The sequence below is a fragment of the Sander vitreus genome, chromosome 11 (genome assembly GCF_031162955.1).
Source record: "Sander vitreus isolate 19-12246 chromosome 11, sanVit1, whole genome shotgun sequence".
Classification (NCBI taxonomy): Eukaryota; Metazoa; Chordata; class Actinopteri; order Perciformes; family Percidae; genus Sander; species Sander vitreus.
Genome location: NC_135865.1, coordinates 25802677 through 25946855, shown reverse-complemented (window position 1 = coordinate 25946855; position 144179 = coordinate 25802677). Strand labels below are relative to the sequence as shown.

At 39.7% G+C, this 144179-nt stretch overlaps 1 protein-coding gene across 1 annotated transcript; it reads right to left on the bottom strand.

Moving 5' to 3' along the window:
• Positions 1 to 25678: 25678 nt before the first annotated feature.
• LOC144525577 (contactin-associated protein-like 5) lies at positions 25679 to 132892 on the bottom strand. Its single transcript, XM_078262537.1, has 24 exons — positions 132742 to 132892; positions 110886 to 110996; positions 109099 to 109292; positions 98179 to 98326; positions 93662 to 93865; positions 92788 to 92972; positions 89353 to 89496; positions 83168 to 83435; positions 72770 to 72913; positions 72492 to 72651; positions 67738 to 67844; positions 64817 to 64936; positions 60664 to 60864; positions 55213 to 55369; positions 53898 to 54025; positions 51509 to 51679; positions 50391 to 50609; positions 44875 to 45114; positions 42727 to 42954; positions 36846 to 36979; positions 35965 to 36052; positions 33806 to 34006; positions 30159 to 30233; positions 25679 to 28695 (listed from the first exon to the last, which is right to left on the bottom strand). The coding sequence occupies exons 1-24, from the start codon at positions 132812 to 132814 to the stop codon at positions 28502 to 28504; spliced, it is 3894 nt and encodes a 1297-aa protein (XP_078118663.1). The 5' UTR covers positions 132815 to 132892; the 3' UTR covers positions 25679 to 28501.
• Between the last annotated feature and the right edge of the window lie 11287 nt (positions 132893 to 144179).

Genomic DNA, 144179 nt, shown 5'->3' with positions numbered 1-144179 from the left:
CCCCCCCATGTCACATCAGTCTGACCCTGCCCACTACCTGAAAGACCTGATTAATATAACAATTTTCAAGAATGTTTTATTGCCTATCAGCACTTTTTCTGTCAGTGGCAAAGGCCGAAAAAAAATAAAACATTTGGCCAGGCAAAAATAATATGAAAATAAATGATAGAACTGGGTATTTGCTTTTGTTTTTTTACAGTCTACTTTTTCCATGATCGTTCTGCTATCCCAAATCTACAAAAACAAAATAAACATATTTCTTTTATTTGTCAATGTTTCTAGCAGATCATGATCCGAGGCTTGACGTAACAGGCTTTAACGTACACTTGGCAGGCGTAACTTAACTGTGATAAGCTCGGAGTAAAAATTACGGCTAAGATGTACAGAACAAAACAAACCACACCACACCATCAAGCAGTTTACAGTCTCACATGTCCTCATACAAGCAGATGAATTTGCCTGCTCTAAATGCAAAGCCAATCTATATAGTGACAAACACAAAAATAGCATTTTATCGTACCAAGGGTGGCTTGTTATGGGAGAGATGCTTCTAGCTTACAGCAAACTGCACGTGGCCTGGCTTGGGGTTGAATATGGAGATGACTTTCAAATCATCTTTTAAATTGACGACCATCATATGTGTAATTCATGGCACAATTCAAACAGGATCGAATCATTATTTGTCTCTTGCCATTTACTACTGTACAAATACTTTCCGAAATAATTTCCTATGGTGGCCCACCAGAAGGGGAGGGACTTTTGCGCTCTATTCCAAATCGTTAAAAAAATACAAACAGAAAAAAATATATCCTTATTTGATTAGAAAAACACTTGTGGTGTAGTCATCGATCCCTTATTCTTTAGCCAATCACAGCATCTCGGTTTTGTAAAATCTATTATTATTTAGTCTTGAGCTTTATTCTAAAGGACAGGCCAGAGCTCGCCTCTTTTGAGAGAGATTATTAGTTCCTGTTTGCTGGAGGACGCTCCTGTTCTAATTAGGAATTGATCTCCAGCACAGATAAGGTTAAGCTGGGCTCAGTGGCAGAGCATACTGGAGAAATGTGGGGAAATCTATCTCTAATAACTTGACTGAATTATGATGCCCTGCTTGTTTTTTGCTGGAATGGCCACAGGATAGTTGATAAGTTTGGAATGAAAGGGTGCTTCTCAGGACATCAAAACCCCTGTGCACATGTGGAGACACAAAAATGAAATAACTACATTTTGAGAATAGTTTTCCTTGTGTGTGTGCTGTGGAATTGTGTGCAATCGGTCGAATCCAATCGGGACTTTTTTTCTAGCATCTTGCATGGCAGACATGGATGACCCTGATGCTGCAGCAGTCGAAGAACCAAATCAAGCTGTTCTTGATGATCCAATTTTCCCCAGCATGCATGGCCACCTGGGGATAAGAAAAACAGAAGGCAATAAAGCTACTGCCGCAATCATCATTTCGTATGATGCTGCCTAAACAGTCCAATGCCTAATCATCCAAAAGGCTTAAGTGATCTACCTCTCTCTCAGTATCTTCTTTAAGATCTCAGAATTGTCTTTCATTTAAACATTTGGCCAAATCAAACCCTTTTCCTCTGAATCCTGTGGGATGTAGAGCGACATGACAAGCTCACCAGGAGGCTGTGCTGATTGAATTATAAAATACGGGTAAAACTCTGCCAGCAGTAGGTAATTGAAAATTATACATCTATTATGTATTAAAGATCATTCTGTTTTATTATATCTATTATCACACCATAAATGAGTCTTCAACATAAAGAAATAGGTATCTGCTATTTGTAATAATAGAGCTAAAGATATTCAAAGAGCAATCATGGGCTTTGAAAAGAAGAAACAGTGATTAACTCCAGCGTCTTCATTATCCTGTCATACAAATGACCGCCTCCTTATTATCACAGTGAGCCTCCAGCCCGACACTCTCTCCTGACACTAACCCATGCTGATCATATCTGTGACGTACTCTATTTAAACCTGTGACCTCGGGTCAAATCTGAACCGTTTTTGAATTTTCTATATCAGAAATACGGGTTTCTTTCGACCAAATTGCCCCAGAATACCCAAACGTTCTTTGCGAGTAAAATGAATGGTCAGTTCACTACTTTCATTGAATTTTGAGTGTTTTATTTAATTTTATAGCACTTGAATCATTTAATTGTTTCAAAACAGTGACATCCTGCCTAAACGTCAGCATCTATCAGTCTGTGATTATCCACTCAACATCCTCTGATCTTAACTATTAATCAAAATAATTCATAATAATAATAATAATAATAATAATAATAATAATAATAATAATAACCTTAACGATGGCTCAATGTCATCAAGTGTCCCAGTAAGCTACAGAGGGGCAAAAAAGTATTTAGTCAGCCACCAATTGTGCAAGTTCTCCCACCTAAAAAGATGAGAGAGGCCTGTAATTTTCATCATAGGTACACTTCAACTATGAGAGACAAAATGAGAAAAAAAAATCCAGAAAATCACATTATATCACAAAATAAGTATTTGGTCACCTACAAACAAGCAAGATTTCTGGCTCTCACAGACCTGTAACTTCTTCTTTAAGAGGCTCCTCTGTCCTCCACTCGTTACCTGTATTAATGGCACCTGCTTGAGCTTGTTATCAGTATAAAAGACACCTGTCCACAACCTCAAACAGTCACACTCCAAACTCCACTATGGCCAAGACCAAAGAGCTGTCAAAGGACACCAGAAACAAAATTGTAGACCTGCACCAGGCTGGGAAGACTGAATCTGCAATAGGTAAGCAGCTTGGTGTGAATAAATCAACTGTGGAAGAAATTATAAGAAAATGGAAGACATACAAGACCACTAATAATCTCCCTCGATCCGGGGCTCCACGCAAGATCTCACCCCGTGGGGTCAAAATGATCACAAGAACAGTGAGCAAAAATCCCAGAACCACACGGGGGGACCTAGTGAATGACCTGCAGAGAGCTGGGACCAAAGTAACAAAGGCTACCATCAGTAACACACTACGCTGCCAGGGACTCAAATCCTGCAGTGCCAGACGTGTCCCGCTGCTTAAGCCAGTACATGTCCAGGCCCGTTTGGAGTTTGCTAGAGAGCATTTGGATGATCCAGAAGAGGATTGGGAGAATGTCATATGGTCAGATGAAACCAAAATAGAACTTTTTGGTAAAAACTCAACTCGTCGTGTTTTGGAGGGGAAAGAATGCTGAGTTGCATCCAAAGAACACCATACCTACTGTGAAGCATGGGGGTGGAAACATCATGCTTTGGGGCTGTTTTTCTGCAAAGGGACCAGGACGACTGATCCGTGTAAAGGAAAGAATGAATGGGGCCATGTATCGTGAGATTTTGAGTGAAAACCTCCTTCCATCAGCAAGGGCATTGAAGATGAAACGTGGCTGGGTCTTTCAGCATGACAATGATCCCAAACACACCGCCCGGGCAACGAAGGAGTGGCTTCGTAAAAAAGAAGCATTTCAAGGTCCTGGAGTGGCCTAGCCAGTCTCCAGATCTCAACCCCATAGAAAATCGTTGGAGGGAGTTGAAAGTCCGTGTTGCCCAGCGACAGCCCCAAAACATCACTGCTCTAGAGGAGATCTGCATGGAGGAATGGGCCAAAATACCAGCAACAGTGTGTGAAAACCTCGTGAAGACTTACAGAAAATGTTTGACCTCTGTCATTGCCAACAAAGGGTATATAACAAAGTATTGAGATGAACTTTTGTTATTGACCAAATACTTATTTTCCACCATAATTTGCAAATAAATTCATTAAAAATCCTACAATGTGATTTTCTGGATTTTTTTTTTCTAATTTTGTCTCTCATAGTTGAAGTGTACCTATAATGAAAATTACAGGCCTCTCTCATCTTTTTAAGTGGGAGAACTTGCACAATTGGTGGCTGACTAAATACTTTTTTGCCCCACTGTATTTCAGTGAGTCAGCACGGACAATACCAGGGCCTCTCCTAAGTGGAATGCAGCCATCATTAATGGTTTGGAATACACCTGTGCTTTTCCTACTATGACATATCAACATGTCTGCCGTGAAAAATGTCTATGGGGTCACCCCAGTGAGAGTTTTGATCCAGGGCTGAGGACGCCTACTCCCGGAGAAAGGTCCCCCTCCCTGGACAGAGAGCTGGTTCAGCCTCTGTAAACAGAGTTTGATGAAAGTTCTGGCTTTTGACAGAAAAGACGTTATTCTCTTTCCAACAGTTCAGACCCCGGAGTGCCCGGAGCTTTTGTCAGAAGGTTCCTGGAGAGATCCAAATACTTTGTGTTGAATGGGAAGTTGCTTAGAGCTATGGAGAAATTTCTGTCTGAGCAGTTGTTATATTTCAGGTCTGGGAGACACTTACATCCCTTTTAACAAGCACAAAGTGCCCTAGGAACTGAAGAGGCGAGAAATGATAGCGAAGAAAAAAATAAATAAATGTGCTTGTTACAAAGTTTTCCAAACGGTGATACTCTGTTAGAGCGGCAAAGATGAACGAATGAATCGATTAGTTGTCAACTACTAATTTCATTGCCAACCATTTTGATAATCGATCATTCGGTTTGATTCCTTTTTGGAATGAAAAAAAGTAAAAAATTCTCTGATTCCAGTCTTAAATGTGAATATTTTCTAGTTTCCTCTCTCCTCTGAGACAGTAAACCGAACATCTTTGAGTTGTTGACAAAACAAGACATTTGAGGACATTGTCTTTGGAAAGCACTAATCTACATTTTTCACCATTTTCTGACATTTTATAGACCAAACAACTAATCCATTAATTGGGACAATAATCGCCAGATTAATCACCAAATTAATCGACAATGAAAACAATTGTTAGTTGCAGCACTACTGTCAGTTAACATAACTTTATTTAAAAAAAAAGCTACATGTAATTAAAGAGCTAAACTGCTGTACATCCCATGCAAACTGAGTGATTGCATCAACAACATTCAAGAAAAGTTGAGTGAGTTAAGTACGAACAAAGCAAAAGAAGTACACTTCACAGGTCACTCAGAGTGTAACGGAGAAAGAAATCAACTCTGGACAGTCAGCAGACAGTGGAGGCCAGGGGCCTGCCAGGATCTGAAAAGAGGTTGTCTACTTGCACTCGCAATGCCAGTTCTCAGAGCACTAGGGCTACTCAGACAAAGGCACTGTCAATAATTGACAGCACAGCCGCCTGGTGCAGTCACATTCAACTAATGGAGGATGAAAAACATGAAGTCTGGAGAAGGGGAAGTTGGCCCACTATCCTGTCTGGTATAATGCGACACAGAGGTCTTATCAGGCAGAGGGAAAAGGTCACATTTAAGAAGTGGGACAGATCTGGAAGCAGAAACAACCTATTGGTGGAGTGAAACCCACAGACTGAAGAGAAGAAGAAAAAAATGTGTACCAACGATGGCACAAGTTTGTCAGGGGATATTTTTATGGCTCGCTGCCTTTGTCAGCTACTGAAGCCAGACCTAATGCAGAGGAGAGGGCATGGGTGAGAGAGGCAACCAGCAGACTGTAATAGGGTCTTTAACCCCAGTGATTCTCACTGGGTTTAACTATATATACAGCTCATGGTGGTGTGCCACTTAAAACCATAAAAATGTTTCTAGACAGAAGCCCAACGCAAAAGGCAAGAATAACCCTGCATGGAGGTTATTTGATTGCTATCATTGTTATTATCTAGTTTGATAGTCATAATGGAAAAACAACATAAACAAACTACTTTGAAGTAGTTTTTTTTCTGGGCTAAATGACATGGTATCAGATTGGTGCATAGACTCACATACTCGCCGATACCGATACCAGCATTTTTGGCAGTATCAGAGGCAATTCCGATACTGGTAACAGTCTCGGAACAACTCTAATTAAAACCATAATGCAAATCTAATTGTTATGTTCATTATTTTACACACTCTGTACATGTAAGTTGTTTTACTTTGAACAAATAATACCATACTGTCATTATTCATGTATTATTATACTTATACATCAACATTTAAACATATACTGAATAAACTGTTCTCAGTCTAATCCCCCCTGCCTTAGCCCAAGAAATTCAGTAGTTCAACATAAACGTAGTATCAGAATTTGAGAGAGTTAAAAAGAAAAAAATCCAGTCATTAATCAGTCCAAGAAAATGAATAGGGAATAGGCTTCCAGATTTTGGAGGCAAACGATGGCTACAGGAGCTTTGCCATATGTTTAGGATTTGGGAACTTGACATCCCTGCGGAGTACTTCACTAAAAGCCGACTTTAAACTTTCATCTAAAACTCACAGCTTCCGGGATTAAAACTAATTTAACGCTATGTACAGCAGACTTATATCAAAAGTGTCGCACCAGAAAGCAAATTCCGCTCCATAGAAATGCCTTGGGAAAGCCTTTCAATGACCCAGTGATGAAGCTGAGGGAAGATTATTGGTGCTGGGGTTCATTTCTCAGCTGCAGTGAGCTGTGGCTGCTGCTCAGTATCATGGGAGCCCCTGAGCCCAGAACAGAAAGCCAGAGCAGTAAGTGAAAGGAAGGTTATGCTACTGTAATCAACGAGACTAATTACCATGCATTACTTCTTACTAAAATCATTTCGTCATGCTTTTTTTCAGGGTGTTGGTTTATAGGTTTATATGTAAAAGGCTACAAAAAGGAAGCTGGTGTGATGATAAGTCATTAGGCTTTAGTCTGGAGGCAGCAGATGGCAGTGTTGCTATCCAGATACATGCAGTGTGAAGACTAGGAGATGGTATATAGCTCTGGGCACATGTACCTCTGAGTAACACCACTGATGGGGAAATTCGCTTCCAGATACTGAGATATTGTGTGACACCTTCTCTCCTCACTTGAGCTGTTGTTTGCAAGATATGTGAGAGGGGCTGCTGGCTTTATTCTAGGCCACTGTTGCCACTTTATTTGCACTTCACTTTTTACTTTGTGTTTATTGTCTTGTATGTGTCTGATTTGTTTTGTATATCTTGCTTATTTTTGTATATTTTTACCTGGTATTTTGTTTATTTAGCTTTTATAATTTCTTGTACTTGAAATTGTGCACTGCCTGGGTTTGACGCCACAACATTTCACTGTATGGACTTGTATGTAGGCTATATGTGACAAAGAAAATCTCTTGAAATTAAATACTGTATTTCCCCCACCGCATACTCTCATTGTAACATTTTCTTAGTGGTATCTTAAGAATTCATAGAAACAGAATGAGCGGGAACAGAAAATGGAAACTGTGTCATGATAACAAGACAACCAAAGAATTTTAAGGAGTCATAGTAAAAGGGAAAAAAATGAAGTGATTTATCGACAGCTTTCAAACTTATCAAAAGCTTCTCAAAATGTAAGAGTGGACCGAACAAGGTGGTGGTGCCAAACAAAATACAAATCAATATCACACAACTAGGCCTTACTAATCCCTTGCTCTGAAAACAAAAAAAACACCAACAAAAGATCTCACTTGCTTATCGAAAAATAATTCACCAAAACGATTACAGAGGTGGCAGCAACCAATAATTCTCGTGTTTCTAGGATCATGTCGTTAGCACCTGAAGAGAAAACAGGGAATAGCCTGACAAGCCAGACCCACATCAAGATGTTGGGGCTGAGAACTCACCATTGGCAGGGCTCAATCTGAGGGGCGGGATAAACGGTTGTCTTTCAAATCCCCTCTGCACGCAATATGATACAAGGCGCTACAACCAGCCAGAGCAAAGCTAGTTGATAGATTAAACTTTTTCCGTATCCGGTCGGCAAAACTCCGAACACATCTTCCTTTTTTAAGAACGACTTCAGTGCCGTTCTTTGTTCTTTTCTCAAAGAAAAGCTTAACTCCAAGTCTTCCAGAGTCGCGGCCAAAGCCGATTCGAAAGGCTGCTGTTCACCAGCAGCAGCAGCCATCTTCTTTGTTTTCAAGTAGCAGGGAATTCACATGGAACTATCACAACTCTGCCGTCATTATGTTAAGCCCGCCCACCGACTCTTTACACGATGTGATTGGCCTGCCTAGAATTTGGTTTTTCCAGCTTGCAAGCCAACGGTGAGTTGCTAGACTGACCCTGGCTGCAAATGACATTGTGTGTCTAGATTTCTAGGTTAAACAGGGAAGGGAGAGAGAGAAAGAAAAGCAGGATGGAAGAAAAACACACACACAAGCACTTTGCCCGCGCCTGGGCACGTAACAATAGCTAGGCTATATGATATGTCCATCAGTCTAAATTATTTCAACTTTGGTTCTGAGAAATCAACTTTTTTGTGGAAGGCTCTAAATAGGCTACTACAATACCAATGAACTTTAGCAGCTGTTGCTATAGAGAAAACAGGAGGTGCAGGAATTTCATGATGCTTTGTTGTTTTAATTGGTAACAAAATACTGCACCATAGTTGCTGACTTCAGCCAATTGACGCAGTATCTAATAGTGAATTGATTTAATTGCTGAATGTTGTTGAATCTGGTTTAGCTTTAACTTCAGCCTGCTGTTAGCATCGAGCACAACTGAATCTTAAGCGTGGTGTGATTGTTTTTTTGTTTTTTTTACTGAAAGGAATAGTTTACTTCTCTGCTTAAAGTGGCTATATGTAACTTTCAGTTTGTGATGATTTTAGCGGCCGCTTTGGACAAAAGTGGCAGTGTTTCTACCACACCTGCTGTCGTGAAGATCTGTTCTTTGTGGTACTTTATTGCCCACTGTATTATTGAGTTAGCATTACGGGGAGGTCATACAGTTGCGATGAATGTTTTGCTCGGACAAAAAATCATTCATTTACAATAAGAGAATAGGTTACAGATGCATCTTTGTATTTCAAGTGTTGCGTATGGTAACTTAGCTTACTTTGGATGCCTCGTGAGCTAACCCGGGTAACGTTATCACCGTCACTGTGTCAGGGGCCAAAGCATTAAGAGTTTGTAGTAGCAACCGACGTAATAATAACTTATAATATAGTGCATTTTATAAAACCCATGGACAATTTACACAGGTACAGGGGGACAAGGGAAAAGAAAATAGTAAGCCAACACAAACACAGACTGAAAGGAATTAAACGTCCGTGCTAAATGGGGGACGTAATTTATATAGGCTGCTGACAACCACATTGCTCATTGTAAAGTTATTTCTTGAATGAAATTGACATTTACATAACTGAGGGCCAAGTCAGGATGGGTTTTGAATAATTTACAATCCTGTAATTGTCTCCATTTTTTAAAAGCCAGACCAAAGTTGGCTCCCCCGTCTGTTCTTTCCTTTTTAGCTTTTAGTTGTTCTTCGTTTAATTTCCTTCTTTCCTGTGATGGTCCTGCCCCAGTATCAGCCATTACTACAACAGATAACCTGGATACGCTAACACAGGCTTTTCCGATGTTACGCTGAAATCTGTGACCTATCAGAATGTGTTACTGTAGCGCCGTCTACCTGCTGCAAATCATTCTGTGACTTTGCGGGAAAAAATCGGACACGGGCAGAGGCCTTACTAAAAACTATATAAAAATAGATTTCAAATAGCTCACACACATATTGAATATACTATATATATCATTACAATAAACTTTGTTATAGCCCCTTTCATAACATGAAATGTAGCTCAAAGCAAGTGCTTTACTAAAAAACAAATCAATAACAGGTATTAAAAACAGAAAACACAAAAAGCGATACAAATATAGATACAGGAGTGAATAGTTGTAAAATATAACAAGACTTTGAATTTGCTGAGCACCTGGATGCTGTATGTGCAGCATACGGTGCATGATGGTTCCGAAAGAACATGTCACCCAATGTAACAATATGACTTATTGATAGTTTTTATAGGATTTTGGACAATAATGGGATCAGGCTTTAGATACACTACAATACTTGTAGCTGCCTTTACATTACATCCAGTACATCTTTTGTACCGATTCTTTTTTTCGTTTTTTCATCCAAGCCTTGGGAGTGCCCTGACCGTAAGACCCCCCCCCCCCAGAAAATGAATGGAACTTTCAGTCTTTTGCTGCCGAAAATAACACCTGCTTTACATCTCTATTTGGGCTCTACATTTGATGTAGTGAAGTTGCCTGCTCCTGGCTCCCCACTTCACCATGTCACAGAATGCAAATGCTGCCAACATGTAGTGTGTGAATATAACAACATTGGTTTGGATTGCTAACTGTAAAATAACTAACAAAAAAAACTGTTTGCAGGATGATGTGATGTGACATGGTGGTAGAGTTCTCTGTCACATCCCCTGACAGGTCAAATAACAGGCTTATTGATAATCTGTCACCTCCGGTACTTTATGTGTTGCTGTGGTTCAAGTGTGATATTTGAGTGAAAGCGCCTCCGACACTCGTGGATGTTTCCACCAGCATTACACTGTACACTTCATGGATGCTGTGCACCATCGATCTGAACTGTAATTTGCATCCCGTCTGATTCCCAAAAGTGTTAGCAATATTTTTCTCCGGAATATATGTGCCTGAAGAGCTGTGTGGGCAAAGTATTGATATATCTAAAAAACAAGGCCAGGCAACATCAATAACATCTCGAATAGCAGCCATATCCAGATATGGATTGATTGGGGAAGTTGAGCCAAAGACTCGCAACCCACAGCTTTTAGTGTTTCTGCGGTTTGATTTGAATAAAAACCAGAGTTGCTGCATTCTGGCTTTTATTATTGTCGTGTTAAAACCTGCAAAGTTATAAGTAGTCTGTTTTCCCCAAATCAATGTTTTCTCCTGTGAGTATCTGCTGCCAGGTCCAGAGTAAAAACATTTAAATCAAGACCATAAATGAATAGAAGTGTGGACATTCCGTGGACATGTGGTGCCAGGAAAGGTAATGGAGTGTCAAAATAGCTCTGCAGGATGCACAAAAGCTATCATAGGAAGAAAAATGGGCTAAATGTAGCTAGTCCTTTGTGCAAACCACCACCCTGTTTGCCATTTTCAAACTGTAATTGAGTGTCCTCCCGGGCTGCCTGCCTGTCCCTGAGCTGCTTCAGTCAGTGCATCGTGACACTTAACTCGACAATATGTCATCTGGTGTTTTCAAAGAATGTTGGGCTCTTGTGAAGACTTCCTCTTCTGTGATTTTTCAGAAGTGTTAACCGTTAAAGAAGAGAAGATTCCGTTGCATTAATTTCACAGCACATATCTGATAAATGGTCCTCCGTATACACGTAGTGCATGTCTTGAAATATTCTGCTCATTAATGTGCTTGCAGGATACATTTGCAATTGGTTCTTGATAAGTCTGTAGAGGAAGACAATGTGAATAGAAATTTCCTTTGTTATCTTGTGACTGGTAAAAATGGTGGTATAGCAAATGTAATTTCAAAATCATTTCCTTATCTCTGTCTTGCTTTCCCTTACAAAAGCATTGCTTCTCATACTCTTGGAGCAAGAAGATCATGAGATGAATGACAACTATCCCTTTGTTTTGTCTTACAATTGTGGCTGTGTGTATTTTTTCCCCATTCTCAATTCTTTCTCTAGGAGCACTTCAGCAAGGATATTCTCAAGGAGTTGGAAGTGATGGACATGAGCAGGTGCCCTTTGCATCAGCCCAAAGAACAAAGCACTGAAAAGGAGCAGTGAGTGTCCTGATTGACAAGCTTCAGCCGAGCCCTCTGTGGGGTTGTTAATCTTCCCCTGCGAGTGCAGGAATTATCTTGCTGGACCTACTGCCCTTTCACTAAGAATAAGAAGTCAAGTTTGGGAATTAGACAGTACAAGGACGTGCTTCATCATGTTTAAGCTGCACAAGGGAAAAAGTTTAGGTGAAATCTAATTTGTCTACATCACTGGTTCTCAAACTGTGGTACAAGTACCACTGGTGGTACGCAAGCTCCCTCTAGTGGTCCGCGGATGGAATCTCTGATACATTTTAAAAAAAAAAATCAGAAATGAATTAATTTTAAACATAATACTGTAGAAATACTACAGATAAGTGTTTGTTTAAGTGTAATATTTTAGTTTTTAGATCAGCTTGCTTCATAGTTCACGTTCATGGACGGAGTGCACATACATCCATAATTAGTTAGTGAGATGTGATGGCAAGATAGTGAGCAGAGGTAAAATGAATGGTTCAAAAACATTACAATCGTGGCTCCAAACTTGATCTATTAGGAAGAGAAGTTTGGATGATGAGGAAATGTGGACGAGCACAAGTGCTTTGCCAGACCTTCATCCGCAGCGCTGCGGATGAAGGTCTGGCTAGTCCACACAGCATTTCGGGATGGGAGAGACACGCGTGCTCTGGTTTATTGACATTTCTTTAAACCAATCACAATCGTCATGGGCGGTGTTTTGGTGGAACTTGTACGTTCAAAAGTTGTTTTAGTCGTGCAACAGAAAACTCAGATTGGACAGATAGTCTAGCTAGCTGTCTGGATTTATCCTGCAGAAATCTCAGAAAAGGTTAACCATAGTCGTCATAAATCCACCAGAGTTTAAACACAAACAAAACGGAAGGTAACGGACATCCGGCTGAAAAGAGTGAAATCTGGCAGAATTTCCGACTACTGGAACTACTTATGCAGCGGCGGTGAAGTCTCCACAGCACCTGCTAGCAGCAAATGATGACAAACAGTAAGGAGATATGACCCGAGTTAACTCAAATTTGGCTTCAATTGGAGCGGGACGGAGGAAGTACTGCGTGGCTGTGGCTGTCGACAATAAATATTGTTTTCAGGAATAAACCTGCCTCCTGCGCGAGCTGTCCATAGTGTAAGGTAGGACTATGCTGTGAAGTGGTACGTGTTGTAAAAAGTTTTTTTGCAACGTGTGGTGCTGCTCGGTGAATGAGACAGCAATTACTCTTGGAGAGAGCAGAGGAGCTACGGTTTCTCCTGTTGGTAAGCAAAACGATTTCATCTCGTAAGTGACTTGTTGTTCTTGCACATAAACATGTTACTTTTGTTCCTCACACTGATAATGAAATCAAGTTTTGTAAATTTCTGGTCTCGATGTGTTTAGAAACTTAATCATATCTAAGCAAACTCATCGAAGCAGAAGCGAATATCCAAATGTCAGCATCCTCGCTAGGTCTACACAATGTTGTGATGTAAACCACGTAACTTCATCCGTCTTTGCTGTTGCATTGCGATAACAAATACATTTGAGTGAAGTAATCGACATGCTATCTGCCCGTGTTAAGTGGGGAGGGATGGTTAGGCAACGAAATATAATGCATGCCCCTACGTTTTTTTTCTTCTAATAGTTATCATGAAACGAGGAAGGGACATAGTGTACTTTTTTTGCACCCAGTAAACAAAAAAGTGAGAAAAACAGCAGTGAGAGAAACAAATCAAGGTGTTGAGGAGCAGGAAAACGGAGAGCCAGAGGAGTCGGTGGAGGTTGGAGAGAGGGCATGTGATGAAAGTGAGGACTCTGACACAGAGAGGGAAATTCCAGGGGGTGAGGAGGATGAAGAAGAGGGTGAGGAGGAAGAAAGCATACAGGGACAGAGAGAGGAACAGCCAGAGGGACAGCAAGTGGATCCATGTGGATCTAGTAATGCAACATCAGGTTTGTGATGAAGAAGGTTCTTACTATTTGCAAAGCAGTGCAATTACAATTTTATTGTAGGCCTACTGTGTGTCCTTAAAATGATGCTTTCTGCTGTAAATTATGTTTTGTGTCAATATGGCTCTAATGTTTATTTTTTTTAATTTTTTTTAAGTAAATGCTTGGCCTACATTTTGAAATACATGCAGATATACATGCATAAGTAAATAAATGTTGTAGTTGTGCTCAAGTTTACTGTACATATTTCTATAGATATCAGCAAGTCCAAGAATGATGTACCAGTACAGCCCAACTTGAATATATTCCCAACCATTTTGATGGGGGACAGAAGACGGAGCTTCAGGCCAAACTGCTATATTCTTCATCCATGGCTTGAGTATTCTGTCATGGACGTTACATATTGCCATGCATGTAGACGTTTTTCATTTTTCATTTTTTATTGCCCTACCTCTCTTGCACCTGCACTAACGCTTGTACAAAATAAATGTTTATATGATTTTAAAGTAAAATAAAGTTTATAATCTTTAAATATCGTTTGTTGCTATTTTTTAATGTGCCCCTCTGGTTAAACACTGGCGCCTCCTTGGCCCCCCTAGTAAAATTTGTCTAGGACCGCCAGTGGTTGTTCGCTTTGGTTAGATGAGAAGATGGATACTCTCATCTTCAAGTCCCATTTCATTTGTGTCACTTGGTCTTGTCTCTACTTGCCGTTATGTCATGATCATAAGAAACCAGTCTTGTTTTATTTTGAGTTAACAATATAATTATTTCATGATCACGAAAAACGTCTGACAGCTTGTCGTGTTGATCACAGAATGAATATTTTCTTATCTCAAACCAGCAAACTTGCTGTGAAAACAAAGTGGTTTTCTTGTGAGTATATTGTGGTAGAAGTAAACAGCTGTACCTACACATCTCCAGCATGGAGCTGGGACTGAGCTTCCTGCTATGCATTAAAATGAAATTTTTGCAATTATTACATGGATTTAATCAACCAACCAAACTGATTCTGATCTCACAAGATTATTTTTCCGTTTCCGTGCTGTGGGAGGTCTATGGAGGACAGCGTTCTTGTTCTCGTTGGATAATTGATTGTTGATTGAATACAATCTTCCAATAAATCAGTTACTGATTGAGAACTGAGAACACAATCAAAATCATTATCAAAACATTATGGAAACAAATGAAACTTTAGATTGACTCAGTGAGCAAATGTCTCCAATTTGGCTGCACAATCCTGTCCTGGTAATGAGATATGATTCAATATTTTATTATTCAGTTTATAATGCTATGTTCATGTATGTTGAGCAGGTCCAGTCCACTCCAGTCTATGTTCTAGTGACCGAAAGAATGAGATTGCGGATACAAACGGGCGAAATAAGTTTCCTCCCTAGGGTGGCTGGGCTCAGCTTTAGAGATAGGGTGATGAGCTTAGAATTTCAAAGGGAGCTCAGAGTAGAGCTGCTGCTCCTTCGTGTCAAAAGAGACCAGTTGAGGTAGTTTTGACATCTGATCAGGATGCCTCCTGGGCGCCTCCCGTTAGAGGTTTTCTGAGCACGTCCAAATGGTAAAAGGCCCCGAGGTAGACCCAGAACACATACCTCATCTGGCCTAGGAACAGTTCCCCAGGAAGTGCTGAAAAACGTTGCTGGGGAAAGTGACGTCTGGAATACTTTCTTTAGCCTGCTGCCCCCGTGATCCTGCCCCCGATAAATGGATAAAAAGGAATAAAAATGCTTTTTTAAATTTGATTGATAAGGAAATGAATGATGCTACCTCACCCATTCGCTCGGACAAGTTGTAAAAAAAACGGGTGTACAAAAAAATCTATTCAAGGAAAACCAAGCTGAGCTCACTGTTACTATTTGCATATAGGCTGTCACTGATTTCTGCATGACTTGAACCACACCAAATGCCAGACGCAATATAGGTCCTTTTCACGGCAGACATTTTGACATTTCACAGTAGAAAAAAGTGCAGGTGTAAATAAATTAAATTAACGATGGCTGAATTCCATTAGGCCTGCCTCAGCTTCACGGCCCTGACATTGTGCATGCTGGCTCACTGTCACACTGTCATGGCTTACTAGGACACTTGAATAGAATGGAACCATATTTAATGTTGTTAGTGACACCAGTGCTTTTCCTACTATGTCAGAATGTCTGCTGTGAAAAAAACCCTCTATGGTTGAGAGGGATTTGTATCATGTGGAAAGAGATGTGTCTACTGCCATCCATTATGTTCCGATAGAGTAAAAATGACAAATATAAAGTATTTGTCCTATGAACAACCCATATAGGCTGTCTAAAATTACTCCCTTGCTCACACTCATTCACACTACTCCTTATTCAATGGACACTCAATAGTTTACTCAGTAATGAGCAGTACATTTGGATTTCAGACTCTATATTTTATCACAAACAGCTGTAACTTTCTGAATTTTTGGGTGTAAGGGCTGATCATTTTCTTTTCTAATTTATTATTTTTTTGTCAGTACAAGTGACCCAAATCCCTGAATCTGCCAGTCTTTATTTTTTTTTTTACAACCGTTTATGTCACATGTGGAGGGTTTAATACAATGAATGACCAAGGAGCATCAAGCTTTAATATAGTTACTGGACGTAACTAGCGTTCTCCGTCCAGCGCATTTGCAAATTAGTATCTGTAGGCAACAGGACAAGATTATAGAAGTGGTCTAGTTTCCATTTGTTGTCCGAGCAGTATTAATCAATCATGTTTGAGCGGCCTTTGGTTGCATGCAGACAGTCCGTGTGCAGAGCAAAAGAGGTAGAAGGCATTGGCTGAAATGCAGTCTTGGAATCCGTCGGCTATCGTATGAAATTATATATATCATTTCAATATATATTAATTGTATTTTGCTTTTAAAACATTTTTTATGTGCATTCATATGCAGATACCGATATCCGTTTAGAGATTAGCTGAAATGTCATCTGGACCTAAAACCCATACACGTAGTATCAACTCAGACTGTAAACATAAACGGCACATGGAGGAGGAAGTCTTGGCCCGGATATCTGCTGGATACACCGGAACACCCAAAATATTGGCCGTTGCCCCCAGAGGCTAAATCGCCGTCAGACTAATACCCAATGGGTTCCAAGATTACACTATACAATGGGCTGTGCAATTAATCAAATTTTGATCGCAATTTCGATTTCGGCTCCTAACGATCACAAAAACAATGTAATCGAGAAAAAAGATTATTTTGCACAATACGTTTTGTGTTCTGAATGATATGTGCACTTTCATCACTCGCGAAGGCTAAACTCACTCAGCCAATAAGTCAGCAGGGTCCTGTTTGTAGTATCTGGTGGCATTTAGAAATTTGCACAAGTGAAGATGGCGGAGGGAGAGAAGCAGGGTTTAGTGAGCAAGAAGGGGGAGAGCAAATTCCGTTTTTTTAAGTTCAATAAATGCAACATCTTTCCAAAAGTCAATGAGTAATTGTGTTAAATAATCGTGATTTCAATATTGACCAAAATAATTGTGATTATGATTTTTTTTCTCCATAATCGTGCAGGCCTGACTACACACACACTTTTCTTTCATTGTTCCATACAAATATTCATTAGTGCAGTTTTACTGACTATATTGTGATTTGTATGCATATGTAACCATAGCCATTGTGAGCATATATAGTTCGATTATTCTCTAGTTCATCCAGGTAAATAATGTTAGTTGTTACTAAAGAGTGTGTGTAGCTGCTGTGTATTGTTATTCCAGTCACTTCTGTGCCCAGGCTTTTGTCTGCGTTTCTCAATCTCTCACTTCCACTTGAGAGCACGCTGTTGGTTAATTGGATTTTTTTTTTCTTCCCTTGGCCAGCAAGAGGAGACATGCCAGCTTGTGACAGGGGCAGGGCGCACCCACACACACACACACACACACACACAAATCGATTAGTATTTGACTTATTATATGCTAGTTCTTTCCCCACTGTACTTGCAATTACTATCATTATTGTGATGGATTTGATTGGGGGTGATGTGAGTGTGAGAGACCAGAACTATTAAGACCATTTACTGATTTTATTGTAAATATGATAAGCAGATGTATCATCATCAGTAGCGCACATGCATATGTGCAAATTAACATTAACACATAATAATCAATGCATCGTATTTGCTGATGTGTGAAAACTTTGTAGCTCCATTTTGTGTGTTATGGATGTGCCTGATAAAACGGCATTATTAGCAGATAGCAAATTAGGATTTTATTTCCTTGCTCCCCACCCCACCCCCCACTCTTTGCTGGATTAGACTAATTCTTAATTTGAAAAATGTTGTATGATTAATGTGTCGTACAGCCTACAAGTTTGATCACAGTCCAGTATGCCCTACATAGTCACAGACATAACCACACAGTTGTGATGGCAGAGGCAGTGCTTAACACTGAGTATCTTGTCTTGTCTATGTCTCATGCATGTGCAGGTCAAGTATTTATAACAACAAAGTCACCTGTGACCTCGGGGTGACACCGGCTAAAGTATTAAGTTCCGGTGTCATCCACGAGCTCTTCCCTACAGAATCTTCTCGCGGGTTCTCAAGGTTCTGAGTGACCAAGAACTCTGGCGACCATCCTGGATTCATAGAACCCCAGTTACATTTGTAACTTTCGTTTTCACTAGACAATCTGGCAGAGAAGCGTTATTATGGATCCCACGTAACTTCTAGGCAAGTCCCGCCCCACGAAGCACCTCGATTGGTAGGATTGGGCAGGCGTCCATGCTCGGGCGAGGTAACGGAACCCGATTTGTTCAGGTCCTATCCACTGATCAATCAGCTATCCTAACCTTAACTACTCGAGGTCAATGCCTAACCTCAACCAATTGGGTTGCTTTGTAGGACGGGTCTTGCCTATCCTGAAAATCCAGACCCAAATCCGAAAGATTAATGAGCATCATTACTGAATGCCAGAATGACTCGCTGAGCAAATTCAAATCGTGCTCTCGCAATAACTCTGGATTACCAAGGTAGGTCTTGCCTAGAATTGCAGTGGGTTCCATAATTGCGCAGCAGGGAATGAGTGGTTACTGCAGGGCAGGAGTGAGAGGCTGGATATGAAATGACATGAGAGTATATGGCAGGGAAGAAACAGACAAGACAACTGAATGAATACTAAGAGCTGGATGAAGCTGTGACAAATACATAAATAAAAAAAAAGTGCGATCGACGACAATCATGTAAAAAGTCAGTAATATTTGCAGCATCAGGAATACTGGTACAGGTGTTATTTCTTGTAATAACAGTGGAGGTGTCTCAAGTGGCAAAATCCCCCACAGTAAAAAATATAGCATCCTGAGAGTGGAGAAATGTTTTATGCACAAAGCAAAACTTTTAAAGACAACGCCAATGTTACATCTATTTCCCATCCACATTTCCAACATGATGCTATGACGCTTCTCGCCTTCGTTGCTAACTTCTGCAACTCTTTGTCATCTCAGCCACAAATTCAGTCTGTCTATGCCCAAGCAGTGCTCATTCATTCCAAATGAGTAGAAACTGAGTTTAAAATAGATAAAGAAGTAACCACCGTAACATTTTGACTGGGCTGCACGATATGAGGAAAATATATAATTGCAATTATTTTGACCGATATTGCGATTATGATATGATTCACGATATTGGAGGGAATGATCATTTTTGCATCATTCTCATTTTCATTGAAAATTATTAACATTGAAAGAAATTAAAATGTATATATATATATAGTGTGATTTTGCGAGGATCTGTACCAAACAAAGATTTTTTTTGTCTGTAGGATACGATTTGTAGGCTGGGACATCTCTGCAGCTCCACAATATTTTATTTTAGAATGTTTTTTTTTGCCATTAACAAATATTGCGCCCCCCCTGCGATTTGGATATTGCACTAGTTCATATTGCGATTTCGATACAATTGCAATTAATTGTGCAGCCCTAATTTTGACTGGTCTCCGTGCTGCTTTCTACTGTTTACTAACCCTGTTTTCGTGTTGGTGACATTGAACGTGACACACCAGAAATAAACAGAAAAGCGGCTATTTTTAGCTGGTTTTCCTGTGTTTAAAAACCCGGCATATACATGCTTATTTTGGTGGAAAAAAGGTATATGTGTATGTTTCCCATTGGGACTTAATGATAGTGTTTGCTGGTGATACCTCTTCTTGACATGAGGGACAATGCAAGTAATTTGACAGCTATAATATTGTCTTGGTGGTATCTCATCTTTTGCACCTACACACATAATGAGGGCAGAAGACTCATGTTTTAGTATAAAATATAATGTGCAGTTTTTTTTACTCCTTGAATAACTCCACTCAGATGCAGCTGCTGCATTTGTTGTTGTTTTCACTGTGAGCTGGGAAAAAACAACAGTGGAAGAAACTGTGTACTGCATTTGGATTGACAGCTCGATGGAACAGCCCACAGGCAGCCAAATGTGGGAGTTGTCGTAGGTTCCTGGTGGTCTCGCAGCGTTCTCTATATTTCTAACCTGAGTGTGGAGGCTCCACAGGAAGCACCTCATCAGTGGATGTCTGTGGGCAGATTCTGCTGAAAAGTACTAAAGTCCCACCCTGTCACTTGGCTAGACTCAGTTCCTCCTGCATCAGTATATAGAGTTTCTTTTGTCATTCTTCCTGAAAAGCTGAAATATGTTCCTGTGGTGTACTCCCAGTATTTGACGTTTTAGAAGCCTAAATTAGCCTGAATTAATAGCCTGTTGCATGTTTTCAATGCACTCTAATTAGTTTCAAAAGTCTGCCTCAGTCTCAACCACGCTGGCTCACTATCCGTCATTAGACGTACAATGAGTACCTAAAATAACTCCAAAATACTTCTTGTGAGTCACAAACCTCTCCATGAACCGGCGCACATAGCACAGCTGCAATGTATACATGTTCATATGAGGTTCGTGGTGTGACAATACAGCAATATTGCTGTCATTACACACATCTTGATTACACTGAATCCTCTAATATTTTAGGTTCAGTCAAGTAACTATCATACAGGAAGTTAAAGGTGTGCTTAAAAAAACATCTCGCACACCACAGCTCATTAACTCAGAAGTTTGGTGCAAAGAAACTTTGTCTCCAACTTTACTTAATACTAAAAACAGTTCCTATTCCCCCAAGACTTTGTGTAGGTGGCCCTGAAGTCAAAACAGAAAGTAGTGAATCTAATAAATAAGCTGTGGTCATCTTATTTCTCTGGTTTATTATTATGTGTGTGTGTGTGTGTGTGTGTGTGTGTGTGTGTGTGTGTGTGTGTGTGTGTGCGTGTGTTAGCATCTCAGGGACAAAGGAGGGAGGAATTCAAATACATGGAGGGCAACAGTTGGAGAATGGGATACATGTGAATCCATCTGTGGTGATTTAAAATGAGTACCAGCTGTGAGGCTGTTACCAACATGGAGTCATTACTCTTTTTCTGTCATCATCATCATCTGATAGAGGTTCACTCATCACAACTTGTGTCTGGTACTGTATATTTTCTGCCCAATTTAACATGATTGGTATGGATAATTATGCACAATAACCTCCATGTACACAGATGGATCCCTTTCGTGGAGTTCTAGTATGCAGAGCTTGTCTTTGCAAAGATGAATGTTGAAATGAACACCCATATCAAAAGGTTGTGTTACTAGCGCAGGGTTTTTCCTGCATAGAGAAAGTTTTGGCGCCCCCCAAAGAAGTTTTGGCCAGCGGCAAACGAATATCACGACTGCCAAAACGTCTGATTTTCAGCAGCCAGCCTCCCTCTCATCCACCCATGCGACTGGCGCTGATTTGACTGAATCTGAACACTCCGCTGTATAGCGCTAATGATATCGCTGTTTGCAGAGTCAGACTCTACCAGGCTCTCCAGGTGACCATGCTGCTCTGGGGGCACAGAGCTCTTCTTCCGCCGGAGCTCTGACTACTGTGTTTTAACACCTGATGCGAGCCGTACGTTAGTACGCATGAAAACCAAAGATTTGAGTGCTTTAGCAGCAGTGCCCTGACTCCCTGAATACGCTGCAGAGACGTTGTCTCCCTCTGCCTCTGTTGAGCACAGCTATTCAACATCACTGACAATTTTCTTTAATCAATATTTAAAAAAAGAAAACATTACACTTCATAATGTTTTGTATTCGTAACACTATTGTATTATTGTACAAATTAGCTATGTCAGTAATAGCACTTACCTGATGTAAGTCATTCCTACATTCTTCTATCGTTAAAAAGTTACCGTTATGCTCTGTTCATACTAATCAAATGAACTTGACTTTGTGGTCAATTGTAGTCAGATGAAAAAGCCCCCTTCCCTTACTGCATTATGTTATCCATTATATTTAAAATTTTTAATTGTTACCTGCCACCGGAATTTTGTATTTTCCTTGACATTAATTAGGATGTTTTCTCCATAAATTTGTGCCTGAAAATGTATTAGAATGGAGGAAACAAAGTCGTTGACGCTCAAAATTTCCAGACACCTGCTTCATATGTGCCCCCCCCCCCCAAAGGCCCATTCTGAGCCAGGAAAAACCCTGTTGTATGCAATTTAGGCAATGAAAATGTTGCTTATACTAAAAAGGAAACCTCTCTTTTGTATATTTACTATTGCCGTTTAGTATAAAGCAAAAGTATCTGATGCAATTACTTGATTAATCAATGGAATAACCGGTAGAATACTAAAATAATTGATAGCTGCAGCCCTAAATGGAACACACTATGGGCCCTATTTTAATGATCTAAGCGCAGTGCGTGAAGCGCCTGGCTCAGGTGCGTTTAGGGCGTGTCCAAATCCACTTTTGCTAGTTTGACGGCGGAAAAAAAAAGGGGCCGGGCGCATGGATTAAAAGGGTTGTACTTAGTGTCTTCATGAATTCATAGGTGTGTTTTGGGCGTAACATGCAATAAACCAATCAGAGATCATCTCCCATTCTCTTTAAAAGCCAGGTGCGTTTGGACCTTGGCGCATTGCTATTATGATGGCGGATTTGCAGCGTAATATTTTCATTTGTAATCTTCTGCATGTTTGTGTGCTGCTGCACTTCCCTGTGTGTGTAACAAGCATAGTGTGCGCACGCTGTGCATAAACCTAGGTGCATTTTACTAATTCACTGTTAAAATAACAATGAAATGCTGCGTTATTGACTCTAGATCAGGTTTTTGTTGGTCAGTGGTGCGATCACTTCCCGCTGCCTAAAGATAGCAATACGCCAAGAATGCACCTGAACACACCTCCCTGTAAGACCAGCACGCCCACCGGCACACAGATGGGCGCAGGTTAGAGTCTGGATTGGGCCGGATTTTTCTGTCCGAGCCCGGCCCGCGTCCGACAGAGCCGTGACCGAACCCAACCCGATCCCGACAGGCATTAAGAAATTTGTGTCCGAGCCCGACACAGTTAAAATCAAATTTTTTTTCTCATACTAATGAGCCAGGAAAAACCCTGTTGTATGCAATTTAGGCAATAAAAATGTTGCTTATACTAAAAAGGAAACCTCTCTTTTATATATTTACTATTGCCGTTTAGTATAAAGCAAAAGTATTTTTTTATCTGATGCAATTACTTAATTAAAGATTAAATGTATTTAATTTTTTTACTCAGCTAAAAGACATATTTAGCGTTACGAACATTAGTTTTGTTTGGGCGTTACTTGACGTCAGCTTATCTGTTGCCAGATCTCGCGAGAGTTTGGTCCCGAGACAGAAACAGGTCTCAAACAAACTAATTTCCTCTTAATTTGTCTGTCTGAAAATTGCCATTTTAGTGTCAGAATGTTCAGGAGATATGTGGCTTGTGAGGAGTGGGTTACTTTGGTGACTATAGGGCGAAATAATTGTTTTTAATCTGTGTTCACGTTCACTTCTCCCATTGAGACTAGCGGCAGGTCCGTGTATTTACACACGGACCTGCCGCTAGTCTCCTAAAGTGGTGTGGCAGTGGCGGAACCCACTTGACCTTCGAATAGACCTGAATGAACATTATTTTTTGCCTGGGTTATACTGTTGTGACCATATACTTTACAGCCTATAAATACAGCGTTATGTAGTTTAACAACAGCCATAATCCACCTGCCATCATCAGAATTGTTCTAAAACATCTCCTGTAAATTTGATAAGAGAAGAGCAACACATGCAGAGTGATGAGAGGCATGAGCAAAGGACACGTGACACCCCCCATTGACCTTTCCAAAATGTACGGTGTCGGTATCAAAAGAATAATGTTAGCGTCAGTTTTTCCAATAAATAGGAATATCATTTTCCTTTTAGTATGGTCTCGAAATCCCAAAAAAAACCCATTAAGAGAAACAATTTTCATCTAAAATAAGTAAAAAAGGAGCACAGTGTCTGGAGAACTAGAATAAATTGAAGCCTTGAAATAGAAAGGCTTATTTAAATTTCACAAGGAATATAAAGTAGTAGAACTTCCTAAGGTTTTGAATACCAATACCATGACGTAACCTTTTTAAATTACAAATGAGTGGCGTAATGACCAATAATTCAACATCTTATTAACTAGTCTTAAACACTCCACCAGACCAATCTGTTATCATTAGTCCATCCTTAAAGAAAAAAAAAAAAAAAGAACATAAGGTCGAACCAGAGTCAAGTGATACTTATATAGTGTTTTTGATTGTTTCCTGCAGCTGTCAGGAATGGGGGACAGAACTCAGGCACAGACTGGAGTAGGTGGTAAAGAACTTTATTTTATTGAAGCTGTGACTGTGGCCTGGCAGTGGGGGTGCTGGGTCCGAAGATGGCTGGGCTGGCAGAAGGGGGTGCTGGACTGTGCTCCTAAGTGTGGCTGCAGACTTGATGTTCCAGTGCATGTCGTGGCTATTGGCAGCAAAGGATTCCGAAGGTGGGTTATTTCTGAGGACAGAGATCTTCCGGTTAGTCACATCAGGAAACAGAGCAGACAGGTAAGTATAAAGACAATAAACGAGACCAGCTACAAATAGCGCCGGCTGGTGCCTACGCATACTCAGCGGTAAGCAACAATCCAACAGGGAGAGGGGAAGTCAGGCTGGTATTTGAAGGCAGCTGATGGGGCAGGATGAGTAGCAGGTGTGCTGATTGGGATTGGTGCCAGGTGTGAGGAGAGTCAGCAGGGGGGGCGTGTCCACACACTGTGGAACATGCAGGCGGAAACAGACAGAAAGACAGACAAAAAAAACACCAAGCACACGGCAGGCATAACAAAATGAAGAAATAAACCAAAATTCAATCACACACACACCTGACTGTCACCGTGCGGAGTTCATGGCAGGCGGGGGCGTGACAACGGCAACTCTTTTTTTCCGTCGATGATCACATCAGGAACTCACCATGAAGTTTTCTCTCCCTCCTTGCGTTTCAACAAGTGGCCAAAGTTTATTTCAACATTGTCTCTCCCAGTGTGTGAGATCCTCAAATTGTGAAAATACAATTTTCAAAGAATTTTTTTTTGGGGGGGGGGGGGTTTCCCCTTTATTTCAGAGTGACAGTGGATAGACAGGAAAGTTGGGATAGAGATGGGGGATGACATGCAGCAAAGGGCTGCAGGTCAGATTCAAACCCACGCCGCTACGAAGGCCTCAGCCCACATAGGGCACATGCTCTTACTGGGTGAGCTAGAGGTTGCCCCGTGAAAACACAATTTTGAGGTAGGCTGCTTTTACTTTTCCTGAATAGTTCCATTTTATGCTACTTTCTACTTCTAGCCTAGAGAAGTCTGGAGAAGAGCCGCACGATTAAATCATTTAATCCCCATTCAAAATTGTAATTAGTCAGCGATTAGGAGTCTGACTCAAATGTTTTGCACCAAAAGCTCTTTTATTTCTGGGCATTATTTAGGTCGGCTACTTAGCTAAATTTTCTATCAGTATTATTAGTGTTCATAAGGAAGAACTGTTGCCAACTTAAAAACTTTGTAGCTAGATTTGATCAAGCAATACATGTTTTCACCTGCCAGCGAGAGCCTTAACTGGTTCTTCAAAACATGGGAGGTTCATGCAATCTCTCTCCAGATCCCCCAAGGATGTAATCCCTCCTTGGCTTCCCACCCGCAAACACCAAGAACAATATTGGACTTTTGATTGAAATTACTGCCGGGCTGCCACAGAGAAAATGTGTCAAATCCTAATCTGACTAACCTGGGTAAAGTTGAAGTCAAATCATTTTACAACAGAGGATTAATGAATATATTCACTTTTATTATTAAATTATACATCTATACAATAGATCCTTAATAAAACTGCAGCTATACAAATCATTAAGAAGAAGTAACCACGTGATATTACCCATTGCAATATAACCAAAACACTGGAGAGGTATGTATTCATTTACTGATAACTGGAGATCTGCAGACCATCACATCTTCAGACATACTTAGATAACAAGGACATGCACAGATGGGGCCCAAAGGATCAAGACCCTATCGTTTGACCATGCCACTCTCCTGTATCACTTTCATTTACGTACGTGTTAAGCCAGACGGTGGGGCTCCAGGATGGTAACAGTATTTTTGTCTCTTTTCATCCATCAGTCCATCAGTGCATTGGTCCAAAATAATTGAAATTAATTGTTGGCTCGCTTTTCCTTGAAATTCTGTACAGACATTTATGATTTCTAATGACAGAATACTCATGAAAAAAATAAATAAAAATACAGTTACCGTGTTCCCGTCAGCCTCAGATTCAGCTTTTGTTACAATAATGTCTAGCGTGTTAAGTTCAAACTACAACCAACGTTGACAAAGACAGCTAACCTGCCTAAGAGCAGCTGAAGCCAATGGATAATAATGAGCTAAATATGTAGAGCTGAGCCTGACAAGCTGATTTTGACATTTCTCTTTTCCTCTGGCATCATCTGCAGATCGAACTTAGTATTTTTAGCCCCACTAGCGCTAAGGATCTAAAAAAGAAGAAGCAAAATCTCCATTTTTTTCAGCCATGCTTTAATTTTTGTGCATTACAGGCTCGCAGGTTGGCTCTAGACTTTTTGCCTTGTTTGTGTGTGTGTGTGTATGGATTCTTTTCTTAGGATCAACCAGTGTATAATAAGGTATATAAAAAGTATTCTGCTTGAAATATAGAAAACACCACTTATCCCTGTAATCCAGATAATAAATAAATCATTAGGTCATAGTGGCCTTTTTCTTGGTTGCAAAAAAAGCTCTAAGCGCTGCAAAATAATGGACAAACTGAACTTTTGTACCAGTACTTTTTGAGTTTGGTACGCACCGGGTCTACACTGTGATGAGTCTTAGAAATATCACAGCTTTGCAGTTTGAGTCCGAACTTCTCCTGCCGATTCGGCTTTTTTACATAACCAAGCTGGCGATTGAGATAAAAGCCGTACAAACTCAAACAGTGGTACAAACTCACTCTAGTACTGTGACAAAGTGTAGTAGGTTAGGTTTGTGACGGACACACTGACCCTGGAGTTTACTGTAGCTGTACAAGCACTTAAAAAAACTCGCTGCTGTGATTGATTCAAACTACTGCAAACTTGATTTGCATGCTGGTTGAACCAGTTTCCGTAAGTACTTGCTGAGCGCAACACTTCCCGTACATACCAAACTGCTGTCCACTTGCCAAAGAACACCAAAGATACCGCTTGGGAGTTGCAGGATTTGCCAGATTTGATACCAGCATCAGTGTATGCTGATATTTTTTAGCCTGCAGATAGTATTAATCTTTTACCTTCCTTGGTATTTTATTTGTTGTTTATTTTCGGTTTTGGATCCTACTGTATTTTAACAAATGTTTATTGTGTGAAGCACTTTGTGACTGTCTGTAAAAGGTGCTATATCGAATAAAATTATTATTATTATTGTTATATTACTGGCTTCTGCAATGTTGACATTTACATCCCTTGCTGTTTGCGCTTGTGTATACGACTGCTTTGTATTTATTTAAATATAATAATCCTCTCCATTCATTTCTTATTTCTGCTATTTTCATGATACAATATACACAAGTGCTTTTGGACTTTTATGTACTTGAAAAATAATACATAAGCCAAATTTTCACATGGAAATAAAATCCATTAACGTCATGAGTAATCAGCTAAAAATGTCCTACAACTAAATATATGTGGTCTGAACGGTGTATAATGCTTTCTGAGGGACAATACTAGTGTTGGGATTTACATATTGAGAAAAGATTACAGGATTTAGGTATGTCATTTTTTTTTTCCCATGCTATTTCAAACAGTCCGGGGTAAAATAAACCCAGTGAAAGAAATTAATAAATTACAGAGAGTCACCCTTTACTGATGGTCAACTGGCCGATGTTGTGCGTGTCTGGGGAATTCAAATATCCATTTATTCTATAGTAATGTGGTGGGTTGCAGAACTGAATGACAAAAAGCTCCTCTCTATGTAAATGCGATTGCTTTTGTGCAAATCACACAAACAACTTTTAAAATGTTCAAATAAAACTTGTATGCAAATTAGGCACTCATACAGTATAGGCAGTATTGTCCCCTTTTCTTCTTCTACCACATTCACCACTACTGAAAAAACAAAGACAGCAGCGAATGCATCTTACAGGCCTGACCTACATTTCCTGACTCGCAAGTCCAATTTTAGTGAGTCCCACTGTAATGTGGAAGTATTCAGCATTTCAGGTTTCAAACAAAATGTTTTAAGTTGTGCGCATTCAGGATGGACAGCAGCCTTTCGCTCGTTGCACTCATGGTGTCCCTTTGTCCACCCCTGCAGAACATTCATCTTTTTGCTTTACACATTTTGCAATGACAGAAACCACAGCAGCTTGATTCTGACAGTTTCACCAACATCAAATACACTAACAGCTGTAAAGATTCAGCCATTTGCTTGTACTGGAGCATTACAAGAGTGGACTAACAAGCTACAGTTTTTTTTTTTTTTTTTTTTAAGTGTTCCTGGGAGACTTCCAGGGCACAGAGATGTTTTGTTGTAAGAAGTCCTGCAGCCGCGCGTCCACCTGTTTCGTCCTTTATAAGAGAGAGGTAAGTTTGTGGCTGAGGTCCACAGAGTGCACACTGCAGTCAGATGTAGTACTCCTTCATGTTGTCCCTGACTGTGTTGTTGAGGTGCAGCTCTGTCCTGTAGTCTGTGTACATGCTGTGTCTGTTCTCCTCTTTGATGCTGCTGCTCCTCTGGGCCCGCCTCTGCTGGTAGAGGAGGCGGCTTATCACAGCCAGAGCGCACACAGCAATGAAGACCACCGCTGTGACCACACCTGAGAGCACAGCAGGGAACAGGCATTAGTAGAGATCAGGGGACAATGCTGCCAACCAGGGCTGTCCCCCTGATCCTAGTCTCGCATCGCCAGACCTTCCTCCACAGCACTGCGGAGGAGGGTCTGGCTAGTCCACACAGCATTCCGGGATGGGAGAAAAACGTGCTCTGGTTTATTGGCATTTCTGTAAACCAATCACAATTGTCTTGGGCGGCGCTAAGCCCCGAACACAATGACGGTGCCTCTGCAAAATAGCCTCGGGAAGGAACTTGTTTTGGTGGAACATGTGTACGTTAAAAAGTTGTTTTAGTGGTGCGACAGAAAACTCAGATTGGACAGATAGTCTAGCTAGCTGTCTGGATTTACCCTGCAGAGATCTGAGGAGCAGTTAACCATAGTCCTCAGAAATCCACCGGAGATTAAAATGTCAACACAAAGAAAGCCAAAGGTAACCGACATCCGGCCGAAAATGAGGGACATCCGGCAGAATTACCGGTGGCACCTTAACAACCCCGTAAATGAAATGTCTTCGATATAGACTTCCCTGATCCTGATCTAAATTGGTTACAGTAACGTCCATTTGCTTTGACTCAGTTGACTTTAAAGCTATAGTGCTCTATTTATAACTATTCTATATTAATGAACGTCCAATACATTCAAGCCATTGCCAAATGAGTTGATACGAAGCTAATTAAGACTATCAGCTCCACACAACTTTCGCTATAGTCTCTATGGTAGTCTAAATATGGGGGACCAGTAACTTCCTGGAGTCCCCGCTGTTTGCCACACAACATATAATTCACACTTTTCACATTAGATACGTGTTAATTAGTGAGCATTAGAGGTGCTGGAAGGCAGATTGTGTTACCTTTGGACAAGGCCAGGCTTGCTGTTTTCCCCCTGCCTCCAGTCTTTATGCATAGCTAAGCTAACCATCTCCTGGCTCCAGTATTACCGTTCGCCTCATCAAACTCGGCAAGAAAGCGAATAAGCATATTTCTAAAATGTTACATTAAGCTAAACCTTGTTCTGTATCTAGTCACAATAACAACATTGACCCGCTCTGTACTGTGTTGTTACGTTTGGGTTTATTCCCAAAGTGTATTCCCCAAAATGTGGAACTATTCTTTTAAATGATTTGATTGGTCTCATACTAATCTTGCAGATCAGCTCGGGGACATCTGTCAACAACAATGTTCAAGGAGATGTAAAATGCAAAGCTAAGGTTTCAGGTTTAGAAAAGCACACAGAACTCCTTTACCATCATCGACTTCAATTCAATTTCAAAGAAAAACTGCGCGAGTGGCAGTAATGAAAATGAGCTTGAGCTATCATGAGACCAGGAAAAAAAAAAAGAAATTAAAACGGAGGCAAATGGAGAGAATGACAAATAACAAACAGCTGGGACTCATTTTCAATTAAGCAAAGAAAAATAAACCAGCACAGAAGAGAGAAAAACAAACCTGCTATCACGGCCAAATCCTTCTGGGTGCTGTTGCCATGCTGCTCCTTATCTTTATTTGCTGTTACGGTTTGATCTGGAGAAGCAGAAACAGACAAATCAACAGACATTAATGTCCCTATCATACAGGAGATGCATGTCTGACGTTAGGATCTCTGGATCCTCTGGTACCTGTGAAGTGTGCTCTAGAAAAACACAATTATATAACAAGATAACCACATTAAGTTTAGTTAAAGCTAAACCTCTCCTCTCTGAATAAGCCCAAACGTGTCTGTTTTTTGTCTCTATACACTGACATTTGTAATCTCCTGCAGCAAAAGCTTGATTGGTCTTTATCGTCTGAATGGTCTTTAATGCTTTTAGGTTGTAGAAAGTCCTCTTTACAAATACATGTTATTTTGTATGAAGGGTCTGATTTGTACATCATCAAAATGGTTTAATCAGAAAGGGCAGAAAAGAGACAAAGATCCCTCTGAGCAACAGTTGAATAAAAAGAGAAGAAATCAAGAGCCATTGGTAAAAGAAACTGAAAGCTTGTGTGTAGATTTAAAAAGGAGCCGCTCCCTGTTTCAGTGTAGAGTGCACAATAATGCAGCCTATAAGAAGCTGGAATTAACCGGCAATATGAACAGAGCTCTGCGACACCGGCTACGGTGCTCTGTCAGGTGAGCGGTAGTTGGTGGTTCAGTTACCCGAGAATAGGTGACTGTGCGTCGGGTACAGAGCACCGCGAGCTGCCGGTCATTTCGGCGGCGATTACGGTTAAGTTTAGGCAAGAAAAAGTGGGCGTTATGCAGCGACGAAAGTTAAGTTTAGGCATTGAAACGACTAGTTAAGTTTAGGTGAAAGTATTTTGTTTTCCCCGGGAAGCAAACTCCGCTCCCTGGCCTGAAAGTCCTGTGTGTTAACGCCCACAGGCTGAACAGGCTGCATCAGTACACAACAACAATCACATCCACCTGTGAAATGTTTACATTTACTCTAGAGAGCTATACGAGCTCTTATTCTAGTACATATTACATTTGATTTATTTATCTAATTATGTTTGAACCTGTGTTGTCGGCTGTGGATGTTTGTTTGCTTAAAGTTGTTTCTGTAATATTTTTAACATGACTATATATTCAAAGCCTGGCAGAGTCCCTGGTCAGAAGGAGGGCATGCCAATTTACTGTATTTAAAATCACACACTTTAAAGATCTGTTAGAATTTAAGACTGGACAAATAATCTATGAATCAAAAAATAAACAGCTGCCTGGAAACATACAACTGTTCACAGATAGAGAGGGGGGGTTACAACTTGAGAGGGGTTTTAAATATGAAACAGTATGCTCGAACAAAGCTCAAACTGATTGTGTATTTTGATTTGTGGGCTGCTTTTGTGCAATAGTAAATAGTAATAGTAAATATGTTGCAATTTAAAAAAAAAAAGGTACAAAAGATGTATTTTTTAAAAGTACAGAAGGGAGGCAGGAATAGATGTTAATGCTTCTTGAGTTTTGTTTTTGTTTATTCTTCCTTATCTTAATAGCTAGATAGAGTAGGATGGAAATTGGAGTAGTATTGTTTATTTAAAATGGTCTGTTTGATTTATCTTGTCTGACTGTGATTTAGTTGTGGTAAAGTGTAGGGGTAGGACCTGATAAGCCTAGGGCTTCTACCTATCCCTTTTCGAACGGGTCGAGTATTATGTTGAAATTTTGTTTATTTTTGTTATGTATTTTCTTTCTATACACATATTCTGTGTGTAGTCTGTATATTTTGTTCACACAGAACAAAATATGCATACAAATAATTAGGAGAAAAACTTTATAGTGTAAAAATACAGTACATTTGCGTCACAGTTAAGATGCAGGTGTAGACAGCTCCATTGGTGATAATGGAAATGCATCTGTTCTGTGAGACAAATATAGCTGGATTGTGTCTTTTTTAGTCAGACTGTAATTCACAAGTTCCACGTTTTAAAGAACTGTAACAGTTCAACATGAAGCCAATTACACTGATAGCTCTGCCTATGAGTAGATTTGTTCATTTTCAGAATGCCTGGGGCCTGCAACACAAAGACAAGTTAGTACAGTAGTAGCTATTTTTGAGGCTTCACTCAGGTTTTCTGGTAGCACAAAACTAGGTAACTTTTGACCAAGTACCTCATGTGGTTTAAAGGTAACCCACTCAAAAGAGTTCACCTTTTCCAAAGTAAGCGGATCATTTCTACTGCACACCTGACACAGACAAAGTTCGTGCTCCATAAGCAGCAGTTCCTCCGATGGACACTAGATGCTTTCTCCAAGAAACTATTTGTGTCTGATGCACGTCAAAACATCCACACCCAGGGTGCGATTTTCAAATTTATTTCTGTAACATGAACAGTCTATAGTGCCATAGAACGATAAAATCCGAGCGGCAGTTGCTGGTTGTATTTAGAGCTCCAGGACGCCGCCTACCAGCAGCAGTTGGTTAGCCGCCAATAGGTGACTGTCAGCCGGATACAGGCACCGCCACATGACGGTCCTTTTAGGGGCCATGGTAGTTTCAGCCAGAAAAAGTGAGCGTTGTGCAGCGATGACACTCCCACGAAGTGAACTCTGCTCCCCGGCTTGAACACGCTGTGTTTTATGTTGACACCAAGTGCTATTTCATTTTGGGATTATTTTCCATTGGATATCGAAGTTCATAAATAAGTGTTTTGGCATGGCTGGCCGAGTGGCACTATATCCATGGTATTGAAAGGGAGATTTAATTCGTGCATGATTTGTTTTGCATGATCAAAAAAATGCTTTTTTCCCCCTAAAATCGCACCCTGCCCACACCTATTGTTTTCTGTGTGAAAAGCCCACACACAGACTCTGCCTTAACTTCTGTCTGTGTAGGGCTTCTGATGTGTGCTACAGGCGTCGGAAAACAAAGTGAAAATATGCAATGCTGTGAGTGGAGGTTCACTGCAGCCAGAGAGGAGAGAAAGTGGCAAGAAAGAGCTAACTAGATAAACAGCAACAACACAGACTTGACATCTTGTTGCAGGCCATAAGAGAAATTAATTAGGGCTGCAACTATCTTTTTTTCAAATTGTTGATTAATATGTCACTTATTTTTTTTAATTAACTGTTATGTCTATGGAATGTCAGTTAGTACAAATCTCCCATAATTTCCCTTCAAATAACTTGATTTGCCAGTCATTCATTCAAATATTTAATGCACAATCACATAAGGAAAAGCAGAAAATCCCCACACTTAAGAAGCTTAAAAGAGAAAATGTTGCTGGATAAATAACTGGAAAAGATCAATTCATTATTACCATTTTTTGTCATCAACTAATGGATTTTGTGGGGAGGGCAGAGCTGCCACCTTTTTCATCTCACTTGAGTTTGTAGGCCTAAAGAAGTACGTTTTTGAATTTGATGGGAAACTTCAATTTAAAGACTCTAAACTAAATTCTGGAATTCAGAGTGACCTACAGGTAACCTCAAGCACACCACGCACTTGATTTTAGTCAACAGTTTAGCATAGAAACGCACAAATGTTTGTGCATCAAAGAGTTGCCAGCTTGTGTGGTTCCCAGCATTTGTTGCTCAGCATGTAGCTCGACCTGGACATGACTAGCGGCGGTGTGCGTGGGCGAGTTAAAGAGCAGAGTGTGTGTGAGTGTTTTACCTTGCAGTGTGTGCGAGGTGGACTCCGCCAGTGCTCCACAATTTGATTGGACCAGTGGACCCCGGATGGTGACCAATGAGCTTCCTCGATTTGTCAGCGCTGCCTTCAGCGGTGCAACGTGATTGAACTGGACCGAGGACAGGCAGCCAATGAAACCTTTAAAAGCTGCTTGCATTACTTCCTCATTGAGGTTCTCCCTCCCTGCAAGGATACAGATGATGGGTAAAAATATATGTTATGTATTTTTATGAATTACTGTACTGTACTGTACTATACTTTCTGTGTTACCAAATCAGGGATGACTAAGGTTGGGTACCAAGACCCGGTGCTAATACGGCACCGGTGTCTTTAACGACCGGTACGGACCGAAAAGCAACGCAGATTTCGGTGCCTCATTTCGGTGCCACTTAAATGCCTGCTCTGCCCTCTGATGCTCCTAAACAGACAGTTACAGGCAACAGAAACCCTGCTGCATGTGACATAGTTAATTACACTTGGCAGCAGGTAATGTTAGCCTACCGTTAGCTAGCAGCTGGATTAAACACAGTTAAAATGCTGACAGCTAATGTTAAACGGTGCAACACGTGACTGTATTTCACTGTTAAGGCTTCCAACACCGAGACGTTAACAGTTAACAGTCTGCTTTTTTGTAAATCATTTAATTTAATTTAATTTAATCATTTAATTTTGACCATATGGCCTTATAATAGCTATAAACAAGCCACTCTAAAATGGTGCTGACTGTCGCTTTGTGCTCCTTTAGGGACTGTTCGTTATTTATTTCAGGGGCCACCGGAGGAGTTTTGGGATCTTTAGTCAAAATAGACCTGACCCTCCATTCACCAGCAATACATTTTGGATGACCCTCCAAAGTGATATGGAAAAAAGGGATGACCCTCCCCAACAACTTATTATGCCTTCAGTACTGGTTTGCGCTTGGCAAAGACATAAAGATAGCCATTGCTTTTTTTACAGCCATGACATACGTGACTAAACCTCTGCATTCTCATCTTACACATCACACTCCTCTGTTATGGTGTGGTGGCCATTTCAGTAGATTTACTCACTAACATTGTTGTGGAAACACAATAAGCATGGAAACTAAATGCACACTTCCTGCATTACTGCATTACTTCAAATACTAAGTTACTCCTCTAGTAAACTAGTATTCACATTCACAAAACAATAAAACATTGAGACCATTCGGCAAAGCGCACTGGGTAATAACAAATTCAACACTGGTTGCTATGGACTCGTCACTAGGCTTCCTCAGTCATTGTATATTTTAGCATATAGGTAAAGCTGCCAAAGCGGGAACATTATCCAAAACTCCATTTCTCAGAAGAGCGTCAATTTGGGAGCTTGCATGCTAGCACTCCTTCCTTCTCAAATGCCTTGAAAAGGCTGTCGTTTTTTATATATATATATATATTATCACCGGGACCGAAAGGATATTTGAGTCGGGTATGGCTGCAGCCTGGAGACCTCCCGTCTCATGCCATCCCGGCTAGGTGCAGTCCACAAGCTTTGACTGTTCAAAATAAAAGCTTGCATCTGGTCCATTATGTTTTCGTACGGTGTTTTGGATGTTTTTGAACTAAACACTACGGCAATCATGCTAATGAATAAAATAAGTTTTTCATCAGATGTCTTAGTTACAACACGATGGAGATAGCAAAGCAGTTTTGTGTGTATATGTGCGAGCGGGATTTATTCAGTTTGGGAAATCCCACGGTCTCTAAAGCTACAGTTCAAATCGTCTGGCTGACTAAATAGGCAGGGACCCATCTGCTAGCGATAGGGGCCGAGACTGAGAGAGCTACATGGAGCTACATGGATAAATATTCACCAAACAAGCCACATTGAAATGTTGCTGTTCTCATGAATACAAAAGTTGGGTAACCCTCCCTCTTAGACAAAAAAAAATTGGATGACCCTCCCCTCAACAAAGAATAAAAAGACATGACCCTCCCCTATTTTCCTCCGGTGGTCCATTCCATAAATACCGAACGGTCCCTTAAAAAAATAAAAAATAATATATATATATATATATATATAAAAGTATCGTTTTAGCACTGGCATCGGAAAAACTCCAAAAGATACCCAACCCTAGGGATGAGTTTTTTCAGCAATTTTCTCAACATTGTGGGAGGACTTACTGGTGACTTTGCCCAATGTCAGGGATCTGATTAAGATCAGCTCTGCATCAGATGACAGTGTGTACTTTCTGTGGATGTCCTGGTCGATCTGGTTGAGTGGAGAGAAATCAAATAACAAGGCAATTACAAGAAATCTAAACCGATGTAACACCGGCAGCAGCAGCAGCACATTTCAATACATTATAGATTGAGAATCGTCTTCTCTATAGCTTCATGCAAAACCATATCCGCCTACAGTTAGCTTTGAAGTGATTTAGACCTTTCGCTTCTGCACTACCATGCTGACTCAGTTGCATCACTTAACGTGGTGATCTGCAATAAAACACCGCAGGATTTTAATTACGTCCACTTCCGTTTATAAAATGCTTTAGTGGTACGTCTATAGAGGAGCTGATGACCCAGCTAAGAATTGATTTAATCGCAGCGGAAAATTCATTTAAATACCCTCTCTCAAAAGTGTTTTGATAGCAGGTAGAAGATTCAACTCTAGTTCCTCACTGATGTGATAAAGTAGTGTCATTGTACAGAGTCAGATTAATTAATCTAATCAAATAATTAATCACATTGTCTAGCTATTCTATTATTTACCTTTACCCACTTAGTCAATGTATCCACATTATTGATGATTACTTATCTAAAATGTCATTGGTGAACACCAATTCTCAACCGTACAATATCGTCGCAATATCGACATCGAGGTATTTGGTCAAGAATATCGTGATTTCTGATTTCCTCCATATCGCCCAGCCCTAGGTAAAGGTAACACAAAACTATCGACAGGGATCGCAAAACTTGATGCGAGGGAATGCAAAAGCATTACGAGGTAAAAAAAAAATATATAAACTCCCGCCGTGACCTTTCGGGGGCTCCCCACTGCTCACCTGTACATAGAGGTTTTTTCCCACTCGGTGAATTCTGATTCGATGGAGTCGTCCGTCTGCCAGGTTAGTGAGGACGGGGCTGAACACGTCTGGACTCCTGTCTGTCTGAAGGTGATACCATATCTGCAGACTCCCTGGACACAAAGCATGAAAAGACATCCTTTCAATGGTCCCTGTGTAAAAATCCCCATCTGTGCCACAGACTCAAGTCCAGTCCACTGACATGAAAACCCTACTTTGGCTTCAAGTATTTGAACATTGCATTATAATGCCAAATAGGGGAAGAGAATAGACCTCTTTACCGAAATCATTTGGCTGCTGCTGCTTATATATAAATAGACTGCTGTATCTAAACTTCTTCAATTGCTTTTTGAGATACACAAATATTTATCTCATAGCGCTTCGCTCCCACACAGAATACGTCAATATGTGCTCAGTGTTCCTCCCACACACACAATCGTTGCCAGATCAAAGAGTCAGATAGCTATGCATTGTCAAGTGAAGCCGGGTCAATATTACAATTCCCGGTCGGTAGGTGAAGGGCTTTGTGAAGTGATTCATTTCAAATCCTGAGAGTACTCCTATAGATGAAGGTCACTGTGGATGAAGTGTCTCCTCTGCTCTTCAGTGTTTACCGAGACCCGAGGAACATGGGAGTTCTGATTTACCACAAAAGAGTGTCTTAGGACACTGACTCTGACTCTGACTCTGACTAACAACTGCACTGTCACTCAATATGATACTCGGAAGTTTGGATACAGCTTAAAGGCTGTCAGCTTAAAGCTTTGAAGTCTTTTTGGTGTCAGAAACTGAAAACGCTGAGATATGGCTTTGACAGCAGGAAATACTTTGTAACAAGTGAGGACCTTTTTCTGGATTTTTCTCAAGACCTAAAGCAGGTCAAGACAGTTTAGGCCATTTGCAGTTGGGTCTTTTTAAAAAATGTTCTCCTTTGGATATACAAGGACTTGCATTGTGCATATGTTCTCGTGTAATGTGTAGGACTGAAGAAAGATGCAGAGGAGGAGCAGAACCGCGTTGGGTAAATATATTCATTAGCCCATAATCAGTTTGCACAAAGTTGTGGGGGCGGCTCCGGTATTATATTCATGCTGGCAGCAGCAGTTAAGATACACATTAGCTGTCTGTTCACTGTCAGCCACACTTTCTGTTCTGCTCAACACCTTTCAACATGCAGATGAACTTGAGATTTCCCAAGAATTATTTTGAGGTTTTCATATGGTAACGTGTTAATGAAGTGGCACCTGGGTGGCTCACCTGGTGGAGCGCGCGCCCATATGTAGAGGTTTAATCCTCGACGCAGATGCCGCGGGTTCGACTCTGCCCTGTGGCCCTTTGCTGCATGTCATTCCCCCTCTCTCTCCCCTTTCATGTCTTCAGCTGTCCTATAAGAATAAAGGCCTAAAATGCCCAAAAACTAATCTTTTAAAAATAAAGCTCCACTACACCTATGTGACGCACACTCTAGTGAAGCCTATCGAAATACACACACAAGTGAGCCATGTCGCTGTGTGTGACGTAGTGTTTTTCCTGCATTGCATTATGATTTGGTAAAAGCATGCTGCATGCTTATTGGCTCACTGCCTAAAAGTGTCAAAGTTCGGTCCCCAGCCCTAGCAGAGACACCCCATATTTCCACAATGCTGCTGTAAACCCGTTTTAAGTGAATCAGGCCAGTTTAAATGTAACACATTTAATGTTACTTTTAATATTTTCCTGTATAACCCTAAAAACAAAATGGATGTCCTTGCAATCGGTTCTTGCTGGAGGTTAAAAGTAACCCTACCCTGGTAGCTGGAGTGCAATGGGATTTAGATTGAATCCTTTTCATTTAAGTGGATTTTTCTGCCTAAAAATGACAACCTCTGGTATATCTCGTTTGTGGTGCAAATGTAAAGTGGACCAGCCCACTGTCAAGGCAGCAATCTCTTATGTATTTATGCAAAATTATTTGGTAACCATGGTAACACATTTGTGTCAGCCTGTGACTGCAGGGATTTTTCCTGAAAATCTGAAACTGATAAAAAAAAAAAAAAAAGTTACATTAGAGAACAGTGTTAGGATTGCGTCCTTCCTCAACAACCCCTAAAAATAAGACCCATGTCCTATTTTGGTCTTGTTTCTACCCACCTGTCATTATTTACTTCATATGAGATCCAGTTGAAGTTTAACGTTCACACTCACCTATTACTTTGTGTCTTTCTATCACCAGACATTTTTTTATTTTTTGTATATATACATACACATACGTACACAGACGTGTACACATATACACACATGTATACACATACAAAGATACATAAAATGACAATGACTTGGAGAGAACAAAGACAAAAAAGACAAAAAATAAATAAAAATAAAATAATAATAGGGGGTTGGTTTAGTCTTTACTTATCTTATGCTTGTTACTATGCTGTAGTAAGTTGTGATGTGCTTTAATACAAACTACATATTTCAATGAGATACAACACTAATTTGTTAACTATGTCGTCTGTTGTCTTTAGGACGTGGCTGCTAAAAAAGGTGACCATATTAAATTATACTCATCTAGAGAGTGTACAAGATTACTCTTTCAAGTTTAGCTATTTTCAACAGTGCATCTATCCAGTCTTGAATTTGTGGAGCACTGCTTTCTCTCCATTTACAAAAAATCTGCTTTTTGGCAACAGCAGAGGCTACCGACATCCACTTATTGTGATATTGATTAGGCAATCTTGATATAACCCCTATTATACAGAGTGCACGGTCAGGTTGGATACAATTTTTTGACACGTCACAGATTTTTCTGAAAACTTCAACCCAAAAATGTCGAACAGTAACACATTCCTATATCATATGTAGGTATGACCCTTTATCAGATGAACATTTCCAACAAGTGTTGTCTGGCCTAAGTCCAGCCCTCCACATCCTATTGGGAGTCCAAGGATACCTGTGTATTGTTTTAAGCTGAGTTACTTTAAGTGAGACATTTTTAGATATAGACTGAGCTCTTCTCCAGACTTCGCTCCATTCCTCCTCAGTTATATCACATCTTAGATCCATGGCCCAAGCCCTTTTAAGAGCAGGAAAGTTAGATGATATTACATTTATAACCTCTTTATAGATATTTTTATAAAAATGTAAAATATCTTTTACAAGTAAACATTTATCCCAAAAGGATGTTTTAGGCGGTTCTTTTGCATGATTCCTATAGGTAGTAATTGCACTTCTCAGTTGGAGATAGCTCCACCAAGGTATTTGTTTAGGAGAGATTTCTGAGTTTATTTCTGCATATGCTTTAAACCCTTTATCATTATAGAGATCAGCTACTTTATTAATCTTATCCCCATATAAACAGTGCCATCTAATTTGTTTTCCACCTATCGTAACAGATGGGTTATCCCAAATTGGTGTCCATGGGGACTGTGCCACAGACTATTTTGTATATCTGTGTAGCTTTTTCCAGATATAATAGACAAAGCTTAAGCTTTCATCCTCTCTAATAGTAATAGCCAAAGGGTAAAGAGCCAGTACAAACAGTAACGGGGAAAGAGGACACCCCTGTCTGGTTCCTCTATAGAGTTTAAAACTAGAGGATGCCAGGCCATTTGTTACAACTGAGGCATTAGTCCCTGAATACAGGCTTCTAATGCATCTTATAAAAAGGACCAAATTCATAAGAATTCAAAACTTTAAATAAATAGCCCCACTCTACCCTGTCAAAAGCCCTGTATGACTGCGGGAGGTACCTGTAACCCATTTCATATTAAGTAATTGCCTTATATTATCCACAACAGAGCGATTTCTTAAAAACCCATCCTTTGTCAAGATGCACTAGGTTGGATATCACCTTCTCCAATTTATTTGCTAACACTTTAGCCAACATTTTAATATCACAATTCAGAATTGATAGAGGGCGCCAGCTCTCACATAGACTTAAATCTTTGTCTTATTTGGGAATCACAATTATAGAAGCTGTTTTAGAGATTCCAGAAAAAGATCCTTCTTGGATAACATTATTAAAATGAGCCAAAAGCAAAGGAGTGAGTTTTTTTTATGAAACATTGCGTAGAATTCTTTAGGGAAACCATCTTGACCAGGCGATTTCCCAGAAGCCATTTGATGGATATCTTTCTTAATTTCATCAATTGTAAAATAATTTTCCAACATATTTCTTTCATCAGTACTAATATAAGGTATTTGTATACGATAAAGAAAAAGCTCCATGTTCTGGTCTGGGGATAGTTGGTCGGGAGCAGCAATATCTGATTTGTATAATTTTTCATAATACTCTTTAAAGTTTTTCAGCTTTGCTAGTAAGTAAAAAATGAAGCTGAAATCTAAGTCTTGACAAAGTGCTCATGTTTCCCACTGAGGGTTTCATAAGCGCTTCAATCTCAGCAATTTTTAGCTGAGCTTCAATTTTCTTTTGTGTTTCTATCCTCACTCTATTTTTCCGTGATTGAGAGACAATTATTTGACCTCTAATATATACTTTGAGTGTTTCCCACAGTGTATCACCAGACATACGTTGTGACTTGTTTTTTTTTTTATAAACAGATTTTTTACAATCTACACCTGTCTCAGAACTCTCTGCAAACCATGTCTCTGTTGTGGAGCCGTTTTACAGTCAGACAGAGAGGTTAAGTAAAACAGGATGCTGACATAGTTAATTACTACTAATTAATAGAGATCAGCACTGTATAGCCAGCTTGCTTTTGGTCAAAACATTTGCACTGATTCCACAATTCGAAAAACAAGAATCTTAAAAAAATAACGAAAACAGGAAAAATTTGAAGTTATTTACTTCACCCCCACGAGCAAATCCACAAATTGCCTATTGGGTTGCAAAAATTGTAAATAATTGAGCATGTAAGCAACGAACATCTCAGCTGGTTTAATCACTGAGCTACTTGGCTGGAAAAAAAGTTTTTATCCCGAGCAATCGTGTACCTGAAAGCAACATTTTGACCTCACTGTCATCATGTGGAATCACATCGCAATTTTATCACATCACTGTGGGCTTCATATGTCAAACAGTAGGTTTCCATCCAAATCATCGCTGCCGTATGGCGATGTAAAGTTTGAACCATGTAGTATTTTATACAACCATGGAACTGTTAAATTGCTAATATTATGCTTTGTGGCTTTTTCCCTTTCCTTTGTTGTGTTATATATCTTTTTTGTGCATGTTATAGGTTTACAAAGTGAAAAAGCCCAAAGTCCACCCCAAAGGGACTTACCATCTCCAACAGAAAACACTGTTCACCAACTGCTCCAAACAGCTCTGTTGTAGTCCAGCCTTTACTTCAGAGACAAACGTGGTCACTTTGTAACACACGTTATAATGCTCGCCTAGCTGCTAGCATGGCACTCCCTCATACTCTGCTTCTGACTGGCTAGTAGTCCTTACCTAGCTACTGCGCATGTGCGACTCCCAACAAAGATGGAACAGACGTGTGATGCCTCACTCTGTAGCTAAAACAGAGAGCTCAACACACAGGGTGAAAAGAGGAGCTGCAGCAATGTGCAGTACAACAAAAATATGGTGTTTTTTGAAAATTAAACCATGTAAACCTATTCTGATTTAAACTCTAAATACAATTATGAACCTAAAAATGAGCATAATATGAGCACTTTAAGCAGCATTGCTTTGGTTGAGTTAACATGGTGGAAGATGTTTGCTAACCATGCAGCTGCTAAATGTATCTGTCTGGCTGCATAGACTGAGTTAATGTTTTCTCCACCTCGGCGATAAAGGCTACAGATAACATTCAAAGAAGTATAGAAATACTTAATTATATATGCCATTGCCATAAGTTATTACTGTGTGGCAAGTCTTTTTTTCTTTCATGCTATTAATGAAAAAACCTGTATGTACCATTCTTGGCGAGGATGACAGCGATGTATTGCTGGCTGAAGGTGCTGACAGTGAGCAGCATGGCCGGCCGCTGGGAGGTGACGAAGCTGAAGGCCACGTCCTCTCTGGCTCTGCTGCTGCTTTCTGTGGAAACACTCGAGGCCTTCGAGCTTCTGTTCTGCATCACTGAGAAGGGCTCCTGGAAGGTGTAGGTCACTGAGGACTCCATGTCGAAGGACACTGACACCTCTGCACACACAGAGACACAGAGGAAGAAAAAAAAAATGTCAGAGAGAGCTCTGTTACAACTCTTTCTGAAACAAGATTAAAAGACTGAAAGCCAGCTCATGGCCTCTAGAGGCCGCAATGTTCATTACGCCTCAAAATATAAAAGCAACAACACAACCTCATCGAAAGCGGGGTAAAAAAAAAAAGTAGTTTGTTCCCAATGGGTGAAGCTACAGGGAAGGCACTGTTTGAATGAAAATCTGTCCAAATACAATGTTTTTCTTCAGAGGTGTAGCAGTGTGTATATGCAGGGACACGAGAGAGCTCAGGTGGATTTTTACTGTATACCTAGCCAGAGATACGCATTAGTCTCTATTTTGCAGAGCAAAGCTGCAGCAAAACATAATGTATTTTGTGGCCTTTTTATGCACACAGGAAATTTCTGTTCCCTGACTTTCCCTGAGAAAAAGTGTTGTCTATAAACTAACTGACTCACTGAAAATGGATGAGCAACTATCATACACACGCACTGCTACAAATGTGAAGCAAACACATCAAATCACATTATTAAACGTCATCTCCATGAAAAAACACCCAGACCTAATGTTGACAACAAACCAGCGGCTGCAACAGACATTCAGTTCCCTCAACAGACATTCAGTTCCCTCAACAGACATTCAGTTCCCTCAACAGACATTCAGATCCCTCAACAGATATTCAGTTCCCTCAACGAAACTCACCTAACAAGCCAGCTTGTGCGTATTCTGTGTTTTGTTGTGTGAAAAAAAAAGCCACATTTCTTACCTAACAAATTAAAATACATAGCTCCTGGAGTTAAGAGAGAGTAGCGGAGTGTATAAAAGATTGAAGCCACAGTATGTCAACATACTAAGATGCCATTACATTACTGTCTTGACATTGCTGCAATTACACATGTACAATGAGAGGGCCTCAGTAGTACCACAGTCTCTGCTAATAGCACATTCACTGATAATCTCTAGGCAACTGCTGCATATAATTGCTACGTAAAGTACTAATATATTTATAACCTGAATAAATACCAGAATATCAAACTGACAAATTGCTTTTCAAAGACGCAACATTCCTAGTTTAATCTCACACTTGCTTTTAATGTGGCGTACTTTCATTTTGTCAAAACTTCAGAGCTTTGAAAAGCTGCCATCATTCTATCACATAGCTGAAAGCATTTATTTAAGAAGTGCATTTTACTCCTGAAAGTTGAACTCCCAGAGAGACATAGATCAAAGTGAGAGTCAATAACCTATAGGTGACACATCTGACAGGCAGCACAACAACACAGCTAACTGTCGTTTTACTATATTCTTTTCATTTTTTCCTCCATAAATCAATGCTATTGGTCACCCTTTATGTCCGTCCGTGGGTTTTTACAAAATTATGAAACAGTCACGAAGTGATTCCGTCTAACTTTGTCTGTGAAAAATGGCTCAAGAAAATGTTTTCAAATCAGCCTTTTTTCCTTTCCTGAAAAAATACCGTTTTGGACATTTTTGCCCAACAGTAACGGCATTTAACACAATGAGCAAGAGGAAACTGTGTGGTCTGTCCCATTTGCAGCCAGAAATGTCCATCTCTTGTTCAGGATACGTCTTTAAACTATTTCTCTCTACCGTGTCTATAGGGCTCTTTTCTCAGCCTGCTGCTCTGTTGGATTTCAGTTGTGTTGGTGTCTGTGCTCTCTTCTGTGCTCCCATACTGCAGGAGATAATTTGGTCTAATGCATTTTAAATGTGCTTGGAGTCTGGAGCCAGGACAAGTATTAATTGCCTCTTGCATTACTTGCATTTTTATTGATGCGCTGTAATGGAATAACCTTGGCAATGATTGATTATTTGTTGCAATCAACATTAACCTAATCAAATGACATTAATGGTGAAGCTTTTGTCGTCGATCAGCACTCACCTTGATTACAGGTGGTTCCACCATAGGCGGACTGGGAGCAGTCGCACACGTAGCCGTTGCTCTTCTCGATGCACCTCCCTCTGTTGTGGCAGAGGCTGCTGGAGCCGCTGCAGTAGCCGGGACAACCTGAGGTCACTCCCGGCGTCATCTTGGCCCTCTCCTCCAGATCGAAGCTGGCGCCGTTGACGGTCAGAGTCCTGATGCAGCCCAGGAAGCCTCTCTGCTGGGATGCCGTTCCTCCTGAGACGAGAACAGTTTAGTCAGGGTTTTCTCCTGCATAGAGGAATTTCTGGCGCCCCCCCAAAAAGAGGCTTTAGCCAGCCCCAAAGGAAAATCACCAGCACCAAAATGATTAGAACTGAGAATTAAAAATAGTAATTCAAATCCTCTCTAAATGCTTTTAAGAGCAATTTACCAAACAACTGTTACCCTCTGAAGTCTAAGGGCATTTATAGATATCTTCTTGAATTCTCCTTTTAAGGTATATGCATATAACCTGATCCCCATGTGTTTCATATTAAAATGTTCAGAACAAACTCATCTTTCTGGAAAGTGACGCCCAAATTAGTTCCAGAGCAAAGTGTAAAGAGATATATACCTACACTCAATTGTTTTGGCGCTTGAAATGAGTTTACAAAAGTCTTGGGTTCCGGCCCCTGCAGCTCATTCAGAACGCGGCAGCTCCACTTGTCTTCAACCTCACACTACACCTCTCCTCCGCTCTCTTCACTGGTTACCAGTTACTACCAGCATCCGCTTCAAGACACTAGTACTTGCAGACAGGGCCACGAACGGATCAGCCCCAGCTTACATCCAGGACATGGTCAAACCCTATACCCCAACCTGCCCACTCTGCTCTGCATCAGCCAACCTGCTTGCTGCTCCCTCACAGCCGGGGACAACTAATCATTTAACGAAATACCGACTGATTGCTGTCCTAAATGGTGGAATGAGCTCCCCATTGACATCAGGACGGCCGAAGGCTTACGTATCTTCTGACGAAGGCTAAAAACACATCTCTTCCGACTGAACCTCGGATAAAAACAAAAACAAAACAAAAAATATATATATACATACATACACAGTATATATTCTTAAAGCTGCACTTCATGGCTCTTTGTAGTTTACTTATTTAAAACTAATGCACTTACTACTTGTTGTCTGGAGTTTGCACCTTCAAGGTTGAAAGCACTTAATTGGAAGTCGCTTTGGATAAAAGCGTCAGCTAAATTACATGTAATGTAACAAAAGTAGCGTAATATATGAATAAAATAGTAAATACACTTCTAAAATGATATTTTGTAATATCGCTTTTTGAGTAGGAGCGTTGTCAAACATCGCTTGGACTCGCCAGTGCTTCTCAGAGGGTTAAACAAGCAGAACAGAAACTTAAAAGCTAATCTTAGTTTTATCTCCAAAGTCAGGCTGGTGATTTAATTAAATGTTAATTTAATTTTTTTTAACCAGTTTTGTTAATTTGGTGTTTTATTTTCCTTAAGCTTAATATACATATTTGTTTATGAAATTGTCAGAAATAAGAGGTAAATGCATAGACTTCTGTCAAATAAGGTAACACAGACTCTTTACGTTTACTGTATGCGGACTGATCATGCTTACTGCCATGCGAAGTCCCCCCCTCCTACCAAAAGGCCCATTCTGAGCCAGGAAAAACCCTGTTAGTCACATCTAATGCTCGCTGTCTATGCTACGAAGCATCTGTGGTGATTTGACAACGATGATTCCCTTTGCTGATGAGGATTTACTTAATTACACTTCTGCATCTGGGGCAAATCTGCAGGCACCTAAGCCTGTGAAACCTCATTAAGACCAAATATACAACGGAATAAACTAGACGGGTTTCCAAGAGGCATCACTGTGAGATGCACATAGAAAATAAACGTTTGCGTTGATGATTTACGCTTCACACAGGTGGGAGACTGATGACTTTTAATTAAAATGTATCACATTGTTACTCATCTCAGAAAACAAACGCATACGAATAGGTGGGTATAATTTCCTTACATGATCCCCTGAGACTGATACTCATAACATAAAGCTTCATAATACATATTTTTAATTTGTCTGGCATATTTCTAGTGTTATATTTTGATGACACAAACAGCAGGGATTCCATACATGCTTATGTTACTATTGTTGATATTTAGAGACACGTCTTTCATGCTATTAATCTGGTTGCTGCTGATGGTCTGGGACACACACACAGGTCCTTTCTCACTACCTGAAAGAGCCAACTTTGTGTAGTCTGGGTTAGTGCTGCTAGCTGCCGTTTCTCACTGTAATTCAATGTGTCAGTGTTAGCTAGCTTTAGCTGACAGATGTCTATCACAAAAGGTCATTTTTCTTATTTCCATCAAGTTGCTTTATTCCTACTGGATGTGCTAAAATGTCTACATATAGGCTAAAAGATGTTTTCAGCCCCTATATGTGTTTGATACAGCCTTTTAGTGTAATTACAGTATAATTATAAAGAAACATTACATAGTAAAATTCAACTTATGTTACTTAAAGAACAGGATGTAGCTGTCACTGTTAAAATAAAAAATAAAAATGTATGGAGCCTTTTAATAAATAATGAAAGGAACTACATTACTACTACGATTTATGGCATGCAGACAGGAAGAGCATATGTTTTCAATTTCTTGGAACTTGTACGCCAGTTAAAAAGGAAGCAGGAGGAGATTTTTCTTTTGAGAATTTTATATTTATTTATTTCGTTTATTTATTACATTTTGTGGTAATGGTCGATACTGGGACAGGATCAACGAAAAGAAATAGAAAAGACTTTAAAAAAAAAAAAGCAGACGCGGGAATTGAAAGGATTCCAAACTGATCCTGATTGGGCCCTCCATCATCGACAGGTATGTAGTATTTTATCTATGAAATACATTGCAAGGCGTGGTTTTACAGCAATATATGATTTTACATTAGTGGCTAAAACAAATTCTACTTTGTTTCATCAATGTCATAAAAATTGGCTTTAAAAATAAGCTTCCAAAATGAATGCACGAGCTAGCCAGATTGTAATCTATATATCGACGACGTTTCATTTCCACGATTACTCCGGTGCCGCCGGAAATTCCGTCGGATTTCCCTCACCTTCCGCTTCCTTTGTGTTGGCATTCTAAACTCCGGTGGATTTCTGAGGACTATGGTTAACCGCTTCTCAGATCTCTGCAGGGTAAATCCAGACAGCTAGCTAGACTATCTGTCCAATCTGAGCTTTCTGTTGCACAACTAAAACAACTTATGAAAGTGCACGCGTTCCACCAAAACAAGTTCCTTCCCGTGGCTATTTTGCAGCGGCACCGTGGCTCCGTCCGGTGCTTAGCGCCGCCCAGGACGATTGTGATTGGTTTAAAGAAATGCCAATAAACCAGAGCATGTTTTTCTCCCATCCCGGAATGCTGTGTGGACTAGCCAGACCCTCCTCCGCAGCGCTGTGGAGGAAGGTCTGGCAGTGCGAGGCTAGCCAGATCTTTACGATACGAGGCGGTGGTGCTCACGGAAACCAACACAAAACACAATCAACACAAAATGAAAGTTCCTTGTGGTTGCTTTAATAGTGTTACATAATATACTGTGAAGCTATTGAATATTTTAAACAGTAATAGTGCTACAGTATGTGGAGTAGGTGATAAATTCACCATTAATTGCAGTGTACTGAGCTTAAATATTGTATTATCGTCACATTCCTCAGGCTGTAAGACTCCTATACTCATCCTCTGTACTCCATCATAAAAATGGCTTTTGTTTTGTTTTTCTTGTGTAGCACAAAGGGACTACAAATAGCATTTTTTTTTTTTTTTATCAACCCTGTGTTGTAAAATGGCAATAAACAAACCATGTAACCTTGTGTGTGACCAACAAGCTACATCTTCAGCCAAATAGTGCTTTATTTAAGGATGTGTTAAACGTCTCAGGCCAAATACGACAGGAGTGTAAATGTTATTTTTTAACCTGTCTGGTTAGGTCATGGTAGGTTATGCACAACATGGATTTAGAGTACCATGTAGGTACAATCATAGAATGGTATTTTGTCTCATTGAATTTATAGTATGTTCTAGATTTTATTTCTTTAGGGAGCTTTTTATTTTATAAAAGTTTTTGTCATCTACTTTTTCAAACAAGCAATACGTTTTAAAATGGCAGGGACATAATAACATATTCATATTAACATTATCTTCTGAGAGAATATCCTAAAATTATATCTTTGTGCGTTCTTATGAAAACAATTACATCTTCACCTAATGACAAGTTCATCGGAGATCAACAGAGGATTACTGCTTCCATTTGTCATTTCACTCCTCTGATAAATTATTTCTGAAAGTAAATGACCCATTAAGCGCATGAACTGTAGGCCTTGGGTAAAATGGAGAACACGTGGAAAAAAAAGACATTTTTAAATGGAGTCTGTCCCCTCCAGAGGCCTGGTGTATTATTAAGAAGACACATTAAAATGTCAGAGAGAGGTGAAAGGCTGCTGGAGAAATGTAAGAGGAGAAAGAAAGCAGCCAGGCTCCTAACCGGAGCAATAATGAAAAAATAATATAATACATTAGCTCTTCACAGCAGCTTACAGGGCAGGTTTGTATTTTTTCAAGTAATAGTTTAATAGTAATTGTTAGCTGTAATCACTTCTCTCTCCATTTTAGCTGTGAAGAGATACTTTAAAGTGTGACTACATTGTGAGAAATTGGGGACAAAATCCTGTCTTTGCTCCGTTAACAATTCACAATAAAGTTCAGCCACAGCAAATATGGGACTTTTGTCGAAGCCTCGTGTTAGCTTCAGTTGTACTTAAGAATGCATTTTGGCACAGAGCGAGCATCCTGGACCTTTTTTCTTCTTCCCATTTCTCACGGTGTAGTTGTGCTACGAAAGGATCACTTCAAGGCCAGTTCGGAGAGGAGGAATGATTACGACGAGCAATAACTCTTTCAGAAGTATATGTTATTGTTGTATTAAGGCATCTGAACCTTTCCTTCAAAGCTGCACCAATCAATATTTTTATATCAACAATGGCAAAAATGTGAAAGGTGTTGTTCCTGGTGATAAACAGACAGAGAATTATCCCCTGACTCTGTATCTTTCAGCTCATTGTTTTGGTTTTAATTAAATGGCAAATTACACTTTGGTTCACTCTCACTAACCTAATTTCTAGCAGCAGTTTTGTTTAGCACTACCTGCCTAGCACCAAACAGCACAGACAAATTAGCGAATAGCTGCTGAACACAGTGGAGCGTTTAGCAGCTAAAGAGCCAGATATTTTCCCTGAGGAGTCTCCGGAGAGCTTAGGTGGAGAGAAAACAAAGCTAAAAGGAGAGCTAATGTCAGGCGACTTTTATAAGGTGATAATATATCAATGTTCATTCACTGCAACCCGCCCTCCCCACCACCCCCACCAACAACAAAAAAAAAATAAAAAATCAATTAATGCAGGTTTAAATAAACCCGTCTCTGGTGGAAGTATAAATTCAGTCTGACAGCGAGCCTACCTACAAACAGCTGGCTGCTGAGCCGTAGGCGGAGGTGTCCGTCAGCCGGAGCCTCCAGGAAGCGGAGGGGGAGCTGGTCGACCTGCAGGGAGGCCTCCTTCACGTTGCGCTCTGCCCTCACGTAGTGCCACTGTCTGTCATTCAGAGGGAGGTGGGACTTCACAGACAGGACCGCTGGACCGTTTCCCACATCAAAGGAGAAAGTCACCACTGAGGGAGCTGGAGGGCCAGTGGGGAATATCAGACACACACACACACACACACACACACACACACACACACACACACACACACACACACACACACACACACACACACACGCCAGGTCAGAGTGAATGTGATATTAGGTTTTTTATGTTCCTCTCTATCCTCACTTTCTGATGCAATGTGATACAATGCTGCTGGGAAAACTTGATGACCTGAATAGATTTATGAGGGGGCCCAGCTGACAGCTTGTCAATATTTCACAACGTCTGCGATGCTGCAGTAATACATAATGGCTCCAAATATCCTGAGAACTTCTCCCTCAGGTTTGTGAAGAAAACACACTGTAATCAACTATTTCAAAACCCTTTTAACACCCACAATAAATACACTAATGCACTGCTGAGGACTGGATAAGTACTTGATCACGTCCCTGAGTCCTTTAATGCATAATCCTAAAAACCTTATAACTGCAGTGTATTTCTTTATTAGTGCTCATGTAAACAAGTCAATCTTTTGCATAGGTATATTTGATTTGCAGCGTTTCATCTCCTCGTTCCTCCAGTAAGTCTACAAGGTTATCTTTAAAACCATCTGGTGTGTTTATTAAGGACTTCAGCTTCACTACATGGGTAGTAAGAAATGCTTTTAATGTCTCCTGCCACAGCATGACATAGCTGTTGACGGTGTCATTAGGATTACATCACGCTGTGCAGACCTGACAGACTGCTTCTCGGGAAAATTAAACTGTCAACTACAGTACACCTAGCATTACCATCCGGGAAAAGCAAAAAGAAAGGAAATCACTAACAGCTTTTGTGGGTGTTGTCATGTATGGCTATTTTTTGCATTCTGTGCTCATGTACTTGTCATGAACTTCTCTTTCTCTACTTCTCTTCTCAACATCGACTCACAGCTGAGCTCCACTCTGATGAAGTCCTTGAGGCCCTGGTTCTCCAGAAAGACTCCTGAAGGAGTGCTCGTCTTGAAGTAGAAGGAGATATCAGAGGCGAGCTCAGCCTGTAGGGTGGGGAAGTAGAGGTAGGAGGACTCCTGGTAGAAAGATGCTGCGTTCCATATAGACTCTGAAAGAAAAGGAAAGATGAAAGTGAAGTAGGGTAGCAACAAACAGATTATCTTTCTTATTAATTCATCTGCTGATTATTTTCTAGATTAATTCATTGGTCTATAAAAAGATTGAAAAATGTCTATCCCAGTTTCTTAAAGTCCAAGGTGATGTCTTTAAATGTCTTCTTTTGTCAGCCCCCCAAAATATATTAATTTTAATGACATTAAAGAGAGAAAAGCACGTCTGCCTTTTTTTAAGATTAAGATTTTTTGTATGATTGGTTTTTGGGCATTTTAGGCCTTTATTATATAGGAGAGCTGAAGATGTGAAAGGGGCGAGAGAGGAGGAACAACATGCAGCAAAGGGCCACAGGTTGGAGTTGAACCTGCAGCCACTGCAACAAGAACTTGGCCTTTGTACATGGGATGCACGCTCTACCAGGTGAGCTATTCAGGTATCTGCTATTGTTGTTGTGAAAAAATTACTTGAACAATTAATCGATTATCAAAATAAGTTGGAAATATTCTGTCGATCAGCTAATCGTTGCAGCTCTAAAGTAAAGTGGAGGTAGGAAGACTCCTGACTGGAGGAGGCTATAGGTACCAAATAAGGAATCTCATTTATTAGAAAGAAGGGGCAGGAGTGCTTCTGGTATCCTTTTAACCACTGGTGCTCATGGAAGGGAATGCAATTCACAAAAAGGAAGAATTATGATGAAAAAGACAAAAAAAATCAAGTCCAGTCACTCAAGGTTGGTAGACACTGTGTAGACTACACCCTGAGGAAGGCTCAAGCCGACACGCGTTGGTGTATTTTTAATTTCTTGCCCTATTTATTAAAGGCATTTTATCACTTTTTGGAACCAACCTTGAGTGCCTGGATTTTTTATGACTTTTCTTTGTCATAATTCTTCTTCCTTTTTGTGAAGGAATCTCATTAGTCCATTTTTTTTCCCCTCACTTGCATCGATTCCTCACATTTGCAACGACGAAATACGAAAAAGGAGTTCATGGAATCTGATCTGTCACCAGTGTTTCCGGTGTTACCTTCTGGTGGGAAACAGGACATAAACGTTGGTCTCTGATGTCAAAAAGTCACACAATTTGTACACCTGACCGTCTCAAGGTTTTGCAATGGTATAACAACATGACTCTATTTGGTTTCCATTGAAAGAGCACAGCCGTTATTTGCAGAATTGCAAAAGGGGGTCAATTGTCAGGAAAACATCAATAACAGATAATAGTTTCCGAGCATTTGAACCAACAACCAATGCTATCGTTTCTGTGGTGAGACAGTTCTTGCATTTCACATTGTATGAAGATTTCCACCGGGTGCCAGCTTTTTTTTGGAGCACATAAAACATTTCCATAACTTGTGTTCGGAGAGCTCCTTGTTGTGGGATGCGCTGTGGTACCAAGGTTAAATGATAATGTCAAAAAAGTAAATCAGTTTCTCATATTAAAATGACTATGTCTGAGAGAAGGAACAAATGACTATTTCAAGGGAATAATATTGTCTAGTAACTAAATGCAAATTACCAAAGCTATTTCTACTGTCAGCAAAGTGTTTGACATACAGTACAATTATTTGCATAAAGAAAAAACTCATTTAAAGTGCATGTTCATACAGTCATTATATAATAGTTCAGCTCATGATAAGAATGTCTCATAATGTGTAGAACTTAGAAAGTAATAAGAAGAAAACAAACTAAAATAGGTCACATCACAGGTATATTTTCTCTGGAAATTCTAGATGTCTTGTGCAAAATTTTAGACATATTTGATGTCTTCAGGAAACTTGGAATTAAAATAAAACCGTGGGGGGTCTGAAGTACATTTGACTGCAGATAAGATACTAAAAATCCCCTACCCTTAGCCCACAGCTCACTGTGGGACATGAGGCAGTAAATATCTACAACCTCTTTCATGTTCCAGTGCTGCTGTGCAGCTCTGCCACCCGGTGTGTCTCCTCTCCATTTTGGCACCCTTGTCTGGCTGCACAACATGAATTTGTAAAGACGGACATACTGGCAGGTCCAGCAGATTTTATGAGGTTATCAGCCAGTTGTCCGACTTGTAACAGAACAGATTAATTTAAATTTTCTATCCATGGATAAACACATGAGGCGTAAAGGACATCATCTGAGCCTCTGATCAACCCTAAACCTGGGAAACAAGGCCTCCATCTGCAACCTAATCTGGCACAGTAGCTTCAAAACTGAGGTGATCACCTACTGTCTCCATAACAACGCAGAGGGCCGATGTGGTAGACGGCCTGCGAGCCCGTTCTGTTGGTGTCTCCAATCACTATCTGGCTCACTGGCAGGTGGTCTTTATAGGAGAGGATTCCTGTGTCATTGGCCCTGTGGCACACAAAACAGAAACGAATAAATAGCAACACAGTGCCCTTGGGGTGGATGCTGTCTGGGGGTCCGGATTAAGGCATCCATTCTTCTGCATTAGCACAGAACGCAGAGTAAACACATTAAAAAGGGAGCAATCTATCACAATGCAGACAACTGCCTCTGGAAATATGCAAACTGAGCGGAATCGAGAGGAGCTTTGCAGCGGATTAACAAACGATAAACAAAGACATTCAGAGCGTCTAACCTAAAACTATAATGCAGCCTTTTGTTTTTTTCCTTCAGTGCTTGAAAAGTATGATTAGATTGGTCACGGTGTATGAAACACTGGTGTATGAAATTGTTAAGGAAATTCGGACTAAATCTGTCTCAAAGTACTGCAGAGAGACGAGAAGAATAACACTAAACAGATTCTGGACTCTGTGCTGCTGTGGGGGGGAATTACTAGAATAGTTGGGGCTTTGTAAATTATAGAGTGTGGTCTAAACCTACTCTATCTGTAAAGTGTCTCGAGATAACTCTTGTTATGATTTGATACTATAAATAAATTGAATTGAATGGTTTTAGTGATTTATGAATGTTCTCTCCGAATTGATTTTTGCTGAATGTCTAAATGATTCATTGACTAATTAATTAATTATTAATTATTATCTAAGGGTGGAAGCTTATGCATATAACACAGAGAGATCATTGATGTTTTTCATTATTTGGGCTTTATTATCTAGTGGTCATGTCCCTTTTTCTTTTCCATGTTTGTTTATTCATATTTGGAACCTTATACAGTAAAATGCAACATTTAAATTAATGCAGCAATAATATTAATCTAAAAACATCATACATAATAGGAAGACACTAACAGGGAACATTGTTTCGAAAGTTGAAATACATTTTTGCTAATACATACTTTTACTTTAGCAAGGTTTTGAATGCCGGACTTTTACCTGTAGTGGAGTATTTTCACAGTGTTGTGATAGTACTTTTATCAATGAAAAAGGATCTGGATATTTCTTCCACCACTTTTTTTAGTTTGTGGTGCTGTTGAATTGTATTGTGTTATTTAGCCTACCCTTAGTGATCTCAATGGGGTGGACAAAATACTAGAAACACCTCGTTCAATAAAAAGGAAAGAAAATACTCTTTCTGGAATGGAAAGTCCAAATTGTGTGCGTCTGCACTTCTGTATGTACCATGCGTCTGTGTCTGCATCACAGTTGCAGAAGTAGTTCATGTCCATGCAGTTCTCCTCCAGGCTGCAGGAGCACTGCTGAACTCCAGGCAGGAATCCTCCCCAGTAGCTTCGTTTCTCTCCTTCCCAGTCTAGCCACCATGTGAGCGGACTGCCATCTGTAACAAGCAGACAGTCAGTGACCACTGCGGCAGCCTGATGCCTGCCACTGCCACAGCTCAGGCTCAAGTAGGTCAAGGGCATGCGTTATATTTGGAGGATAGCATTGTTTTGCTTCACTCTCTTTATCTCAAAATGCAGAAAAAATACATCTGGAATGCACTCAAAACACTCAAAACAAATACACCAATCAAAAATGAAATATTTATAGATGTGTATGCGACTGAAATCCTGTGAGGCAGCTGTGCTGAGAGGCTTACATAATATGAGAATATAATATAAAATATAATGACAATAAAATCATTCATTCATTCCAAGATAAAACTGGGAATGAATGTAAGTTACAATACCTCACGAAATTAAGAAAAACAAACAGATGAAGTTTGTAAGCACTGGGAACAATTTGTCTATTTATCTGTTATATTTAGACAATATATAATATATACATGTATCATCATATGCAATACATACACACATAGACACAAGTACAATATATAGACATGTACACTCATGTTATCATTTCAGCTGTTTTAAAATCCAAACCAGGCAGGGGGGCTGAAAATTATAGCTTTAGCTAGATGCCCCATATACATTACATCTATCGCATTCCTTATTTCTATGTGACAATGTGTTTCTGTATGGTCCCATTTTTGTATGCTCTAACCAAATTTGTTATTTTCTTCATCGCATAAATGTATTTATCATGATTCTCTGCTGGCGTTTCATGACACGCTGTCTGTGTGTCAACGAGGCAAAGCCATATACAGCAAAGGCATAATTCATTACCTCCGCTATGGGGTTAAGGGGTCCAGCTTCAATCATCTGTCACACAACGTGACCCTGCATTGGGGATGAGGCCAACGAGCGAGGAAAAGCCCATTAAGCTACATGTCACAATACATAATTAAGTGACACATGCCGCGATGCTTTTGTCCCACCCAGCATACATTATAGCTGCATAAGTTTATATGTGTGGATACACATGTCATATTAGTCTGATACAGCAAAGATTTTCCCATCTCCATTAATTCACTCTCCATGTGAAATGCTGCTATCATGTAGAAGATAACGCTCCCATGAAATCTTCTCCAAACAGGATCTGATGGGCTATGACAGTCTAATACCATACATAACAATTGTTGGATAAGAGTTACGTATATGCAATTGTGAAAGAGATAGGAGAGGAAATAATGTGGGCTAGAACAACACTGGCCAGCACGCTGACATTTGCATTACAACGGTTGAAATAAATATACGCTCTTTACTGTCTTAAATCTCAGAATTTTTTTTTTTTTACATTTAAAGCTTCTATTGAGGTTTTCGAATTAAGCTTTAAACGTCTGTCATATTTTATGACGTCATCACCTTCAAAATTCAAAAATCCTCGAAGAAAATCCTCAATTTAAATAAAGTGATTTATCAGATTAAATGAGTTAGTCTTTTTTTTTTAACCATTTCAACTTTCTTTAAGAAATATTCTTTCAGCAACATAAATACATGTAGGCAGTAGGCTAATCTAATAAGGGCATCAAATAATGATGAAATAATAATCACGCCTTTAGGTTCTGTAATGGCAGTCCAAGACGGTGATGTATTAAGCGTTTCTTATTATTCATGTAACCCCTGGACTCAGAGTGATGATGCTGAATATGTGTAACGCACAAAGCATCTCTGTTCTCTGTACTATTCAGACTTCAGGGGCAACGTGGCTCTACGATATGATAATGCTTGACCCTGAAGGTGGATAAATAACAGGCTCTCACAGCTTTCCTTACTTATTTGAGCATACGTGCACTTGATGTCCCCGTGTTGCTATGAGTCCATCAGCAGACGATTGAATAAACCTAAAGAAATGGGTATTAAAACTAATAGTATAGTATTGCCATAGCAACATTATGCTACGACAGAAAGATCACAAGTTGGAAACAATCCTACGCAGCACCACTGGAATCTAATTCTACAAGTAATATAATACTGATAATATTAGTGTAGCCTAATCTTTATCTGAGTTTGAAGCTTTGAACTACAGCCCTACTAGAGAAGTGTTCATCACACCTACAATACAAAAGAATGGAGAACAATAAGAAAATGTGGTGCTGGAGGAATACTCAATGAAGACTAGAAATGTAATGTAATGTAATGTTTTCTCAGTCACTTTACTACTACTACGTGTCTTGAGAAAGGTCCTTGGGACTGAGTTGTTGACCGACAAAATAAACCAATGCAGAGGTGACAAGTGCGTGTGGGAATTTTCTTTTTTCATGAGGAATCATCAGCCAGGCCAAAAATGAAAATGGCGAATTGAGATTTGAATTGTCAATTCAAACACCAAAGAAACAAGAGCTGGTTGATGTCAAAAATTGGCATTGCATACATCTCAAACAAACTTCTTAGAGTGTGTTTAAAGCGCTACAGTACAAATGTATTTAAAATACAAGACACACTGTATCTCAACAGCTGCTGGTTGGACAGGCCAACATCATCATTCTGAGACACCATCTGTAGCAAAAATATTTAATGAGAGTAAACCAGAAAAGTTTAGTTTTCTAAACTCGCCAATGTAAGATTTTGTTTTCTTTTTTGGGGTTCACAACTAACCATACCTGTCAGGTGGATAAACCATAATGAATGCTAAAGAGTCCGAAAAACAGCAGTCATTAATTTGCTGTTGTGAATGTTCGTTACTTCACTGTCAAACTTAATTAATCACAGGTGTTAAATAAGGAAGAATGGACATGCTATACAGCTAAAATCCAGAACATCTTGCCACATGCTTGCATCTATAAACCCAGTAGGCTTCTTCTAGCAGCTGCTGTCATTTTACCCCTGTAATTTAGAATGATATACAATTTAGTCCAATAAAGTAAGCAACGAGGTTCATGCAGAACAAGGACGTCATACGCCTGCTTATTAAATAATCTTTTCTATCAGTCAAACATCAATCACAGCCATTCTCACATCAAGGCGGTCCATTTCAATATGACTCCCTCCTCAATGATCCCTGCTACACTGCTGCTGCTGCTGCTGCTGCCAATGCATGGCCTATACCACTACTCCAGCCTCCAACTTCCTAGTTCAGAGTCCTAACAAAACTAAAAGGTTAACATGGTTTTCAATGTCTAACTTAGGGCCTACTCTTGTATACCTAGGTGGGTTTTCTGCCTTGCGCTCCCTGCTTCGGATAAGCATGATGCTAATCCAGAGAACATCATTAAGAGTAAAGCCATCAGCGCCAAGCATAACTGCATTTCCATTTGTTGCAATAAATGGTTACTGAATTAATTGTATTATGCTGTTTGAAATCAAATGTGATATTGCTTGTGTCTTCACACTCATCAAAGTGAAGCATAAAGAGACATTTGTGCTTCTTCCACAGGAGATTTCTGTGCTCAAACAAAGACTGTTTTTCGAAAGTATTCATACAGCTATAAAATAGGTTGTTTCCTGTCTCACTTTGATGTCTGGTGTGATAATGAACTTGTTTGTTTGCACATGAATGGCACCCAGGGAATGAGGGGAATGGCTGAATCTGGGACTTCATGAATGTTTCATGATTTAAGAGCAAATGTTTGGATGTTTGGGACACCGTAGGTGCCAAAGCAGTTCAACATGAATGCACACAAAAAGATTGGAGACAGCCTCTCTAGTTATTGTAAAAAAATATATATAACTAGAAGAGCGAAGCAGAAGGCAGGGTGTTGAAGGCGAAACAGCTCCCAATGTGACAAAGCACAGGCAGCCGACTTTCAATTCACAATGCAACAACTATGAGTCCCCTGATGCTGCAAAGTACAGAACAGTCAAGACACAAAACTTCCAAAGCATGTTCAGATCGACTCTGCAAAAACGCAGCCCCTTATTCATTCAAATGGGGCGATTCGGGCGACGCAGTGGGGGTGCCAATGCAGAAGGCAGAAGGGTTGGCCAGCAAAAAAAGTTGCTCAACTTTTGCCGCGACACAATGTGACGTCATCTGGCAAGGCGCTGTATTGGCCAATCAAATGTGAAAGCACACATTTTGTAACATTCAAGCTGTATTTCTACTGAAGAAATCCTGCCTCATTGAATTTCAAAGCGTGGTGGAGTGTTTTGGCGTCTGATAAGCCTTCAAACACATTAATCAGTAACTCAAACAAGACTTCCTGGATCGTATTTTATGTCTCACCGGCAGTGTTCAAACTATACCATGGCTTTTGGGGGAGCTCACGTTTTCTTAAATATGATCTGATATATAGTAATCAGTTAATGACCACATCAAACCTCCACACGAGTATCAAAACAAAATATCACAGTATGATACAATACGGCCAACTGAAGTATACATTATACTCTGCAGAATGAGTGTAGTTTTTGATATTGCTCTGCCACACTTCGATAGTGATCAAGAATAGCATGCATGCTGGAATCTTTATTAAAGTGAGTTAGTGATGAATCACCCTCTTGCATGAAACATACATTAATTATAGCTTAATCTTACGCAGGATTCATGATGATGAAGATACAGAAAAATAGAAATGCATGGCAAAAATAGCATATTTTAAAGAACTCCCCAAAATTTCCCAAATTATGTTTTCAGGGGAGCTCATGTCTTATTAAGAAGAGCCCCCAAGCTCCCCATGGCTGCCCTGTAGTTTTCACCCTGCTCACGGGTACCATAAAAGCAACACGCCTCCACCAACGCAGGCCCATGCATTTTTTACATGCAGGGCTGTTTTCAGTTGTAACTCCCACTAAGCCGGCTGCGTCTGTAGAACTAAATCTGTCTCCAAAACCAAAGGACAGCAGCAAAGTCTCTTTTTCCTTCCATAATATAATAAAAGTGTGCTTTACAGCCAACGTGTAGTCAAGGGTGCCATCAGTACTTTGCTCAGCCTCAGCTGCTTTTCAGTTAAATAAAAAACTGGAATGTTCAATTCCAGATCTTGTACTGTGTCAATTGTACCGTTATTTTAGTATAAAGTAGGCCTACCAAACATATTTAAAAAAAAACTAGGTAACTAGGTAACCCAGCTCACCACAAAAAAACAAGACTTGACTTTTAGCTTGTTATTCATGGCAGCTTGCAAAGCAATATCTTCATTAGAGAAGATAAATATTCTAATTTCCATTCACTGTGGCTTTCAATCTTTGTCCGCTCAACTCCTGCTTTCTGTGACCACACATAGGCCTCCTGTGTAATAATGCAGACACACCCACATTTAGTCATTGTCCATGCATTTTACAGTTTTTGTTGGCATTTAAACACTAATTTGATCTCAGCTCATAAACACTACAGCAGGAAAATAATACTCACCTTTTGTATTAAAGAGACGGGACTTCTTGCAGTTGTAAACCACTTCCTGTTGGCACTGCTCTGAGCCTGATACGATGGCACGGAGTTGCTCAGCTGAAGTGCTGTAGTTGAACTTCATGATGTGCGGTTTGTAAAGAGAGGAGCCCTGGACTGTAACTGGAGCCGTGTTGTTGTGTGTCAACACCGTCCACACCTTCTCCTCTGAAAGAAAAAAGTGTATCTGTTAGCATGAACGTGTGTAATGTCTTAATACATGTTAGCTTGTTAGCATGAACCCACTGTAAACCCCCTGCCCAAATACATGTAAGCCTGTTAGCAGGAACACACTGTAAACACCCTGTCTAAATACATGTTAGCTTGTTAGCATGAACAAACTGTAAACACCCTGTCTAAATACATGTTAGCTTGTTAGCATGAACACACTGTCAACACCCTGTCCAAATACATATTAGCCTGTTAGCATGAACACACTGTAAACACCCTGTCTAAATACATGTTAGCATGAACACACTGTAAACACCCTGTCGAAATACATGTACGCCTGTTAGCATGAACACACTGTAAACACCCTGTCCAAATACATGTTAGCCTGTTAGCATGAACACACTGTAAACACCCTGTCCAAATACATGTTAGCATAAACACACTGTAAACACCCTGTCCAAATACATGTTAGCGTGTTAGCATGAACACACTGAAACACCCCGTCCAAATACATGTTAGCCTGTTAGCATGAACCCACTGTGCTCACCTGACACCTTCTAAGGAAAACATGTCACTGTAAGCCACAGTTCACAACTTTTACTCTAGAAAGTGTGGTGTTAACATGGGCTAAATGTCCTCATCCTGTTCTCTAAATACAAAACAGCCTGTTAGCATAAACCCACTGCAGCAGCTACCTCTGAATACAAGAAACATGTTAGGCTACTCTTTTAGCATACATTAGCCCACAGGTCATACATGTTAGCATTAACACCACATCCGCCCAAATTCTTCTAAATACAAAAGCATATATTTTTTGTAGGTTTATGTCCAATAGCACAATCTTAATTGTCATGCAAGGAAAACAATTGAAATGTCTAAATTCAGGTAATCACAATTGTGACTCCATCACACCATTTTATGTGCATACATTTAGATGATAGACTTTTTCCATGGCAGATATTTTGAAAATGCACTGCAGGAAAAGCACAGGTGTATTCAATAACATTATTGCTAGCTGCATTCCACTAGGAGTATTATGCCCGCTAGCTCACTGATATTACTGGAACACTTAATGGAACTGAGCCAAGCGTCAATTTCCTTATGTGCTTTTCCTGCTATGACAAGTCAAAATCTGATGTGTAAAACATTAATTGTGTTAAAAGTTTATTTCATGGAAAGGCACACTTTTAATACACAAAACAAATAGGCAGATTAAAAGTAAATTAAAGATTAAATAGAAAATTAAATGTTTTCAAGTAACAGAGCATGTCAAAACAGCACCATATAACAAGAATGGAACTGGAGGCAACAGGCAAGTCTGAAGATTCATCTTAAAATCTACAAATAAACAGAAGATTAATGAACTGATACAAAGAATACATAAGGTATAACAGTGGGTGTTTTGATTTGTGTCACATTTTACTGGACATGTCAGCATCGTGGCTGACAGTAATTCTGTGTTGATGTCTGAACCATCGGTGTTACTGCACTTGTTTCCTACCCACAAGATAATTGATGACCTTACAGTTCCACAAGACACAATCATATCGCAGCAGAATTATCTTAGCCAATAGTCTGCATTTGCCGTTTACAGTATGAGACACTTGAGACAAAAGGGAGTCAAGCGTTTGTACAATAAAAATCAGATGAGGAATCCGTCCTATTTCCATCCCCGCTCAGTTTTCATTATCTGGATTTCATGTTTACTGTGCCATGGAGAAAATCCCTTTCCACTTTGTGATTATTCACATCAGGTTGTCAGGCTTAGAGCTATTTACATTTCTAATAGATTCCTTAATTGAGGTCAAGTAGAGGCATATCTGCTGCCAAACAATTCAGCTTTGTGAGGTGAAGACTGAAAACACAAAATGCCAGAATCAGACAGTGAAGAGGCGGCAGCTCTCTCCTCTTCCCCGTAACGTCACCGGTACATTAACCTTGCAAAGGACAAAGTAGTTGAGAAAGTTGTGACAGCCCAGTGATGAATACTGTCTCTACAGTGTCAAAACTTAACTGAATGTGTTTTGTCCTGCATGTCATGAAGGCCGTGGATCAGGTTGTGTCCAGCTCCCTGTCTGTCAAATGTCACATCTTAGGGGATCGTTGAGGTGATACAGAGCAAATTGTGTCCTAGCCGTCAGACGATCACACTGATACAGCAGGTGTGATGGAGCTTTACAATAAAAGGTCCAAGTTCCCAAATTCAAAAGACCATTGTTTCTTCACTTTTAACTTCAAAAATCCAACAGTTCTGCCGATTTATACTAATTGTACACTGTAAATAATTAAAGACTATCATGACATTTAGTATGGATATTTGTGCATGCTTTGTAATGATTGTATTGACTCCACACCCTTATTTTCCCTTTTCTTTTAACAAGAGGTCAAGCGTTTCCATTTGAGAAACACAAATCGATATTTCATAAGTCAATGGGCAATTATTGTGCATGTGGATATTCATGGTCACCAGCAGATGAATCCTAATAGTGGTGGTTCAGTCCTGACTTTTGCACCACAATCAGGTCAAAATCACGAGTTGTGCACAAGATAATCCAAATCTGATGTGCAGATCGCTGTGGAATTTATTGAGAAATGTATTTTCATGTTGGACATTTTTTGATTGCACCACCCTAAATCCAAAATGTCAGCAGACAAAATATCTCATAATTTAATGGCAGACCACCATGAAATTTACTGAGCAGATTAGTGCTCCCAAGGGGATTAACCCTTTTGACTTTAATGACCCAATGCTTTAATGTAAATTGCCGCCTCTAGAGGCCACAAGGAGGGCTTTAGACTTGTCCGCTTGTTAAATTGTGACACATTTTAGTTTTAAGGAGCCATAACTCTCACACGCACGATTTCAGTAAAACCTGAAAAGCTAAAGATGCTTCTTGTGGCATGTTGTAATATTTGTTGGAGGTTTTATGATAACTTGTTTTCTCTTTAAAGAGAGGATAAAGCAGTCATGACTTGTCATGTTTTAGCTGGAGGGTTGTTTTATCTTGTTTTAAGAAAGATGACATTTCTGTTTAAGGGTGCTTCATATCTGAAGTCCAGTTCATCCTCACACTGGCTTTTTACAAATGCACCAAAAGGAGTAAATATCAGGACAGCAGGTCATCCAGCACCTTAATGCTTCTCATGAGTATATGTACAGTACGTTCGCTGGTGTCACAAAGAGCCCACGGAGAAATAACTCTAAGCATTGTAAGTATTATTAGACTGCATGTTATGAATAATGACAAACAAATGGAGACAGGGCGGGAAAAAGAGGCGTCTCGTACAGAAATATTCACTTCCAATTTAATGGACTTAATAAAAGTCCCCACACTCGCAAGCTGATGTGCATACAGTAAGTGTTACCATGGTTACCAAAAGATTTAGATGAATTCATACATGGCTTATAGGCTCGCAACAGGAAAAGTTCACAATCAGCAGAATGGATTTAATGGTAGTTCAGCTTTTGAAATTATGCTTAAATCACATTTTTACTTCAAAAAAAATACTGTGGTTGGCTTGTTTCCTTTCACACCACAAACGACCGGCACCAGAATCTGCTTGGAAGCCGATCTAAACCCTGCGGTTGTTTGGTCCGCACCAGAGCTCGATAAACAGCTTTTACACAAACCCAAATGGGGTTCATTTTAAACAAACCAAAGAGATTAGATGTGAAAGCACTGTGAGATGCTAAAATGTTGCAGTGTAACCACATGGATATTTACAAAAGGCATTGATTCCCCACAGATATGTTCTTAACTCTCAGGGACTGCACCGAGTGGCCATAATGATTTCTTACTGGACCGTAAACTGTCACATAGCCGTGATGGTATGGATCAATGCAGTGCGATCTCTAAGTGAGTGAACCCTTTACACTGAGCTTTCTGCCAGTTCTCAGTGGAACTCAAAAAGGGCAAAGGTGACAACGTGTGAATTACAATGATCTTACCTGTCATGTTGCAGTATACCTGTGCGGGTCCCAGGGGACCGCTCCCATCTGGATCAATGGAGTAGAAGCCAGAGGAGCTGCCAATCAGCTTGTAGGCCTCACAAGACGACTCGTAGATGGCTGGAAGAAGCAGAATGGGGACACAGATCAGTTATTCCTCCAAGAATCAGCCCACGCTTTAACAGCTTTCTCCTGGCGGAGCCGTCTGCACAAAATCTAACTATTTATAAGTTATTGTTTTGTTGGTGACATATGTTTCTGTTCCATCTATATACACCTTTTAGCAGTGTTTGCTCTAATGCAGATTATGGCACAGCAACCACTCCTATGTGGAAACTACAGTTATATACTACTACTACTATACTATATATGACTACTGAAAGGCCTCATCAGAATGGATTCACTACAACATTTTGAGGTGTGTTCTCTGTCCAGTTAAAACTATGTGTGTCTAAAATGTTGAGGATTTGAACAGGATTTATGAACCAAATGTTATTATCTCATTGCTTAAATGAAAGGTGTGTAGGATTTAAGGGGATCTATTAATAGAAATCCATCCATCCATCTTCGTCCGCTTATCCGGTATCGGGTCGCATATTAATAGAAATGGAATATGATATTCCTAACTTTGTTTTCATTAGTGTATAATCACCTGAAAGAATTGTTGTGGTGAGCCCTTCATATCTATATAGGGATAAGCAAACACTATCTTTAGAGAGGACCTTTTGCATATTTACGCTACCTAAAGGCCACCGTAGCTTTTACTACACGCTCGGAAAGGGAGGTGTGAGGGCAGGGGTATCAGTTGGCTACAATCTGCAACCTCACTGCTAGATGCCACTAAATCCTACACACTGCTGCTTTAAAAGCTTTAAAAGTTAAAGTATGTGTAGTCTATATCCTTCACGTTCCACTTCCGGGATATGCTCTGGTGCTGCTCAGATCTCTGCAGGGTAAATCCAGACAGCTAGACTATCTGTCCAATCTGAGTTTTCTCTCTCTAACTATTTTGCAGCGGCTCTGTGTGGAGTTTGGCCACGCCCACGACAATTCTGATTGGTTTAAAGAAATGCCATTAAACCAGAGCATGTTTTCCTCCCATCCCTGAATGCTATGTGGAGTAGCTCCTTCAGTGCGCTTTGGAGGACTGTCTGGCAAAGCGAGATTAAAGTATATGAAACCAATCACCAAACTGGCACAGCACATAGTTTAGGACTAAGCCTTTCATTGCCAACGAGTACCTTCTGTTATTGTTGCACACATGATTAATAAAGAACTTGAATATATGCAGTTCACAGTGATAACAGTGACAGATCAATCACTCGAAATTCTTAGCAATTTGTGGTCCTTGATTTTAGACAGAGGTAGACAAATGGCAGGCTTCTGATTTTTAGCCGCAGGCTGTCGTTTTTGTTGGATGAAATGAAAACTGTGGCGAGCAGATTTTATCAGTTGTAGCTACCTGAGGAATTTAAGCGACTGTTAGCTCCATGATTTGGTTGAAAACACAGTCTCCGGTTTCCAGCTGATCCCTGTCAATGGGTCTTGAATATGCACCTGACGACTACATACATCAATGGTAGCAGACTATGGCTAAAGCTAATAGTTCCCAGGCAAAAAGTCAGCATCCTCACCAGCTGATGTTCCATGTAGACATAAAGAAACAGATTGGCTCTTTTATTGCAGTGAGGAGAAAGTGAGTGTCAGTATCATAAGTATGATGAAGAAAAAGAATCTTATTTTATTATAACATAACTTTGTTTGGCTGTTACATTCTTAAACAAGACAGAGTTTAGATTTATTCTATATTGTATGCATTTTCAAAGAATATGATTTAATTTTAACGTACAAGGCTTCTGTAAGACTTTTAAGGATAGAGCTAGCCGATGTGTTTGGGGAATGTAACGCTATCTTGGATAACGAGTTTGGCTCTGGAGTTTCTATAAACCTGCCAAGACTGAATAAAGAGAAGGACAGAGCTGCTAAAATGACCTTACCGTGTGATATAGTAGCATCCAGGACCAGCTTCCAAACTGTGGGGAAATACTTCACAGTGGATCTGCTATTGCATTGTCTTTTTCACGTAACAACACAAAGTAATTTAGAATGCTTTAGCCTTTGGATGTAATGCAGCTAGTAAGTTAATTAGCTAAGGTAACATTTTGAGGTTACAACAGAGCAAAAAAACACACTTTTTCATCCATTCCTTACACTTTTTCTCTTGTATTTTTTGGTTTTGGAAAGTCTTAATAAGACACCACCCTCCCCACTTAAAATGCAGAGTATCGCTCTTACCATAGCCAATTGATTTCACAAACTCAAGTTTTAGATATAAATTTGAGCTCTAGATTAAAAATGTAAAATTTTGTGTGTGTGTGTGTTTTTGGCAAAGTTGATGACTGTTGAGTTGAGAAAAAGGGGCCTATTTCTAATTCAGCAGATGCTCTTATCTGTCAGGTTTCCTCCAACATGCAAAGAAAATCGTGTTGCCTGCATATAAACAACAAATCAGGATTCTGGGGCAGGGGAATTTCACACATATAGTTTCCAACAGCCGTCTCCACAGCAAATATCAAGGGGATGTTGCAGAGCATCAAAAAATGACAGCCGTAAGGAAAAACTCCTACATGTAGATCTAAAGTCAGCCCTAAGCTATTTAAGGATAAAGGAAATAATACATTTGTTTGAAATTTGAAAGCGAGAACACCAACAAATGATGAAGGTCACGTCGGTTTGAAGCAAGACCAGTTTCTTTCTCAGTTGCACAAATCGAATAAAGCAATCAGCAAGACAGGTAAAGATGTGTGTGCTGAATCAAATGACACAGCTCAGTAGACCTAGAATATATGAAGGGGTGTAGAGGGGACATAATAGCAGGTTTGAGACTAGGTGAAGTATTGAAAGTGCAAAGAACTGCTCACAGTTGTGACAGGTCGCTCCAGAGTATCCGGTTCCTGAACAGTCGCAGGAGAAGGAGCTCCACGTCTGAGAGCAGCGGCCTCCATGTTCACACAGGTTAGGAAGGCATCTGAAAAAACAACAACCCCACAACCGTTTAATATCAGCAGATCATTTTCATCACTTTCTTGATAAATCAATTTACTGTTTTGAGAGTGGATATGAAAACAAAGAAACGATACAAATGCTGTCTAACGAGGTCTAACGAGGTCTAAAGGTGGAAGAAGTATTTAGATATTTTACTTCATTAAAAGGAGCGATACTACAGTGTAGAAATACTCTGTTACAAGCCAAGTCCTGCTGTCAAAATCTTACAAAAGTAAAAGCATTTATGTGTAAGCCTCATTAATGTTGAGGCTGGTAAAGGTGGAGCTCATTTCACCTACTTTATATACTGCTGGGTAGCTTAATCAAAAGAAAATAATACATCATCATTTAGTAGTTGATTTATATTTTTAATCTCTAATCTAACTAACTATAACTAATAACTTATGCAAGTAGTACAAAGTACAATATTGGCTTCCAGAAGGTAATGGAGTAGAAGTATAAAGTAACATACAAATATATAAATACTCAAGTAAAGTACAAGGACCTCAAAAATGTACTTGAATACAGTACTTGAGTAAATCTACTTTTAACATTCCACCACTGCTGACCAGGAATTAGACCGAATCACCGAGACATGGCGGTAACACAACTGGCTTTGAATTGCGGAGACGTGAAATCTGCAAACTTGTTTATTTCTGTTGTCATTTCCAGCCGGAACTTTACGTAACATTTAAATATATATAGTTAAACACGTGGGTCACACCTAGCTGACGTTTCTGCTGTGCTTATTTGTTTGTACTGTGTTGCTTTGCAAGCGTCTTTGATGAACCAAATCAAACGTTACGAACAGCAACATCTCACTGCCGGTCGGACTGACTGCTAGTTTGGGTGGTGTCATTTGAAGTATAATAATAATAATAATAATAATAATACATTAATTTTATATAGCTCTTTAAGAGGTACTCAAAGGCACTTTACAAAGTAAAGACAAAGAAAAAAAATTCAAATCAGTACAACAGAAAGAGTTACAACTAGAGATAGATATTAAAAAGGTGAAGCAAAGCAGCGTAGAAGCAGGATAAAAAAAAAAGCAAACAAATGGAAACACAGCTAGTTTGGTACAAAGTTAAAAGCAGATTTAAAGAGATGGGTTTTCAGTGCAGTTAAGTGAGTAAGTGATATTGAAAGTCTGAGGTGTTGGGGGAGAGAGTTGCAGAGGGAGGGGGCAGCAACGGAGAAGGCCCTGTCCCCACAGGTTCGGTGCTTGGAGCGAGTGAGAGGGGTGACCCAAAAGGTAAATTAGGCCTCCAACCTAACGTTAGTGAAAGCGTTGACATATGAAAGCATCCAACATGCATTTTAGATGAATAAGAGTAAATCCAGTTGTTCCTCATCCCCGTTTGCTCAGCGCCGTTTAATTGAGTTTTCTACCCGGAAGATATTGTAAACAAACATTGTGATTAGGTCTACAAAACAGAGTTGCTTCTGTTTTGACCTAATCACGATGTTGATGATGATCAAGTTTAAAAAGCTGCAACCAGAGAATTGCTTATCAAAATAACTTAAAAAATAGTTGCTTATTAATTTTCCTGTCGGTAGACTAATCGAATCACTGCTGCAGCTATAGTTCACTTCTACTAGACTTTCATCTTCAAACTTTCAATTTTCCAGCACTTTGATACTTTCGGAACAAATAAAGCCATTAGGAGCAGCACAAAACAAAAACAATTTTTTGACAGCAAAACAAAAAGGATCACACAAACCTCTCAGGCATTTGTATTAGGCACCAATAAAGCTACTTCCTTTGTTAGTGTTTGCAAACCTGATCTTTTATTTATCAGGTCTGAAAGACCCCTTCTCTTTATTCTTTTGTATGCAATTATGAACACACGTTTTGGAACTCACCCGGAAGACTAATTTGCTGTTTATTCATGTTTTATTAAAAATCCTAAACAACTGTGAAATGATGTCTCATACTGTGTGTGCCCTTGCCTGAATTTGAAAAAAGCTGACACGTTGCAGCATTTCTCTAAAAATAAAAGCATTACTGTCACCTTCAGACTAGAATGCCTGTAATGGGATTTTATCACAATGAGCGCTTCACAGAAACTTCAAACCGCACTCTTCTGATTAATAGTCCCTTCCTCAAGCCTCCTTCAGTTTCACATAATTGCCAGCTTTTCGAGCGTGCATCTATAATTTCATACACTTTCATCTCTCACCTATTAACTGCAGCGAAGCGGGCCAGCCGCAACAAGGATAAGGTTGCAGCCGTTGGTTTAATTACCCTCATGCTATTTGATGTTGTGTTCATGGGTGCCCTTACAGGTCATGAAATTACAGTAGCTAGCACACTTAAATGCACACTGACCATATATTGAGCCTCAATGTTTAATTAAACACAGAGTAAAAAAAGATTAAAGATTACTTGTGATAAAAGTTAATTTACTCATACTCAGGGGTCATTGAATAAGCTACGGAGAGTGAAATGAAAAAAGTTAACATCAAAGATGCAATGGCCATCAGCAAAGCTGAGTGCAGCAGCCTCACATTTCATGTCCTCACAACAGATTACAGCACAGGATGTTGTAAAGACATCAACTACACATCAAAAAGAAACACGTGGATAATGTCACCCACTCACACATTTCATTTTAGCTCTGCACAAGTTTCTTTGTCGCTACATATACTGCATAATGCATGGGTCGTTTCATTTATTGGATACATCACAGACATTCTATGCTTACATCTTTTTTACGAAAAATATTCTGCAGTGACAGAAAAAGTATTAAAATGTTTTGTAATCATTTCACATTTAGATTTTGGAGCTTGTTTGCTTTAACAGTAACCTACAGCATGGTCTTTCTCAACTCGTAAAGCTCCAAAATCAATACTGTTTATATTAATGATAATTGAAATGACTACATGTGATGCGAAAGCGGTCATTTGTAGTGACAAACCCACAGAGAATTATCACTATTTTAGCGCTGCAGAGCTTTTTAATCTTCATGACAGGCTCACTGCCCTCATTAGCGTTGTTTCCAGCTGCAGCAGACAGCTCTTTCTACCAGAAAAACTCAAAACAAAATAAACCCACTGTACGCGTCCTGCACAGCACCAAATGACAGACAGCTAAAGTTAGCATTTAGCTAGTGAAGGAGTGGGTGGAGACCAAAACTAGAGCAAAAAGGGATTAAATACTGGACTTAATGACTATTGGTTATGATCCCATAACGTAGGTTTGGCAACTGCTTGCCATACCTATGTTATGGGATCATAATATGTCACTGTGTGTGTGTGTGTGTGGGGGGCAACATTATTTCAGTCCATGGGGACTTGGGGGGAACTGGTGGGTTTGCCAATTCAATTGCACCAAATATAGAGTGTGAACTGGTAGCTGGAGCATTCCCTGTGCCAGGCTACAGAGGTGCACTTGAGCAAGGCACCAAACCCACCACTGCATATGAGGCAGCCCCCTCGCTCTAACATCTCTCCAAACATAAATGCATGTGTACATGTCCTTTTTGTGCATGCCATGTGCGTGTATTTTTAGGTCTGTGTGTGTGTGTGTGTGTTTGTAAAGTAAAAAAAAAAATTAAATTTCCCCTCCAGGGATTAATTAAGTATGCCTTCTGCTTCTTCTGTTTGTAGCTTGTTGCACTCCTGAAAAATGGCCAAATAATAAATGAATACAGGTTCAAACTCTAAGTAGGTAACTGTTAAACAGTTTGCTAACAAGATGGCCATATCAGTTTTATAGGAGATAATAGTTCAGGGCTGTCTGTCAGCTTGTTTTGGATTTCTTCTGTCTCGTAATGGCCAAAAAGTGATCAGCATAGCTTTAAGGAGTTTTCTTTTTATGATTAGAATGTTTTTAATGTGTTTGTAAGAGTTCATAATTATTATTCAAAATACAAAAACTCAATTCACCCCCATTGCCAAACCCCTTTTGAACTTGTCCATCAATATATTAAATTTTTTGAAGAAAAAACAAACACTCATTCATGCAAAAGACGTATGCATCTTGGCTTGGGAAAAAGAAAACATCTCATTCCATCGTTCTGTCATCTCCTACAGTGCATCCCTTCGCCTACTGATACAACAGACTGGCATCACTGTTGTGTTTGCATATCTTCCGACAGCGAACAATGTGGACTAGAAAGCAGGTACTTTACAGATTCTCCTCGAGGCAAACACAAGGGAAAAACTGCAGTTTGTCTCGTTCATGTTCCAAGCCACATGCAGACATTCATTGGAGCTCGTAGGTCTGCAAATCCCGTTCGCAGGGCCCACAGCTGTGCAGCGTAATGAGGGCTATGGATAGGGAGGGATGCCGCACAGGACAGCAGGGAGCAGCTTGTTAGCATAGTCCTCTGCCAGAGAAGGTGTTGCAGAGTTTTCGGTTTCAATTTAATTGGATGATCCTGTCAGCGTGTTTGTCTCTATAGGACAAGATGTCAGTGACTTTCATTCAGCTCTGTAGACAACACACTGCAATCTACAAATTAACAATGTGGGCATGAATAAGTCTCAGCTGCCAACTTGGATAACATTTTGCAGATTTTTATGTTTGACACATTTTGACTGTTGAATGTCAACGTTTTCTGTAGGTTCTTTGTTAGAACTCTCATTAAATTAAAGTGTAACTAGGACATTTTAACTACTTTACCTGTCTCTTATGTTGCAGGTGTCAAACTGAAGCTCATTATAATTTCCCAGCAATCCTTGCTGAACCTGATTGAGACTCATTGGCTGGCTGTTGATGAAAATGAGCCGCACACAACCCTGGAAGGCCGGAGTCAGGTACTGACAGTCCACGGTGGGACAGCCTAGATGGAAATGACACAACCTTTTACCGCACAAGCCCTATGAACCTTTCAAGAAATATTATTTTACAGTGTGTTGAAGAGAAAGAATTCTTAATATTGCACTGTGAGAATCCACTACCTCCAAAGTAAAGGTTGCCTCTTGGTTCCAGTTGTTCCCACAGTTCATTGGAGGAGGACGGCTCATTGTCCACAGCCAAAGTGATCTGTAGATTCCTTGTGTTGAGACTCACAGAGTGCCACAGACCATCGTTGACTCTGGGACCTAAATAAGAACATTTTACATTAAAGGTGCTGTAGATAGGATTGTGAAGATCCAGGACTTAACATCGACAACTTATCAGTCCCTCCCCCCTTTCTGCTAAAGCCCAAACGGTCTCCCAAGCCCCTCCCCCCACAAGGGAGAATGAATGCGTGTGCATGAGCAGTGATTGATTGCAAATCGCACTACAGGCTGTAGGTGGAGCCAGAGGAGCCAGATTTTTTGTTAATGACCTGCATCATGTAGTTCTTCTGGAACATAGGTTCAGTTTCAGCAAATATGACAGAAAGTTAGTTTTATAAGTCTTACCTACTGCATCTTTAAGCCTCAGTGAAATGGGAGTTTAATGGACTGTAGCATCAAGATAAATATTGTTTCCATTTCCTCATGGACCTGGAGGCTGGGAAGAATTTCTACCGCTGCACTCTGGTTCATCTGAGTGTGATAGAGTCATAGTTGTATTGTTTTCTAAGCAGCCACCTTTGTTACAGCAATGGCCACAGGAGAACATGGCAGTTTATTATTGATTTCGCTGTATTTGGGATTAGTTTGAGATTCACATTTCATTTTGTAGTATAGGTGCCATCAGATGCCCACATTTCCTCACAACACAGTTCCCTTTGCACAGTTGTTCACTTTACTGACACGAGAGACACCCAAGCCTCCTTCATTGCTCAGAGCCTCAAGACAGAAATCTCTCCCTCCTCCGCTCTGTCACTTGTCAACAACAATCATACTGCATATGTTATCAGTTAGATGAAGTTAAAGGAGTGATTGAATGCAAAACCGATTTTACCTTGTCATAGTTGAATAATGACAGTTTAGTGGGTAACTCGGACATACATAGAACCTCAAAATCCCATTGACACCTCTTTCCTCTGCAAATCTCCCAATTTGAAACTGCCTCTGAAAACGGGCAAATCTCAACGAACCACCTAGTTGACGTCAACTCGGTGGCTCCTCCTCATTTGGCTCTAGTCTATCTTTGTCATGCCCAAACATTTACATAGGCTACACCACTGATCTGAGGTCAGCTTAGTCTTCTGAATAGGTCGCGCAGATCTCCGAAATTGTATACATTGTTCATTTGCTATTTTACCACTAAATTCACTTCTGAGACTTTTTTATGCGAGAAATTAACTATGTAGAGGTCAAATATGGGCCATTTAACGAAAACTTATGGCTAATTGCAAGTTCAGCGGCCGGTGCTGCCTGTGTTGCTGCCTCGCGGCCCGGCCTGCCTTCCTTCACAGACCCCGGCCTGCTGTGAAGTAGATAGAGCTCCGTCACGGCTGGCAGCCCACGGCACTCCATACCCGCGCAAAGTCACCGTTTTTTGGGTTAATGGACTACCAAACGCCGCTGCCCTGACAGAGCTCCAGGGCCTGCAGCTCCCCTCTTCCTGCTAAATGGCCGGTGTGTGTGAGTGAGAGCGCGGTCAGCGAGCTTGTTACGCCAGCAATCTCTTACCACAGGTTCCAGTTAATCTTATAATGTGTGTAATTATAATGTGTTGAGTTATTTAAACAAATGATCTGGAAATAAACGCCTCTTGTGCGCGAGTCTCATTAATAGAGCCTGCGGCTGGATGGAGCCTCCTCTTAGAATTCCTCTGAAATTCACAAAAATGCATTAAATTGAAATCGGACACCATTGTTAGCTTCATAAGACCTTGGGGTAGATGTTATCTAAGTGGCGTGACCAAATTAAAACTGTAAATATAGCTACTCTAATTACGCCGAAAATGAAGCTAACTAGCCGCGATCTGTACACATAGAATTGACTATTCCAGTAGTCCAGTACCCAGGGAAACGGTGACTTTCACTGGGTATGGAGGTTTCTCGTCAGACTGTGTGGAGCTCCTAGCTAAAGTCCGACACGTCTTACCAAATTTGCAATTAGCCATCAATTGTCGTAAAACGGCCCATATTTGAGCTTTATATAGTTGATTTCTCGCTTAAAAAAGTCTCAGAAGTGAATTTAATAACGAAATAGCCCGACAAACAATGTATAACTTTGCAGTGTCTAAAATATGAGACCTGCTGTCTTGTCTCCAATGTGTTTCTATGCGGCTCGCTCAAACCAATCAGTGCGCAGCTCATCTAAATATTCATGAGCATTCCATATTTGGGAGAAAAGCTCTTGTTCCAAATAGAGCCATATTCACAGGGTAGTTAAGAGCCTAATAAAATAGCATTTGGGCAATTTTCAGCCCAACCAATGTTACATACCCTATTAGGAGACCTTAAGGAACAGTGTAAAATACCCTACATAATCACTTAATCACCCCTTTAATGTTTAAATGAAGAGGAATAATGCCAGCTTTTTTTGTGTTTGTTAGTTATTATTAACAAATACTAAAGTTACATTTCCTGCCAGTGGTGTAAAACAACTAAGTACTAAGTCTTAACTGTACTGTAGGCCTATTCATTTCAGAGGGAATGATTGTGCTTTTTACTTCACTGCAATTTTTTGACAGCTAGTATAGTTATTAGTTAAGATAAAATCACAGATTTATCACAGATTATTATAAAATCACAGATTTTATATTATATATATAATATAAATATATAATAAATATAAATATATTATATTATATATTATTATATATATAATATAATATATAATAAATATAAATATATATATATATTATAAAATCACAGATTTATCACAGATTAAGATAAAAATCTATAATGATCATATCAAATATGATGTTGTGTTAGTGTTAGTAACAGTATATAAAACTAGCTCGACCTTATCCAGCTACACTATTACTAAAATACACTGTAAAATAAAACTGTGAGGAGCTATTTTGCATATTGAATACTTTTAAGTGCATTCAAGTACATAGAGATAAAAACCTACATACTTTTACTCAAGAAAATTAATGAATTAATGGAACGCAGGACTTTTACTTGCACAGGAATATTTTTTAATATTATAGTATTGCTACTTTATTTAAAGTTACAATCTCTAAGATGTCTGTTTTGCTCTCTTTGGCGGCGCCTATGGCAATAAGCTGTAATTACAGGTGTGTTTTTTGGATCACACTTCCCAGAGAGACCGGAAAAAAACAGCACACCGCGTCACACTAAACTGAGTTAAAGAGCGAGTTTGTTGCTACTTTCTCTGGTGGATCAACCCCTGCTGGTTGATGGAAAACGCATCACTAACAGTGAGCCGCTTGAGATTTTTCTTGTCGTCACAGAAACAGTTTATAATACTGAAAATGCAAGGGTTTTCATCAGTGGGCCATACACTCAATCACCATTGTGTTACCTCATTCAGCGATAGATAGTGACTTAACAGACATTTATTTTAATGAAAATCTTCAAAATGATTACTTTAAATGTTTAAATGATCTGAATACTTCCTCTGCCACTGATACTGTAAAAAGACGTGGAAGTTGTTTCAGGATAAGTGTCCATTAAGTATACAATATAGTAAGTGCACTTTGTGTTGGCACCAGGTAAGAACCCACTTTTTTAACTAACTAAATCACTTTTACCCACTAACTTCCCACATATAATCACCCTGCTGCTCATTAGGCAAATTCCATGCCTGGTTTTCTAAAAAAGGTACTAAGCCGGCCAAAATCTTCTCATTATAAATTGGGCTTTATACTATGTGCTTGCACTCCATTTATTTTTATACCTGGGTGTAAAAATCCATCTAATAATCAAAAAAGATGAGTAGTTAGCTAACTCAGCTTGATCCACAAACCATTTTTCTTCAATTGACAGTGACAGCTCATCTAACAGAGCTGCAGCTGTTTAAGAAGACAATGGCAGCTGTGAATGGAAATTACTGAGCCACACCTCCATTCTGAATGTGTTAGGCGCAGACTAAATTAGCATCCAGATTGAGCTGTGCTGTGGCTTGGGAGCTCAGAGGGGATGAGATGGTCACGCAGTGCACACAGTGAATTTTTGTATTATTATCTTTAGTTAGTCTAAAATCAGATCCGTTTAGGCTCTTGGGGAAACTTAAGAATTTCACTCACTATCCAATGATGCCTGTCACTTCCAGAAAGCTATTTATCCCAGATTACAGTTAGTGCCATTGGCATCTCTTTCTCCACTCCATTGACTGTTTCATGGAACAAGTAGTGTAGCTGCGACGGCTATCCCACTGAGTATCAATGATACACTGAGTCCCTCCCCCCCGTTTCAGCCCATATAATATATTTCATGATCTCCTTGCTGACCGGCTGGTGGCCAAGCTTGAAGTGTCAAAAAAGTACTATCTAGGATACAGATCTAATGTTTGTTTTTTTTGTTTTTTTTTATCGCACCAGTAACCTGAAAAATAAAATATTTGCCTATTCGTCTTGTGTCTGAGACAACATCTCTGAGCCCAACTGCTGCCTCCGGGAAATACACAGTTTTATGTGACAGCTTCATGTCATTACTGCAGTGGCAGCAGCCTCAAGTCCTTGACAACTCCAACTAGCTGTAGATGCAGAGTGTAGTGAATGAAACAAAAGCTCATTTTGGATGTTGTTACCCATCGCTGACACTTGTGTGTCTCCTGGCTTGACTGTAACTCTGCTCGCGTGAAAATTAAGACTATACTGAAGGCGCAGATCATTTCTGGGCCGAGCGGAGGAAGACACAGATCGATATTCTTTCCACATTAACGCTCTCGTGCACTTAGCTCGAGTACAGCACTTTATCAAACAGGTCCAATTGCATTTCTCCTTAAGCTTTTCTATTGTCTACTTGTCAAACTGAAAAGAAAACGGTTACATTTAAATTATTTGCAAAAACGTTGGCGAGGCCTGCAGCTCAGTTTAATGATCGCACTGAGCCATCTCCTCTATGAGTCATTTGACAATGCTGTGAGGCATGTGGCAGTGTTCTACCTTGGGGAGGAGAGTGGTGAGAAAGGTGAGAATATTCTAAAATCCATGAACTTGACTTGCCGTTTTAGTTAAATACCTCAGTTTGAGATTCACAACTTCCCTTATTTCCTGGGTGTTCACAGAGCTCGGGATGCATACAGAACTGCAGATTTTGCAGCTGAAAAAGATAATGCTGCACTACAGGTAGTCTAGCATTGCCAGACCTTCCTCCACAGCACTGCGGAGGAGGGTCTGGCTAGTCCACACAGCATTCCGGGATGGGAGAAAAACGTGCTCTGGTTTATTGGCATTTCTTTAAACCAATCACGGATCATCATGGACGGAGCCACGGTGCCGCTGCAAAATAGTCTCGAGAAGGAACTTGTTTTGGTGGAACGTGAATACGTTCAAAAGTTGTTTTAGTCGTGCAACAGAAAACTCAGATTGGACAGATAGTCTAGCTAGCTGTCTGGGTTTACCCTGCAGAGATCTGAGGAGCAGTTAACCACAGTCCTCAGAAATCCACTGGAGTTTAAAATTCCAACACAAAGAAAGCGCAGGGTGACGGACATCCGGCCGAAAAAGAGGGACATTCGGCGGAATTTCCGGGAGCAACGGAGCAATCCTGGAAATGGAACGTCGTGGATCCACGACGTTCCACTTCCAGGATTGCCGCAGGAAATTCCGCGGGATGCATGTATTTTCTGTTTCCTTCTGCTTTCTTTGTGTTGGAATTTTAAATTCGGTGGATTAATGCGGACTATTGTTAACTGCTCCTCAGATCTCTGCAGATTAAACTGAGACACCTAGCTAGACTATCTGCCCAATCTGAGTTTTCTCTCGCACGAGTATTTTGAAGCAGCCCTGTGCGGAGTTTAGCGCCGCCTATGACGATTCTCATTGGTTTAAAGAAATGCCATTAAACCAGAGCACTTTTTCCTCCCATCCCCGAATGCTATGTGGAGTAGCCAGACCCTCCTTCAGCGCGCTTTGGAGGAGGGTCTGGCAAAGCAAGACTACACTACAGGTAACTCTTTTAACTTTAAACAACCCCTAGCTATGCACGCTCATGCGCACTGACCCAGCTGATCTTTACGCACCACAGAAACAATACAAATTTACCAGCAGTGAGTCTGGTTTCCTCTGCTTGGATCTAACTGCTTGGTTGTGATTCAGCACATCCATCATAGAGAATATTTCCAGCTGCTCCAAGTATCATGCACCCTTTTAAGAATTACTTTGGGATTCTAATGAAATTAAGGAATGTACCCCCCACGTCTGTGTTTAATGCAGCACATTCATGCAGCATAAATCTGCGTTTTAATCACATTTACAGACTAGATCCGAGGGCTTATCCCTCGGTAGGTTTAAAATGTTAAAAAGCCTCTGTGCTGAGTAGCTAAATGAGCTGCCTGAATTTGTAACCAAGATTCTATCAGAGCTCTTGCTCAATAATAATTTCAGCTATGACCTCCACCCAAGGAGGAAGAAAAACCACGGAACCCTAATGAAAATAAGTAATACGAGTCAAGTCAATTCCTATCAAATTAATATCAGACTCTTATCTGCTAAATGAATTTGCAGTGCAATGTTTACTTACACATTGTAATTACAAACAACAAGCGGACTCCGGGGGCCTGTTTCACAAAAGCAGAATATATAAATCCAGGATAACTGATAAAGCGAGGCTTGACCTAGTCTAATCTGTGCATCCTGGCTTGGTGCGTTTCACGAAGGCCAAGCCAGGCTGAGGAGGAGCGACTAGGTTGAGCCAGGCTGAAGTAATCCAGATAGATGCCTGTCCACGGCTTTCCTCAAAAGACCGCGAGGTCGATCACAGATTTACTGATGCCAAAATGGAGAATACGCATTGTACATACTTTATACAGAGTGAGCAGCAGCTTCTTGTGGAAGTATGATGACGTGAAACAGCGTGAGAAAGCATAGCAGATGATCACGGACCGACCGCGTAAGTAGCCTAAATGTATACATTACCTGACCACTATATATACACATTAACTGACCACTGCTCTGAATTGAAACCGTCATAATCATTCCATTCAAGGATTAGGCTACTTATCATTTGCACAAATTAACAGTTGTACTCTTTGCCTTAAAAGTAAGCAGAAGATAATGTTACTCAGGAAATTTACCATGAAGATCAATTTTCTACAACGCTAGAATATGATGCGTTAATATCTCTTTCACTCTGTTCCTCCCTCTCTCTCATGGGCTAAAATATAAAGTCATATTAACTTCCACTGCTCGCTTTTAATGCAAAGTGTACAACTGTTCGTTTTTGCAAATGACAAGTGACTCATTGAATGGTTTCAGTTAAGAGCAGTAGTTCATAAATGTATATTTTTAGACTATCATTCATCGGTCCACTAGCCTATGATCTGCCACGCTTTTTCTCGCGTTTCTTTTAATTTTTATAGAGGACGAGTTTCCTTCTCTACATATTATATGCCTTGCTCCCTTGTATATATGGACATAGACATGAATGGAACAGAGTATATTCATCAGTTATTTCTCCCCCCCAGCAAAATATAAGGTCAAAAACCATTGAGGTGTCCTCTCCTAGTTGTTACATGAATGTACAGTAGCCTACATCACTAGATAGTTACTGGTCCAGTGAACTAAGACTATAATTTGGGAGGATTGTACAATTAGGATATGTTCTTTAAATTGTACAGTCCTCCCAAATTATAGTCCCAGTTTACTGGCCAACACAAATTGTGTGCTAAGAATGCCAAATACAATGTACATGGAAGCTGAACAAACATGATCCTTATTGTTAAAGAATTTAAAAACAAATTAATCAACTAAAATAATTCAAGGTGCATTGGTCAACTATAGAAATGTAGTTAGTACATAGTTAGTACTTAGTAACAGACTTCATTTAAAACACATTTGAAATTGTAGCAGCCTTTTCTACTTATCTCAACAACTGTCATAATATATTCATCAAACTTCTAACAACAATATGAACAGCAGTCTTCATACAGCAATATAACAGTAACAATGACTGTCACATGAATAATTATTAAAAAAAATAATGGTCACAACTTTAAATAGGCTAATAACAGTACTTAAATGAACAGCAATATGCACCTGTTGCATTTTAATCCAGGCTGATAACAATAAGATAAAACCACTGCTGGGTGATCAGAAAAGGCTCCAGGATTAAATAAATCCTGGCTGTTAGCCCGGTCGGGAGCAGGCTAGCTGTTAGCCTGGCAGTTAGCCCGGTCGGGAGCAGGCTAGCTGTTAGCCTGGCTGTTAGCCTGGTCGGGAGCAGGCTAGCTGTTAGCCTGGCAGTTAGCCCGGTCGGGAGCAGGCTAGCTGTTAGCCTGGCTGTTAGCCTGGTCGGGAGCAGGCTAGCTGTTAGCCTGGCAGTTAGCCCGGTCGGGAGCAGGCTAGCTGTTAGCCTGGCTGTTAGCCTGGTCGGGAGCAGGCTAGCTGTTAGCCTGGCAGTTAGCCCGGTCGGGAGCAGGCTAGCTGTTAGCCTGGCTGTTAGCCTGGTCGGGAGCAGGCTAGCTGTTAGCCTGGCTGTTAGCCTGGTCGGGAGCAGGCTAGCTGCACAGAATAAATCTCCATGGTGATTTATGTATCCTCCGCTTTCGTGAAACCGAGTCAAGGCTAAATTCATCAAGGATAACGGGGAAATCCCGGCTTATTCCCTTATCTTGGTTTTGTGAAACAGGCCCCAGGTCAAACTGCTCATGTGTTGCTGCTCAGAGGCAGTTTGTCCCTAGTGCACATAATTAAATACAGCTTGAGGTAAATTATATAAAAGGGAATATTGTCCCTTAGCTGTGGTTGTCTTCTCCATCTATATTTCCCTGTGGCCCACCATCTGCTGAAAGTCTGGCTTCCCCAAAACAATCACGGCTATCTGTATTATATTTGCTAAGCAATTTAATACGGAGGATTTTTTTTCTCTCAAAGTAATTCCAAGAAACTAAACTTTTTGGAGTTCGTTGAGGACAAGGGGTGTTATTTGAGATGTGGTTCCTTCACTAGATTTCTACTCTTGTTTTTCCCCTCAAAAGACTTTTTTAATTAATGCAGAAATCCAAGTCAGTGGTTCACTTAAAGTTGGATTTTTCTTGTAAACAAACAAAAGTTATGTTAACATTCAGTGTTACTCAGGGGTTGATGCATATACTGTATTGTACAAGTGAAGCCAAAACATAGGTCATAAATCCTGCCCCCTCCATGTTAGCAGATAGGAGATGGACCAAACGGAAAAATCCAAGTACAAAGATGGTTTCTGTCATTTTAGGAAGTTCTGATTACACTGATGTTTGTTCAAGTGTTAATTTTTCTGATCAGTTTGATTTTTATTAGTTATTTGATGTTCTAAAAACAGGTAAAATGTCAACATTGACAGCTGTGACTGACTGGCGATTGGTCGAGCAGGTGTATGGGCGCGACTTCGATACTGCAGCTCCACCGCCTGATCATTACTGCGCAGACTCTGGGACACTGAGGCTCGTATCAGGGATATTTTGGTTTCACTTTTGTACAGTGTTGCTGTTAAAATAACAATAAAATGCTGCGTTATTGACTTTAGACCAGGTTTTTGTTGGTCAATGGTGTGATCACTTCCTGCTGCCTCAAGATAGCAATACGCCAAGAATTCACCTGAACACACCTCCCTGTAAGACCAGCACGCCCATGGGCGCAAAGATGGGCTCAGGTTCATTTGCTATTTAAATGACGTGGGCGCTGGATGGGAAACTGACAACTGCGTTGGTCTTAAACTAGCAAAGACACGCAAGATAGGGCCCATTGTGTTTGTCATTGAGCTCTAAATGTGTTGAATGCATTTCCTTCCTCTTCTTCCCTGCCTTTACTGACAACCCCCCCAAACTTACTATTTCCATCCACTGCAGTACGAATTTTGAAGATGTACACTGCTTTCTGTTTCATGCTTACAGTATAGTACTGTATGTGAATTGCTTGTGTGGCTTAAATGGGAACTGATCTGTGGAGATTATCAAATCCACTTAATCATACACCACACACACACACACACACCGACACACAATGGGCGCACAATATATAGTTTTTGTTAATTGCCATTGCAATATCAACTGGCGCAATATACACACGCGAAAGGCTGCGACATATCGTGAAAGACAGTAGTAAAGTAATAACGTAATCGCATTGTGCATATTTTCCTCATAATGTGCAGCCCTAACACACACACACACACACACACACACACACACACACACACACAGTAACTTAATAAATGCATGAGAAAATTAAAATGTTTTCAGTTTGCCCACTGTATAAAGTAAAAAAGTTAGACTTTGGTCTGTGAGAAACAGGGACAGTCCTCACGAACACGGTTATTCGATACATGTTTTCATGTGTTTTTGTTTTCTGTATGTGTGACTCACCAGCAGAGACCTCTGCTTTGGGTCGTCCTGAGCTGTGGAGGATCAGCTGCAGCCGGCTGTTGCTGATCTGCAGCTCCAGCCTGTGGGGCTCAGGGTTCAGCTGCACAGCGAGCAGCAGCCCATCCGGGTTCCATGTCCTGAACTGGAAGTGAACAGAGAAACCCCCCGTGGCAGACGCTGCTGACGGAAGCGACAGGAAGCTGCTGCTGGAGCTCAGAAAGGTGCAGGACACCAGCTGGGGCTGCGAACACGAGAAGGTCACATTGCCCTGGAGGACGACAAAACCCATAGACACAGATTTACACGCATCTTCAGCTACATGTTAGGGCAAGTTGGTCTCACGGGAAGTTCATTGTGACATGTCTGGAAATAAATGTCATGCTTATAGGGACACACAAAAAGGGAACAGATGGTTAATGAATCATGAGCAAAAACCCCAACCAAAATAATTACATATAACCTTCAACCAGTTAAATTGAAATATCAATGTATCATCAGCAGCAATTTGTAGCCTGATAATTAAATGAGAATATAAATTCATAACAATGATACAAAAGGTATGCCGCATTTTGCAGTGTGTGTTAAAACATGTTTAATTCTTAAAAGGAATTGTTTGTTTTTTTGGGAAAAAATACTTGTTTCTTGCAGAGTTGAATGAGAAGATCGATGCCGCTCTCATTTCTGTCCATTAAGCACAAATACAGCTATACAAATACTGGAAACAGCTAGCCTGTTGAACAGAACCAGGCAGCTGTTTCTCCATTTCCAGTATTTGTGCTTAGCTAAGATAATCAGCTGCCGGCTGTAGCTCCATATTTCCCGTCCAGATATGAGAATTGTTGTAAATAATTCATATCAGTTTAAGTGTAGACCTACGCTATATTTAAAATATTTTAACAGATTTACCTTGCTTTCACACAGCCCTTTCTGACGGGGAATTGACGCTGTTATCTATGTTCTCTTCAAAGCCACCAGACTCCTTTGACAAAAACTAGGGCTGTCAAACGATTAAATTTTCTTAATCGCGATTAATCGTTGAATTTCTATAGTTAATCGCGATTAATCGCATGTTTTATCACATGATTAAAATTATATTATTTTGCATTTCAGAACAGTTAAGTTTAAGTACATATTAACAATGGAAAGCAATTCTTACCAATGTCTCTTGATTGGGAATCAAATGAATGCAAAGAAAGTGACTTTATGAACTTGATTTTAAGATTTGTATTTGTTTATTATATATTTAATCTAGTCACACATTTGAATCTAGAGTCAATATTAGGGTTGGGTATTGTTTGGTTTGGATACCGGCGCTAGAGCGGTACTTTTAAACGGTACCGGTGCCTTAACGGTGCCTGAACCGATACTTTTTAAGAAAAAGAAGGGTACTAAACAGTTGGCGACATCAAAGATTGTTTATTGCTAAGGCCATATCGTAAAAATTAAATGTTTAATAATAATGTAATCACTTTAACAATAACTTATTTCAATAGTAAATAGCTGTTGAATGACAAAAACAACCACCAGATGGGAAACCGGCATTTAACAACAACTTTGAATGCACCACGAGGCTGTAAATTACCAGTTTCATTGAACGCACACGTCTGTGTTTTTCCGACAACGGCAGCTGCAGACTGCGACATCCCGGTGTTGAATCCTCTACAGTAAAACACAGTCAAACTTTACACCGTTTAGCGTTAGCTGTCAGCATTTTAACCGTGTTTAATCCAGCTACTAGCTAGCGGTAGGCTAACGTTAGCTGCTGTTGAGTATTGTGTTAACTAGCGTCATGTGCAGCGGTGTTTCTGTTGCCTGTAACGTCTGTTTCAGAGCATCAGAGAGAAGCGCAGGCATTTCAGCGGCGCCGAAATGAGGAGCCGAAATCTGCGTTGCTATTCCTGCAGCAGCAGGATGTGTTACGAGGAAGTACGGCAAAATAGTAGCCTGTTAGGCACGACGCAAAGCCGAGTGAAGTGAAAATAAATTAATAAATAGCGGCATGCGATTAATACGATTAGAAAAAATTAACGCATTATGCTCGCCCCTTAATCGCATCGCGATTAATGCGGTAATGCTGACAGCCCTAACAAAAACAGTAATTTTACCTCGCAAATTGTTTGGATTATTATGTGACTTTGGTGAATCCAAACAAAGCCTTTAAAACACCAAAGCCACACAATAATACATACAAATTTACCTGATTGAGGCAGTGGTAGACCAACAAATCCCGTGTTCTGCGAGGTAAAATTACCGTTTTTGTCAAAGGAGTCTGGTGGCTTTGAAGAGAGCATAGAGAACGGCTTCAATTCCCCAATGGAAAGCACTGTCTAGCAAGGTAAAGCACTACAAATATTCCTAATATAGCGTACACTTAAACTGATTGACTGATTTGAAACAGATTTTTTCAGGTGGCTAAAATATGCTTAGCTGCTACACCATCCATACCAGTACATTGCTTAGCTTCCGTACTCCTGCCTGCTTCTCCAAACTGGGGGCATGCCGACTGCCATCTACTGTAGCTAACACACTGACTATGGAGAAGTACCTCATACAACCACACTTCAAAAGATCCAAACAACCCCCTCAAAACTTTCTTTTATTTTCCTTATCATTTGTAAATTAAAGAAATTCATAAAGATTCCTTTTTACCTGTGATAGTCTATGTGGTTCAGAGGTTGTCTAAACTCCAAAACAAGCAGTATGTGGATAAGGATAGATCCAAAGATGAATCCATGACTTTTATTTGTTCCAAACCAACATGGCAGAACATCCCAGATTAGACCATTTAAATGTACATTTTAGTTTAATTCTGTGCAGTGCAGAAGTTGTGTTTGGTACATCTAAACACAGACTGGTCCTGGCTGTTAAGGTCAGAGTCCCATTAGTCCCAGTGCCTGCAGGCCAGCACACAGCAATCACAGCTCTTTGACTCTCAATGTGATTCCCTCCCATCAACCTCAGGGAAATAGTCCCATTGAAATTCCATTACAGCTGCCATCATGGCAGCTTCACTGCTTCTGTTGTCAGTAAAGGCCTTTTAACACAGCAATCAGACTTTAGAGGCAGAGGGTGTCTCAGATGAGATGTGGCGTGTGGATCTTTGGCTGACCTGTCTGATTGTGTGGAGGGTTGACTCTTTAAATTGATCCATTCACACACTTGGACTTAATGATATACAAGTGAGGATAACAATGGACGTCATGATTGTTTTTTACCGTTATTCTCTCCTTCCAGTTTTCGGACCAGAAAGCCTTATCGGACTAATCAAATATCATCACAAATCAGCCGAGCAAAGAACAACAGCAAGGAGAAAAAGTCTATCCTCCATTTTAGTTCAGACAGAAATATCTTAATAACTATTGGATGGATTGCCATGATATTTTGTACAGACATTTATGGTCCCCAATGATGTTTCCTATAGACTTTTGTGATCCTCTGACTTTTCCTCTAGCGCCACCATGAGGTTTACATTTGTGGTTTTGAGTAAAATATCTCAACAACTATTGGATGGATTACCAGGAGCTTTGGTACACGCATTCATGTCCGCCCTGGATGAATTGTAATAACTTTGCTGATCCTGGCTTCTCCTCTAGCGTCATCATCAGCTCCAAAAAATTTAAGTTGTCCAATACTTTAGTCATTGGCAAAATACCTGCAAAATGAATGACCCTCCCATACGCCTCAGGTGTACTTTTAATGTAATGCAAATTAGCAAATGCTAGCATATGATAAACATGATAAACATCATACCTGCTAAACATCAGCATGTTAGCGTTATCGCTGTGATCACGTTAGCATTTAGCTCAAGCGGCTTAAAGAGCGGCTAGCATGGTATACTTGTTATAATCTTTGTGTGCTATTCTCGAAGCAATGTATCTTATTTATTTATTTTTTTTAAGTTTGGGCCAGCGTTTATATAATTAGGTTGTGTTTAACAAAAACATGTTGGAATAGAAAAAGAAACGCAAAATGCAATAAAAAATCTTTGTTTGTTTTTTAGTTGAACATTTTCTGCAAAAATCTAAAGGGCATTTACAGACAACCCCCAGCTCGCAGGCTGCCGTTGGATAGTTATACTTTTTGTTTTTAAAATGTAATTCTAAATAACTTTATTATATCATATATATATACACTGACAATATATATAAATCATTGCCCGAAGAGAGATGACCTCCTGTCATACAGGAGACTTATATGAACATTTATATAACCCACATTTATTTTTGTCAGACAGCTGTGCCATAGCTTCATCTCATGGTCATCACTCTTTGCAGGGACTCTGTGCTGTGCTGCTGCTTTATTCATTTTACTGCTAAACCACAGAATTACATTGAATATGCAACATATATATATATATATACACACACAGTATATATGCCCACAAATGTGGGCTTTCGGCTTCTTTTTCTCTCTGACGATTGAATCAGTTTCCATTCCTAGTAGAGACTCTCTGCTCTGTAAGATGCCTTTTAAATGGAAAAGTGGTTCCTCACATCTCTCAGCATTTTTAATGCAGTAATTGTGTTTTTGGAATGACTATACCAAGCTCCAGGACAAACTCAACCTAGATCTACATGGGAAGCTGCACATTTTTCCTGACAAGGTACAAAGAGTATTCGTCCTTGTCAGCAGTAGAGCCAATAGGTTGATATATCGGCCGATATTAGTTTATCAAAGATATATCGGTGTATTCCATTACGTTACGTAACATTACATTACATTTCATTTAGCTGACGCTTCTTTCCAAAGCGACTTCCAATAAGTGCATTCAACCATACAAACTCAGAACATCAAGAATCACATAGAAGAAGTACAGTAGCTTGAAATAAGCCAAACTACAAAGTGCCACATGTAAGTGCAATTTGTTTTTATATAACCATCATCTTTATAGCCAAGGTGCAGTCGGAAGAGATGTGCTTTTAGCCTGCGGCGGAAGATGTGTAGACTTTCAGCTGTCCTGATGTCAGCTTGTTCCACCGTTATGTCGTATATGTCGCTAATAAATAAATAAAAAACGTATAGAAATGCAAAAGATGTGTTTGAGGTAATTTAGAAACTATTACAAATTGTGTATTTTCCTCTGCTACATTTATCTGACAGCTGTAATGACCAAATACCTGTTAATTGTCTTGGGTTGAATCAAATTTTAAAATGCTTTGTGTTTAAAAAATGTTGGCTGATTTATTTTTAACAGATTTTGAAAAACTCAAATATTGATATCAGTATTTGCATCAAAATCCAGTATCAGCCCGGCTCTATTCATCCATCTCAAGCTCTTCAGGACTCATCTTCAAAAGGAAAATCTGACACATTTTACACTACATGTATGTTTTATATTGCATACATTTTTAATATTAGTGTTTCGCTTCAAATGAGTTGTACAATATTCATTCACATCATCTATATATAGTATATATAATTCTCATTCTTTTCCAACTTTATCTTTGGTTTTGTAATAAGTATTCTACAGTACCTAGTTGTATGTACAGTGTTGACTGGCTTTTATGTTCATCATGTAATGTGTTATGTATGGTATTTTAGGGTTGGACCCCAGGAAGATTTGCTGATTGCCATGGCATCAACTAATAGCAGTGGTGGAAGAAATATTCATATCTTTTAAAAAATACTGAAGTAAAAGTACTAATATCACACTGTAAAATGACTGTGTTACAAGTAAAAGTCCTGCATTGAAAATGTTACTTAAGTAAAAGTATGTAAGTATCACCAGGAAAATGTACTTAAAGTATTAAAAGTAAAAGTACTCGATGCAGAAAAATCCTCACATTTTTGAAACTGGAAACGATCCAAACAGTTCTGTCAATCAACTAAGTGTTTAATAGTCTAAACATCTCAGCTGGACTTGTAGGGCGTTATATTGTTGGGTAGTTCAATTCATAATAAAACATCATACTTTATAAACTACAAGTATTTTGTGTGGAAAAATCTTAATTTGTAAATGACCTAGTAGCTAAAGCTGTCACATTAATGTAGTGGAGTAAAAAGTACAATATTTCTCTCTGAAATGTAGCGGAGTAGAAGTAGAAAGTGGCATGAAAAGAAAAGACTCAAGTAAAGTACAAGTACCTCAAATTTGTACTTAAGTATAGTACTCGAGTAAAGGTATTTAGTTTAATTACTAAATTTAACTTGTACAACACTGAACTCTGAAACTTCTCGCAACTCACCACGCTGTGTATCTGCGGCTTACGTCTCTTGGCCAGGTCTATGATATTGATCCCGTTGTAGTAGAGGTTCTCCATGCAGCCGTGGAAGTTCTTCCTCAAAAAGGTGCCAGGTTTGCCAGGCAGTGGGATGCCTCCAAAACTCAGCTTTGAAGAAGGGAAAACAGACAAGGTAGACCTCTTAGCACCAAATGCAAGTCAAGTCAACTCATCTTTATTTATATAGCACATTTAAAACCAGGGCAGATGGGGTGAAGTACAGTATGCCTCGATACATAGATAAACAACAACAGGCTACATAAATAAAAAGTACATAACAAACACAGCATCACAATACAACTTGCACGGTAAAACCAACGTAAAAAAATAAGGAAGTCAGAAGAGTGAATTAAATCAGTAAGTAAGTGCTCATATTATGCTTTTTGTTTTTTCCCCTTTCCTTTATTGTGTTATATAACTTTTATTGTGCATGTAATAGGTTTACAAAGTGAAAAAGCCCAAAGTCCACCCCAAAGGGACTTACCATCTCCAACAGAAAACATTGTTCACAAACTGCTCCAAACAGCTCTATTGTAGTCCAGCCTTTACTTCAGAGACAAACGTGGTCACTTTGTAACACAAGTTATAATGCTCGCCTAGCTGCTAGCATGGCACTCCCTCATACTCTGCTTCTGACCGGCTAGTAGTCCTTACCTAGCTACTGAGCATGTGCGACTCCCAACAAAGATGGAACAGAAGTGAGATGTCTCACTCTGTAGCTAAAACAGAGAGTTCAACACACAGGGTGAAAGGAGGAGCTGCAACAATGTGTAGTACCACATGAATATGGCGTTTTTTGAAAATTGAACCATGCAAACCTATTCTGGTACAACCTCTAAATACGAGAACCTGAAAATGAGCATAATATGAGCACTTTAAAAGCAGTATAGTGAATAAAAAGACAGATGGTGGTGATGGCTTGACAGAAGCCAGGCAGCCTCAGACGTCACTAAAAGTAAGAAAGAAAAAAAAAGTGATATATATGATCAAAAATAAAATATGATCCAATATAACAAGTACAAAAATGTATATTCATGTGTGTAATTTTCTTTAAAGAAAAAAATATATTAAAAAAATGACATTCACATTCTGCTCTGTATTTACTGTATGCTAAACCATCACAGTCTCAAAATACATTCACAGACATATTCTCACAAGTTGCTGCATGAACTGCTTAGTCAGTGATCCAGAAAGTGAGAAAACATGACCCACTCACTGGATCCAAACATACACTGTAGAGCCACTATGTGCATACAGAATTCTGGTCTGGAGCTGTTGTTCATGGTTTGGCGTATGTCCTTTAGTTCCAACAAAGGGAAATAATTTCCTTATTCAAGATGACAATGCCCCTATGCACAAAGAGTGGTCCTTAAAGAAAAGTGTTTTTTTTCCCCCCGATTTTGGTGTGGAAGAACTTGGCTGGCCTGCACAGAGCCCATCAAACAGCTTTGGGATGAATGGGAACTCTGACTGCGAGCCAGACCTTATCACCAAACATCAGAGTTGGACCTCACTAATGCTCGTGTGGCTGAATGGAAGCAAATCCCTGCAGCCAGGTTCCAAAATCTTTTTGAAAGCCATCCCAGAAGAATGAAGGCTGTTGTAGCAGCAGATGAATGCCCATTGTGGATTTCTATGGTGTAATAAGTAGGCATGTTGTATTTCAACACTGGCAGCAATTGTGCAAATCCAAATTGCATCTCTGAAGGTGATATTTTAAAGGAAAGGTTAATGGTTCAATCATTGTCATTTCTCAGCACTTGTATATATTGAAACAAAATGTGTCCTCTGCATTTAACCCAGTGGTTCCCAAACCCATTCTGCCGGGCCCCCCTTTTGTAGATAAAAACATCCCCCTCCTGATTAATCGTCAGTCCTTGTCCATGCTTTGCTAGCAGAGCAGCGGAACCATGCATTATTAATTCATATTTAGCCTTGCCGCACCCTGCCCGGACCGGGGATCGAACCCATTACTCAGCAGTGCCTACAAGCCACGGTGCCGCGGAAATGACCCTTAGTTAAGCCTCGCCCGCCTATTACTGTTGCTGTGCAAGCTTTTCATTCTCACACGACACATATGCAGTTGACAACAACAGCCGCAGATTTACCACTGGAATTCCAAAGTATTTTATTGATTTCAGAAAGAGGCCTAGCCGCCAACTGTCAATTTTGGCGGCTGAAATGACAACTGTCGTTTTATAATTTTATCGTCTCTAGCTAGCTAATTAACCGTAGCTCCCTGCAGTTGGTTGAAAACAATGTCTCAGTCTGATTTATTTTTAAAAAGGAGAAACCTGTAAAAGATCGGTAAATATGCACTTGTTGGCTACATGAATTATACTGTGTGGGTTTAGTGACCAATCAATAAATGTGTTTCTAAAATGACAGAAAGACATTAGCTTTGTTCGAAACCGTTCCCTCATTCACTCACTCACTAGTCCCAATATAGTGTTTCTTAAATAGTGAACGATATAGACCAAACAAGATGTCGGACTCTCTGAAAACACATTGTTGCGTGACTTGCGTCAGAAGATGTGGCGGTTATTTGTGTGACAGAGGCGAGCGCGCCCTGCATCATGTAAACAAACCGAAACAAAAATACTTCTAATACGTCCATGAAACAAACCGAGCACTCAGGAGGATAGTAAAAGGTTGTATATTATATATATATATATTTATATGTATTCTACTGTTCAGAAATGGAAGCCCGCTCCATTTTTCCTTTTCAGTTGCTTTTGCTTCTTCATCTCCTCCGGGAAAACACGGCCGTGTTGCATTGTGGTATACGGGAGTTAAATGTAGAGTACATTGTATGTACACTCAAATTAGCTGTGCATTGTGGGTATTTTATAGTTGACTTTATAGTGAATTAAATTAACAGCGGAAGATTCAAACACCACTACAAAATGGCAAACACACTATTTCCGTGATAGGGAAGGGTTCTCACACACACATAATCTGTGTGATCTAATCTTTTTAATTATGGTTTGAATGTTTAGAATATTCTAGAATTCAAAAATAAATAATAATAATAATTCACCGCATTCAATGTGAATGTGTCTCACAATGTTAATGCTGTGCAAAAGTCTGTAGATGTTGGCAGTCCTCTTGGCAGGCTGTTATTCCTTTGAGACAACAAAAATAACTCGTCTCTGCTACATTTCTGTTTCTTTTTTTCTTCTTCTCTTTCCATAACAAAGATGTCATTTCAAAACATGCTTCTTCTCAAGGGCTTCCAGTATATAGACTAGAATCTGTTTACTATAGTACTCCACTGCCTCATATCTATTTTATTAATGATGATAGGGGTGTCTGCCCCTTGCTGGATGAACGCATAAAGGAGAGACATTCACATTTACAAAGCTCCAGTTATGTAATTGAATCATCCCAGGGCCTCACCTCGTAGTCCACCTCCAGCGAGTGCCCTTCTCCTTTGGTCTGGAAGTGCTGTGTGTGGGAGTCCACTGTGAGGTTAACCTGCTTGTTGAAACGCTCTATATGAACCGAGTGCCACTGCTGGTCGTCCAGCAGACTGCCCACGGTGACGGCAACACGGCCGCTGCTGAACCTCAGCCTGCTGTCGTCTGCAGAAACACAGAGAAAACAGCAGCAACGCAGTGAGAAGCTTACATATTTACATCTTCCACAGTGACTGGCAGGTGAAGAACTAAGGCAATAAAAAAGCAAACCTAAACACACAATGATGTCCTCTCCATTTACTTAGATGATGTATACTAGAATAGAAACAGGTAAATTGGTATGAAGGTATGTTCTACTTAAATGATTAATTGAACTATGAATCATACTGTAAACAGAACAAAGAATCACTTACCATTATGCTAATCAAACCTTTGTTTAAGTCATTTTGCTGGTTTAAACTTTGGCAATGTGACAATTTTCTTATGTTTTTCTTCGTATTGTTGTGAATCAAATGCATTTGCTTGGAAAACAGCACTCTGACTTGAAGATATGTATACCTCTACATCTTTTGTTTTCTTTTTTTACTTTTAAATAAGCAATTGCAATAAGCAATGATTTAGCAATTTGAAGACATAACCGTGGCCTTTGGTATGTCGTGACAAAACTCCCATTACCGGGTGGAACTGAGGTGAGATGTACAAATGACATCCTTAACATTGCTGCAGTACCTCTCAATCGTGACGGTGAGACTAAATTCTTGTGGAAATAAAAGATTGATTTGAGAGAGAGAGAGAGAGAGAGAGAGAGAGAGAGAGAGAGCGAGAGAGAGAGAGAGAGAGAGAGAAAATTTCACCTAAGTTGAGGTAGAGGTCCAATCTTCCTCGGTGAAGCTCCAGGGTGATGTAATCTCCTCGTTGCCCCTCTCCGTGCAGTAAAACACCCTCGGCCTGATGGCTCTTGAAGCGGAGAGAGATCACATCCTTCACCGTTGACATGGACTTCTGGTTGAACCGATACAGCAAGGAGCTTCTGCTGTCAAAGTCTGCCACATACGACTCTAAAAGAGAATCACAAGTACTCTTGAATCAGTAAAGCACTCTTAAAATGGAAAACATGTTCCATTTGTCCGTAAAAATTGCACCATTTAAAAAAAAAAAAAATGAAGTTACTACAGGTGGAATTTAACTAAGTGCATTTACTCAAGTACTGTACTAAAGTTTGAGGTACTTGTACTTTACTTGAGTCGCTACGCTAGATCTCAGAGAGAAATATTGTACCTTTTAGTCCACTACATTCATCTGACAGCTTTAGTTACTAGTAACTTTACAAATTAAGATTTTTGTGCACACACACACACACACACACACACACACACACACACACACACACACACACACACACACGTAGTTTATAAAATACAATGATGTATTAAAAATTAGACTACCCAACAATATAACGCCCTACAAGTCCAGCTGAAATGATTAGACTATTAAACACTTAGTTGATTGACAGAACAGTTGGGATCGTTTCCAGTTTCTAAAATGTGAAGATTTTTCTGCATTGAGTACTTTTAATTTGAATACTTTAAGTACGTTTTCCTAATGATACTTAAATACTTTTACGTAAGTAACATTTTCAATGCAGGACTTTTAACTTGGAACTGATTCTTTTTTTTTACAATGTGGTATTAGTAGTTTTACTTAAGTAAAGGATCTGAATACTTCTTCCACTGCTGAGGGTCTAGAAAATTGCTCTCATAAGTAAGTCTGCATCGATTTATGAGCTGAATGCATCATTAATAGGCTACTTCATTTTTCAAATGATTTGCCAAACACAGCAATTTCATTTGACTATTAACTGTTAGTTACTTAATCACATGGATGTTAAAAACACAAGGCAATTTCTAATGGTAAATAACAAATATTTATTGTGTCACTAAGGAGGCAAAGAGGACTTGCATTAAGTAATCTAACATGAGATGGATTCATTATTTTGGTATTGATCCTACTGACACTGATATCGATAGTCAAAACAAGATTTAGTATCAATTCTTTGGGGATCGATCCGCCAATGCCCACCCCTAGTGAAATGCCATTTTATTTAAGGCATAACATAACTACTGGCTGCAATAATACATACAATAATCCATTCAGCAGTACCAGCGTCAAAACAACAAAACAATTAAAAATATAATAATAACTTTATTTTTATTTGTATAGCACCTTTAAACAACAACAGCTCACAAAGTGCTTTAACAGAAGAAACAAAAGCATAAACAAAACATAAATATACACAGCACATCAGTACACTTAACTATACATACACAACAAAAGATGGGGCAGCTCTAAAGGACAGGAAGGAAGGAAGTAGATCGAAGAAGAAGAAATAGCAAGTCATAGGAGGGCAGTCAGTAAGTGGCGATGGACAGAGAAAAGACCGCAGGATAAAAAGACAGCATCACATATAAGGAAGTCTATAAAAATGTGTTTCAAGAAGTTATTTAAAAGAAGTCACTGATTCAGCTACAACGTTTAAGTAACAGTCTGCACGGTCTTTCCACAGCCGAGTCAAAAACCAAATAACTGCACAGGTTTAGCAGTCTTGACACAGTCGCGCGGCTCTGATAATCGCTGTTATACAACAGCAATCTGAGTGAGGAAGGAAAAAGAGTACTGTACCCAAACCTACCTGCCTGTCAAAATGGAGAGAATCTCAATCTCCATTACACTCCCTCTCTTCCACTTTCACCGTTCTTGTACAATTAATGATTTCAGGAGAATCCTGACAAATAGACTGGAGATCAGCGGCATTCAGTGTCACCTCTATATAATCCTGCTTCAGAGAGACAATCCTGCAGCAGAACGAGCTGCATGACAATGTAACCTTTCTCAGTCTTTCAGGGCAGATTCAGTAGTTTCTGTAGGTTAACTCGTTCATCAGCTACATTGTAACCAACTTGGCATTTTCAATAGTAAAAGCATACACAAATATACTGACCAATGGAGGAACAAGGAGTACACAAGGCAGGCAGCATCGGTTTTATCCAACATTAACACACTTCGCTAGTGTGTGATGGTGGGGCATCATAAAACTGATCACTGTGAGATATTCAGAGTGTTTCACAGTGCATTAATTCACTAGCTCATCTAGTTAGTGCTGCTTCACAATGTGTGAGAGAGGTGTGCCAGTGAATCCCCATTACATGTATTTTATGGAGGATTTCTTAGGCTATAATAGTGTCTTTTTATCATGAACTGTATAGGTTCAGTTTGTTTTTACATCGCATTACAATCACGTAAGTATAGATGTATTTGAATGTAATCCTTTATAATTAAATCTTCTGAAGACAATATTTGAATTATGTTCTTTTGAGAATTTGTTATCTTAAGGATAATTACTTTTATATAGTCATGAAGCCCGGCATTAAGGGCAACACGCGCTGGCGGCATGCGATGCACTTTGACCAGCTGTGTCTTGCTCACAGGCTGATGCTCCGGTGTCAGGAATGGCACATCCCAGACACCGTACTTTTATTACTTCTTCTGTCTGGAAGGCACATCTGGTGTGTGCTTCACTACTCAAAGTGTTTGTTGGCCTTTTCTACTCCTTTTGTCATTTTTACCGGTCCTTACGCCGGACCTTACGCTGGACCCTAGGCCGTGTTACGTGCATCTCTCAAAAATGATAACTACACGTGATGGCGACGCAGACTGCAACAACTGTGATTGGTCTGCTTGGCTGTGGCTTGGTAGTGTGTCATTTTCCCCTACTCATTTCCTGGTTCTCCTTCTCCATAAACAACATTAAATCAAGGAGAGGGTTAACTTTTCCTGCTACAGATCTCCGACCGTAGTTTTATCAGAAAGCACAAGGGAGACACTTTGTTTCTCCCCACTATGCCTCTAGAGTCGGTATTCACTCCTAAGCTAATCACCGTCACTCTCTCACTCGCTGTACACCCACTCCCCACGCACACACACACATGCCGGCCCTGCTATTCTCTTATCAAGAGATCGACGCAGACACCAACGCACAAGTATACACTTCAGTCCACTTACGTAGGCTACGGCGAAAGCTCTACGTAGAGCCTCCGCAGGAGGTGAGGTGTAAGTAAGTCGATGGATATGCGAAAGTGATATGGTAATAACACAATATACATGAATAGACAGTCTATATAAATGCTGAAATGTAGTGCAGAGTCAAAATACAGTTAGTGCAAATTGTGGTCTAGTTAGTGATGTAGGTCAGTAATAACACAGTAAACATGAAAAGACAGTCTATATAAATGCTGAATGTAGTAAAGAGTCAATATACAGTTAGCGCAAATAGTGGTCTAGGTAGTTATACAGATCAGTAATACAATATGCACCTGTTCCTCATCAGCTCCATGTCATCTGTCCCTCCCTACCACCCTCCTACCCTTGTGTATATTAGTCTTGGGTAGACCTGGGCAATAGGATACAAAATTAGGTATGACGATATTTTTGAACAAATACATCGATGTTGATATTGCGGCGATATTGTAGGGTTGACTATTGGTGCTTTCACAAAATATAAACACAGAGTTTAGATGAACAATCATCAGTAATATGCGATAATGACTAAGTGCGTAAAGGCAAATAATAAAACAGCTAGTAAGTCTTGTAAGTTCAGAAAATGACATCTCTTTATCGTAATGCAGCCTTTAAAGCCAGGAAAAGACACCTGTGTTGCATCACAATATTACGATATCCAAAATTGAAGACTATATCTAGCCTCATATATTGATGTCAATATAATATCGATATATTGCCCTAGTCTTGGGGTTCTCTTGTGTCTGATTGTCTGCGTTTGTTCCTGGCTCTCTGTGAATCTTCCTACTGTATAGTTTCTTTTAGTGTTTTTTCCTTTTTAGTGTCTGTCTGGATTTTCTTTTGTTGCCTGTCTGTTTTTTGGATTCAGCTTTATGTTTATTAAAGCTCGCCTTTTGTTCTGCCAACCTGCCAGACCTGACTGGTCTCGTGCTTTTTGGGTCCTCCTTTTGGTCTCTCATACCGTGACAGGGCCCCAGTATCACCCGATGTTCCAACAATTTAAGCTGCTTTCAAAGTCTTATTCTGGATGTGTTGAACGTGGAGAAATCCCTGTGCATGTATGTTTCACACCCTGGCTGTTTTGATTAGATATTTCACTGCTGTCTGGAGTATGAAACGGTGTGTTAAAACCAAGTGAAGAGAAAATAGTCCTCATTACTCTCCATCAAGAGTGTAGCTGCAGAGCCAGATGTATAAATGAACAAATCATTCTAGGTGGTGTAAACCACAGAGGGTTGATGTGCAGACTTGAGTGCTTTCAGAGTGTGTTATTAACTGCAAGAGGTGTGTTACTCACTGTAGGAGCAGCCGTACGCCTCCAGTCTGAGGCCCAACCAGCCACTGGGGTTCCAGTCGAGAGGCACCAAACGCAGGAAACGCGTTCTGACTGCGTGGGACAGCTTGTTCTGGACAACGGCCTCCGAATTCACATTCCCGACAAATCTCTGCAGGATCACAGAGGGACAAAAACTGTGGTTATGACCAAAGGCTCCACTGAAAAACAGGAAAATGACCTCAGATCCGAATAGTAATATTTTCATCAGGGAGTATATACGCACACGTGGTTTTTTTTTTGGTTTTTTTAGCTGAATACATGAAATATAAGCACAATAAAAAAAAAATCTAAACCCTTGAATAGCACAGACAACAACTAAGTGCTGACAAGGCAAAGCCAAGGGCAAGGTCTTCTTCCTATCCTTGAACATACTATTTGATGTAAAGTGATAAGAATGGTCGTGTGGTGTAGACATATGAGAATATCCGTTCCAAACAGATCCATGTGAGAAGGAGGAAAAAATCACCACCGAGGCAGCTGGGGGCTTAAGGGCTCTCATGTTGTTTTTTCTCCCCGCAGAGCTAAATACAAAAACCTGTGAGTACAATTGTAAGATATCATTCTTCTTTTTCTATTCTACCCTTCCTCTACTTTCCCTCTGCACCAGACAAAGCCAGGGGACATAAACAGAGAAACAGAGAGAGTGAGAGATGGAGGCAGAAACAGAGACAAACAACCTCTCCTCTCAAATGACTGATTACCAGCTTCTTCATAACCGATTCTAGGCAGGTGACATATCAGATCAATAAGTACTCCTACTACAAAGAACCAAAAATATACATCATTGGCAGTGGAGCTACAGGCGTTTGTGGACAAAACACAGTCAGACAAGGCCAATAATTTGACTCTCCGCAACAGCAGAGACACAATTACCAGCAGCACAAATGACCGTCCGATGCTTTTAGAATGCTGCAAAGAGAAGCATCATTAAATGCACCAGGATGCTGCTTCTTGGTAGATAATCAAGGCAACAGTGCAACTGTTAAGGCTGTTATTGGGATTTATGTCACCGCTTTCCCATTTTGAGCCTTTTACCGAGCGCAGCGTCATAGCTGAATCTTAGCACATGTACGAGCCAGGCTTTTTTACACATGCACGATAATTCATGTCGGCACAGGAAGGATTAACAAATGGCGCTGGGGCTTATACGTACGGTCAAAGCAAATGTATTACTTTAGCACTGCCAACAGCTTTTAAGGCGAACAAAATGTGAGGAACACATTGGCCTTGAAAAAAAAACCAAAACATACATATTCACGACACTTGGATTTTTCAAAAGCTTTCAACAAAAAAAAAAAGAAATCAAAGCCGCCAGTGTGTTATTGGGAATCCGGCTGATGAAAGCATGCTGCTAGGCTTGTCATGCAGGGCTCCAACCACAACCTTGTTATTCTCATCCTTTGTGTGAGACACGCTGCGGTAGAAGGCTGTTTGATTGTACCACATTGCACATGTAACCTAAAGCCTCTAAAAATGTGACTTTAAATGTTAAACATTTCTTTAGAGTATATTCATATAAAATATTAATAATAACAATCGGAAAAAAAAAGAAGAAAAAAATGTTCGGAATAAAAACACCCTTCGTAATTATTTATTAGTCAAAAACATTCAAAAAGACTTGGCAAATCTTTATTACGGCTCTATGGTTTAATGGGATAGGACTAGCAGTGCTGGCTACATAAGTACACAAGCTACCAAGTGTCTTCAAATACTGCTATAACTCTGATTGGAAACACGACACCCCCTTTTTTTCCCCCAATAGAGCCAATGACAAGAACCGAAAAACAAAAATCTCTAAGGTGAAATAACCAAAACTGTTGTAGCTTTGGCAGAAAAATGTTTGTACATTGCTAAATCCAGGTGGATGTTATGTGTATGGTATATGTTCGGTATACAGCTTGTGAAACTCTGCTTCTTCTCATTTTTGTTACAATCATTACCACGTCTTTCCGCTCGACTCCCAGCTGAATGTCTGGAAAATGTAATGAACCAAACAAACTCTGATTAGGGCTGCACTGCAAGCATTCTCGCTATTCATTAGCTAACAACACTCAGGCACGTCAGCATGAGTCATTAGTATTCAAGACCAATACCACTACAGGAACACCACTGAGGCTGTCCGGAGCTATGACGTTTGTTTTTGTTTCCTCTCTGGAAAAAAACGTGCAACAGAACATCCTGTGTGTTACAGCTGGGAGATGAAGTATCGTCTCATATACAGCCCAGAGGGTGCAGAAGATTTTCCAAAGGTCCAGAGGACCGAGGTCGGTCCTTATCCACATAAACAGCCCTAACCCCACTGTGACTTCATTATTTCTATTCATGCTTCTGTCACTGCGGAACAGTATCCCTCCCCATTAATTAAGACTCTTTACTCTTCCTCTCCAGTGATGAGCTCCCTTGTGTCAGTTTTCCTTTCTGTTGCATACAGCACAGGCGCATACGTTTATTTTAATCAATTCACTAGGGGGCCGCCAGCAGAATGCTGCTGCCGCCGTTGAAGATGCTACAGTATGCTCCGAAAGGTCATTGGCCAGTCAAACTGCCTAAGGGAACACATAGTGAGGAGAAAGCTACGAGTCTGTGACCTTGCCACGAGTGAATATGCTACACCAATCCCTGACTGCCAGTTAGTCAGCAAGAAGCCCCGTGATATATATATATACTGTATATGTGAAGAGGATATATTCTCAGTTGAATATACTGTATGCCTACTACACCTATTGAGTTACATATTGGGTAATAGTTATGTGAAGGTACTGTCTAGTTAATATTAAAAAACGAGTCTACTAGGGCTGTCCTCTACTGAAGAAATTATTAGTCGACTAACACTCATATAATTTTGTTGACTAATCGATTTAGTTAATTTAATCAGCAGATCTGTAAAACTGTTTTTTCACAAAGAATCATGCACAAGTACCAGAATTTAAACCTTGCATAAAATAATTGACCAAAACGACTGATTAGTCGACTAATCATCTAAGAGGGGGCAGCCCTAGAGTCTACAGCCACACCAGCAGCCCTGTGAGGCTGCACAGTGATGCTTTGGGCTCAACATTAACATCAGCATGGCAACTGTCACCGTCGCTGTCCAGGGTGCTGATTCTTGAGCTGTCCTGGGCCCAGTTTTTCAAAAGTAATCTATTGGGATTTCGGATCACGGATTGGATCAAATCTTGGATCAAATCTTGGAAATGGGGTTTTCAAAAGCAAAAGAGGGATTCCGAGCTAACATCAGAGCATGTAATCCGATCTTACATTTGATCTGGATCAAACCTGCCCTTTGGGTTTTTCAAAACTTTGAACTCGGTTTGGGATCTATTTGATCCAAAAAAAAACAAAAAAAAAAACAGGATTATCCTGATCCCATCAGAAGGGTGGATTAAATTGTGATTTTTCAAACCAAATATTAATTTAAGTGAATGATCACAATATGAATGTTTACTGATGATATATAAATTTCTTCATATTTGAAGCATATATGTTTATCTGTCCTGTAAATCATTATGGACTATTAGATAGTATTGTTTTTGTTTTGTTATTTAACATTATAACAAAATATAGGAAATAAGGAATGTCAAATATTTTGGTTTATTACAGTGTTTCTGTTTCTTAAAATTAAAACAAACAATTGCTATTTGTGGCCACCAGTATTTTGCCTACCTGTTGTTCTTTGCTAAGCCAGTAGGTTCCATTTAAGGCCCTGGTAAACAGGATTTGGTAATCCTGAAATTTGGTATTTGGATCACAGTAATCAAATCCAATGTTACTTTAAAAAACTGGCATAAAAGTAAAATGGATCAGGTGATCCTGGATAGCAAAACAATTTGATCCAGATTACATTTTTTGAAAAAATGGGCCCTGGGTATTAAACGGTGGGGTCAATCCTGCTAGTGAGGAGTAATGGACCTTTATCACAGCAGACATTTTGACTAGTCATAGTAGGAAAAGCACAGCTGAAAATGATAACCTTAACGCTCAATTCCATCAAGTGTCCCAGTGAGCTATTTCAGTGAGTCAGCATGCACAATACCAGGGCCCTCCTAAGTGGACTGCAGCCATCATGAATGGTTTTGAATACACCTGTGCTTTTCCTACTATGACATGTCAACATGTCTGCCTTGAAAAAAAGGTCTATAGAAAATAGTTTGTCTTGACCAGCTGTCTCATCATTTGCCTCAGCTTTTATTCTCATAATATTCACGTTGTTCTTCCAGAGAGTTATCTAGTTATTGTGTTGTTGTTCAACTGTCCTTGCCCATTCTAGCAACATTACAGGCGATATGTTCACAATGGCAAGTTTAATTTATTGTGTTAGCACACCCCTCCACAAAAAAACAAACAAACACAAAACACATCTAAAAAAAAAGAAAAAAAAGAAAAAAGATGCTTCTACAGATTTTGGTGAACCACGTGGCTCAGCTGCATTTCTGCAAGGACACATTTTGTCGAGAGAGAGAGAGAGAGAGAGAGAGAGAGAGAAGACAGAAAATAAAGGCCAAAAAAGTTGGCCCCAACCTAACCCCATGTGTGTAGCTTACATTATGAAAAGGACCTGGCGACGCAGACTCCCATCACCATAGTAACTCGGTCTGTCTGCGTGCACAAGGCGAGAGAGGAGAGGGACGCTGCTCTGCTCACAGTGGCATGTTGGATGATCAAAGCCTTTATATAATGACAATACCTCCAGCTATTGAATGTATTCCTCTCGCCATCGTCCTTCGTTTAACTTTTTGGCTAGTAGGTAAGAAAGCCTACCTAGGACAAAAAACAAATCACATTTGGGTAACGCAGTAACGCAGCCTTACTTGGATTAGTAACTGTAAAATAATTAGGCCTAGTGTTTTGGAAATTGTAATCCCTTACACTACTCGTTACTGCGGAAAGTAATGATATTACAGTATTATAAGTAATGCGTTAAGTAATGCGTTGCTGCCCAACACTGCTAGCACTAAACACAAATGGCAGCTGAGGCTGATGGTTATTTGATATTGAAGGAAGAAAGGAAAAACTTCCTTTTTGATACATGATAGTGCCACTGTACAGTAGATGAGAAGTCAGAGGAGCCAAAGGTTTGTCAGCAGTCTCATCATATGGCTCACCCTTTATTCTTGAAATATTTACGTTGTTGCAGTTATTTAGTTCAATTGTCCTTGCCCATTTTAGCTTATTTTGTTTCTGTGTTGGCTAACATTTTGGCCGTTTGAAATTACACATGTGGCGTGTTTCATGTTCTTGGGTCCTGTTAAGCAACATTACAGGCAACATGTTCACAATAGCAAGGTTCATTTAGGGTGTTAGCATGCTACAATTGGCTAGTTGGCACTAAACACAAATGGCAGCCGAGGCTGATGGATATTTGGTATTGGAAGAAGGAAGGAATAGCTGAATTGTCGATGTGGTGATAGTGCTAGATGAGAAGTCAAGGGATCACAAACGTCAGAAGGATTCATCCTCTGGTGACCTTAAATATCTGTACAAACTTGAAAGAAAATCCAACCTACAGTTGTCAAGATATTTCACTCAAAACCACAAATGTGAACTTCATGGTGGCGCTAGATGAAAAGTCAGGGGATCAACAAGGATTCAGCCACCAATTTTTGTGAGATCAGGCTGTATAATATTGCAAGTGCAATCACAAGATACGATTACTCAGATAAAGTTAACATTCATGTAAACACATTTTGTTCCTTGTTAAATTCCCATCTACCTGAACAGCTAACAAGCATGGAAATGGATGTATAAATTTCTCCCCTTACGGACAAGAATGAGTTTCACACATATCTTCACAGCTGCATTAAAAATAGATTTCGGAATAAGGCTTTCCAAGGATAATGAAGGTAATCTGGAACCCCCTGCTAGAATACATTCCTCTTCCCACCTATGAATGTTTGGAGAATCTAATTCACCATGGAGTAGATTGCAAATATTATACAGGGAATTAGGTTAAAGCGGGATTTTAAACAGGCTCTGTCATTTTTAAAGAGTTTACTTTAAACATTTAAATTTAAAAGTACCATCAAGCCAAAAACCTTATTCTTTTTAAGGAAACACATGCACTGAGTAAATCTTTGTAAGTCACTTTGAGTTTCACAGCACATGAGCTGATAAAAGTCCACACTTGATGTCCTAAAAGCGTCAACAGACATTTTCACAGATTTTCTCCCATGGCTTTCACTAATTAGGTTATTATCAGCTTGTAGCTGTGCCAACATGTCCCTTTACATGTTCCTCTTATACTTTCTAAGTCTTTGCTTAGAACACTCCCACAGACAGGAGACAGGTTGCGGGAACAGGCGGTGACGATAACACTGTTACTAAGGTGATGAGAAAAAACTGGACGGGAGACTAAGTACACTAAATAATGTTAAACAGGAAAGAAATGTTATGTATAGTATGTTTTACCATATGTCACAGCTGATTTCATTTCTATTTTCAGTGTTTTTAGTTGTTTTTTTTTTCGAATGTCTTAATACCCAGTGGTGGAGATGTCCTTCCGACACTTTGATCCAGAGCAAGATATGTCCACAGATGCTGTCCAGATGTTCCATAATATTTGGTGTGAATATTAATCAGAGGATGGCTGCCATTGATTTTGGTGACTGACTTTTTCTCTAGAGCCAACAGCAGGGAGAAACCTACCTCCAAACCAATCTTAATAAACAGTTGTGTAACCAGACATAAAAGGCAACTTTGCACACAAAGCATCTAATCATTTATAGTTCAGATCTTTGGATGAGGGGTTCAATGAGGTACTTCTCCATAGTCAGCGTATTATCTACAGTAGATGGTAGTCAGCACGCACCCCACTTTGGAAAAGCAGATAGGAGTACCGGCAATGTACTGCTGTAGATGGGGACAAACAGCATTAACATATTTGAGCCACCAGTAAAAATCAATTTTATTTTAGGTGTACGCTATGTTTAGAATATTTTCACCCCTTTACCTTGTGACGGGGGACTGAAGCCATTATATCCATCTATGCTCTATTCAAAGCCACCAGACTCCTTTGACAAAAACAGTAATTTTACCTCGCAGAACACGGGAGTTGCTGGTCTACCGCTGCCTCGATCAGTTAGTTAGTTAGTGTTATTGTGTGACTTGTGTTTTAAAACGGATCAGAAACTAACAAACAAACTAAATGATTGAGGCAGCGGTAGATGTGTTCTGCTAGGTAAAATCAAAGGAGTCTGGTGGCTTTGAAATGAGCGATATATGGCTTCAGTTCTCTGTCCTAAAGGCACTGTTTGACAGCAAGGTGCAGCAGTAAAAATATCCTAAACATAGCATACACTTAAACTGATATAGATTTTTTTAGGTGTCTAAAATATCTTTAGCTGCTGTGCCCACATCCACAGCAGTACATTGCTTAGCTTCCGTGTCAGTACTCCCGTCTGCTTCTCCAAACTGGGAGCGTGTCGACCGCCATCTCCTGTTGGTATACACTGACCTTATACAACCCCACTTCAAAAGATCTGAACTATCCATTTTAAGAAAACATTTCTCTGTGCCACCCTCAGGACAAACGTAATACTATGTTACATATCACTAGAAATTTTAAGGAAGACTACTGCAAAGAACTTTCACAATTATCAATATTTCTTTGTTTCATAGCATCTTGTTTTTAAACACTGCAGCATCTAGTAGATGCCAGCAGGATTGTCGACCTTTAGCCCCTTTTATTTATTAAAGCTCATTTTTCCATGGAGCTAATTTGGCTCCACGTTAGCTAAGAATGGCTGAGAGCTAGCAGTCATATCAGCAGCTGCTGCTGCTCTCTCATTAGTCCCCCTCAGTTCAGTTTCTGGCAGTGAGCCGTTACCTTTGAGCTTCACTTGTTAAAATGCAAGACGGATGTGAGTAAGTATCAACCAAAGGTCTTGGTGAACACTGTAGTTAGTCAGCTTGAGTGTGAGTTTCTGAATAAGAGATTTCTAACTAATTGGGTGACATTCACCCTGCACTATATAAATGATACCTTAAATCCAAGTTCACATCAACACCGCAGAAGAGATGGGAGGAGTGGGGTTTAAATTGTCTTTGTGAGTGTGCAGTAAATGCACATCAGTAAATATAAAGCTTAGTCATGCCTGGTTTTAATGCTTGCCAGGTTTCAGAGGATGGTACACTATGATACAGCGCTGTATGCCGTGGTTGAGTGCTATATTCATTTTAACATTTCAAATAAGTACAGCAGTCTCTCTTTTCTCTCTCATGGGTCACTTACAAAAGGTGATAGCTGCAAGTCATGGTGGTAATATCTAGACATAATGTCTCGTCTTTTCACTGCACAGCAGCTTTAATTCCTTTCTTAAAAATAACAATATGAAGACAGCCTGGCTCACACATGAAGGAAATGTCTCACTGAACTTCGCTCTGTAAATATTTCATATTATTTGCAGTGGAACTGGTACACTTCTATTTATTTTATGGCACTAATTCCAAACGTACTCATGATACTGTGTTCTTGTTTACATAAACACATTGATCTCTGGTTAAATATCTGAAATTGCACTGGTTTTGCCAGATGGTGTGAGGCATCAGCAGACTGAGCTGCTGCTTAAAGGCCCTACGCCCATCAGGGGCCCACAATATGAAAAGCTCTGCTGTTATATTACAACCCTCATTAATATGCGTTCCCCCAGCCTGCCTATGGTCCCCCAGTGGCTAGAAATGGTGATAGGTGTAAACCGACCCCTGGGTATCCTGCTCTGCCTTTGAGAAAATGAAAGCTCAGATGGGCCGATCTGGAATCTTGCTCCTTATGACTTCATAAGGAGGAAGATTACCTCCCCTTTCTCTGCTTTGCCCACCCAGAGAATTTGGCCCACCCATGAGGAAGAGAGAGACATCATGGCTTTCAAACGAGCAAAGTGGCAGATTGTCAAGGCCACACCCCCACCCTCCACATCTCTCCTCCTCAATCGCTACAGACACAGAAATGGCACATACTAAGTAAAGCTCATTGTGGGACTGTCTCTACTGGCTGTAATTCTGCACCAAGGCTGAATTTCGGGAAAGATACTTCAGATACAGTATTAGGGGACTACCAAGATCTATATAAAAGAGACTTCAGATACAGTATTAGGGGACCACTAAGGCCTATATAAAAGAGACTTCAGATACAGTATTAGGGGACCACTAAGGTCTATATAAAAGAGACTTCAGAGATTGTATTAGGGGACCACTAAGGCCTATATAAAAGAGACTTCAGATACAGTATTAGGGGACCACTAAGGCCTATATAAAAGAGACTTCAGATACAGTATTAGGGGACCACTAAGGCCTATATAAAAGAGACTTCAGATACAGTATTAGGGGACCACTAAGGTCTATATAAAAGAGACTTCAGATACAGTATTAGGGGACCACTAAGGTCTATATAAAAGCATCCAAAGAGGACCATGTCATGGGACCTTTAAATACAACCCCTAACACTATACATAATGTCCACCCTAACATATGTGTGATCTTTTAATTTAACACAATGAAAAAATAACCAGTTTACAGCAGTTACATGCCTGTGAGCAACTACACACTCTGCTAATTGTTCTGCCAGGTATAAAAATTCCAGTAAAAACTATTTAACATCTTGTCAGCAGCTTTTGACATAACTGGGGCAAATACAATAAAGGATTATTAACATGTGCCAACATCAGGCTATTTTCTTACAGCTTGAGTCCGTGTACAGGCTGACATAACAAGCTCTGACATTCCATGAAGGGCCAAAAACAAACGCAGTATAATAATTGCAACACTTCCCGCACCTTGAAATGTGTCAGAAAAAAGTGAGAGGATGTGCTATTTGACTCTGACCTGTAAGGTCATCAATGAATTAGAAAAAGTAATGATATCTGTGTGACAGGGGTAAATGTTCTCTCTGTGTTTATATTGCTGCCACTTTCATGTCTGTGTGTTAAATATGAAGCTAGATCCGGGGGTTGATTAACCACTAGAAGCTGGGGGGCAACAGTTAACATGGCTTGAGCAAAGAAATAGTCCCGGCACAAATTGCCCGTAAAACCACAAGTTATCATTTTTCCATTTTGGTTCATGGATAAACAAAACAAGTTTAATAGTGAGCTTTGAGGACAGCCAGACTAGCTATTCCCCCCTGCTTTCAGTCTTTATGCTAAGCTAGGATAACTAAATCCCCAGCTTGAGCTCCATACTTAACCCTCTGAGTCCAAGCAAGGTTTGACAACACTGCTACTCAAAAAGCGATTTTACAAAATTTCATATTAGACATTTATTTACTATTTTATTTATATATTACGGTACTTTTGTGAACCCAAGACTTTTGTAAACTCATTTCAAGCACCAAAACAATTGACTTTAGGTTTGTTTTCAGAGATTGGAGAAATATTTAAAAAGAGAACATCAAGTTTTCTGCTTTAGGGCCGAATTATCTCTTAATACGTTGCTCTGGTACTAATTTGGCCGTCACTACGCAGAAAGCTGAGTTTGTTCTGAACATTTTGAAATGAAACACGTGGGTATCCGGTTATATGCAAATATCCTTAAAATGTGAATTTAAAAAGAAATGGTAAAATGTCCTTAGACCTCAGAGGGTTAATGCACACATATTAAGTGGTATATATTCTCTTGTAACGTACGACAATAAAGCAAAAAGGCATATTTCCCAAAATGTCAACCTATTCCTTCAATCATAAAAAACCAAGAGTACGTCTTGGACTTTGTTTCTTCTACAGCTGAACATTTCCACACATGCAAAATTGTTGGATTTCTTTCGTGAGCAAAATAAAAAAAAATAACATAACAATATCGCTCCTGCTTGGATTCAGTTGTAAACAGTGTACAGCAAATCAACGATGAATCTAAAGTCATACGGAAAGCTGAAACACCCGTGTGCAGACTCACCCCTACACCGTCCTCATGCCTGTACTGTTTCCAGGCCCGGCCCGTGTCACTGTAGAGCAGGAGGTAACTGCTGACCCAGTCCCAGCTGTCATATCGTCCCTGTGTGGCCACAGCCGTCACCTCCATCTGCTCCTTGAGATCCACCTGGAGCCATGGCTCCTGGTCGGTCACCATGGGAGACCAGCCTCCAGCTCCTGAAGGAGGGCAGAGAAATACAGACAGAGGGGGTACCATGAAACATCGATATGGCGAATATCGATACAATGAAACAGCGGGTCGTTGTGGTGTATGCTAAGTCGCCACAGGGGCTCAGATTGCAAAAATGTATAAAGTCCTGATGTGAACAGAGGGAGTGTTTGCAAAATGAAAGGCTTCAAGGTGAAGTTACACTTCAGCGGAAAATGGCGTATTAATTTTTAAAATGTGTACAGCCTGGCTCGAGAACTTATAAAGAGCAGAATCCTGCGAGCTCAACAAGCTTATCTTTGTTCCAAAAGCCTCCTCTACACAATATTGAGTCTTCCTGTATGTTTATCTCTCTGGAAAACTCAAACTGAAGATTTTCTTTTCATGTTTTCCTACTAGTAATATTTGAGTACCTTTTCTACAATCCTAAAATAGTTTAGTGAAATGTTAGCATTCACCGACTGTAGCTCTATTTAGGTTTTGATGGCATATATGAAGTTAAAAAAAGCTATAGTCCAAAGCTATATTGGGATTTCTAGTTGAGAGATTGTGTGTCTTTGGACTTTAGTTTAGTGGTGCTTTTGTATTGATTAGTTGCTAAAACATTTGAACTGATAGTTTAGGTTGTTGGGTTTGTCTTCGTTTTACTACTTTTTTTCAAGAATGGTCCGATCAACCATTATATATATATATATATATATATATATATATATATATATATATATATATATATATATATATATATATATCATATATATATATATATATATATATATATATTCCCCTTTGTGGCCAGATTTTGTCATTGTTGGATCAGTTTAGTCTGTTTAAATAGTTTGTTTCGACTTTGGCTAAATAAAACATTCTTTTTTTGAGACTTCTCTTGCCTGCTAGCTATATATATATATATATATATGTCTGAAAATATACATTAACATGAATCCAACATATTATTTGTAATGATAAATCTTTTTTTTTATTTACACAAGGCTTACTGGCCTATAGGTAAGGAAGCCATCCACAGATACAGTTAGTGTTCCACATTCATAAATATATGAATATGTTAACAATTATTATTTTAACACCTTAGTATTGTATGTACCATAAAAATGTATATGTAAAGGCCCTCGGCAGCCCTACACGTTCTTGTAGGCCCATTGTAATATGCAGCTCTATTGTATACATTCTATATAGTAAGGGGTCCCTGCTCCGTCTCTCTTTCAGCTGAGAAGACCTTGGCCTAAAAACGTTGAAGTCCCCTGTCATAGGAAGATTAAGTCACTCTCTTTGCCATACAACAGTCACTGTATTTGTATAGCGTGATTAGGAAATTTGCAATTTAGTTTCAAACTAATCTTTTTTTTTCAGTCAACCAGTAATTACACACAGCCATCTCTTTCTCATCTCTTCAAAATAATGAAACAGTGGCCCTCTGAACTGCAACATGTGGTAAATGCAGCAAGTCTTATACCCATATGATCATTGCACAAATGGCTCACATTAGACTTTTATTGGAACTGCTGGTACAGCAGGTGGGTGGTGTGTATCTGAAGCATATGCAAATAATAAATCCATGCAAGAATATCTTTACTTGTACTCACCATCTCTTCTGTTGAGCTTGGCATTGTAAGCAGCATAATTGACTGATGACTGCGAGGAGCTCTGAAAGGATGACTGGGGTAATGTGGATACCAGAGGACCATTGCAATTATCTGTGAAAGAAAACAGAAAGAAAACATAGAGGCCAATAACTTTAAAACGTTTTTTAAAAAACAATTTTTTATCTTGTTGCATATGGTTTATATAATGTATTTCACATGCAGAACTGACAATTTGAACAATGGTTCTGAGAGGGTTCCACTGCTCGCCATACTTATTCATCTGACAGACATCATAAAAAAATTCATCCTTGAGGAGTTAACAAGTCAGTTCAAAGTGCATCTTTACCTGTCAGTGATGGAACTTAAGGAAAGAAATAACACGGCTGCCTCACTTATCTAGTTCTCAGATACCTCAAACAGTCTATTAACCCATGCAGTGACCCTTGGAAATAGCACAGAAAACGTCTCCTTTTTTGTACATATGTGTGTGCATGTGTGGGTGTTCTTTTTAATCCCACAGTGTGAGATTACATCACGTCCAACAGGCGGGAACAGATTAAGAGTCCAGTGATCTAAACCTGTCAGTTTCATCTTCCTCTGATCCATCCTGCTAGCCACAATAAGAGCAGAGAGACGAACAACAACAAGCCTCTCCGCTGTTTGGTTTTACTTGCGTGCAGAGCTGCATTACGGCCTGTATCGGAGAACATAATGAAAACTGGCACCAGCCTGATTACAATTATCCCCATACTCTCTCCATCAGCGTTCAGTTCACTCGTGCGAGAGGCTTTTTTGTTTTTCGGTGCCATTTTACTCCGAGTTCAGATGGATTCTGAGCACATCTGGAGTGGCAATTGGCCATCCATCTGGTAGACAAGAGCACAGCAGAACTGACAGCATGAGCTCGTTCTCCTTTTGGGCGTCCCACCGAATTTCAACTGACCTGATTTGACTGCTCTCAGATAGCTTGCCAAGAGATTTCTCTAATCCTGATTTCAAGTGTGACTAAAGTGGATCGAGCTGTTTAGTCCAAGAATCAAATTATGGCTGAGCTGCAGTTGCAGATGTTCATTGGGGGAATGAGAACAGTGGCATGGCATCTTAACACTACTGGAACCGGGGCTATGATGCAAGCACGGCACTCTTAATCTGTCAAAAGTCTTGCCAAGTCCCACTTTTGATCCCTTAGGGATAACATCCTATCTTCTTTTCAATCTGTTTTACCCCATCCTTTCTTGCACGATGGATCTCTGGTTGGAGAGCCGACCAAAGCCTGGATAAATGCTTTGGTCCTTCCTTCATTCAATCCACCCTTAACATGAACATATACAACAACAAGACCTTGACAGCTTCGAAGAGGTGAAGAAAAAAAAAACATTTCTATTGCACAACACATGTTCTTAAGTTGACAGGTGATGTGAGTTGCTGTGTGAGTGCAGAGAAAGTTTCTCCATGTGCAAAATGTGCATCTTACAGACCCGGTTGTTGTTTACAGATTTGGTCTTGAGCCAAATGCCTGGCTGTCAGTCACAAAGACTTATGGACGGAGGATGATTTGCCTGCAAAGCTGCTCCTTGGCCTGTGGGATAAGTGAAAATCCTCTGAAGCTGACTCACGATCTCGATGCAAGGCTCAGGGGCTTGAATCTTACAGCCAAATGAACCCAGACATGCATCTGAATGCATGGCTATAAACACATGCACACTGCTGCTAGCCGAGAGGGAACACTTAATCTTTTGAAATCATAAGTACACCAGCTGATATCAAGAGCTTTCAGTTTCAGTCACAGACGTGCTAGGATGATGGGGGGGGATTTTCTGTATAGACCAACAGAAGGCCGGCATAGAAGTGTCATGTTGACGCTCTTGGGTTTGCAGCACACTGGAGGTTATCACTGATTGTGTTGGCGATAAGAATAATAGATGAAAAGAGCAGTGCCTGCACACTGACTCCAAACGCATTTGACGTAGTTTAGTCCGCAATCAAAATATTGTCTTTTAAAATACATTTGTGGTCATTAAAGTACAAGGCAGGTGTTATTCTATGTTTTCATATTCCATACGAAAGACCAAAATCTTCCCTAACCTGTCTGTGGCACTCTTACTGATGTAAATCATTAATAATGCTCTAAATAATAAACATAATAACAATACATAAGAAATGTATTTGCATGTCTTTCTCTGCTCGCAGGTAGACGCTGCTGCGCCCCGGTCATGTCTCCCTCGCTCTCAACCTCTTCTCTCTGCACGCTCAACTCTAGACACGCTCGCTCAGATTTTCACAGCGTTACAAGTGTGCCACAAAACCAACCAATCTTAGAATTAAAGGTCAATTTTGATTCATAAGTTCATCTCCAATTACAACGCAAGTAGCAGGAAACACATCTACAGGGAAACAGTCTTTGACACAACACCTGCAGTAATTCCCCAGCAAAGGGTATCTCTGCTGTAGCCAGTGGGTACTTGGAAAGATTGTGGAGCAGCTTAACTAATCAAAATAATAATTGAATTATGATTGATTTAAAACAATATATCAGCTAACACAGCTCAACACATATGTTTAAACATTTAGCGAAGTAAACAATGGTAGAAAAAAAATAGCTAAAAGTGGCCTACTGACTTAGCTAACAGTTGAAATGATTAGCTAAAAGTAATGGATGACTTTTGAAACATTAACCACACTTCAAGTAAAAGGTCTAGTAAGTAGAATATCTGACCAAACCAACCTAAATGTTTACAGTTCCATTGCATGAAAATGTAAGAATATTCACTTTAATATGATAAATAGTGTGAACACATTGGGAATTGATAGGGCGGGGTATGTGAGTTTATATGACAGGGCTGTGGGGGGAACCTCAGACCAGAAAGGTTGGAAAGCACTGATCTACAGTATTTTATATTATTGACCGACCGGTATATTACAGACATGCCTTTATAGTTGTGTTAATCACAATACCGTTGTTTGAATTACATATCTCCGTGTGTGACTAACGTCATCCTTCCCAAGCAATCTAACATTAGCCCAGCATGGATAAAGTCTACGCATCCAACATATTCATCCGAACACAACTAAAACGTCACAATACAGACACTTGTAAGACGTTTGTAATACTGGTTACATAGCTAGTTATCGTGTTTTATTAACCATAATTCTGTTTGCCAAGTCTTTATTTTATTGGCTTGCAAAGTAACGCCATAAGAAACCGGTACTGAAGTCACAGTATTGGTATCGGTACCGGGATCAACATTTTTGGAACGATACCCAGCCCGAGTATCTACATCACTAGGACAGTGAATGTGGGATTAACTCAAATAAACCACAGTGCCTGCATTTGCCATAATGAAGGAACATGTCACGGTGTGGCTCATTGATGTGTTTTTATCAACAACAATGGAGCTCAATGGCACAGAGCAATAAGCTAGGCTTGGCTACACAGACAGCACGTGCAAGGAGTCTTTTCATTTCTTGACAATAAGAAAATATAGAATATTGCCAGCCTTATCCTTTAATGCTCTTTGTCAATATCCTTGCACCATCTTCTGTCCTTTCATTTAAAAAAGAAAAGATGTCCCCTACTTAACCCTTCATTTCCCAATGACAGGCTGTAAATACGTTTAGATTCAGAGTGAGCGTTCATTCGGTTCTTTGGTTTGTTACAAGATTTACTCAGGATCTGTAATGTGAAATGAAAATCTCTTATCAACTTCATACAAATACTATTTTGAATTCAAGGGCTCCAGGTGTCTGAAATGTGAAACAGAAATGCTGTTTGTCTACATGTTTCATTTTAGGTCGGAAAAACAAGAGATCTTTGGAACTGCCTATAAGTATTAATACCACAGAGTGAAAGTGCTCCACTACAAGTCCTGCATTCAAAATGCTTACTTAAGTGAAAATATGTATCAGTGTACTTAAAGTATCAAAAGTAAAAATATTCATTGTGCAGTAAAATGTTCCCTGTCAGTGTCTTTCTCTTATATCTGATGTTTCTGGATTAATATTCCTACTGCATTAATGTGTATGTTGCATTTTACTGCTGTAGATGTTTAAGGTTGTGCAAAATGTAGTCTATATCCTCGACGTTCCACTTCCGGGATTGCTCCATTGCTGATGGAAATTCCGTCGGATTTCACTCATTTAGGCCGGATATCTGTCACCTTCCGCTTCCTTTGTGTTGGCATTTTAAACTCTGGTGGATTTCTGAGGACTATGGTTAACTGCTCCTCAGATCTCTGCAGGGTAAATCCAGACAGCTAGCTAGACTATCTGTCCAATCTGAGTTTCCTGTTGCACGACTAAAACAACTATTAAACGTACGTTCCACCAAAACAAGATCCTTCCCGAGGCTATTTTGCAGAGGCACCGCGGCTTTTCCCAGTGCTTAATGCCGCCCAAGACAATTGTGATTGGTTTAAAGAAATGCCAATAAACCAGAGCACACGTGTCTCTCCCATCTGATCTGATCCCATCCAATGCTGTGAGGACTAGCCAGACCTTCCTCTGCGGCGCTGTGGAGGAAGGTCTGGCAAAGGGTGACTATGCTAAATGTAACTCCTTCATGTACTGTTGTGTGTAATCTACATCAATGAATCATATTCTATAAAATCAACATATGTTTGTAGCGTCGGTGTCCTGTGAGAACCACGTATCTCTAAAACAATTGTCATATTGTCAGAAAAACAGCCCTGTTTTCAGCATTGTGATGATGCATTTTCCAGCAAATCTAAGAGGCTTTGTAAAGAGTTTATTTAGCCCTAAGAAGTAGGAGAATTTTCTCCACTGTGTATGTGTGCGCATGTGTGTGTGTGTGTGTGTGTGCGTGCGCGCGTGCATATCCATCTACAGTATGCACTTATTAGAAAGTTTAATTATTCTAACTTTTTTGTGCGTTTTGTTGCCGTCTTATTTCCTGTCTCTGTGTTTTTTATTATTTCTATTTTTAATTTATTTAATTTTTTTGTGCGTTTTGTTGCTGTCTTATTTTCTTTCTGTGTGTTTTATTTTATTTTATTTTTTTCTCTCTTCCCTGTTGTGTGATGTGATCCCCTTGTTCTCCCCCGGTGTTTCTATTGAATGGTAATATGGGAGAAAAAAAAAAAGTAGTACGATAAAGAATGTAATGCTTTTTGCACTTTACACTATGAAAAGTACTACAATAAAGTAATAAAAAAAAGAAGTAGGAGAATTTTCTCAACACATAAAGGAACACTTTATGCTTCGGTTTATCTCAAACATTCACGTCAACACATATGAAGATACAAGGTTTTCAGTGTGGGATAAAATGTAGTCAAGTAAAAAGTATAAAGTAGCATAAAAGAGAAATTTAAGTAAAGTACCTAAAATTTGTACTTAAGTACAGAGTTGAGTAAATGCACTTAGTTACTTTCCACTACTGCATTAGAGTCAGTGTTTGATAGTTTTTCCAATGCTCTCTTCTGCTTATTAGCAAGCCCGCCTTAACCTGAGTGCACAGACAGATGGTGCTTCACAAGGAAATCCAACTCAATTATCACAACAAAGTGCCATTTGTAGCACCCATGGGCTGTGGCAAGCTCTGGATGCAGAGGCATAATCACACCTGAAGACAACTACACGCCCAAGTCAAATAAACATGGATCCCCACCAGATATGAAGAAGCCAGAGTTTCCTCTTGGATATCAAGTCCCAGGACATGTACACTCAGTTGGGATATGAGAAAATGTCAAAGGGATTTCCTAAAAATAGAACATGCAAAAGAGATAGTCCAAGGGTAGAGTAGACTCTACTCGTCTCTGGGTGGATCAAATGTGATTAGAGCTACAACTGCAAAACTCAGACTGCAACTCACATACGTAGCTCAAAGAGTACAGTAGGAAATTGAAAGCAATTGTGACATCAACAGGTCTCTGTAACTGACACAAACAATAGTCACGTTTTCACAGAGGTGTGCAGCAGCAATGGCAGTTGCTGTCAGGTTTCACAAAATTGCATGGCAAGAAAGCCAATAGCACGACACAAAAAAATAGTTGCAGCTGCAGAAACAATGTCTGGATCTTACTTTCCTTATTTGATAGCTAATCGGTCCTCAGTTGAACCAGAAGTTGACCTGTCCCTCCTCTCTTATTCCTGCCCCGATGAGCGAGGAGGGATTTCTGAGGTGCTATGAATGAGAACACACCAGAGCAGCCCTTCCTGGAAGCCGTGCAGCTGAAAGCCGTTGCTAAATCCGCCCACACAGCTGACAAATTCGCTTCAGAGGAAAGGACGTCTCATCCCTCTAAAAGCACATTTCCTCGTTTCCTCTCTCCTTACATGATTTCCTCATCTCTCCCGTGCTTCCTCGGTGGGAGGAAGGGAAACAAGTGGAGAAGCCGAGGATGCAATTTAAGAACCTGGGATGCACCCAGTGTTTAATAAGTAAGTGGAGGTCAAACCAGGTGGTCAATCAGTGTAGCAAACAAATCCAGTAGGGACAGGCAAAAGGGAAGATCAGAACAACAGACCTCTGGAGCACTAGGTTAACACACTAGAAAATCTGGCAAAGAACTGAGATAATGCACCGGTAATTATACTGAGGGGCTAATTAGCTGATGAGGATGAGGTGAGCATGGGGGTGTGGCAGGCCAGGTGAACGGAATCCACAGGGCCATGTTCAGCCCCGAAGAAACGTAACAACTGAAACGGGGGGTGCGTTGAACACCCTGTTGTGTGCGCAAAGCGCTCTGCCTTTTTATTACTATGACTTTACATACACGTCTCTGCTGATTGGGTATCACCTGAGACACAGCCAATTAAACGAGAGATGCACCTAGCACCCGAGAGAAAACATATCTCACAGCCGTTTCACACCGTTCCGAGGAAACATGTCGTTCAACGCGGAAACCGTAGCAAAACGGTGCACACTGTTTTGAGATTGACCGTGTCCCAGGTAATGCAGAGCAAGTGGGAGTGGCAGGGACTGAAATTACATGGGAGAGTGTGGCAAAAACAGGAAACTAAAGCCTGGCTGTAGTTATGACAGTTGCTTACTGTGAGGTAGAGATAGATAGATAGATATTCAACGTATACGGTTTCATTAGAGAATAAGAGATTTACATGTTGATATCAGTGGTGGAATGCATGTATGCAAGTAATGCACTTTCTGAGTATTTCAATTGTATGTAACTTCATAGGGAAATATTGTACTTTTTACTCCATTACATTTATTTGACAGCTGAAGTAACTGGTTACATCTATCTATCTATCTATCTATCTATCTATCTATCTATCTATCTATCTATCTATCTATCTGTTTAAAAAGCTGATTCAAGGTTTGGGCTTTAATACTCTTACAGGAGTTTACATAATTGTATTACTTCTTTTACAGCACAAGTCCTTGTTATTTTCACATCCAAGTACTGTAATGTTTTTGAAAATACTGAAATTCTGAATCAACAGATCTCTGAAGGCCTACATGTGTCTGTCTGACACGTGTCTGAGGAGCTGATAAAGCAGTTTATGTCTGTGTGTCTGTCTACTCAGTTTATGTTCCACAACTAGCTGCAAACAGTTTTTTCCTTAACAGTGAGTCTTTTTTTCAATTAGCAGATTAATCATTCGTTCATTAATACATTGTGGTCCTAAGGATAAAAATTGAGGAAAGGATGAAAAAAAAAAAGGACTGGGATAAATTATTAGTCTATAAAAAGATCCCTGACACACAATCTAAAGGAACTCAATTTCACATAGCTGTGAAACTGAAATTGAGACTGTTTGTATTTACCAGTTGATGAATGAGTTAGGCCATTTATCAGAGTTGTCAACAACAGAGTCAACGGCCCAGAGAGAGATAATTAGAAGCAAGAAATTTGTCACTAAAATATTCTCCACTTTGACCATTATTTCACTGGTATTGATCCAAAAAGCAGACACACACAAGTATGCAAATGATTCAGTTTTATTCTTTCAAAGTCGATGTCCTTGACGCTCCACTTCGGGGATTGGCAGGAAAATTCCCCCTGATGCATGTATTTTGTCCGTTTCCTTCCGCTTCCTTTGTGTTGTCATTTTAATCTCCAGTGGATTTCTGAGGACTATGGTTAACTGCTCCTCAGATCTCTGCAGGGTAAATCCAGACAGCTAGCTAGACTATCTGTCCAATCTGAGTTTTCTCTCGCACAACTATTTTACGGCTCTGTGCTGGGCTTAGCGCCGCCCATAATGATTGTGATTAGTTTAAAGAAATGCCAATAAGCCGGAGCCTGTTTTTCTCCCATCCCGGAATGCCGTGTGGACTACTAGCCAGACCCTCCTCCGCTCCGCAGCATGTGGATGATCTGGCAAAGCGAGACTAATTCTGTCATAACACAACCATGGTCAATATAGAGATAATGATAATTTGCTCCTATCGGGCCATACAATCATGTATAGCACCTTAAAACAGTGATCAACACCAAAAGAGCAAAAGCAGTCTGATGGAGGGTGCACAGGTTCAGTCAACGCAGACCACAGAGTCAATAATATCAAAGGGGGGCAGCAATAGTATCTGGTAAGAGAGAAGACTCAGACCTCTGTGTGGTATCGATGAAGCTTCATATGATACCTTGTATGCACCAACAGGCTCAGTGACCTCTGCGCGGTGATAGCCCCCGAGGAGAGCCGAGGTATCCGTTGACAATTAGTCCCAAATGCTGGCTGAATTCAAGGAAGAGCACATCGATACAAATGATTGAGAAACACGGCGTGGTTTACAGCAGCACTTCATTTCTCTGAACACTGCTCAATCTTAAGGGACCTATGAGCATTTACAGGCAGGCTGCAGGATGTTTTACTGGGGGCGATCGACAGCTTTAGTGATTATCAGCATCTCATCTGCCAAACATTAATTATTCAACCCTCATTCAGGAGTGTAGTGCAGCAGGATTTGTGTTAATTTTCTGCAGGATTTCCGGGAGCATTTTACATAACAGCTTGATAAAGACAATGTAATAATCTTGCTAACAAAAGGGGTAATCATAGGTAGGTCGTGGTGGTGGTGGGGGGAAAAAAATCGATACAGCATAGTTCCGCGGCAATACTGTATTGATACACAGGCGGAAAGTATTGATCTTTTATTATATAATTGAACATGGGAATTGTTGAAACTTTTTGTTACTAGAATAATAAAATAATACAATCGAAGTGAGAAGAACACAGGGAAATGTATTCTTTTAGATAAAACAGATGTTGACAGAGGTTTTTCTTTTGGGGACATAATGTGAAGTTGACCAAAAAAGGTACTAAGTTGCAACATATACTGCAGAATAATGCAATACTATCATATCTTGATATAAGTGTGATAATATTGTATTGTGTGGCCTCTGGTGATTTACACCCAGTATGTGGTTATTTCAAAGGTAGTAACCATTACAGGGCTAATATCTTACATATCCTAACATTTATGATATTTGTGGTATTAGGGTTTAAGTAATAGGGTAATATTAGAGGGAAAAGGAGCTTAGTATTAACATCATCATCATAATGTTTGACAATATACTCTTTTTTACTGTGTTAATAGCATGGTTTGATTGCTCGTGCAGCAGTCCAAAAGTGGGCAGTTTGCTTTAAAATGCTCCTGAACTAAAATAAGGTTGAATAGCCTCTAGCAGATATCATTTGGAAATGAAGATATCTATAAAACCATTTTCTTCTGAGTGAAAAGAACCAATATTGATTTAGTAGTCTGACTTTGGTTGAGACAAGAGAGAAAAAAAACATCTTTGGATGGAGTGGTTTTTCATGGAGTGGTATAGTTTAAAAAAGAAAAGAAAAAAGAGGCTTTCATAATCAGTTGTTCCTCGAAGGAATGGAAGTTCAAGGACATTCACACCAGTGCAAGAAGTTGATTGAGTTTTGGTCTTGCAGCTTTATATAGCATTTGGTATGGGGGGTGTGGTCATGCATGGGCAGTCACTCAAGACAAGACACATTTATAGACATGATGCCTGTGTCACAGTGGTGCCCTCAATCTGTTTCTGAGATGTGTTTTTTTGTTCAAAGCTGCTGCAACAGGCGGAATAAGCCACAACAACATATACTAGAAGAATAGACCTATAAATCGTCCTTGATATAGTATTATATATTATATAATTTAATTAAATTATATATAATTACATTGGTTTCTAATCTGTTAATATCTAGACCAATGTACTCTCCAAAGGCATTCAGTGTCAATGTTTTCTATATTTGATTAGAGACACTGCTGTGCACATTTTAAAGGTGATTCTCATATTCTTCTCTGAAAAGACTGCGTCATAGTTAAGCCGCCTACACATGATAAGCGATTTGCTCTCTGCGCACCGCTAGGTAGGGGGCGCAGAGCAAAGCGCAGAGAGCAAGGCGCAGAGAGCAATGCGCAGCACCGGTATTCGTCATCAAGGGTGGCAAGGAAGCTATTTCCCATTTGCTAGGTAACGACATGCTGTTATCTCATTGGTTGCGCTTTCGAAAGGTCAGCGGGAACTAGGTCAAAGTTGAAATAATTTGATCCGGCAAATCCGAGCGGTGCGTGACACCAGGGGTAGCGCAGCACATAGTTGGGTGGCACCTCCCTCCCCATAGGAAATCAGTGGAACGGCCGGCGCAAAGCGGTTTGGCCATCCGGTCATGTGTAGGCGGCTTTAGGGTTGGGCATTGTTTTGATTTGAACAATTCTGATTCCAATTCTGATTCTTCCTTTTATTTCCGGTTCTTGTAGCCAGTTGAAACTGGTCACATGCTTATTTCACAAATAAGAGGAAAGTTTTATTTTCATTCAATGGTGATTTACAGTTATACCGGGCTTTTTCAATGTAACATAAAGCCACACTGGAGCGCCACTTCCTGTGCTCCACGGCTGCAACACAACAAGCCCCTGGCCGCTACGGAAACCAAAACTTGCGCATGTTAAATTGGGAACCGATGATCGGATTTGATTTGAAATCTTCCAAGCGATTCCAAACGATTCCAATAAAGAAACACTTCCTCTGGAATCGTAATTTATGAAACGCTTCCAAGTTGGAACCGGTTCTCGATGCCCAATCCTAATCGTAGTGCAGCTTCCTTCTCTCTAACTCTGCATGTTGATCCTGAGAAGCATCACCTCCAGATTACACGCACGTTAGTAAATAAATAATTAAAAAAAAATAAATACATCATAATCAATATCAAATCATACAGTGTGGAAATGCAGGACTGTGTCTGATTCACAGGTAATCACACAATGCAATTACATCAAATAAACGGTGCTATATTGTGAAATTTGGCTACTGTATGAGCAGGCTTTTTTCTTTTTCTTTTTATTTAACACCTGATTTTTTTCCATAAGTCTGAATGTTCAAAACAGAATGATTTCTCGTCTCGTTTTTCATCACTGTAACCATCCCTTGCTGATTATTGCATCAATCTTATTGGCACGGTCGATAGAAAGTGGGTGTTGATAATCCTTTCAATCCCTCTGCCAGTAACACTGAAAATAAATAGAAGACTTACAGACTCTACAGCTATTTGAAGCATATTCATTGCACTCTATAGATTGGGAATTGGTGCAGCATCAGTGTGTGACCAATGTAGCTGGAAATGGAAAGGCCTCCACTGGCGCCACATTCATCACAATAGATTTTTTCTGCCCCCCGAGAGACCGGGCAGAAATTATTTCTCTAAATAGTCTTATATCATGTGTCCATTTTCTTCTTATTCATTACAATCAAAAAGCATTTTGTGGTGCACACTGGATCTGCACAGGACAACAATGTAAAAGCTTCCTTGTACCATAAGCCTTCTCAAGAAAAAATGAATTTTAACAGATTTTAACAGTCGACGATATAATGATGAATACTGTGACATGAAATACATTTGTTTACTGTCAAAGATTTGGCCATGTGGTGGCATCTATCACTATAATGCCTCTGGATATATTAAGACCATTGCAAACAGCTGTAAGCATCAATGAATACTTCTACTTACTTAATTTTTCAGGTATTTTATTTACAGGAGTAGTAGAACACTTCATGTCTGGCAATTATCGATATATATATATATCATTTTATATCACTTTTTATCACATTTTATATCACTATATATATATATATATATATATATATAATGACATTATTATTATATGATATAAAATGCCATATGCCATGATGCCACACTGACTGGAGCATAAATTACTTTATCACCAACATTTCACACACACTCACATGATGAATAGAAATCTTGTGACAGCAGCATCTGTCTGTGAAGCTTCTCCACACAGCCAAATGACTCATTAGAAATGCATCAGAAGGAACACAATGCTTTGACCAAGATGAAAAAATACCCTGTAAAGGTCTCTTTATTTCTCTGTCTCTGTCCAGCTGCAGTCAATCACAAATCACGCAGAGAACTCTGAATTGCTGTATTTACTCACAGTAGAATGAACACACAGTCCTTTCCGAAATTGATTCTCTCTTTCTCTGTTAAAATTTCAAATATCTCTGTTTCGTTCTATTTACCTAAGGCAATATGGGCTAATTGCAGGTGTGTTTTCACGAGATCCAAAAAGTATTGATTTTTCCCGGGAATGTCACAACATCAGTGGGCCATGATTCATTTCAATTCAACTTTATTTCAGACACACAGGTCCATCTGAGTATACAACGCATTCTCATGAACGGGTCCGTATTTCATTTTTTATTTAATTTCATTGATCCCCAATGGGGAAATTTCAATTTACAAGAAATCACTACACACAGGGCTGAAATACACACACACACAGGACCTATTTTCATGCACAAATGGAGAGATGTCAGAGTGAGTAGGCTGCCAGTGCTGGACCAGCGCCCTGAGCGGTTGGGGGGGGGGATACGGTTCGTTGCTCAAGTGCACCTTGGCAGTGCCCAGGAGGTGGACTGGCATCTCTCCAGCTACCACCACACTCTGTACTTTGGTCCATACGGGGCCTTGAACCAGCACCCCTCCGGTTCCCAACCCAACTCCCTACGGAGCTACTGCCACCTCTATGGTATGACATCATACGAAAATGTATGCACACCGAAACGTATGATATCCTACGAAATTAGGAGACCGGTCACGTGACACCGGCTGGCTACGAGCTCCATGACGCCGAGCGGCAGTTGCTAGTTGTTTAAGCCGCTACAGAGCTTCGAGACCCGGGCTACAGACCTCCGTTATATCAGCGGTAGTTGGTGGTTCAGTTACCCGAAAATAGGTGACTTTGAGCCAGGCGCAAAGCACCGCGAGCTGCCGGTCGTTTTGGCGGACATTACGGTTAAATTTAGTCCACAAAATATGAGCGTTTTGCCGCAACGAAAATTAAGATTAGGCACCAAAACGACTAGTTAAGATTAGGAAAAAGATCGTGGTTTGGATTAAAACACTCAGGGACACACATTTCCTGGGTGAAAGGCTTTAGTTTTCCCCGGGAAGCAAACTCCGCTCTCTGGCTTGAAAGTCCTGTATGTTAACGCCCACTAGCCGTGTTCTCATACAGCGGCTGTCAATCTAGTGAATACAGCAACAAAAAAATGTGAAATGCTTACTTTTACGAATTACAGTGCTTAACTTTTCATAGTTTATTGAACGAATGGTTCGTGAGAACAGGCTGCAGTATGAAATACAAGCCTCAATCACCATTGTGTTATCTCATTCGGAGATAGATAGTGACTTAACAGACTTATTTGAGATAAATATACTTTAAGGGTTTTCATGATAACTACCAGTTTAATGAGGATTTTTCTTTCTATTTTTATACCAGCTTTAGTTTTCTATTTTAGTTTGCATGGCAATGCTGCCACTGCTTATTTTAGATTCTTTAAGTAAGATTTTTCTTATATACTGCAAAACCTAAATAAAAAAGACATAACAAGATAAAAGAAAACATATTTACATTAAAAAGAAGTAAAAATAAAAAACTATTTTAAATTTTTTTTAATTTTTTTTACAAATTACACCCAACTTTCGGCTCAATTTCATACATATCAGACAAAATAGTTTTTTATACGGATCAGGTTATTAACGGTTCACATTCCCTATGGGATCGAGACATAATCATATACTATTTCTGTATATAGGGTCATTCCTCCATTCCTCCACATTCCTTCCAGCTGGTTTAGTCTCTCAGAAGAAATGTGCTGAGAAAAAGTGCCTGTTCTGTCACACAGCAGTGCTCTGCCTCATTTACTTTTTGATAGATTCATAAGGCCTTGAATATGTACAGCGGTAGGTGTTCCTTGAGTGCCTGCTTCACATTCATTAGACGAGCGAATCTGCAGCTGCATCATCTCCTTCACACACTCACACCCTCACACACACACCCTCACTTCTGCTGTGGCGCTTAATGCCAGCGTGGCTCCAGCATGTTCCAGGTGCTTCAGATGGAAAATAATTAGCTGCAAAGTCGCAGCTCACTGAGCTAACTTGAAGCATGAAATTTTAAGTAAATAAACGTGTGGTGCTTTTGCTAAACCGGAAACAGATTCTATCTCATAATAGATGGATGGCCGTGCAGTCTCCACCTGCTGCGATGGAAACACTGAGAGCGTCGCAATATTCCTCCCACAGACCTGTGGTGAAGAGTGTCATATCATTTGGAAATGAAAGGTCTCCAGCCTCAGAGCAGGAAATATTCCCTTAAAAGAAGCCTCACAAGGCTAGGCTGTATACACAGAGGTGATGTGCTACTGGTGAAGCAGATTATATTAATTATGCTAGAGCCAAGAATACTGCAACAACACTGTATTGGAAAATTACAATGGGGAAAAAAACAGCCTGTTCTCATGAACCATTCGTTCATAAAGCTATGAAAAGTTAAGCTCTGTAATTTGTAAGCATTCCACCTCCAAGACATGCTGACGCATAAAAACGCGGCTGGCCCCGTAGGAAAGAGATTGGGGTGGATGGGTGGGTCATAAAACACAGGACTTTCAAGCCAGGGAGCGGAGTTTGCTTCCCAGGGAAAACAAAAGAGTTTCACCCAAGAAATGTGTGTTCCTTGGGAGTGTTTTAATCGAAACCATGATCTTTTTCCTAAACTCAACTAGTCATTTTGGTGCCTAAACTTAACTTTTAACTTTAAGCATAACGATCACTTACCCAAAACAACCGGCAGCTTGCGGTGCTCTGTACCCGGCTCAAAGTCACCTATTCTCGGGTTAACTGAACCCACAACTACCGCTGATACGATGCACCATGTGGAGCACCATGTGGAGCACCATGTGCAGCACCGTAGCCGGCATCACAGAGCTCTGTAGCGGATAAACATATACAGTATACAAACTGTCGCTAATACGACGAGCTGTGATGGAGGTCTGAAGCTGGCGTCACAAAGCTCTGTTGCAGCTTAAAACAACTAGCAACTGCCGCTCGGCATCATGGACCAGCCGGCGGTCTCCTAGTTCCGTAGGATATCTTACGTTTTGGTGTGCATGCATTTTCGTACTATATCTTACGGACCAGTTTAATGACAATGCGTTGGGAAAAACACGTTTTATCAGCAATGCCAAACAGAATATGACAATCACAAGTCTCTACAGTAGATACATTAGCACTGAAACATTTATTCCATTGGTCAACAGAAAATGATCAGTTAATCAACATTAAATGTCATTTTTCAAGTAAAAAATGCCAAACATTTGCTGGTTCCAGCATCTCCAATCTGAGGACTGGTTGATTATACTTCTCTAAAATTGTTGAAAATTAAATATCTTTTGGTTTTGGACTGTTTGTTGGACAAAAACAAGCACTTTTAAGATATCATCTTGGGCTCTGGGATATTGTGATGACATTTACTTTTTGATTTATGTTTGTATTTTGGCGTTTTAGACAGACCAAATGATTAATCAATTAATCATGAAAACTATAATTGATAAGGAAAACAATCATTAGTTGCAGCCCTAAGTTACATATTTGTATAAATTGCTGTAATAAATTCCTCATAACATAATAATAAGCTCAACAGCAAAAGCATTTAGTTGCATTACTTATTAAATTACTTTTTGTTACTACCCTATGTCAAAGTTCCATAAGAATGCAACCCCATGCCCACATCTTCTGTATTAAAGTTGTGTAGAAACAGTAAACAAGACCTAGTTTAACAAGCAACCATAATGTTTAACAGCTAGCTTAGCCACCAGTGACTACACATTCACAGATTACTTACAGTACCTTCCAGCTCTAAACAAAACTAAATGTAGGCTCATCGGTGCTAGCTAAGAAGACATAACAAGTAAATAGGACCACTTGGGAGTTATAACAAAGATCATCTATACCAGGGGTCTTCAACATTTTTCTAGCCAAGGACTCCTTAACTGAAAGAGAAACGGAGTGGGGACCCCATACTGCATATATTGTATAAAATAACTACAATAACCTAAAACCTTTATACATATATTTTTTGCATAGAATACTAAGATTTTATGACATTTTAATTTTTGAAAAAAACTTAAAAAACTCAACAATAATTTGGAGGCCCCCCTGCATTGGCTCTGAGGACCCCCTAGGGGTCACGGACCCCCTGTTGAAGATCCCTGCTCTATACTAAAGATAGCGCACTTCAAGTAGCGCCAATGGTATAAACAGGTCCACACTTCCTGTCTCCTAAATGGGCGTGGCCTCGTTTGAAAGTGTAGTGAACGCTGAGTGGATGGATTATTGTCTTTTGCTAACATATATTTACACAGCTAAAAGACATATTTAGCATCACATAGATTAGTTTTGTTAGGGCATTCATGAATGAAAAGTTGATCTCTTGCCAGATCTCCTGTCAGAGGTCCTGAGACAGAAACAGGTCTCAAACTAAGTTCATTTTCTCCTGATGTGTCCATCTGAAAAATGCCATTTTGCACATATTTATATATGTGAAGAATGGGTCCAATAGGTGAAAGAATCGCTTATAATCTGTGTTCACGTTCACTTCTCCCATTGGAATCAATACACCTAAAGAGGCATGGCCGTGGCAGAGCTCACGTGACACAGATACTGGAAACTACTCTGAGTTGGGGGTCTCGGTTCTAAACCGTCTCTGGTTATAAGAAGGCATATTCATCCTCTTTTGGGGGAGGTGGCCTCAGCTAAGCTAAGTCCTTGACTGGTCTGATTGCTTAAAAGCACCATGATAAAACTAATACTAATAATACTATTAATCAACTTCTTACTGAGAAAAGTGGTCACATTGACTCAGCATTGTAGTAATGCACATGGCTTTGGTGTTAGCCAAAGCCATTGACATTATTTATAAGGATCTAGTAAATCGTATGCTAAATTACAATTCTGGCCTGGGCATCTTAGTAGTAAATATTAAACCCCTCCAGCAAAAGTGGTCACCACTGCCAGTAAAGTAATTAAGGAACCAGGGAATTGTGAACAGAACTGAATACAAAGCTCAATGAATTTTACAAGAAAGCACTCACCCCTCATGTTTCTCACTTTTGCTTATTACTGACATAAATGCTGGAGAGTAGGCCTATCTTGTGGTTTGCAGTTGTCAACACAAATGTCTACCAGTGGACAATGAATTTGTATTGTACTGTGTTTATAAAATACACAGGAAAAAGATCCTGTGTTGCGGGTCATTTGATAATTACTGTAAAGATCATGCCAATACAATATCAATTAACTCCTGCTGAAAATGGCCGATCGAATGCTGACATATCCAGTGACTTACAGGACTTAGTCTCTTTGTAAAGCCAAAGAAATTGCAGAGGGACTTCTGACAAGACGTGACAGCCAACTAGAACTAAAACAATTCCAAATTTTCCTGTACAATTAATTGTCTTTTAACGTTATTGCGATTAACAATGTAGTTGTCTCTTTCAGTTAAATCTAAAAGACATGTATTTATCTATTACTATTTTAAACAATTTAAAGTTTTAAATGAATTCCAGGAAACGTTTGGTTATACTTTTGGTTATATCACTGTTATGTGACCCAGATATTGTAATAACCCAAGTACACAGCCTATGAAGTATAACACGCCTTTTATTATCATAAAACATTCTATTTGTTTTCTTAGATTAACATAAAATTGACAAACGAACATGTATCCTCATCAATAAAAAACAAAGCACTGATCATTAACAAAAAAAACTGATGAAATTAAATTAGGAGTACAAACAAAAGTTATCACTATTAGCAAAACTGTGTGGCAAAATAGTCATCACTGCTTCTGTACTTATGTTTTTTTTCTTAAAAAAAAGGGTTTTTTCTTTCTAACTGTATCCCCCCTTGTCATTCTTGTTGCTATGAACATGTATAGGGACCAGTCGCAACAACCAACAAAAAGCATCGCTTTAGCTCAACAGTCCGACCAATAATCATTTATATAATTACAATTTGGCATATCCAGACAAAATCAACAATTACCATCAACAGTCATACCCCTTAGGACCTTAGCCAATGTTAGCAATTAATTGCGGTTAAACAAAGAAGCCATGATTACGTAAACATATTTTACGATTAGACAATTATTTAACAATTGTTACAGGCCAACTGCCACCTGCCAAAGCCACACAAACCAGCCATGACACATCACTGTTTCCCTCCTTTTGTTTCTCACTGGTAAATACGAGAGCAGCTCTTTGACCTGCAGGAGCATCTCACCATTTCATCTCAGCACAGTATGTCAGACCTGATCACTGCACACATTTGAGAACCACAGAACTGCCATAAATGAGTAATGCAGCTGTCAGTTTAGCTCACTTTCTCACCTTAACATAAACTGCTTAAACCCAAACACAAGCCTGGTGTCACCCTCGCCCTCAGAGAGCAAAGATAAATCGAGAGGTCAAATGATGTCATGCCGCTGGTGTATTGATTTACTGTTGAGGGATCACTTTTTACATTCTTAACATGACATGGGGAGGAAAGGTCCAAAGTGCCACTCGAAAGCACCATTATTATTATTTTTTATATTTCACACAAACAGAAAAATGTTGTGTGAAATGAGCATTATAATGATGTGGTTGTTATTCTTAGTAGCATGGCTGAAAATATAAACTGTGTTCAAAGGGTGCAGCTAGAGAGATAGGTCACAGAGTCATTAAAATAAAAATGTGTATCCGTTTGGGAGTATGCAAGAATGTGCTCACCAAGAAACCCTACAATCTGAACATGAGATTCTAATTTAAATTTATTTGGGTTATATATATTGCGTGCAGAGTTGACATTTTGGCCTGAAAGTGAAGCTAGAAAAATAGAAAGGTTCATCCTCTGGGGAGCATGAATCACTTCAAATTTAAATCAGTAAATCTTGACAATCTGCTCATTAGATTTAATGTGAAAGTGGAAGTATAAGCATGAAAATGCACTATTTTAAACAATAATGATACATGCTTTTATTTGTTGTATATAAGACCAGAATGTAATGTGTTTTTATCTGATGTACATGTATTTGTATTTTTGTTTTTAACATAACATAAAGCTAATTCTTTAATTTTAAAGCTAACTCAGGTGCATTTACTTTTTCCCCTAAAGAATGTTAATTAATGTACAATGTCTCTTTTAAAAATAAAGAATTAAGATACAAATCAAAAAAGTTATGTTAATACACATAACTTTCTATGTGCCATGGTTGTCTTTCAAATAAAGAACTACAAATACCAATAATACATATTGTAGTGCTGCTGTGCTTTGGACAGTGATTTGATATATCATATATATATAAGTATATATATATATATATATATATATATATATATATATATATATATATATATACATGGTACATATCATATTTAAGATGCGGATTTGTTTGTGGCTTTGTTTTGAAAGTCTGTCTTGATATCTATTCTGTTTTAAAATAGTTTTCATTTAATTGTCTGGAAGAGCATAGCGATAAAGTTTTTAAATCATATTTTAGTTGTTTTTGCGAGTTGATATAATAAATGCCACTGATTGTGTTTAATGGGCTCATGATATTGTCTCATATCGGTCGCAGGCCCCTCAACTGAATCAAATCGTATCGTGACAGACTACCACCAAATATCGTATCGTGATAGAACTTGTGATTTACACCTCTAGTTGTTGGACTTCTAGCCCATTTGTATTCAGGACAACCCCCTTGCCTCCCTACTATACTATATGTCTATGTTCGTTCATGTATTTTAACATGCCTTGCTGTAAAACCAATTGCCCTCCGGTGACAAAATTGACAAAAGTTAAATGGTTGAAAGTTGAAGTTGATAACAGGGTCATGTGGGTAAACCATAGCAAAATATGAATCAGAAACAGGCAGGAGCAAAACATACTGATATAAAATGTCTGAATATTCCAACCTGGTCTGGTAATTAAACCTATTGTGCCATCCACTGACAGAAGGAGCTCTTATATCACTGTTATATGTATTATGTCTGTTCCTGTGTTGGCAGTTTGTATTCTAATTACCATTGCTTCTGTTTTTATATCCACTATTTCGCTTTATATGCTTTAACAACACAGATATAGTGCCATGTGATGCAAATAAAGCTGGGAACGTGTTTTGATTGTAGATGCTGCACATTAGACAGGAGGTAGTATTTTATGAACATCTTTTACTGTACAATCAACAATAAAAGACCACTCAGTTGCCAGTTTACTAGATCAACTTGGCTATACTGTAAAAAACTGATACAGTCTAACAAAACACCCCCACCCCAGTATGTCACTGAGGGCAGACTCAAGACTCAGAAACATCTCAACTAGATGTGTATCAAGTGTGTGTATTAGAAATGACACTTTTTGTATTAACTGTGACTTATGTTTTAAGGATTTGTCTTTAGTTTGGGTATGATGTGTTTTAACCTGGATGTGCTCTTTGTTCCCAATGCAAAGAATTTCTGCAACACGGGTTAAAGATAAATGAAGAAAACAGGTTATATAGAGACAAAAGGGTTATAACTATTATTTTCATCATCAATTATTCTGCTGATTATTTTATCGATTAATCAGGTCGTCTATAAAATATTACGTTTGCTCGACCAACAAAATTCAAAAGCCCCTTTAATATTCAGTTAACCAGGAGAGCAAAGAAAAGAAAAAGCCTTTACGTTTGAGAAGCTAAAAAAAACACTGCTATTGCTGTCACTGTGCTTGAAAAATGACTTAAATAACGGATGGTTTATTAAAATTGTTCTAACCTCCACATAGTCTCACCCACACAGTAATGAATAAATTAATGAAAGCACTCAAGCAATTAAACCCAAAGCTAAAACTGTACAGCTTCACATTTAAAAATGAAAACCCCCGTGGGGAAAAAAAAATAAAAGAAAAAAGAAGCAGTGTGTCTTTATAGTGGCAGCTCCAGCAGGCTGTGTGAGTGTATGGGCATCTATCCCCACGTAGGAGTCGACCAGTAACCACAGCTGCTGTCTGTGCAGTACAGCTGTGGCCAGTCAGCACTTTCTGTTGTCCAACACACACCAGCAAAACATGTCTAAAGACTGACTCTTAGACAAAAAAAAAAAAGCAGCTTTGTCTGCCAAATAACCCGAGGTGTAGCCTCCAACCAAGAAACCCCGGGCTGCAGAGTGAGTATTCAGAGTCGCTTCAGACTGCGTTTGTCTTGTGAATGAAAAGAAATGAACCTGTTTGCCTGACCTTCGTACAGCACAACAATAGTCCAATCCGCTCAATAGAAATACAGGCGAGAATCAACAACTTGTTATGCGCACGACACTGACACAAAGGGTCTTAAAGTGAAGTGCTCTTCAAAGTACATTTTTAATTAATTACCAACAATAGCACAGCTGCATCTGTAACAGTCACGATGCCCCCTCTGCAACAATAGGACAAAAATACCAGCAAGGCGTCCAAACTTCAGCTTCTATCTGATTCCATTATCAGCTTGCACGCAGACCGGAGAGAGAGGCGCTTACAGGTGAGCTTAATAGGCGGTACGTATACTCACAGTGAGGGGCGGCGGAGGCTCCGCCAAAGACGCTCAGGGTATAAAGGGTAAACATATGCAGCAGAAAAACCATCTTCCCAGTCGTGGTGTGGTTATTATCCGTGTGTCCGCAGAGAGTGGGAAAAAAAACAGAGGAGAGATTCCTCCTCGCTCCTCCGGCACGGAGGGATAGAAGGAGTCTGATGTGGAAGAGCAAACCGCTCCAACAACGACACTCCCTCACTGTGAGGCATAGCCCGCCTCTCTCTCTCTCCCTCTCTCTCTCTCTCTCTCTCTCTCTCTCTCTCTTCCTGTCTCTTCCTCTCTCCCCCTCTCTGTTTCAGTCTATATTGGCAGAAAAAGAGCATTGTGATGCCCAAGCATTGCTAAAAAAAAAAAAAAAAAAGCACCACAGAGGAAAGCTATGTTCACAGCGTCAGCAGCAGCACTTCCTAATGTATATGCTTCGAAGAATTTCTAAAACTTTAGTGTAAAATAACAAGTATGGTATACAAGCTTGGAGTAGCGTGAATGCCCTTGCAGGTAATAACACAATTGGTTGCTCTTGAATGTGTGGCCGGGGGCCAATCATTGTGAAGCATCTACTTGGAGTGAGGTTTTTCATCCTACTGTGATTCTTTTGTTTTGCAAAGAGCAGAAAATGTACCAGTCTTTTTGTCTCAAATTGAAATCAGTTTTATTGGCATGAGCATATACTGTAAGTACAGGACTAAGAAACAATGTGGCTCAAGGTTTATAATACATGTAGCCTATAAACAAGACTATGAGTCTACTTTCCTTCTTTCTTTTTTACCATACATTAAAAGGTGCACTATGAGTGCCTGCATGGTTTCAGCGCGATTTCATTTTTGTCTCAAATCGTAGGCATCTCTCCTTGATCCTCTAGCTGCCTGCCCCCTGAATACAGCACCAAAATACAACAAACCACTCCAGCCAATCACCGACAAGATGGTTGGGGGAAGGGGTGGGGGTTAATGTTAAGTCAGTTAGTCACAAGGGGGTAAGCCGCTCTCCACAACGCGTAGCTCCTATGGCGCCATTTTGATGCTAACAAGCCATCACCCGCCGTTAGCATTCCATTGACTGCCGTTCATTTTGACGTCACTTTGACAGCGAATAACTTTACATCTGAAGTGTTTAAAGACTCTATTTGTCCATTGTTTATTTCTAAAGAAACACAACAATGTATAAAAGGCTCCATTACCTTATATCTCTAGTAGACGTTTTAGTAAAAATAGGCTAACGATTGTGTCATAACCACGCGACTTACTGTCTCATAGTGGAGGAATTACCGTATAGTACAGGAGAAGCTCGCGGGCAGTTTCGACTTACATTAGCTGTTTAAGTTGAATTACTAATGTTAACTATCATTTTAGTTAGCAATAATTAGCCTGTGTCCATGTTATCTCCTTACATATACCTACGCTCTCTGTCTCTGTAAGATTGGGAATGATTGAGATTTCTCTTGGCACAGCTACCAGAAGATTTACAACTTTCAGACAGGTTGCTCACGTCACAGCTACGTCTTCAAGCTCAGTTGGAGGCTGCGCAGTAACTCACTCAGCTCAGCCATCACCGGAAAAGTGCTTCTAATATACTTCACTGGTCTCCGTCCAGAGCAACGGGATCTGTTGGTCCATTTCTTTTACTGTCTATGGTTAGTCATGACAGTTACAGAAACATGGGGGGAGGGGCGAGCTTGCTCTGTTTTGTTTGAAATTTACTTGGAACGTCAACAGAAGTGACCATGCAGGAACTCATAGTTCACCTTTAAGTGTTTTTAGTGATTTAAAACATTCGCTACTGTGATCTGTAAGGCAGAAAGAAAAAAAAGTAGATTTAGTATCATGCAGTGGGCTATGTGTCTGCTGCATTGTGATGTCACTTCCTACAGTGTTGTCTGTCTGGCACCCCTTGAAGGGGCCCCATGACCTTCTTCCTTCTGCTCTTTTGGTGAACTTTAATATTCATTTCCCAAACACAGTGTGAAATGATTTTTCAAAAATGCTTAATTTTACAATTAATTTAGTTTGACATACATGAGTCAGTTTAGAGTCAGTCAGAATTTACGCAGTATTTGTTTCAGGGACATTGTGTAACAGGACAATATTTAATAGCAAATGCAGTAGTTTGCATTACTACCTTTATACTTTATACATTCCAATTACAGTAAAACCAACTGGGGCAACAAAAGTATAAAAAATAATAACATAGAATAAAGAAAACATAAAATATAGTTTAGCAATTAAATGCGATGATAATAGTGAGAGCCATAGAATAGCAGAGATAATAAAAAATAAAGAGGTAGTAGATTTCAAAGGAGCTCATTACAGCTACATGTGCTGTTGTACTGGTTTTCCCTCTGGCTGTTGTGCTGCTTCAAAAGCCTATGGTATGGTCAGTTTCCCCCCCACAAGTAAATACTGAATTTCCTTTTAGTCTGAGAGAGTATCATATTCTTGGTATTTGAGTATTATTTTGCTGAAGAACATGCTTTTTCTGTGCTCATACAGGCTGCAGTGTAACAGGAAGTGTTGCTCTATCTCCACATCTTGTTGTTGACAGAACTGACTCAGACTGTCTGTTTTCTCTGGGTTGCCAGGGTTGTCTTTGACAACCAGTTTCAATGGCCAAGTCCTGGTCACTTGTGGCCATTTTTTTATTCATTATTTCTCCGTTTCTGTTTGCTTGCACTGTACACACTCTGACTTGGCTATTCAGGGCTGTATTAGTATTAGTATAGTATAGTATTACACTTTACCTTGAGTTTTTTGTTGTGGATGTCCAGGGGCTGGTGCACTATTCATTTTCTGCAGGGAACTTCTCTCCATCGTCTTCTTTTGGCAACACAGATCTTTGTACATAGCCCACGCTTGACTACCTCATAATAATACAACAAAATAAGCTAGTCATGTTTTGCACAGAAACAGCAGAACATCTACCTGACCTTTAGCTTCATAGGCATGACCATAATTAGGTATAGTCAGGGGCGGGGCTAGAAGGGGGGCACGGGGTGTCACCCCCCCCGAAATATGATTCTGACAATTTTCCCAGCCCTTGTCACATTAGCAATACCAATGTTTCCATGATGACTATGATTACTTTACTACCAACATTCAGATACAATGGAACCAGCACTGGAATTATTAGTATTGCGTATGAGATATTAACGTATTATTATTTTTACTTTTGTATTGGTCCTTCCTGTGCCACCCCACTTAAAAATCCTGGAATTGCCCTGAGTAGTATTGCCAAAGCATTTTGAACAAATAGATGTTAAGATGTCAAGATAAAATATTCAATAATAGTATATATCCAATAACAATACTATTATATTATTATTATTATTGTAATATAGTCTACAAAGAAAACAAACTTTCTTGAAGATAATTCTACAGAAAGAATATACATGATATGATAAAATATAGTTTACAGGGGGTTCTCCTTTGGTGTCAGCCACAGAAAGAGATGAAATAAGATTTTGAAGATGCTCTGCACAGTTTCATGTGTTGTTCTACTGGTTTTCCCTCAGGCTCTGACACATATCACTGTTTCCCTGGCAGTGTCAGTTTACTCCCCAAGTAAATGTTGAATTTTGTTTTGGTCCAAGTGTGTGTTGAATTTGTGGCATTTCCTGGTATACAACTACATCACAATACTACATAGCATACACTAATGAAAGACAAACAAATTATTGCAAATATATCCTAAACAAAGATAAGATGAGATATACAGTAGTTTAACATTTTAATAGAATGATGTTGGGAAGCACAGAAGAGAAGACATCAAGTAGAAATGAAAAAGAGGAGCTTCTCCTCTGTAGATGCTTTCAGCAGCATAGTTGCACACAGCTCCCTCTCATTACACATTGGAAGTAAATGTTCCCACTCTGACACTTTGTAAATCCATTTATAAATCAAATCATGGGCTGTGCTCGTGTTTCACTGAAGTTACACTTATTTTTAAGGGTCCAATTTCCTAAAAATATCACTGATATGAAAATTCATAGGAAGGTTCCAGGAAAAGAAAATAATTTGGTACAAAAATGGCAAAATTGACAAAATGTCCAATTGGTGCACTTCCAGGAATCTAGTTTAAACCAACTCCAGAGTAACTTAGATAGTCATTATTTACATAGCTGAACATGGAAGAAAATGGGATGGCCTTCTACAGGCAAGCGTATAAATTCAACATATATGGAGAATAATGTTTCAGAGATATTCCTTGGGAAATTAAAAATGAGCGTTACCACCAAATACTATATTATGAGTATTCAACTTTTACTTGTAATGGACTATTTATAAATTGTAGTTTTTTCTTTTACTTGAACTTATATTCATTGATTATCTGTGACACTTGAAACTGCTCTAAGTTTTATCATCACCTTCTAAAGTTTATATGGCTATTGTTTGTGGCCACCTGGTGAATGTAAGTCCAATATTTACTCTCCTTTTAGCTCTGTTTTGGTCTCCACCAACTCCTGAGGGAAATACCTGGCTGTTTATCAGCTTAAAGCTCCACTGTGTTGCTCAGAAGCTACAGTACTGTATGTGCTAATTTTGTGTGCTGTTTGGTGCTTAGCAGGTAGCATACAGTGTTTTTTTTTTGCTGTTAAACGGTTGGTTGCTGTGGCTAAAAATGTTGCATAATGAGAGCGATGAGACTGAACCAGAACAGTCAATGTGTGGGCCATAAAGCAATACAATGAGATAATAGATCCTAAAAAAGTAGAGCTGAGGGAAACTACATAGTCGGGTGATAATTATCTGTGAATTCTTCATTTGATACCTTTTTCTTTTAACTCCATTCAATACAGATCATCTGAATGGAAGCATCTTTGCATGCTGAACCGCCATATGCAATGGGCTCGACTTTACCACACCACAGACTGTATGGGTTGTAGCTGCAGCGGTAACCGGGCAATCACATGTCCCATTAAATCGAAGAATGCTTGCAGTGATTGGCTGCAAGTAGAACCATATACATAGTTTTTTTTCTAGATCTGGGTACACAAAGGTTTAAATGCAGGTATCGTTTGGCAGAAGTTTAAAATCTACAGGGTACTGGGTTATTTTGGTTTATACCTTAAAGGTACTGAGTACCGATACTAAGTCCTAATGCTGTCAATCCATTATAGTGCATATATTACTATACTGTTATGGGTCCTAGTAGCTTGGGGGCTCAGGCAGTTGCCTACCTTGCCGAATGGTAAAGTCTGCCCTTGAACTCATGAATAGATTTTTATCACGGCTGTGAAGTTTAATTGTAACTTCTGCCTGTTTTTTGGTTAGTTGGACACTGATTGTGAAGGAGAACACTCTCCCCTCAAGGACACTATCATCAGAAGTGCTCGGGCCTAAATATGAGAGTTCTTTGCATCCGAAAACTCCTGCTCATCCATCATGTGGAAGAGTGAAACTCTCAGCAGTGTCTGTGTTTCCCAAATTAAATTCTCCACAGTGGCTGCATCAGAGGACGATTCACTCAGTAGTTTTGTGCCAGATAGAGGATCCTGACAGAGCTGCAATCATATAAGTGTCACAGATTCAGGTGATGTGTGAGCCCCCAAAAAAAGGGAAGCGTACACTTTGATCCCCTGGATAGCCTTAGCAACATCATTTCACAGCTGCCAAGTGGACAAAAAGCTCAGCAAATCCAGCACCAGAATGGGAATTAGACACAGCTTGAATGGTCCTAATGTTTTCTCGTATCTTTATGTGGGCTTTTGCGTCTGCAAACACAGTTCTCATATTCAAATTGCCTACAGCTGTAGTCATTGAAACAAATGTTCCTAAATGTTCCCATCCTCTGTATTGAGCTCCAGAGAGTCATGAAAGGATCAAAGGGAGCATGACGCCGCGAGGAGCTGAATATGGACAATGCAAGCGGAAATGGCCAACTGACATTGTCAGCATGGATTATGGAGCTCGTTTCCAAAGCTAATGTTTCTTGTTTCATTGCCTTTCTCGTTCCTCCCTGCTTTATTGCTCTCTCATAGCTTTTCTTTCCACTGAAAAGCCAATTAAGTCCCTTCATGCTTTCATTTGAATCGCATAGCTTTTTTTCGGTCACCCCGAGAAAAATGCCCCACTTGGGAAATGTGGAAGATGTCATTATTGCTGACTAGAATCCACTGACTAGACCTTTGCAGAACACTCTCTCTTTCCCACAAAAACCTAGATGAAATTATAGTTCTTTCAAGCGACTGTTTGGTCACATTGATTGCATGATTTCCTGGTGTCAGGCATTGACAGATGTGTCCCCATCCTCTATTATAACCTAACAAAACTATTTGATTTTATTCTCTGGTCAAATCAGGGAAATTAGCCCCTGCAAGTGTTTGAAAAGCGAATTAAGTCAAAACGCTTTTCAGTCACTAAAGCAACTTTAGAGGATACATCCCATGTTCAACGGGCGGGTTAAATTGAAGATAAAAATCAAAGTCCACCCTTTCACAAGCATATTAAATCAAAAAAGGATTTTTTTAAGTTCAGTCCACATGTACACAGGTATTTTTAAAACATAGCTTTTTCTATGCGTTTTGGCATCCATGTGCAAACGCATCACTTAAAAAGGATCTTTTGGAGAACTCCTTCCAGCGGGAAGATTTTCAGTTTCAGTTCAGTTTCAGAGTTGTTGGCTTGTAAGTGTGAGTGTGCATGTTATATTTTTTGTGAGGTGTCACAGATGAGTCGATATTTTGTGCAATGGAGAACGCGGTCTAAATAGTGCTGGCTCTAGCCGCTAACAGGACTTCTAGCCTGTTGGTTTGGCATCTTGACAGCGCTTCAATTGTATTTTTCCTTTTCATTTTTACGGCAGATTTGTTTTTAAAACAGTGCTTGTGTGGACAGGATGAGTGAAATCCCCTATATTCAAAAAATACCTGTGTATATGTCAACTACTGTAGGTCTCAGTTTGTTCAAATTTTGTAGTAATAGAACTACCATCCAATCATCTTAAAAGAAAAAACAACAATCAGAGAAAAGGAAACAGCTATTTTCTGTAGCAGTATAATATTTTTGTTCATCCCAATCATTTTAATCATGTCAAGTCTCCTCAGCTCCTTGCAAGCCCCGAAGGGAGGTGGCTCTCCAGGTTGGGAACAACTCCATCCAATGCCAACAATAGCAAACAAAAAATCTATAATGTAATAAAATCCTCCTGGATAATAGATACACAATGGATGTACTGAATTAAGAAATATGACTCGGCAGGTACAACTAAAGCAGCATCTTCATTTACTGCCACACATACTGGAGTCCCTGTCTGTATCATGGTTTGAATGTACATTTTGGTAAAAATGCCTGAAACAAGGATTGTACTTTTGACTAGCTTATTTTGCAATATGAAATAAACTATAAAATGTTTGTGTCCACACCGGGCTAAGTGCACTGGCCATTCAATTTGCACTCAAGCTCACATTATTTCAACCTTGAGCACCTGCATTGTTGCTGTAGTCTGCTATAATGTTTTCCTCCGTGTCACATTGTGCACAAAACAATATGCTGCTGCACTTGGCAGCAGATTCATATTTGGCAGCAGGGGAACTGAACTGAAGGGTGTGGGGTTTTCATTACTTATTATTTCAGATGTTTCATAATCTACGTGTGTGCTGCATTTGTGCTTCTCTCTGTTCATTTGTCATTTCTTAACCACCATGGCTTTCTCTTATTATTACGCAGAATGTTAGATTTTCACTTGTCGTCATTAAACTATTTTGCCATGCACTTCAGTCTAACACATAATGACTGCAGTGCATTCACAAAGCAACTAATTAAATGGATCGACAGTACGGCTCGCTCTCCTTTTGATGGAACAGATATTCTTCACTCTTGTGATAATAATGTCTTTCATCTCTTGTTCACATGTTAGTGCTTCTACAACGCCTATTGTCACTCATCAATGAGTCACCTTGTCCTTCCTTTCAACCACTTTATGTACTTATTGTCCGCTTTTGTTCAACAATCTGCACGTTACTTGTTTTCATGGTCTTTGGCTTTCACAGAAAACTGCAGGACTTAATATGCTAAGTTGTGACAAATGTGTCACAATTGGTAAATCTGGCTAACATGAAGAACAAAAACACCAAAAAATATATGTCATTCGTTTTCCGGTTCTTTGGTCTGGAATTGTAACAGTTCCAGATGCATGGATCACTTCCATATCTCATAAGCAGCTGTGAACAGCTCTAACAGTCTGTGAGATAAGATCAGTTATTTTTCAGACTAAAAGCTGAATAAATGCTATCACACTGGAATAAATACCTGCTGTAAATTCCTAATTGTGGCTGTGGAAAGAAAAACCTTGATGCTAAAATAAAAATGGAAAAACTAAAGAAACGGCTCAAGGTTCAATTTGCTCTTCCATGAAATGTAGAAATTACAGTGCGCCCGTTCTATCAACACTGATTACAAAACCCAAAGACAAAAATAACATAAAAACAACATAGAACAGTTTTTGTCATCCTTACACCACAGTGTAAAAAACTCCTGGATTCAAAAATGTTACTTCAGTAAAAAGTACTATAGTACAGTATCAGCGTCTAAATAGTCTTAAATTACCAAAATGAAAAGTACTCATTATGCAGAATGGCCCATTTCAGAATAATATACACTAGCATACATTAAATTATGGATGATTGATGCATTAATGTGTTCATCACTTTTCATTATGTAGCAGCTGGCAAATGTGGAGCTAATTTTGATTGTATACTGCTGGGTAGCTTATAAATCTCTCCCAGGATCAATAGAGTTTAGATTAAAGGAGCTATACTCTTACCTAGCACAGCAGCTGGATTCTCGCGATATGACGAGATCAAGCGAGATTCCTAGGCTCAAATATCAATGCTTCAAGTAGTCTCACATTGCCAGACTTTCCTCCACAGCGGTGCAGGAGGGTCTGGCTAGTCCACTCAATATTCCAGGATGGGAGATAAACGTGCTCTGGTTTATTGCCATTTCTTTAAACCAATCACAATCGGTGCCTCTGCAAAATAGCCTCGGGAAGGAACATGTTGTCATGCAACAGAAAACTGAGATTGGACAGATAGTCTAGCTAGCTGTCTGGATTTACCCTGCAGAGATCTGAGGAGCAGTTAACCATAGTCCTCAGAAATCCACCGCAGTTTAAAATTACAACACAAAGAAAGCGGAAGGTGACGGACATCTGGACGAAATGAGGGATATCCGGCAGAATTTCCAACGGCACCTAACCAACCCCCGTAAATGAAATGTCGTCGATATAGACTATGCTTCAAGTGCTGCGTTTGTGTCCAAACAGCAGCAGACCAAACCAATCAGCGTCCGGTGGGGAGCTGCTAGCAGCTACGGCGTGATTTAGGTGTGTGTGACGGCCGCGACTGTTCGTTCAAAACAATAATGGTGGACGTGATAGACAGATGGTTCATCCAATCACCTGTTAGGTATTTTCTTAAGGTGTCTGTTCTTTTCCAAACAGTTTCCAATGACGGCTTCTCAGATGGTTCGGTGTTAACAAACCATCTGGTGTGTCAGGTTAGCTGTGATCAAAATACTGAAATGAAAACAGCAGGCTGGGATTGTCTCCACACGGCTCTCATAGACCCCAATACTTGAAATAGCAATGTTTTTTTCACGGCCACACGCACTACCGGCTATGAAAACAAAAAAACAGAGAAGCTTGGATCATAACACACACAAAGGAAGTGTGACTTCATTCTCTGTTCAGGACGCTATTACTCCACTATATCTTTACATATCAAATATTTATCTGCTGCTATATTAATGTGCTGAATATTGAGTACAGCCCCTTTAATAAATAACAATACATCATACTTTAATTATATTGTATTAACAATCTAAATCTGCAAATGAACTAGTAACTATAACTTCAAAGTACAATATTTGCACTAGAATTGGCATGAAATGAAAATACTCAAGTAAAGTTGCAAGTACCTCAAAACTGTACTTAAGTACAGTACTTGGGTAAATGTACTTATTTACATGTCACCACTGACACTGCTAGGTGCAACTATTTTGAGCTGACTGAACAAACTAAAGTGCATGCTAGGTAGTTAGGACTACAGTTGAAAACACTGGCGCATTTACAGAAATGTTGATTAATGTGCATTGTCCTAATCAAATAAACTTACAAACTAAACTAACTAAACTAAAGTGAAGCGTTAAAGAGGGGCTTTCATGATGCAAACTGAGAAGATTTTAAATTACATTTCACAAAAATATCACAGTAGACCTGAAATCAGATATTTCACACTCATTTTAAATTGCATGAATAGGTCTACCAAACACATACAGTTCAGTGATATATACAACAAAACAAAGTAATGCCTACAAGCACCATTTAGACACTCAGGAACTCTTCCTTTATATTGCACATTTCAATATCTTCATCTTGAGCTTTCTGTACTGTTTGATTTTGCCTTACATGTGCACTATTTAAGAATTTATTTCTGTATTTTAGCTTTATTTGCAATATATGTCTTATCATTTATATTATTCTTGTAGGTGTCCTTATTGCACCGTGAGTCGGAGAGAAACGTATTTTCAATTGCTCTGTATGTCTGGCACATATTGCAGAATTGACAAATAAAGTTGACTTGACTAGATTTTATATATTGCTTGGCCCATAAATCTGTTATTTTTGGAAGTGGTGTTACAGCTTGTGATGTTTCAGTTGGTTGCTTTTGATTGTATAGTGAACAGATGTTTCCTAACAACACATTTGCACATGACTAAAGTCTTTACTTGCGTTGACATTCTGGAGGTTCTGACAAGTTCACAAACTTAGTAATGGATTGATGAGATTGACAAGATCGATGGTGCAATCCAATCCAGAGCGATAAAACAAGACTCCCACAGATCACTGTAGACACCATCACAGAACGCAGTAGTTCAAAGCATATACTATAACAGACGCAAAAATCATCCTTAGCATTTCTGTTTTCATTTCACAAACAGCACAAATATAGATGTTAGATTGTTTCCAACCCATCCCATGATGATGATGACACTCTCCTCCAAGAAAAATAACAGCATCAGCCGTTTCACCAAATGCCAAAACAACAACCAAACCAAACAACATATGATTACGTTGGAGTGATGAAGCACTCCAGCAGCTGCAAAAATTATGACTCTTGTTCGAGGGGGCGCAAAGGAGGAAGTAGTGAGACGCTGTTATAGAGCCACCAAGCAAAAGGTGGGACTTTGCCCATTTCCTATCGACAGTCAATGTTGGTTTCTTTTAACCATGACCACAATCGTTTCCCAACTTTAACCGAGTGGTTATTATTGTAACAGCCCTGTCTCCTAAAAATTAAGTTCCCATACAACTGAACCGCATTTTCAAATACTCTTCAAATGAAACTTATTTTGTCCCGGATTATGTTTGTTTTTGACATATTGAAAATACGTTTCTAATCAAAGTCCACGTTCAAAGTC

Coding starts and splice junctions, on each gene's coding strand:
- LOC144525577 (XM_078262537.1), bottom strand. CDS start 132,814: ATGGTTTTTCTGCTGCATATGTTTACCCTTTATACCCTGAGCGTCTTT. Junction 72,652..72,769: donor AGGCAACCTTTACTTTGGAG/GTAGTGGATTCT, acceptor ATTTCCATCTAG/GCTGTCCCACCGTGGACTGT. Junction 30,234..33,805: donor CACCTCGCACACACTGCAAG/GTAAAACACTCA, acceptor CTGCTTCTCCAG/ATCAAACCGTAACAGCAAAT.